Genomic DNA, 144179 nt, shown 5'->3' with positions numbered 1-144179 from the left:
GTGGCTAAAGGCATACATAATGGGGGGACAAAGGGCCAAAACTGGGATAGAGTTTTAATATTGCACTCCCAAACTTAGATGGTTGGTAGAATAACCTCATAAGTAAGAATATCTCATCCAGGGACAATGAGGTCCCTTACAAGACCCATTATTAAGTACAATGGCCCTTTCGGCATGTGCCTCGCAAAGCACATGCAGAAGCTGGAGAGACCACAGAGATTCCTCACCAGGAGAATCCCAGGACCTCACACATCTACCATACACAGATAGGCTAAAAGTGCTATCCCTCTACTCAGTTTCATACAGACTCCTCAGAGGTGACCTCTGTCTGGCATACAAGGCAATCTCGGACTCAGCCTTGATGGGACTGCTGCATATATGCAAGTCAAGCTCCACTCAAGTAACCTGCACGTGGGACCTCAACCTGGTCTGTGACATCAATAGGACTTGTTGGCGGGACAGATTTGTGTCCCAAAGACTCCCACATCTGTGGAATAGACTCCCTCTACTCATCAAGCAGAGTACTTTGTTACTCCTTTTTAAGTGAAACCTGGATAACTGGATGGGAAACAGAAAATACACCCCTAGGATTCCACCTTTGTCCCTGCTGGACAGGGGCATTGGATGCTGACTTATCTAAATATGGGCTAAACCCTTGGCTAGGCTTATAAGGGCCTCAGGGCCAGTAGCCTAGTAATTTTCTATGATCCTATGATCCTATGAATGAATAGGTTGTACATTAGCATGAACTTTCTGAAGAGCATGACGTTTGAAATTCAAATGTCAGTCATCAGTTTCTGACTTCACTCTGCAATGATATGACAATGATTTGCCAGAAAACAAAATTGCTATGAGGAAAAGATCACAAATATGCGGTAGACACTGGACTTCTTCTTCTTCTTTTGGCTGCTCCCATTAGGGGTCTCCACAGTGGATCAACTGTTTCCATTTCTTCCTGTCCTCTGCATCTTGCTGTGTCACACCAACCACCTGCATGTCCTCTCTCACCACATCCATAAACCTTATCTTAGGACTTCCTCATTTCCTGTTAACTCGCAGCTTCATCCTTAGTATCTTTTTCCCAATATACTCTGCATCCCTCCTCAGCACATGTCCAAACCAGTGGACTCTTGCCTCTCTGGCTTTGTCTCCGAACCTTCCAACCTGGGCAGACCCTCTAATATACTTATTCCTAATCCTGTCCATCCTCATCACATCCAGTGCAAATCTTAACATCTTCAACTCTGCCACGTCAAGCTCTGACTCCTGCCTTTTTGTCAACACCATTGTCTCCAACCCATATAACATAGTTGGTCTCACTACCCTCTTGTAGACCTTCCCTTTTACTCTTACTGGTACTCGTCTGTCACAAATCACTCCTGACACTCTTCTCCACCCACACCATCATGCCTGTACTCTCTTCTTCACCTCTCTTCCACACTCACCATTACTCTGAACTGTTGATCCCAAGTACTTAAACTCATCCACCTTTGCCACCTCTACTCCCTGCATCCTCACCATTCTTCTATCTTCCTCTCTCATTAACACACATATATTCTGTCTTAGTCCTGCTGACCTTCATTCCTCTTCTCTCTAGAGCATATCTCCACCTCTCCAGGGTCTCCTCCACCTGTTCCCTACTCTCACTACAGATCACAATGTCATCTGCAAACATCATAGTCCATGGGGACTCCTGTCTGATCTTGTCTGTCAACCTGTCCATCACCATTGCAAATAAGAAAGGGCTCAGAGCTGATCCTTGATGTAATCCCACCTCCATCTTAAACGCATTCATCACTCCCACTGCAGACCTCACCACTGTCACACTACCCTCATACATATCCTGTACCACTCTTACATACTTCTCTGACACTCCCGACTTCCTCATACAATACCACAACTCCTTTCTAGGCATCCTGTCATATGCTTTGTCTAAGTCCACAAAGACACATTGCAACTCCTTCTGACCTTCTCTGTACTTCTCCACCAACACTCTCAGAGCAAACATCACATCTGTAGTGGTCTTTCCTGGCATAAAACCATACTGCTGATCACTAATCATCACCTCCCTTCTTAACCTAGCTTCCACTACTCTTTCCCATAACTTCATGCTGTGACTGGTCAATTTAATCCCTCTGTAGTTACTACAGCCTGCACATCACCCTTATTCTTAAAAATCGGTACCAAAATACTTTTTCTCCATTCCTCAGGCATCCTCTCACTTTCCAAGATTTCATTAAACAATCTAGTTAAAAACTCCACTGCCATTTCACCTAAACACCTCCATGCTTCCAAAGGTATATCATCTGGGCCAACAGCCTTTCCATTCTTCATTCTCTTCATAGCTATCCTTACTTCCTCCTTGCTAATCCACTCCACCTCATGATTCACTATCTGCACATCATCCAACCTTCTCTCCCTCTCATTCTCTTCATTCATCAACCCCTCAAAGTACTCTTTCCATCTGCTCAACATACTCTCCTTGCTTGTGAGTACATTTCCCTCATTATCTTTTTTAACCCTTATCTACTGCACATCTTTACTAGTTCGGTCCCTCTGTCTAGTCACTTGGTACAGGTCCTTTTAAACCTACTTAGTGCCCAACCTTTCATACAAATCTTCATACGCTTTATCCTTAACTTTCGCCACCTCTCTCTTTGCCATGCACCTCATCTCCTTATACTCTTGTCTACTTTCTTCATCTCTCTGACAATCCCACTTCTTCTTCGCCAACGTCTTTCTCTGTATGCTCTCCCGTACTTCTTCATTCCACCACCAGGTCTCCTTGTCCTCCTTCCTCTTTCCAGATGTCACACCAAGCAACTTTCTAGCCATCTCTCTTACTTGCTCTGCTGTAGTTACCCAGCTGTTCGGTAACTCTTCACTGCAACCCAGTGCCTGTCTTAACTCTTCCCTGAACTCCACCTCACAATTACCCTTTTTCAATTTCCACCATTTGATCCTTGGTGCTGCCCTCAAACTCATCCTCCTCTTCTTGATCACCAATATCATCCTACAAACCACCATCCTATGCTGCCTAACTACACTTTCCCCTGACACCACTTTACAGTCTCCAATCTCTTCAGAATGGCCCTTCTATATAAGATATAATCCACCTGTGTGCATCTTCCTCCACTCTTTTATGTCACCCTATGCTCCTCCCTCTTGTTAAAATATGTATTCACCACAGCCATGTCCATCCTTTTCGCAAAATCCACTACCATCTGACCTTCTGCATTTCTTTGCTTAACACCATACCTACCCATCACTTCCTCATCCCCTGTGTTCCCTTCACCAACATGCCCATTGAAATCTGCTCCAATCACCAGTCTCTCACCCTTGGGTACAGTCATCACCACTTCAACTAACTCACTCCAGAAATTTTCTTTCTCGTCCATTGCACACCCAGCTTGTAGAGCATAGATACTAGACATTCTGCATAAATTAGGACAATTGCGAGGTATGCACTCAAATGTGTAACCTGACTTCATCTCTCTCCTACTACTCCATCCTTTAGTACCAAAAAAAAAAATACTCCACTGAAAATGGGTACCTGTTGGCCAAGTGGACCTTCCCGGTGAACAAATGCAAATAAATAAATAAATAATTCTGAGTCACATCACTCCAGAGATCATCCCAGTGATATGGCAGGAAGCTACATATTTATGTCTGGAGAGTTGAGAGGTATGAATCTGTAGTATGTGGTCCAAGCACAGTACAGGACAGTGTACCTACAGTGCAGAGAACTGTGATATCCAGGTAATGAGGAAATATCTCTGTGTGGAAGATCTAAGATTTCCTAGAGTTCCATAGAGTTTAGGCAGCTAATAAAAAAACATACTGTGAATATCCCACCTAATAACAGGTGGTAGAAATATTTCCAAAGCATAAATCCACATAGGGAAGCACAAGCTAGTTCAGACAATAATCTGCTCAGCTAAATCTCAATCCCAACTACAGACTCTAACTCAGACAATGTTCAATAAAACAGAAAATTGGTTTCTACAATGCTGCCTCCTCTTGAACCCCAAAAAAACCAAACTCCTCCACTTCACTCCTATCCGTAAATCACTCCCAATGAACTTTTCAGTCTTATCCAATAATGGTACACTCATATCTCCTGATCCAACAACTAAACTTCTAGGGGTAACCATTGATAACCTAAACTTTGAAACCCATATCAACAATGCCATAAAAACTGTCAACAGGAAACTAGGCTCACTCTATAGGATAAAACCCTTTCTCTCCCCACTAGCCAGAACCACTATTGCCTATTCCCACCTTATCTCCACACTTCTCTATGCTTTTTTCATATATACTAACTTGTCAAAAAATATCCTTAACAAGCTAGCCAATGCTTACAATAGCATTGCCAGATTTGCTACTGCTTCCTCCTTTAGGACCCATCACTGCCATAATCTGAAACAATTAGGCTGGTTAGAGCTTCTGAATCAGATTCACTTTAAACATCTCTCCATTGTGCACAAATCCCTTTTCCAACCTACCAATACCCCAATACTTGCTAGTCTCACCCAATATAAGAACCTTTCAACTTTACGTTCATCTAATAAACTACTTGTGTCAACATGTAAATCTAATAACATAGCAGAAAATGCTCTGTTCTCAAATGCAGTTAGAAAGTATTGGAACCAACTCCTCCATGAACTTACATCACTGTCTTCATTTGCACTTTTTAAACACAATCTGAAACTCTATCTTAAAACCCATTGGTTATGTCCCTGTACAAATCCAAACTAAAAACCAGTTTAAAACTTGTTTAAAAGCACGGGGTGGTTTACTAGGGTAGCTCTGCTGTAAAAGACACTTAGCATGTTTACTAGCTAAATACCCCTTCCCCCATACCCCACTGTGATATTTGACACAGTGCTGCCCTGCTTCAAGCTGTGTTAATCTGCAACAGGACATGGACTGCCATATAAAAATGATCACTCAGGGTAAGTGTGTATATTGAATATGGACACACAAATGAATCATAGGAATGAACACAGGGAAAGAGGACAGATGAAACTCCCGCATGTACATCAGAGGACGGCATGTCAATGGAAGATGGTTGCAGCAGCAACAACAAGCAGATATCTATATGGTACAATATGTACTGTACAGTTAAAATGTGTTGCTTGTGACTGTCACACAAGGTGACATAACAATGTGGAAGATGTCTGTGTGAGATAAGCATTCTTATATGAAAAATGAAGAGAACATCTATCAGGAATCTGACATACAATAAGTTTAGGGTGTGCATTGTGAAGCTGTGCAAACTGATAGGCCACAATATGAGTGCACTCACAGCAGAGGTCTCCAGCAAGCTGACCACAGGTAAAGGATCATGGCAAATATTACAAGAACCAACGACAATCGTGAACAATATCAACTAATAACACCAACAATCCCATGCCTCTGACATAAGATATGTGATGTGGAGTGATAAAAGATGAGCCTACAGACACACACACACACACACACACACACACACACACACACACACACACACACACACACACACACACACACACTTGAATGGCTATTATGGTACATGTACAATCTATGAGGGTGACCACGCAAACTGTCCTGGTACTGTAATATCTGCAGGAGGTGTTAGGAGGGATAGTGCTTTACCTGTATGATACAGTATGGCCAATACAGGCTAGTTGCCTTGTGTGTATGGCATCTCTCTCTCTCTCCCTCTCTCTCTCTCTCTCTATATATATATATATATATATAAAATATAATATATATATATATATATATAGAGAGAGAGAGAGAGAGAGCACAATCCACACTGTCAGGGATGATATGCATGCCATTAATGTTGTCAAATACCTATGCATGTAGTGTGTTCATAAGCAGATAAGCAGAACATGCAGCATACATGCATCTGGTGTAACAGCTTGATTGCTGTTCCAGACCATCAGATAGTCATGTATATTCCACAGAAATTATACCTAGATATTCCCAGTAAGATGTGTGACAGTGCTCTGTGACAATGTTGGTACACTTCAGTTACACATCTGGAAGATGTGTAGTGATGAACATGAAGAAGGGTGCATTGTACACAGTTATTGGTGTGATGAAGACTGGGAACCATGAATGTATTATGACCTCTGATGTGCATGTCCTTCATATACCTAGTACTTGTGTTACATTCAAGGGAGCAGTCAGCACTGTGACCACATGTTGGTGAATGTGACACTTACCATCTATCTCAGGAATGGGTCACATACCTTTTGGTCTGATTAAAGGGTGTGATGTCCACATTATACTTGGGTGGTGTGTTTGTTTCCTGATTTAACAAATCTCTCCATGTTACTTGTCAATGCAGGTGTTGTCATGGCTCTGGCAGCAGTTTTTGGTATGTCTTGATACTGTCTGTATTATACTAATATCACATTTGGAGTCAATGATTGCCCACAACCTGTAGTCCTTCATGTAGCTGTTTGGACACAGCATGTGTATGTCACCTGTGATGTCTATCACTTAACTAATGGGGAAGAAAGGGCCTAGCATACACACCTGATGTACTAACCTGATCTCTGGACTTGAGATATATATAGGTCACATCACACATCTCAAAATAGTGAGATGCCATGTATGTCATACACTGGTCTACCCATTTGGTGATACTGCTGTTTAGGGTCACATATGACATTGTTGATTGAATACCATAGTGTACAGTTGTGTCGAATGCCTTGACCTGGTTAGGTTCCACAAGATGATATTGCTGTCATCATGCATGCCCTCAATGTCCATTATGAGGACATCTGTCATATGTAACAGACTTGATGTACCATTAAAAACATACAGAGGTCTGTTGCACACACCTGCAATATTACTAGTGTACATGTAGAAGAGGTTCATGATGACATGTTGGTGAACCTCAGAGTTGAAGAGAGTCTGGACTTCTCTATACATACATGCATCAGGTGCTGTACCCCAAACTCAGGTGGATGCTTGTTGATGTACACCTTTGTATGGCAACATAGGCCATGTGGATGGTGTGTTGAACTGTGCATTCAACCATATCAGGAAAGTATATGTTCTGAGCCATGCCATAGGCTATCTGTGATGTTGTTACAGCCCATTGATTCTGTATAATAGGTCTGGATGAAAGTAAGACAATGCATCCTGCCTATATGATATGGCCTTAGGATTTTGACACAATCCCCCATGCAGGTATTAGTCAGAAAACCTCCAAGCTGGGGATTAAGCCTTACAACAGTTGATGAGTAACCAACTGGCTCACTGACAGAACACATTATGTGAAAGTTGGTGAATCAACTTGTACCACTACATTGCAGGCTAAAGTATATTGGCTTTGGCTTACCAAGTTTGCTGATTCTTGCATACTGTGTGCAATCATTGAGTCCACCAATGGTGATAACATAGTACAGGAGGAGCTAACACACATGACTGAATGGTGACAAAGGCACATGATCTACAACTAAATGCAGAAATGTGAGTTTGTAATGTTGTCTGTCTGAAAATTGAATTCAATGTTAATCGTGGCATTGAAAACAGTACTGCTATGCAGAAATCTAGTCATGCAAGCACTGGGAACACATGTAGATAGCAATCTGAACTTTGACCACAAAGTGTCCACACTGGTATTGAAATCCTGTGTTGTGCACATCATAGCTCATGCCATAATATTCAGATCTTAGGATTGTATGACAGCACTGTAGTCAAATCTCATAACAACCCTAACAGAGTATAATGGTCCCTGTTTAATGTACTTCACCAGACACATGCAGCAGCTGGATAGACCACAGGACTTTCTCAGCAAGATAACACAGGGCCTACAAACCATGCCATGATGTATGTGGATTGATTAAAAGCCATGTCACTGTAATCTTTATTGTATAGTATGAGGTGACATCTACCTGGCCCCAAGCCAGTATCTAACCCTGTCCTGGTGGGAGTACTGCATATCCAAAAATCTGATATAGCTTATGACATCAGCAGTGTCTGTTGATGAGAATATAACAGTTTCCCACAAGCTGGTGTAAAATGCTCTCTGTAATGTCAAGCAACAGCCCATGCACACACACAGATAGATTTGACTGGAGTGAGAATAGAACTCCTACCTAAGTACACAGACTATAGACCCCAGTACTTTAAGCAAGAGCCACAACTCAAGTCTGACTTGGAGTGTCTCAGTCAACACTTTCTTTTTTTTTTTTTTTTTTTTTCAGTCAACACTTTCTAGCTGATGACATTTGCCGTGTTTGTAAGGAGAATATAACAGTTTCTCTGAAGCTGGTGTAAAATGCTCTCTCTAATGTCAAGCACCAGCTCACACAGAGTTGTCTGCAGTGAGAATAGAAAACCTACTTATCTAAGGTACTCAGACTACAGAACACAGTACTTTATGCAAGCACCACAGCACATGTCTGACTTTTATATGGCTACAGGTCAACTTATAGTGGATGACATCAGCAGTGCATTCATGGGATTGGGCTGGCAACTCCATGATATACACTTGCTCTTCTAGCTAGACACATGGACACACGCGCGCACACACACACACACACACACACACACACACACACACACACACACACACACACACACACACACACACACACACACACTTGACTATAGTGAGAAGAGAACTCCTACCTATCTAAGTACACAGATTACAGAACTCAGTACTTCATGCAAGTGCCACAGCACAAGTCTGATTCATACAAGAATGCAGGTGAACTTATAGTAGATGACATCAGCAGGCCATGTGGGGGACAACAAGTTGGAAGGCCTGCATAGGCACATAGCTTCATAGGTTCACATGAGGCCAGTAGCCTAATAGCACTAGGGTGTTTAGAAGTCTAACTGTGTAAAAACACAAGTACCCTTATTTAGCATTGTTGGATGGACATGTTTAGCAGAGTGAGTTTCTGAGCAGCACCAACTGGCCCTGTCCATGAGGGACATAGGTACCAGCCCAGAGGTGACTTTACAATCACCCAGCCAGTACTAAATGTTGCACTTGAACAGAATCATTGAGGAGCACTGCTTCACACACAGTGGGACCCTATTACAGAGGAGTGTGAATTGTTGTGAGATATATCTGTCTCTACAGCATGCTCTGTTAATGTCACTGGATAGTTTGAGAATCCTGGGAAAAATTATTCTTGTCCCATTTGAATTGCAGATGTCCATCATTTCAAGAAGGGCAGGGTCTGAGCCTGCTCTGCAAGGCAGGCATAAGTCACCTCTCAGCAGTCTGTATGAATCTGAGTACAGTGACAAGTGTGACAATCTTTCGATGCATATCATGTTTGACGGCCTGGGAGTCTCCCAGGCACATACCTGTGTTTACTCCAATTGCTGCATGTGCCTGGTGAGGTACAGACAGATGTGTGCAATGCAGACTGTGTGTGTCACCACTATGGGTACATAGTGATGAAAGTATATATTGCTATCAACATATGTTTTCAAGTCTCACAACACTGTGTTTGAGCTTAGAGGGTGCTATGTATATCATAATTAGCAATGGTACATCATTGACAAAGGGGACAATGAGTCACTGTATGCTTTAAGTTTCATGTAGCTCAGAGTGTACAATATACCTTTAAGAAGCATTCCAGTCAGTGGGCATGTGCATATAAGTACTGAGCTCGTGCAAGCAAGAGTGCCATTTTGAGTGATCAGCCAGAGTGATAACATGCATGTATGTGGTAATCAGTGAGTTTGTTTAACTTTAACGTTCCTGCCATTCATCTTAATGTGTTTGTATGTAATAAACTACTTAAACAAACACCCAAACCTCTTTGTTTTATTAAGATGTACAAGACAAGCAACATGGTGTCAGAATGGGATTCAGAGTCAGAGCCATGAGGTGTGCAGTTAGAAATGAATGAATATACAGGAGTGGGTCATCTCTACTGCTCAAACAACTCACAAACAAGTCAGAAACAAATTCCAGGTACTAAAACTCTCTTAAATGATTTTTTCACAATGAATATGAAATGAAGCATTCAAAATGCTCAAAACAATTTCTAATTAAACAAAATGTCTGAAACTGCAACATATTGATAAAAATATTCAAAATAATTATGAAAATGTTTGAAACAATATCCAAATCACATAAAATGTCCAAAAAAGGAAAACAACCATATTTTTTCACTATTTGCTACTTTTTGCATTAACCAAAGCTATTCAAAGTATCCAAAGTGTGCAAAGTGTTGTCAAGTGTGTGTACTATTACAGTACAGTTGTTTTGCAAAGTATAGCCATTTCAAAGAATATTTCACAAAGTACAGTCTTTCAAAGAGTTTATTGGGCATTTGAATATTATTACAAGTATCTGGTGTGTGCACATGGTCATACATAATTACAAGTGACAAGATTACATTGTGTTTTACTATAATCTGTTGGCATGGCAGAAGGATTTCACAGACCCACACCACTTGTGTTTGATAACAGTATTGCATAAAACTGGAGAGTGTATGAGCAGGAATACAATATTTCCATACAGGCTGCTTTTTCTAACAAAGGTACACATACAAAGGCATTTAGTCTGTTTAATTTAGCTGGTTCAAAAGCCATTGAAAGAGAGCATTCATTTGTGTAGGCACCTGCTGTATTTGCAGGGGAGGGGGAGAACCACCATATTATGGTACAGGCTGAAACACGGGAAAACCCTGAATGTTTTAAATGTAAATTTAGAGAAATGTGTATCCCCAAACCAATGATACAATGGAAAGATACTTGTTTTAAACAATAGATGAAAAGCCTAATGAAACTTTTGCAGCATATATAAATGACTTGAGAAATAAGGCTACTACTTGCAGATTTAGTGATTTGAGAGATGAGCTGATAAAAGACAGGCTTGTGCGTGGTATTAATAATGAGACAGTGAGAAAGATTTTGCTTTGAAGCAGTGATTTAATGTTAAACAAGACCATTGAGATTTGTCAGATATACGAGTTTACAGAAAGGCACACAAGTATGCTTACAAATGACAGGGGACATTTTCCAGCACCTTCCAAAGCTCATGTAGATAGTATGCAGCATGAGGTTTAAAGATGCAGGCCTATGGATGTGGCAGCCACATCCAGTGGCACAGCCTGAGCTTCAGCAAAGCCCAGAGCTACTTCATTAAGGCCTAGAGTGCACACAGCAAAGCACAGGGTTGACTCAGCAAAACCTGTAGCTAGCCTCATAGTCAACTGTCATAGTTGTGGAAGTAATCATGAGCCCAAACGAGAGACATGCTTAGCATAAGGTCAGCAGTGCCTTTCTTGCATTAAGCAGAATCATTTCAAAAAGATTTATAAATCAAACAAGGAACATTCTTTTAATAAAACAGAACACACAAAGAGGCAAGTTGATCTATTAGAAAGCTGCAACCCTACTTTTTATGTTGATGGTGTCCATGCTTGGTGAAACAGTCAATGCAGTTGATTTATGGGCAAATAATGAAATCTTTTGTACTGTTCGGATTAACAGGAGTCCAGTAGAGCTCAAAGTAGATACTGATTTAAAGTGCAATGTTATGTCAGCAGAAACATTTGCTAGAGTAAGAGCTGCAGAACAACTTGATTTGACAAAGGGTGTGAAGTTTGTTTCTTATGGTGTTAAAGAGATTCAAACCGAAGGCTCAGTAGTGCTTTTATATTACTCTGCTGGGAACAGCTATGACTTGCAGTTTTACGTAGTCAAGAGACATGTACAGTTATTATTAGGTCTCAGAGACAGTTTGAAAATGGGACTGCTTTCATTTAACAGAGAGGTTCACCATGTAAGCTTGAATGAGAATAGCTTAATTTTGTCCAAACTATTTTTTTCTGAGTATGCTGATATTTTGAAAGACAAACCAGACAAACTAGCAGTTGTGTACTCCATGAAGATAGACCCAAAGGTCAGCTCAATTATCAAACCAGCACAGAAAGTTCCACTAGCTATGCAGAATGGTTCCCTATCATGCTGTCACAGATGCAGGTTATTGAATGCATCTTTGTCGAACAGTAAAGCACGAAAAGGCAAAATAGCGAAAGTTGCGTTTCAGCAAATTCTTTCCCTGGGAAAAAATTCATTTGGCCGCTTTCGCTACTTTGCCTTTTGGGCATGTAGTGCGCTCTCGGAGTTAGTATAGTTAAGTAGGAGGGGTGTGGAGGGTGAAGCTCCCCACATTAAGTAATGTTTTACTGTTTTTTTTATTTATTTTTGTTTCAGAACAGCTATTGTTTTCCATTGGAAAATAATCGCTGTTCTGAAGTTTTGACATAAGCTTTCACTTACACAGGGTCGATTATCTGTCATTTGCTCTTCTAAGCATGTGATATGATAATGTAGACCCATGCAGAACAAAGTCAAAGCCGAATTATACAAAATGGTGCAGCTAGAAGTAATTTGTCCAGTAGAAGAACCAACTGAATGGGTATCTTCCATGGTCATAGCTCATAAGAAAAGTTCAGATGATATCAGAATATGCATTGATCCAAGGGACTTGAACAAAGCATTAAAAAGACCTCATCATCTTATGTGCACAGTCAAGGAGGTTGCTGCCCTTATGCCATATGCCACTGTTTTGTTCTGTCTTAGATGGAAAAAGTTCATTTTTGGCAAATTTTCCTAGATCAAAAATCTTTATTGCTAACCACATTCAGTACACCATTCAGGAGGTACAGATTTCTGAGAATGCCATTTGGAATAAATTCTGCCAGTGAAGTCTTTCAATGTGCAATGGAACACATTTTTTCTGCTACCCATATGTTATAATAGTAGATGATATTCTTGTAAGAGGGAATGGTGAAGATGAACATGATAGAAACCTCAAGAAAGTTCTAGAAAGAGTTGTCAAGTGACTCTTAAGCTGAATCCTCTGAAGTGTAAATTCAGGCTATGAGAAGTTACTTATGTTGGTCATTTGTTTACCAGTTCAGGCTAATGACCAGATCCTTCCAAGCAAACAGCTAACCTTGAGATGCCAGCTCCAGGCAATGTTCAAGCCTCACAATGTCTCTTTGGCATAGTCAACTATTTAGTCAAGTTCATTCCAAATTTAGGCCAACTTTCAGCATTGTTATGAGAGCTGACAGGCAAAGACGTAATTTGGTCCTGGACAGAACAGCACTAAAGAATATTTGATGTCCTGAAACATGGAATTGCCAGTCCACCAACTCTAAGATATATAATGTTTACAAACCAGTTACTCTTTCCAGTGATGCTTCTAAGTTTGGTCTAGGTGCAGTCATTCTTCAAGAGGGTAGACCAGTAGCCTATGCATTGAGAACTCTTACCCAAATCGAGATGCAGTATGTCTATACTGAGAAAGAACTATTGTGTTTGCATGTTTGAAGTTTCATAATTATATTTATGGTCAACCTATCCAGATAGAAACTGACTACCTACCTCTAGTTACTATTTTGAGAAAGCCAATACACACAGCTCCTGTGAGACTGCAATGCATGGTGCTCAAATTGAAAAAGTAAAATTTTAATCTTGTTTACACAAAAGGCAAACTTCTTTACCCTGCTGATACCTTAACTTGATGACCCAGGAAAACCACTGAACACCATAACAATGAGATATCTGATTTTGAAGTCATGGATGTGAGAAATGTTTCTTCCACATGTCCTAATGAGCTTAGAACTCACACAGCTTCAGATCCAGCTCTCCAGAAACTTAGCCTCTTTATCAGTTAAGGATGGTATTCAAAACAATCTTGTTTACCAGTAGAAGTACAACAGTATTTCCCATGCAGAGATGAGATTTTGTTAGACAATGGTATCATCATGAAAGGTCAAAAAGTGATTGTTCCAACATCCTTACAACAATAATACATTCAGATCTTGCATTGCGGTCTCACAGGAACTGATTCTACAAAATGAAGGGCACAAGGGCTAGTATTTTGGCCTTCTATATCCAAAGATATTGAGAAAATACTTTTATCTTGTTCTATTATAGTACAAAGCTGCATCAACAAAAAGAACCACTTCAGTTAAAGCTAGATTCCAGAACTATCTTGGTCAACAGTAACCACAGATATCTTCAAGTGGAATGGTCAGCATTACTTGGTATTAGTAGACTCTTATTCAAATTAGTTCAAAATTGACCTTCTTCCTAACCTAATCATCTTTGCTCACCTGCCAAGAGACTTATGTGGAGACAAACCAGAACCACATTACCAATCAGTAGCATTTTATTGGTTCTATGTGCTAAAAACAACAAAGTAGCAAAAGCCCAACTGTTGAAAAAGCTTTTGTCCCAGAAGTCCTATAATAAGACCAGCACACTGCTTGGTTAATTAAAAGGGGGGGAGATAGTGTGAATGCAGATGTCAAAATATTTTGATCACATCAGATTTGTGAAAAGCTTGTCAAGAGCCCAGCTCATACATTGTGGAATCACAAGGATTGGAATTTAGATGCAATCAGAAGCATTTATTACCGGGGTCCGAACCAGTATTACAGCATCTTGCCTGTAATCGAGACTCTAATTCCCAGAGTAACTTGTCCAATGTTCCTGTTCCAGAGGACATTCTGTCAGCAATCCTTGTTCCAGAGAATATCCCTGAGAATCCTGAAGCAGAACATTCCACAGTGACTTTCCCTGTTGCTAAACCCAGTCCTAACTATTACATTACGAGATCAGGTCGCATTTCCAGACCTAGTTCCAGATACACAGCAACCTGGACATGACTGTTCTTTTTTATGATTGTCTGTATAATTGCATGCTTATTCAAATGCCATTGCCTATATTAAACAGTTCATTAAAGAGGGAGGATGTAGATCAGAGTGTGTGATATACCTTTAAGAAGCATTCCAGTCAGTGGGCACGTGCATATAGTACTGACCATGTGCAAGCAAGAATGCCATTTTGAGTGAGCAGCCAGAGTGATAGCATGCTTGTATGTAGTAGTCAGTCAGTTAGTTTGTTTAAGTTTAATGTTCCTGCCATTCATCCTGATATGTTTGTATGTAATAAACAACTTAAATGAACACCCAAGCCTCTTTGTCTTATTGAGATGTACAAGACAAGTGACAATTCAGTCCGTGAGTTTGGCACTAAGCATTAGTCTGTGTCAGCCCCTTCTGTAATATGTTACCATCTTTGGAGGACTCTAGATGAGTGCGTCCAGGTAACAGTCATTTGCAAACTTGGCAAACCACAGGCCATCTACAGTTGCCTGTGCTTCAGGGAAGTATTTACCAAACAGTTGGGAGCCCAGCACAGATCCTTGTAGTATTCCACTGGTGAGTGGGATAGTGGTGGAGGTGCAGCCAGCAACTTTGACAGAGTGTGCTCTGTCATTGAGCCAGTTGGCTATCCATCACGTACTGTATGGTCTATTTCCCAGATGGGAGATATTCATTATGACATGAATGAGGAATAGTGTCAAAAGTTTGGATAACTTAACATAGGCTTTATGTCCTGTTATCCCTCATCCAGGTCTTTGGGGTCAATATCTTAAAAGTTCCCATAGGTCAATAAGCAAGATCTATCCTTGAAAAAAAAACAAAATGGGTAGTGTCAAGTGCAATGAATGTCATCTATATCCCTGTAGATAATATCCATGGTGACTCCTGAACTAGCTTTGCAGATAAGGCTTTTTAGGCATATGGGTCAATAGTTGTAGTTTTGCCAGATTGATTTACATTTTGTAGTGTGGTTGATATATATGTGGAAAAACTACTGAGACACCAGGGATGCAGTGCTTAGGGGGGGATGCAAACACATGGAAGTACTGTAAATATGTGACATACTTAGGACAGGGTCCTCAGTTTGTAATGTTTCCACATGTAACTTCATGTCTGTCAAAGGAAAAACAACTTCAAAAAGATCAACACACAGCAGGTTCAGGTTAAGGCACTTTAATCTTGCAGCAAGGAGACAAAAACTTGCTAATACAGAGTTTGTCTAACTAGAATCAGGAAGTGAAGCGATTCTTATACATTTCTTACAAGACATTGCCTACTAAGCTGACATAATAAATCACAAGTTCTTTCAATATTATTTCATAGCAGCTGTTTGTCCATGATTTTCTGCTGGCATATCAAGTTTACAAAAAAACTTCCTAAGAAAAACAGTGTGGCCTTGATGACCACCGGTCAGATACAACTTCTCACTATGCAATGTTACCATTCAAGGTACTATGGTTAATTCAAGCACAAAGCAAGTACAGATTATAGTTCATTTCTTCAAGCAGTCTTTGTTCAACTGTATTTGTCTTTTTTGCAGCTGTGCATGTTCTCATAACATGAACAGAGCTGATTGTTCAAGTTCAATAACATTATAGAAAACAGTATTGTTCTATTCATTATTTTCCTGACCTAGCAGATAATCACCTGCTTCTCAGTAAATTTCCAAAAGGCATAAACATGAATTTTGCTGTGCTAGCAAATACTAGGTCAGAGAGCATCTTGCAGTTTCAGAAAGCATATTGCAGTTTGAAAAGCATCGTGTAATTTCATACAAAACTAAGCTGTACATAAAATAGAATGAAATGTGTTAACCCTTTTAGCTTCTAATAAGCACTAAACATATACATTAATACATATTTTTTTAATATTTCCCCCCTGTTAATACTTTTTATTCTATTTTCAAAAGTGTAAGCAGTTTGCTTCTTCTCCTAACCTCTTTCTGTTCAGAATTTGCAGTTAAGAGAGTCATCCAGTTTAAACTTATGAAAGTGTTTCATTTTTCAGCAGTTCTTCAATTTCAGTACTTTGATACAAAGTTTCAGAAACTGACATGTCTATAAAATTTTTGATTAATCTTTTCATGCAGGGAATACCACAACAAACACACACTCCTAGTAGGAGTAATCCCACACAAATGGCAATCAGGATGTTCATTAGGATGCTACCCCACCCCCCAAACAAATTCTGGAAAAAATCCGTCAGTGGGTTTGGGCCTGATTTGGTCATGGCCGACACTTGCTGAATCACCTCAAGATGGTCGTTTATCTCATGCTGGTTGTCAGGAATATACGAACAGCACTCCTCTTTTATTAAAGCACACGCACCACCTTTCACCGCTAGGGTGAAGTCGAGAGCCATGCGGTTTTGAAGCACCACAGTTCTCGTAGCGTTCAGTTCATCAGTTACTAATTTGAGAGCAGAAAAAGTTGCATTACTCATTACTTCAGGAAGTTTGGACAGTTTTCTCAGCTCCCAAATCGATTTCACTGCGCCATATGCAGGGACTATACCTGCCCACGATATAATAGTGTCACTCAAGTACATGTGTGTCAGTTTGTCTTTGTTTTTCACGGAGCTATGGTTTCTCCAGCCTGCTTCAATTCATCCCATTGGATTCTCAGGTCTCTTGATTGGATTTCCAGGTTTCTTGGTGACCTCTCTGACATTTCAAATTCTTCCCTGAGGTAAAACTGCAGTCGTATGGCCGGAACCAGGTAACCCAAAAAACAACTGCCAGACCAATTCTCAGGTAACCATTTGAATGCCTTTTTCCCACACACAAAATAACAAGTTTCTACTTTAGTATTAATATATACCTGCCCTGCATGAAACATTTTCTTATCAATGATAGATAGTTGTTTAAAAAGAACAGGATTACGTTGTACTTCATCAACTGTTTTGTGTATTGATTCAAAATATGAGTCATAGTTTGTGTCACAAATATAACCTGCATTATTAGCTTTTGTATAACACTTGTAAGGAACAGTCACATTACAATTGCTCCAACCCACCTGAACAGTATCATTTTTGTAAAAACATACAATTCCCTTTTGTGTAACAGGCAGGTACAATGCTATTTTGTCTTGTGATTTCACAGTCGTAGTATCAAAAATCAAATTTTCACAGGTCTCATTGACTCCTAGGGGGACAGCAGTCATTAACAATCCCCCGTATGCTGTTGGTATAGCTGTGCAAATCCAGCAATTTGAAACATTAAAAGTTTCAGCATACACATATTTAATTGCTTGGTAAGTATTAAAGTTCGGATGCCAGTCTATGAGTAATGCATCTCGTTTATTCAGTTCAGCTCATGTGGCTGGAAAAAGGAAAGGCCACAGCAAAAAGATTAATGTTATCAGTATAGTTAACAGAATGATCATGCAATACTTTTGAGGTTGTTCTGTATTTCGATTTGCTCCGTATCTGGTCATTTTGTTCTTGTGTAACAGTACCAAGTTTATTGTCCAGTTCAAAGTTTATAACCAATTTACAGTGTGTCAGATGAATCCAGGTCGCTCACTCTGCAATCTTGACTGCAGTGGGTGTTGACAGTAGCACTTGGTATGGCCCTTCCCACTTCGGTGATGTCCAATTTTTTCTCTTGATGACTTTCACCCAGACCCACATGCCTGGGACTACTGCTGCTTCCGATGGTCTGCTTTGTTCTTTATCTGAAACAGAATTTAACTGCAAAAGTTGTTTATTACTTAAGTCGTCTCATGTATTCTGCGAGTGAACTGTCGGCCTCCTGGTCTGCAGGCATGAGAGGTTTCCATTGAGGTATATAGTATGCCCTCCCAGATAATTTTTCAAAAGGAGTTAACCCCTTTGCATTCGGAACAGTTCTCATGCTCAACAATGCCAGTGGCCGGCAGTGCACCCAGTTCTTTTGTGTCTCACTAATTATTTTCCTAAGTTTATTTTTCAAAACCCCATTATGCCTCTCTACTAGTCCTCCGGATTGTGGGTGGTATGCACAATGGTTCTTCAAGGAAATTTCGAAATATCGGCTCAACTGTTGTATAATTTGATTTACAAAGTGTGTGCCGTTGTCACTGTAGATCTTTTCCGGTATGCCAAATCTAGGAATAATTTCTTTAACAAGGACATTTGCAACAGTAGCTGCATCTGGATTTTTGGTCAGAAAAGCTTCCACCCATTTGGAAAACGTATCTATAATGATAAGACAATACTTCTTATTTTCACATTTTTTCAGTTCTATGAAATCCATACAGATAGTATGGAATGGGTACAGTGGTGCAGGGAAACTCCCTTGCTTAGGCTTCAAAGCCCCTTGTGCATGATGCTTGTTACAAACATGGCATGCCGCACAAAAATTTTTTGTGTAGTTTGTAAATCCATATGCTGTGAACACTTGATTCACTAACTGTACCATCCCCCCTGTTGAGACATGGCACTGCCCATGGCTCAACAAAGCTGCATATCTAAACAAATTAGATGGCAAAATCGGTTTTCCTTCTTTTGAGATGTACAGCCCTTTCTCAAGAATTGCTCCTCGTTTTATCCATTTCTGTTTTTCTACTTTTGTAGTAAGTGTCTGCATTGTTTTCAACATTTCTAAATCTAAATTCTCAGAAGGTTGTAATTCCTCACTTAAAAGAAATACTTCTGAAGCTGAAGCTGCCTGCTTTGCAGCTGTATCAGCTCTCACATTACCTTTTGAAATCCTATCCTGTTGCTTGGTATGAGCTACGCATTTACAAATAGCTACTTTCTGAGGTAACTGAATAGATTCTAACAAATCTAAAATAAACTGCGCATGATTAATCGGTTTGCCAGTAGATGTTATCATTCCTCTATTTTTCCACTGTTGCGCAAAAAACATGTACAGTAGAAAAAGCGTATTGGCTGTCAGTAAAAATGTTTACACATTTACCCTTTGCTAAGGTGCATACCCTTGTCAAGGCAATCAATTCTGCTGCTTGTGCAGATAAGTTGTGTGGTAAAGATTTTGCTTCTAAAATTTCAGTATCAGAAACTACTGCATACCCCACTAGGTTCTGCCCTGTAGGACCCCTTCTGCATGAGCCATCCACGTAATATGTCACCTCGGCATTATCCAAGGGAACATCCATTAGATCTTTTCCAGGCAGTGTCTTTTGCTCAATCTCCTGCAGGCAGCTGTGTGGTGTGCCATCCGCAGGGGTCGGGAGCAAGGTAGAGGGATTCAAAGTTGTACATCATTCAATTGTCATATGAGGTTGGCTCAAGAGTATAGTCATACAGGAAAGATGTCTAGCAGGAGAAAGATATGCTACTTTTTCTTGCAGTAAAATAATCGTGACTGCATGAGGCACTCTCAATGTGAGAGGGTGGAACAACACTACTGAGGCCGAAGCCTGTACTGCCATTGCAGCTGCGACTACTGCTTGTACACAGTGGGGCAGGGATCACGCCACTAGGTCCAGCTGTGATGAATAGTAAGCTATGGGGCGTTGCTTGTCCCCATGTTGCTGTGTCAACACTGATGTCATATAACCTTGCTTACAATCTACAGTTTGGAGAAAACGTTTATGATAGTTTGGTAATCCTAAAACTAATGAGGATGCTATCGATTGTTTTAGCTTGCAGAAAGCTGATTCTGCTTCTGGTGTCCATTGTAATAAATCTTGTGCTGCCATAGGGTTCTTGTATATCAAGTTGGTGAGTGGAGCAGACTCCAAGGCATAGTTTGGAATCCAACTCCGACAGAAATTAGTCGAACCCAGGAAGGACATCATTTCTTTCTTGGTAGTCGGTTTGGGTGCTTGTAAAATTGCTATTTTCCTATCTTCATCTAGTGTTCTGCCTTCTTTGGATATTACATATCCCAGGTATTTAACCTGCTTTCTCCAAAGCTGCAACTTGTTTTTGTTTACTTTATGTCCTTGAGTGGCTAAAAATTGTAGTAATGCTATGGTATCTGCTCTGCATTCTTGCTGGGTGGGGGCTGCCAGCAGGATGTCGTCTACATAAAGTAAAATCTGACTGCCTCTCAGTGGGCTAAATCCCACCAAGTTGCTTGCCATCTCTTGTGCAAATATTGTTGGGCTTTCACAATACCCCTGTGGTAGTCGCGTGTATGTATACCTTTTCCCCTGAAATGTGAATGCAAACCAATGTTGGCTGTCAGGGTGTATCGGTATCGAAAATAATGCATTGCTAATATCTACCACAGAAAAATACTTCTGTTGAGGCTTCAAATCATTCAATAGGGTGTGTGGATCTGGCACCGTAGGTGCTCTAGGTATTACTGCGTCATTTACAGCTTGTAAATCTTGGACCATAAGCCATTCTCCGTTTGCTTTCCTGACAGGAAATAAGGGTGTATTACATGGTGAATCGGGAGATTCTACCAGTACTCCTTCCTTAAGTAAAGCTGCTATTATAGGTTTGATTCCTACTTCTGCATCTTTCCTTAAGGGATACTTCTCTTCTGTGGTCTAAATGCTGATTTTGGCGTAATAGTAACTGGTCCTGCTGTACGAATTAGTCCTACATCTGATTTTCCTGTTGACCAGAGAGTTTCTGGTATTCTCCATAAGGCATTTTCTTCCTCCTCTAGTAAGAGTGCTAATCAGCTGTCCTCGCTAGACTGCAAGTGTACAGCTGGGTGTGTCTGTGTTATCCAATTTAACTTCTGCTTCTGTACTCCCTGTTCTGACAATTCTAACTCTGTCTGTTTTTCCCATTTTGTGACTTTTTCTCCTAGGTCTGCCCATTTCACATTCTTGTCTTTAGTTAAACTAACGTGGTAATCGATTAGATTTATAGAGTGCAAAGAATTCCTGGGGCAATGAACAGCTAACTACACTGTTCCCTTCTGTGTCCCAGTACAGATTACGTAATACTAATCTGTTTGCATGGTTTTTAAACAGTTCTTGCTCATATTCCTTATCAGGTCCTGGTGTGCTACAATAATACAGAGTACAGTGCAACAAATGCTGTTTATCAGTGTCAAGAGAGGGGGACTTACTGATGGCTACATTCATCAGTTCTTCGGTTACTGCCTCTGGACCAGTCATGACCAAGTCCTGCCTGTACCAATAAAATGTTTCACCCTCCGGTCGCACCACAAAAGTATCCATTTGTCGCTGTGCTTCCATACCCTGCATAGTTGGAACTACTGCTATGCCAAATATCTGCATAAGATCTCTGCCCAAAAGGTTTACTGGGCATTTTGCAGAAACAACAATTTTGCTTCTCTGGGTCATCCCTGAAACAGGGTCAGTTATTGCTATGTTATGGGAGAGTGGCTCCAGATACAGCTGTCCATTAGCTGCTTTCACTAATATGTAATCAAATGATTCTGAATTTTCTGGTAGTTTGGAAGGATGTATCAGGGTCCGTGATGCCCCTGAGTCACACAGGAATTTTACCTCCCTCTACCAGAAGTGTAACTTCTGGTTTCGTGTCTGCTAAATAGAGCTCTAGGCTCAATAATGCTAAGTCTAAAATTTCACTTTCTTCACCATCTGCGATTTCTTGCACTTGCTCTGTTTCTTCTATCACATTCTCTACTCTCTCTATCACAGTTGCGTTTGTCTTTTCTCAGTTACTCCCTTCTAGTGATTCTTGACTATCATATAGTCAGTCCTCACCCTCCTTATCTTCCATGGCTACCTTCTTGTTTTGCTTGCAATCCCTTGCTAAATGTCCCTTTTTTTCACATTTAAAACATTCACCCCTTTTCTTTCTCTCTTTAAACTCCTCTGATCGTTTATCAGATTGTTTGTTTCCCTGGGCATTTTTCTTGCCCTTTTTTCCGGACTGTACTACATAAACCTCTGCTCCATTTTCTACAGAAAATACTTGGGCTTTCTTTTTCTTTTTACTGTTAAAATGTCTTTCGACATGTCTAGCACATTCAAGTAGTGACTGTAATCTACTTGCATGATGGTCTACCATGTGCTTTGTGATAAAGCTGCTTATAAGCAAAATACTGCCTTTCAAAAATGCATTCTTTAGCTGCTGCTCATACGGGGAATCATGTGATTGGTCTTCAGGTACCTGCATTCCACAGTGGTTATTAAAACACTCTAACAATCTAGCATAATATCTGTCAACAGTTTCACCTTCTTGTTGGATGCATTGATTAATGCAAGTCCAGTCTGCCCTAGGCTTCCATTTCTCAGAGATTTTGTCTGTTAGACCTTTCACTCTGTTATCCAGTTCTGCGTTGCTATGTGGGAGTGGCTTGTGTTCTGCGTCACGGGGATTCCAGTTGCCACTGATCATGTGCCAATCTGGACCTACGATTTGTCTAACTACTTTTTCTACTTCTTCTCCATTTAAATGGTAACTTAACCTCATGCCCTGCAAGTTTTCTAAGAATTTTCTAAAATTAACTTTTGGATGGGGAATTCCCTCTGTGGCTTTCCGGATGTCTTCCGGTGTCCACGGTCAATATACTAGGAGAGTCGGGTCCTGCCCTTCCTGTCCTGCCTGAGGATTTGGTACTTCTATGAGTGGACATATTTCTTCTTCACTCATAGCTCATGAATTTTTGTTTATTTGATATAACTCAGTATCTCCTCTTAAGTTACGTGTTCGAGACCTAGTCTCGATGAGATCTCTGACATATGGTCTTGGCTTTGCGGTGACAGCCGGGTGTAGCGGAGGTGGACCAGCTTGTCCACTTGCTTCATATTCTGGTAAGGGAAGTGGAGGGGGAGGAGGGGCTGATGCTATTACCAAATTATTGTCTTCTTTATCTAGAAACATAGCTTTTGAATTATTACTTTTTTGTTCCCTACGGTTTGCCTCCTCAATCCACCTGTGTGCCTGAGGAATGCCTAATTGACGTTGCTTTTTCACCTGACCTTTTGCGTCAGTTTTAAGCTGTTTGATAAGTTTAATAAGTGAGGATATTTCTAATTTGCCATCAAATTCATATTTATTAACCCATTTTGTGTAGTACCTAACATTGTCGGCACTCTGTAATTGCATATATTTTGCATCTTCAGTTAACGGTGGGTCTTGGGAACTTTTTGTGCACTTATTACCCATATTGTTCTGACTGTTAAAATGTTACGTAACCCTTCTTATTTTCACGTGGTACCACAATTTCTCTTTTTCACAGTTTATCTAGAATAACTGCCTTACCTATTCTGTTTCCCTGATCTATGACAAGACTGCAATCTTCCTGTCCCTGACTTGTACAAAACAAATCTCCTGACAGATGATGCGAATCAAGTCCCTGATCTAAAACAGAAAAAAGATAAATCTCACCTTACCTAAGCCTCCGTGCGTGATCGCCTAGTTCGATGGAAAACCGTTAACTCGTCCTCCAGTCGCAGATCAGAAAAGTGGCTGGCCTGTTTTGAACGACAATTCAGTCTGAGGTCTTTCAGAGCAGAAGAACCGATGTGGTCTCTTCCCCGTACAGTTTCATGCCACCTGGCCCATCTGACCTGAGGCGAAGTGAGAGTTTCTAGTCCGAAGGACCAATCTGTCAAAGGAGAAACAACTTCAAAAAGATCAACACACGGCAGGTTCAGGTTAAGGCACTTTAATCTTGCAGCAAGGAGACAAAAACGTGGTAATACAGAGTTTGTCTAACTAGAATCAGGAAGTGAAGCCATTCTTATACATTTCTTACAAGACATTGCCTACTAAGCTGACGTAATAAATCACAAGTTCTTTCAATATTATTTCATAGCAGCTGTTTGTCCATGATTTTCTGCTGGCATATCAAGTTTACAAAAAAACTTCCTAAGAAAAACAATATGGCCTTGATGACCACAGGTCAGATACAACTTCTCACTATGCAATGTTACCATTCAAGGTACTATGGCTAATTCAAGCACAAAGCAGGTACAGATTATAGTTCATTTCTTCAAGCAGTCTTTGTTCAACTGTATCTATCTTTTTTGCAGCTGTGCATGTTCTCATAACACAAACAGAGCTGATTGTTCAAGTTCAATAACATTATAGAAAGTATTGTTCTATTCATTATTTTCCTGACCAAGCAGATAATCACCTGCTTCTCAGTAAATTTCCAAAAGGCATAAACATGAATTTTGCTGTGCTAGCAAATACAAGGTCAGAGAGCATCTTGCAGTTTCAGGAAGCATATTGCAGTTTGAAAAGCATCTTGTAATTTCATACAAAACTAAGCTGTACATAAAATAGAATGAAACATGTTAACCCTTTTAGCTTCTAATAAGCACTAAACATATACATTAATACATATTTTTCTAACAATGTCCTACACAGGAAATGGACAATAAACAGCAGTAATATGGTATAATATAAAGATTTCCATAGCAAGGTGAGCAACAGGTTTGCACGATGGTTAGAAAAGTGTATTCACATGCAGGATACACATGTTTGCACACAGGTAAGCAGTGTGCAAACACAAGCTGCATTGCTGAAGCCTGACAGTTAGTATTGGGTCTATGAAATACACCTGCTGCTTAAGTGCCTCTGTGGAAGCACGTTAATGCAGTGATACATTCCTTTTCTTGGCCAAGATGGTACTGGGTTTGAATACAGATGTATCTAATACTTTAAAACACTTTTCATTACAGAGTGATAATACAATGACATGAACTGTGAATATGAGATGTGTTGCTGTGTGTTGGCATAGAGCAGCAGTGGTTTGCCACCGCTCACCATCGCTGTGCGATGTGCAAACATGGATCCCAAAATGTGAAGGGATCTACTGCTTTTTCTGTTCCTTATGTGTGTTGTGTGTGATTCTATTTTTTTACCAGATTAAATGTGTTAATATGGGGTAGATAGGAAAGTGGTGAAATGGGGAACAAACAGGGGGAAGAACAAAGTCTGACAGTTAGTACTGAGTCCCTGGATTAGGCTTGCTGCTTAACTGATGCTGTGGCAGCACGTGTTAATGCAGTTAATGCAGTGATACATTCCTTTTTGGTTCCAGATGGTACTGGGTTCAAATACAGGTATATGTGATACTTTTAACAACTTTGGCATTACCGTTGCTGTGCATTGGTGCTTAATAATCCATTAAAGAAAAGAAATGGGGAAGCTAGAACAGTAGTGAAATGGAGAGCAAGCAGTGGAAAGAACAAAGGGAAGCAATACAGGAATGTGCAGGAGGGAGGTAGGAAAGAACCATAGCTATCCATTTCTTCAACAGTAAACACTGATCATATGTGTAGAGCATTAGTTGAGTTTGGACTGGCATCTCCAGAGAAAGGGTTGACTCCAGTGCAATCATATTGTATAGCCAATTGGACCAAACCACGTGTGGCAAGAAGACATTTGTGCCAAATGAAGAGTTATGTATGGGACGTTTTTTTTATTTTTGTGGTACAGGTGCCCATTTTTTTTTGATAGAGGGAGAGGAATGTTGGGGAAGGGACACATGAATGTCTGGGTGAGGTAAGTTGGGTACACAAAGAAGCAATTGCAGACAGACAAGGCAAATAAGACAAGAGACAGGGATGGTGATGGACACAAAAGGTTGAGGACACCATGATTGGGGTGAGGGTGGGGACATCATTAACTCATGATTGTCAAGCTGGGTGACAGTGACTGTCATCACTGTCACCTCACTTCACCACTGGCTGGAGTGCTTGATGTCTATGCCTCCTCCTCCTGGTATTCTGTAAAATGAGGGAGAACAGCCTCACCATCCGATGTAGGCATGCACCAACAGTGTGGTGCACAACCCTGCACACCATCCTTGTCAATTAAGCCCAGGTTATAAAACCATCATCTCCGCCACTGCTCTCAGAGGGTACCACTGGACCAACCTACAGGGCAGGACTACCTGAGGGGGCAGGTAGTGCAGGAGCAGCAGAGGTGATACTGCCAAGTTGGCTCCCAGATGTGCTGGTCAACAGTGTTGGAGTTATAGTGGGAGCAGGCAGATCCTGTAGGGAAGGCCTACCTTGCTGTGCTCTGAAGCATTTAGTGATGTGGTGCACATAGATGACATGAGCACAATTTAATGACACATAAAAAAAAAAAAAAAAAAAAAAAGAAAGAGAAGATAAGGGTTAGGGTAAACAATAAAAGAGATAAGATTAGTACCTTCATATGTGACATACAATGCATTGATACAATTAATTAACTCTATTATCTTAACTTTTACTTTTAGGACTACCAACTCCTAACAGATAACTTTTACTTTTAAGACTACCAGCTCCTACCAGATGCACACTATAACTACAGATTGCAGCAAGTGCTCCTTGACATGTGCATATATTTTACATATGTGTGTTCCAATTATACAGATTACACTTACAGCAGGGTATGTGTGCCACTCATATAGAGAGTTTACTTTTAAATCTTTAAATTAGACATCATTGAAGAATGAATTAAACATATTGTATAGCTGTGAAGTTTGTTCTTTGAATCCACAACAAATAAAGTCTAATATTGTACTATTGGTGTATGCTGCAGTCTAATGTATGCATACTTCATTTTGCAGTTAAGATATGCATGCTCAATTTGATATTGTTATATTGGACTCTTGGTTTGAGCAACAGACTAATGCATGCATACTTGCTTTTACAATTCAGATATGCATGCTCAATTTCATAACATTTTATAAAATACCAAAACAGCTATTTTTAAGTTTCAGTGCTAGAATAACACTACTATTCTGTTGCATACATACCATATGCTTCCCTCATCCTTGCCAATTTACCACCGTGGGTTCATACATTTGCCTCATGGTCCCTGGCAGCTGTGGAAAAATACACAACAGAACAGAGTACCAATATGAATACCAATCTTCCCTACTATATTCAGCTTTTAAGTCTTGCAAGTACTCTCTGTAGTTGATACTTACACAGGTGTGGGATGGCCACAGTCCTAAATTTCCCAATCCAACAGTCAAGGGTATCTCTCTTCCTCCTCTGGGTTTGTTGTATTGATTCCTACATTGTTCACCAGTGTGGGGGATACTGGTGGTACTGGTCACAGCCTGGGGTTAACGATCCCAAGCTTCTGACTTATACTGGTAGCCAGAATAGTCCCCCTGCGACAGCTGGTCACTGTGATTCTTCATGAGGAATCAAATAAAAATCTTGGACTCCTGGACACCCCACCTCTGAGCCCTAAATCTGACACTTTCCCCATAAATGCCTGTCATGTCTGCCACAGATCTAGAGCAATGGAGAATGATGCTTTCCCACCAATTCCAGTCATCTCATTTACTGGGAGCATGCGCTCACTGTTTGAAAATTTTGGGCTCTGCTTACCATCACACAATCATGGTACTCTGCACTGTGCACTGCCCAGCACTGTATTTATACGATGGTAAGCAGAGCGCAACAGTGCCAAGTAAAGCAAGTACAAAGTTATTGGTTGTACAGGCAATTGTGTATATGCGTTAGACAAATGTGAAGGCCAGGACAGTCCAGATAGCAGAAATATACTTACAAGAATATAGTACACATAATACCCACAGTTGTACATTGGAGAATGAATGTGATAGTACACAGATAAATAAATAAATAACTGACACAATACTAGTGCCTCGGCCTCATGCATATAATTAATATCAGCTACACCTTATTAACCTTTGTAAGTGAGAGTGACTATAATGGGAAGTGGAACAACAGTAAAAGTGTATGGCATATGTTGTATTCAAACCCAGGACCATATGTATGGTATAGGAGTCCTAAACTTACACCTATTGCCACAAGAAAGTTGAAAAAACAGTGGTCTATGTTGCAGTTTATTGTTACAAACTGCAATGTCACAACAGTAAAACAAAGGTTACACAGCCTCTACTAGAATCCAGAGCCATCTGCCCTCCAGCCCTACACTTACACCTGCTGCCATGGGAATAGATACATGACATTCAATATTTTACTAATCATTCTTAAGTTCTCCCTGTTAACTGTCATGCAACATTGCTTAGCAGGTTTGCATTATGCCTAATAGTCTTAATTGAATGCATCTGGTTTCTGTCTGGGTCCTGTCTGTCCAGTTGTCCAGTTTGGGCTAAGCAACACATTGCACAAACAGTGCCCCCCAGATAAAAAAATAAGACAAAAGAAAGAAATAATAAAGGAAGAGGTACTTGAAATGTGGAACAGTAATCTCTGTCATACACACTAGAAAATATTACTACACATGGGATATTTCTACATTGGTCTGGATTAGAACTCTCACTGCAATGCACCTTCAGAACACAGGATGTGTGCCCTATCCCTCTTTGCCACACAACAGCTTTGCAGCAAAGAACTTAAATCAATATGCACACAACCAACTGCAACAGCATCTACACCGATGCCAAGCCATACAAGTGTTGTTTGTACATGTATTAGTTTTGGATGTAATGCAATCAGTGATCACACAACCTTTCATGATTATTTCTTGCAAATATACAGATCTGCCTTACTTTTCTGTGTTTGTTGGCCATTCTTCATTTATCTGAGCAGTAATCTGAGATATGCAGTTTGTAAGCCATTCTATATCATTGGCCTAAAAATGTATGAGGATATTAAGTGTAAATAATATCCTGTGCAGTTGCCAATAAATGAAGGGCATGTTGGATTTTAAGGAACACAGCCTGTGACTTGTGTGTTGTGTACTTACATTTCCAACCTTACATCTAACACTTTGTAGATCCAAACTGACACACCCAGTGGAAGTAAGTTAGCCTGCATTGCTGTTGTGTTTCCCTTCTCCCAACCACTAATCATTCACATGTGCAATCCATTCAAAACAAACACTGAGGAAGCCACATTTTTGGGATTCAGCAATTCTAATGCGTTCACACTTTATTTGCATATTTACCATGCTACCAGCCCTGAATCTACACCATATTAAAAGACAACAGCATTACAAACTGACAGTGAGGAGAGTTGTAAATGTTTGGAAAACTGCAAAAACCTTTTTTCTTCAAGATATATCTGTACAGAAGAGCACTGAAGGTATGCTTCCATTTTGTCACCTACATACTGCATATGCTGGAATGCATTTAAGAAAAATCTGAAGGAAAGACTTTAACAGTTTTATCTGTATGCATTAGTTAGAAGTGTATTGATAGCACGGGTATGTTTGCCAAGCTATTACAGAGGCATACATGATTGCTAATACACAAAAAATGGAATGCTGTGTGATAAATATATACAAATGTTTCAGGGATAGGTCCTTTGATAGCACTTTTAACATTTCAAAGATGGTTTGTTAGCAAAACGTGTCTTTTGCCTTTTGCTTTGGATGGTGTCAACAAAGCTGAGTTACTGTTATGGCACAAACAAAGATGGACTGCTCCTTGGGGGGGCAAAGTTGAGTTACTGTTATAGCTCAAACAAGGATGAACTGTTGTTTTGGGGGAAGCAATGTTGAGTTACTGTTATAGCACAAACAATGAATGACAGTTTTTTTGTGGGGGAGCAAAGATGAGTTACTGTTATAGCACAATCAATGATAGACTGTTGTTTTCTGGGGGGAGCAAAGCTGAGTTACTGTTATGGAACAAATAAGGATGAACTGTTCTTTTGGTGGAGGAAGCAAAGGTGAGTTACTGTTATAGCACAAGCAAGGATATGCTGCTCTTGAACTCTCCTTGTTTTGCATCCTGCCTGTTGTTAGTATTTCAAATCTCCAGACTGTTTTATGTTTCTCCAGTGGATAATACTGACTGGCTACTTTTTCTGTTTTACCTGGACATAGTTATTTTGTAGTTATGTGATATTTATGTGCATTATCCTTCTGTTGTCTTTTAGGACACCTATGAGTATACCACCCAAGTGTGTTAATCCATGTAGAACCCCCTTCTTTGATGCCGAGGACCAAGTCATTGTAAATGGCTTCAGGCAACATGGCACTTTTCTGCTGGAAAGAGGACAGGGAGATATAGCATGAAGGATGTGAATATGGTGACAGATGGTAAATGATGTCAATGCTGTGGGACACAGCAGGACATATGAGCAGGTGTGCTACAAGCCACTGACATGATCACATCTGCACAGAGGACCGCAGCCGCAGTAGACCGTGACCTGATGGTTACAGGGGGAGAGCTAGCTAAGGAGCCACCACTAACCCCCAATGAAGAGTTCCTGTTCAATATCAGAGATCCAGATAGCTCTCAGGAGAGTGCAGTAAAACATGTCCTGGATATGGGAGCAGCAGTTTCCAAGACAGCGAGCACATCCCAAGAGGAACTTCCAGGCAGGTTTTGCTATCTGAACAGATGCAACTATTGTATAGTAAAACAATTGAAATCAATAAGTTAATTCTGTGTTACATATCTTTTGGGGGGATTGAAGATTGTTACAGTTATAAGCTTAAGTTAGAGTTGTCAGCCTTGTTCTTGTTGAAATTATAGTTAATGGACATATAAAAGGTGAAATGCATTGCCCCCTGTGTTACTGTTAATTGTGATGCTGTTGCCCTTACCTCTTCCTTAACTTCTTGCAGGACCATCTGGACTACAGAGGAGTCTCTCTTCTGCTGATGGTAATGCAAACATTTTTTTAGCAGTGCTAATGAACAATTTAAAGAAATATTGTAGTGCGTGATGTTGATTTAAGGCCTATTGTGTGTACTGCTGTACTGTCTGTAATAGTGGCAGCACTGTTAGCTTGTTAGTACATATTCCACTAAAGTAGTGCAGATATTAATTTATTCCTGTATTTCTTGCTTTTTTATTACAGGTGATCATGACAGTGGGAGTGTGGGCTGTGTGCCACCTGATGTCATTGTATCAGCAGACTCTGATGATGATGGTAGCCAAACTGAGGCACAGTCGTGGGGTGCAGAGGTTGAATCTGACACTGAGGTTGGCATACAGCCATCCCGTACATTTCCATCTGACACAGCCAGTAGGCCTATGCCTACCCAGTCCAGTGAGCCCACAGATATTGGACAGTTCAAGGGCTAGAACACTAATCAGGGAAGTGTGGCTACTGCAGCTTCAGTGCCTGTTGAGTAGAGTTGCCAACTTTCCATGTCAAAAATTCTGGACATCTATGTGGAAGCAAAATGCGTTTAATTTTGATACACATACACACACACACACACACACACACACACACACACACACACACGCACGCACGCACGCACGCACGCACACACACACACACACACACACACACACACACACACACACACACACACACACACACACACACACACACCCCACGCAGCCATTCCAGTGTCCCATTACTTGGCTATTTCTCCATTTCATCCAAGTTGCTATAAACACCATTCAAAACTCTCACTGTGCATACTGTCTTCTGCTTTGCTTCTACAATGATTACAGATATTTGGATTTAATTTAAAACTTTTATTTCAAATGTTATAGCACAAACCATTGATACATATTTGCTAAACAAAGCAATACAGTCTCACAATGAAAACAGCATTAAAACTTCTCTGCCTTTGAAACTCACATTCATTGAAACAGAACTGAAACCTTCGTTCAAAGAAAATTCATCTGGCCAGTTGTGGATTAAGTTTACTTTTGGGCTGTTTTCATATCATAGGCCCCTTGCACACATTTTTAGGAACATGGAAAAGTTCTTTGATTCACCTTCCTGATTGTATTAAATTATAATATATAATAATTAAATTATATCCCTTGTATAATACAGCACCACTTGTTAGAGCATGTTTTAAATTTATAGGTTTGAACATTTTTCCAGTAAGCAATGAAACAAAACATATGAACTAATAATGACAAAAGTACCTGATTCAGAACATTTTACAATCCACCAATATCAGTCAATATGCACAATCTCTGCAGAAGTAAAAGTCATCTGAATTATTCTATATTAAAGAGATCTGTAACTAATGAAAAGTTTGCTGCTAGCAATCAACTTTATATTTCACTGTTTCATCTACAAATTCAGTGCCTGCCATCCTTGAATAATAAATTGCCTAGTTACATTAAAAAAATGGTAAGCTGGCAGGCTGCCCTTCATCTTGACCTAAACAAAACTGAGGAACAAAAAAAAAAGATGACAATAAACTTTTCAGAATATCAGTGCACATAATATGAAAAGTCCCAGTGTGATACTTCCTTGCATCCAATGTTTTTTGTTGTCTATCTCGCATACAAACACACACTTTAGGGCAGATAGCCTAGTATAAACCTATGAACCTATCCGAGTGTAGCCTCCCGGACATCTCAAATGCGCAGGTGAAAGCTGCTCTCTCTAAAGCTAAAAACACAGCATCAATGGGACCGGATGGTGTCCCCGGCTGTGTGCTACACGAGCTAAATGAGGAATTAAACCCGCACATAAGGCAGCTGTTTAATCTCAGCCTTACCACAGGATACGTGCCCAAGGAGTGGCGTACAGCAACTGTGGTCCCACTCCACAAAGGCGGCGCCTCTATGGACCCTGGTAATTACCGCCCCATAAGCTTAACAAGTCTAGTCTGCAAAGCTATGGAGAGGATCATAATGGAGCTCATTTATCCAGTAAATGACAGAAATTAAACCTAAACCAGGAAATAAGCTGTTACTTCGTGATATGCCAGACAAAAGAAGACCATTAGCGAACAAACCAAGGGACATCAGGTATGATAAGTATTCAAGAAAAGTCTGGAACATTTCAAAACACCTGACTGTTAATGGTGTTTAACACCTGCACCTGTCAACACATACTGTGTGATCTTTTAAACCTGCAGATATTTCAGAATATGTACCTGTGAAAACAATAGGGGTAATACATTAAACGCAAAAATGACAAACATTTTCAGAATCTTAGAATTACTACCAGTCTGCTGCAAGCCAACTGGAATGTTAATGCAAGCTTGAAATTTAATTGCTATCCACAAAACAAAAACAAGTGTTTAAGTGCTATCAAAAACAATACAAAAGTAAAAAAAAAAATCATATTATCTTTTATATATTTAAATAAAGTATTCATAAATATAAGGTTAAACCCAACAGCACTGATGTTCCGATATATCTGAAATTAGAATAGGGCATAAAACTATGATATATAACAGGCAAGCCCCCACCATTCAATTATCTTTGTATCATATCAGCAGTATGCATGTCATGAGCATGGCAGTTGAATTTATGTGCAATATTCCTAATTTATGGTTCAATATTCCTTACACAGACCAAAAAAGTGTGGCACTGCAAATGTTCAGGTTTGCACTGCAAGTCTGAGGAAATAAGTGCTTGTCTTGAAATTCTGAAACTGTAAGTGTGAACAGAAGGAATTTGTACCTCAGAGTTAGTATATGTAAGTAACGGAGGTATGGGGATGCACTTCCTGCACAAAATGTTTTTAATATGTAACAGTGAATTTTGTACTGCACTGTTATTTTCACGGAAGTGTACTTAAAATATTGACAGTCTCAAATCTAAGAAAAATTAAGTCCTGAACTTTCAAACAGGGCAACCAAATATTTACAGTTTGAGAAAAACTAGAAAGACAAAGGATGGCATCACAGAATTAATAAAGCAATAACCAATGACGTGGTGTGGTATATTGAATATTTACCCAAGGTTGGTGTGGTTTAATCACAAGGGCAAAGCCAACCATGGGTAAATTTCAATATACCACAACCACGGAGTCTGTTATTGCTATTATACAATGACATTATTTAAGAAAAAAAATACTTATTTTGCTTAAATAATGTCTTTGTATAACGGCGCATTACTGATCTTCCGCTGCTTGTGGTACACTGCTTCCCTGTTTTGATGTAGTGAGCATGCATATGTGATTTGTGTCCCACGCATACCCAGTACATCAATGCTTTGAAACAGAACCAACCGAGAAAAGAAAGTCTCCATTGCTCCGTTTTTTTCTTTCTTTTTTTTTTTTTTTTGTTATTTGTTTAAAAAAATATATGTTGAGGACTTTATACCAATGGAAAAAAGTCCTGGCGACCAGACCTTTTTTCCATTGGTATATTATGGGATTTTCAACGGGCGCGCTGGCCGATCAGCATGCACATTTAGGAATATTAATGGGGGGTCATTGTATAATACACATTCATACATGAACTCTCCTAATTTAAAACAGTTCTGCAGTTAAAGAAAACAATCAACATTTCAACAGTAGAATGTTACAATTCACATTTTCTTTCTGAATGGACGTAGTGTTATTTATTTGGTAATTCTGGACAGCTGAGCAAGTTATATTGCAACAGAAAACAGGTTTATAAAGTGTAGCCCCATACATTCTTTTCAGTGACAGGTCCAGAGAGAGATCTGCATTAGCTTTTGCATTTGCATCTCAGATTGTGATATGAAACCCATCCTTAATTAAAACTGTGACTCCATTATGAAATGACTCTGAAGGAAAAGATCAAGGAGGTAGCCTGAGTAAAATATAGCATAAAACACACACACACACACACACACACACACACACACACACACACACACACACACACACACACACACACACACACACACACACACACACACACACACACACACACACACACACACACACACACACACACACACACACACACACACACACACACACACACACACACACACACACACACACATTCTCTCACGCACCTACCTCTCATTTGTCCAACCATTCGTGGTGGTCTGCTGCAGTCCAAACATCTTCTGGAGAGTGGAGACTGGAATTCAAATTCCATCTGCCACGTGGAAGATGAAGACGTCAGGTAAAGAATGACAATCTCTGCTTCTGTGGGATGGTGACCAAACGTAAGGGGAATTCTTAAAGAAGAAGACCCTTAAAAAAAAGGTTTTATTTTTTCTGGACAAGAAAAGGCAATCTCCATTATCTGGACAGTGTACCTTATTTCCAGATAGTCCAGAAGAATTCTGGACAGTTGGCAACCCTACTGTTGAGTTTGGCCATAGCCAAAATGTGGGCAAGGTGCCATGCAGGAGGATTGATATGGGTGCTCAGAGGAGGCCTGATGTCTCTCTTCCAGCTTTTGCAGGTGTCTCTTCCTGTGTCACTCAACATATGTTTAGGGTCATCTTGGAGGCGCAGGCACATTCCCATAGGTGCTCCAGACAAATACTCAGGGTAGACCATGTGGCACAGGCTGATATGTATGACTGCCTCCACCATGTTGCTGATTCACTGGATCAGATGAATGACACATTGGAATGAGGAGTGTCTGTGATGGACCGAGGGGTGTTTGTCATGGAACATCTGTTGGGAGGGGAATGACATCCTCATGGGTGTAGGTCAGCCACATCATCTGCTATCATCCAGTGTTGACATGTCCAATCACGCTCCCATATTAGCAGTATTTCCATTGCTCCATCAGTGAGTGTGATGTCCACACTGTTGCTTGTCCTGTGTAGATTAACAGACAAAGAGGCTTGGGTGTTCATTTAAATAGTTTTATTGCATACAAACACATCAGGATGGAGGACTGGAAACATAAACATAAATGAACTAATGAACTGACTGACTACTTCATTCATACATGTTAACACTCTGACTGCTCTCTCAAAATGGCACTGCTGCCTGCACATGCTCTGTATTTATCTGCATATACCCCACTGAATGGAAAGCTTCTTAAAGATACAAACACACACTCTGATCTTTACACACCCAGACATGGCAGGCCATGGGGTTGTGGTCCTGGGCATCCCCATGAAGGGAGCTCACCCCGCAGACATCAGTCACATTCGGGTAGCAGCACTGCATCTGTCCTTGGCCATGGAGGTGCCAGTGCAACTCCTGGCAGAGACGGTTCTTCTGGTCAAAGACAATGATTATGAACTCCCACCTCTGCCATGCACGGCTCACACCTGTCCAGCATACCCAGATGTAGAGCCATCACAGTGCTTGGCTGTGTTCAGACAGACACTCATACACCAATTTCACCTCAAGGACCCCTACAAACACACAACAGTTACTCATTTTGTCTCACTGAGTATTTTTTGGTTTATCCACATGTCTGCCTTCTTTTCTTTCTTACTCACACGCACTGACCGAAATTTTGTGTCATCCTAGGCTTCCTGCCACCACCCCCACAGCACCCTGTGCAAGTGATGATTACTACCATATCCTTGTTTTCTATCTGTTGGATTCAGGGATACAAAAGCTTTGTGTCTGATGCTCAGGGTGCATAGCTAACTTAGTGCTTAGTATATCTGCATTTGTAGTGTTGGACTGGTAAAATTACCTTTGACTTATATTGGCCTTAGAAAGTTAGACAGTTGATAGCATGAACACTTCTCACATTTATAGTGAATGATCTTGTGAGGGTTATGATGTCACAAACTGCAATGTGTATCATTACTTTCTAAATTCCATCTAATGAGCTCAATCTTAATGCCAAGAAATGTATAGTTATCCCCTTTGGGAAAAACATGTACCCATGAATCACCACATAGGTGGCAGGACACTAAACACTGAAAGTGTGATGAGAGACTTGGGGACACAGGTGGACAGTGGTCTCACCTTCGATAACCACATCACCACAACAGTCAGGAAATCCTTCTATGTGGCACACCTCATCACTAAGGGCTTTTCATCCAGAAAAAAGGAGGTCATTGTCCCACTGTACTCATCCCTCATTAGACCCATTATAGAGTACAATGCCCCATTTGGTATGTACCTCACAAGACATCTGCAAAAGCTGGGAAGGCCACATAAATACCTCACTAAAAGAATCACAGGCCTAAAGCAGATGCCCTATGCTGACTATCTAAAAAAACTCCAGCTATACTCTATGGCATATCGTCTACTCAAAGGCAATCTCTGCTTAACATACAAGGCCATGTCAAACCCTGAGCTGTTGGACATGCCCCACTTAAAGAAATCCCAATCTCTCAGAGCTACACGCCCCAGGGATCTAAACCTTGTCATCACAATGAATAAAACATGCTGGAGGAATATGTTCCTGACCCAGAGACTCCCCATCCTCTGGAATAGACTGACCATACATGTCACGCAGAGCGCCTCCTTGGCCCTCTTCAAAAGGAACCTTGATGATTGGATGGGAGATAGGAAATTCACCCCGGGGATCATGTTAGTCACCATGCTAGACAGGGGTCCAGGAAAGTAAATATTGTGGAAAGAAATATCCAGGGAATTGTTATGGCTAGGCTTGTATAGGCCCTAGGGCTGATAACTTAGTACCAACCTATGAACCTATGAACCTATGATTTTCCAGTACAAAAGTATGGTGCTAAACTGAGGGCATATGGTGACTATCAGTACTTTTGAGAAGTATGACTGTGTGAATCTTTGATGCCCGAGGCCTACTGTTTAGTAATGGACACATAAATCAAATACGTCTCTGCTGTCAGATGCTAAGGTAAGTTCTGTTCGGATCTTCCAGCTTTGACTAGCTTAACAGAGCAAGTAAAGAAATATAAGGATATGCCACACAATCATATTAGTAAGCAATACACTCCAGGTTCAGGACTTACCTTGTAAATGTAGCAGTTGCCACAGTTTTAGTTTAGGTCTGACTCTGTCTGATGCAAGCAGTACGCAGCCAATACATTGGGAGGTAAAGGTTGTGTGAATTGCCTGGCATCAATGTTACTATATGTATGTGTGTAGGAGGAAGGCTTTAGGCCCGTAGGTTGTGAGTGAGTATGCTATGCATTGTCTCTTAGCCAATGTAACAACATACTGAGCATGAGTACATCTACCTACACCCACAGCAGTCGACGGTTCCCCCCTCTGACTCCTCATCTGCCTGTGGCTGTGGTGAACTTGACCTTGGTGGTGTGATGTATGGCCCTTCCCCTTGCTTATCCTACTGATGCTGTTTTCTCAGGATTATGATATGTAGCATTGCACATACTGTGAATATTTCTGTACATGTCCATGGATTGTACTGCAGGGCTACCCCAGATGTATCTAGGCACTGGAACTGTGACTTCAGCAGCCCAAACTCATGCTCTATGATATTTCTTGTTTGAGCATGTGTCTCATTATGGCATTCTTCTGTGGGTGTGTGTGCATTTCTGATGGCTGTCGTTGCCCATGGTTCCAGTGAATAGCCTGCATCCCACAGTAAATGCCCCTGTAGGATATCCCTCCTAGCAAACATCTGGTACATTTGGGAGGTGTTAGTTAAACAGATAGAATATTGCAGTTAACTGAATTCGATATACAATAACAACAAGAAAGAAAATGAATTTCAAAAACGTCCACTGTTTTAATAAAATACATATAAAACACATGCAAAGCTTTCGGGTTGACATATAAAACACATACAAAGCTGAGAGAGGAGGAGATGTTAACAATTAATTAGAAAACTTGGAACTATCTTGGATTTTAGAATTAAGTGTGGATATGTATCCAGGTTTGAATGAGACAGTGAGTTTGAAACCTGTCCTGCAGACAAAACAAATGATGTTGCACTTATTGGATAATTGTATGATTACTTTTTAATAGTGATTGGTTGGCGGTGCCATATGTTTTTATATAAAAGTTGTATTAAAAAGTAGATGTTTTAAGCACTGAGGACGGGGAAACCTGAAAGCTTTGCATGTGTTTTATATGTTTTTTTATTAAAACAGTGAACGTTTCTGAAATTCGTTTTCTTTCTTGTTGACATTTGGGAGGTGTGCCAGATATGTGAGTCATGGTAACTGCCAGGTTTGCCAGCATGCATGTTCGAGATTATTCCCTTGGCATTACACATGGCTTGGCAATTGATGAAGTGGTAGCCCTTTCTGTTAACACAGAGCCTTCCCTTTTCCCTGGGTGGTGCCTTAATTTCTACATGTGTGCAATCTATGGTACCCAGTACTCCAGGGTAGTGTGCAACATGGTAGAACTCCTGCATATTTCTGGCCCTCTCCTCATAACCACAGGGAAAATATATGTGGACACTGGCATGTTGGAGCATAGCATTCAGGAAATGGTGGAGGATCCTGGATTCTGACATTTGTAGCAACCCTAGCATATCCCTTGTTGGTCTCTGAAAGGTACCTGTAGCTAAGATTCTAAGGGCTATGCATATCTTTGTCTCCACTGGGATGGGTTCCCATTGCTTGGCTCTGGGTCTGAGCTGAGGATGGCAGAGGTCACAGAGTTCCTGTAGAGTGCACCTGTCCAACCTGTAGCGCTCCACAATTTCCACATCATGTAGGCTCTTAAAAGTAAAATGGAGCCTGAAAACTCTTCTCCTTCTTGGCCTAGGCCTAATACCAGCAGCAGCGGGATTGGCTTCAGCCTACAGCATGTACAAATGAATTAAAACAGCAGCAGTTTCTAACATTCTGTCTGTGTAGATTCCTTTCAGTGTCTGTATTCCAAAACTTTTGCAATCCATAGGAAAAACACAGTACAGAGTCTACACAGATGTTTTATAGTTTGCTGAATAGGTAAATCGAGTTGGATTTGTTAATTAGCATGTAATTCAGCTGCTTATGTTGTAGTTAGCATTCCATGGTGTTTACCTTGTTTGTGCTGTGGTGTGTGCCACTACACAGTGCTTACTGAATCTAAAACCATCCGCAGCCATTTGAACATTGTGCCACAATAAGAACATGGTGAAAAACAACATCTGATGCTTTATTAATCCCCATGTCAGTCTTGTTTTTGGAGTCAATTCTGAAGAGTTTTTTTATTGTCAGAGCAGAGCTTGGGTGTAAACAGGGTTAGTTTTGTATTTTTTGGGGATTCAAAAAAATTTGAGATTTGGTGAGACAGATTTCTGTTGTGAAGAACTAATCCTGAGTTATTCTTTGGAACTTAGTCAAATTTGGTGCTGAGTGGATTAGGGTGAAGTTATCAATATATTAAATTATTGAAGATTGATTGGTAGCTGAAGGAAGATCTCTGATAAATATATTGAATAAGGGATGACCAAGGATAGAGCCTTGAGGGACACCCACAGACCCTGAAAGGAAGGGGGAGTATGCACCATTCTATTTTCAACATTGAGATCTATTGTTAAGGTAGCATAGAAACCATGCACTAATGATCCTACCCTCTTCAAGCGAAATCTGGACACGTGGATGGAAAATTGCAAATTCACCCCTGGGATCTCTTCTGTGTCCCTGCTAGACAGAGGCACAGTAAACTACTCTTAAAAGGGTACCTTCTGTGACCTACTTTACAGAGGCACCGTAGGCTAATCTAATAGGGAGGCAGAAGCCAAATACACTCTGGCTAGGCTTATAAATCCCCTAGGGCAGATAGCCAAGTATCTACCTATGAACCTATGATAGACAGTCCAAAATGGCTGAGTTTTTGTAAATGTTTCTGATGTGAGATGATATCAAATGCTTTACATAAGTCAAGGAAAAGTTATGAGACCAGGTTGCACTTGTCCACTGTGCTAGTAGATGGTGTTAACAAATTAATGTAGTGTTGTATTTGTGCTGCAATGAAGACAGAATCCATGCTGTGTTGGGGATAAGAAGCTGCTATCAAGGATATATTGCAGAACTTGGTTGTACAAACATTTTTTTTTGAGAATTTTAGATAGAGGAGGTAATATAGCAATGGGTCTGCAATTTGTAAATTCTGCAAAATGTCCATCATTATGAATAGACATGACATATGACTGTTCACAGAATTTTAGTACATAGGCTGGATTTATATTATCTTGCCGAAAGCTGTTTACAGCGAATACGGCAACATCGAACAATAAACCGTGCAATCCCACTAACGCGAACATGCAGGTCACCAATTTTTTTGCTTGGGAAAAAAATCAGTCTACCGACCAAACACAACAGACAACCTAAATTATTACAAAGTGAGGGGCTTCACCCCACACCCACAGTCCCCCACACTCCCCTAACTAAATATACCAACTTCTAGATCGCATTACAGTGGGGTAAAGGGCACTTTCACTGCAATGGCCAAGCGATTTTTTTCCCTAGGAAAAAATTGGTCACCTGGACATTCACATTAGAGGGATTTCATGGTTTATTGTTCGATGTTGCCATATTCACTGTAAACAGCTTTTGACAGGATAATATAGACCCCATAGGCTTTCTACAGGGATCTGTATTTTTAAGATAGAGATGGGATATGCTTAAGCATCAACAGAACACAGTACTCAGTTGGGAGACTCCCCAGAGCTACAGTAGTCTGATTTACACTGAGGAGATTTTTTTTTTTGATTATACAAGTTGGTCTACAGCAGGGCTAACCACCGGACATTGTACACCTTGGCTCTAGATGATTGCCACTGCCACACATGTGAGAAAATGGGTTCATAATAGGCTAATGACCACCAGAGTCTTTGCACCCCTATCTGTGCAACCCAACCCAGTTTTCTTTTAGAGTTTCTTGAACATTTATATGGTGGGGTATGTTAGTAAAGAGGAAGCTAATGGTTATGTAAGTGGAGCGGTATACTAGTAGGGGATTACTTTACTTATTGTCAACCGCTGTCCATCAGAGACATGAGGGGGCATTGCATGAGTGAATTTGTGATTTCCCATCCAGTGATCAAGACTTCATTTGAATAGGGTCAAAAGTGAACTCTGCCTGCCACAAATGAGGAGATTATTAAATAAGGCGAGGATCATTTGAGACACATATCGGTCTTTCCAGCATGTTCTATTTAATGTCACAGACAAAGTTCAGGTCCTTGGATCAAAGATGCAACAGCTTGAATAAAATCACCTTTAAAATGTGTGGCAATTTGATCATTCACTGCTGCTGAGCATGGGCTGGGTTGATTGCTTTTGGCTGGTTTAAAAACTTGTGAATACTTTTCCAGAAATGTTTAGGATTATGTCTCTTACCATAAATGATGAGAGCCTTATTGAGATTGTGTAGATGCTATACTGCTAATAGAAATATGGGCCTCTGGTACAGGTCCATGTCTTTCCAAGCTTGTTTCTATCCATCATTTGTCACATGGTTTTTAAAGTAAGCCAGTGAGCAATAAGAGCAGAAAAATAAATGCTTCATGAAAATGTGTGATGATGGCTAAGAGAATATCGAGGGAATCCATAAAGCCTACATGATCATTTCTGACTGTTTGTACATTGCGGTGGGAGGCTCACACTGGTGCAAAGAGTTTTAGATTCAGTAAACTCCTCATAGCAGCACACACTCATGCACAAACACAGAAACCTCAGTAGCATGCAAATTACAGAATAAGTAGCTGAATTGTATGCTAACAAAGCAAATCACCACAGTGGAGCAATTCAACAATCTGTAAAGCAACCATGTAGACTCCGTGCTTGTGTTGGCCATGTATTCAAAAGTTTTCCAAATACAGCTATGGAAAGAAGTCTAAATGGAGACAAGAGCAAGTAAATGTCCATATGTTTGTAGAGAACAGACCCTAACATATAGCCCCACACACATTATGACATTATCAGACATGTTGAATGCTAGAAAATTATATTAACAATCGCAACAATTCCATTTTAAGTGCCATGACATAAATGCAGCTTTGCATCCCCACACCCAAATGAACAAGGTACTCATAACTGATACAGACAGCTAAAAGTGTAAACCCCAATGAAACATAGAATTCAAAACCTGAATTCCTCTGTGCAGATACAGTGGATTTATCAAAGTTTACACACCCCTGTTAAAATGCCAGGTTTTTGTGATATAAAAAGGAGACTACAATAAATAATTTCAAAACTTTTGCCACCTTTAATGTGACCTATAACCTGTACAATTCAATTAAAAAACAAACAAATCTGTCAGGGAAAAAATATAAAAAATAAAAAACGTACAGTAAGCTACACCCTTAAACTAATATTTTGTTGTGTGTGCACACCCTTAAACTAATACTTTGTTGAAGCACCTTTTGAATTAATTACAGCATTCAGTCTTCTTGGGTACACACCTGCCATCAATTAAAGATACTCTGATTAACCTCAAATAAAGTTCATCTGTCCTAGTAGGATTTTCCTGACATTTACTCAGTTGCCTACTACAGCAAAAGCCATGGTTCGCAGAGAGCTTATAAAGCATCAAAGGGATCCCATTGTCAAAAGGTATCAGTCAGGGGAAGGGTACAAAAACATTTCCACAGCATTGGATACACCATGGCACACAGGGAAGACAGTCATCAAAAAGTGGAGAAAATATTGGACAACAGTGACACTGCAAAGAGCTGGACTTCCCTCCAAAATTGATGAAAAGACAAGATGAAAACTGATCAGGGAGACTACCAGGAACTTCTGGAAAGTACTGGTTGTGTACCACATGTGAAAACAATCTTCCATATTCTCCATATGTCTGGGCTATGGGGTAGGGTTGCAAGATGGAAGCCTTTTCTTACACAGAAAAACATCCAGGCCCAGCTAAAATTTGCAAAACAATACATCGTCTTCCAGAAGCATGTGCGAAAATGTGTTATGGTCTGGTGAGACCAAGGTTGAACTTTCTGGCCACAATTCTGAAAGATATGCTTGGCACAAAAACAACACTTTGCATCACCAAAAGAACGCCATCCCCGCAGTGCAGCATGGTGGTGGCAGTATCATGCTTTGGGGGTGCATTTCTTCAGCTGTAACTGGGGTTTTAGTCAAGGTGGAGGGAATAATGAACAGTTCCAAATACCAGTCACTTTTGGCCCAAAACCTTCAGGCATCTGCTAGAAAGCTGAAGATGAAGAGGAATTTCACCTTTCAACACGACAATGACCTCAAGCATACATCTAAATCAACAAAATAATGGCTTCTCCAGAAGAAAATTTAAGTTTTGGAATGGCTCAGCCAGAGCCCAGACCTAAATCCAATAGAAAATCTGTGGGGTGACCAGAAGAGGGCTGTGCACAAGAGATGCCCTCGCAATCTGCCAGATTTGGAGCACTTTTGCAAGGAAGAATGGGCAAATATTGCCAAGTCAAGATGTGCCATGCTGATAGACTCCTACCCAAGAAGATTGAATGCTGTAATTAAATCAAAAGGTGCTTCAACAAAGTATTAGTTTAAGGATGTGCACTCTTATGCAACCAGCTTATTGTACATTTTTTATTTTTTTTATATTTTTCCCCTAACAGATTTGTTTATTTTTCAATTGAATTGTACAGGTTATAGGTTACATTAAAGGTGGGAAAAGTTTTCAAATGATTTATTGTGGTCTCATTTTTTATATCATAAAAACCTGGCATTTTAACAGGGGGTGTGTACACTGTATATACTTCAGTAATACCCTGCCTTCACTGTACAACATTGGGCTTCCCTTCAATTTCCCTGTCTGCATGGTTACCAACCATGTAGATTCAGGACTATCAGCATGGTGAAGATGAAAATGAGGTCAAAACTCATTAGAATTGCTGAATCGCAAAAGTTGGTAACCATGTAGAGATATTCACTTCATGCAGGCACTTCCACAGTGTTCATATTGAATGCATGGCAACAGTGAATAATGACATCAGAAGGGTTTGTCAGCTTACACTTACAGGGCTGTACATGTAGGTCTGTGAAGACTGAAAGTACATGTAAGCAATGCACAGTTCACAAGTTTGGTTTCATCCTCTTTATTGTTTGTTAAAATGTATCGTGTCTGTCCGCTGTAAGTTCAAATTTAATTTTTAATTTTCTTCCTTGTTTCCACAATGTGGCACTTAGCACAACCATGGGAAACAGAGGAATGAATGGCAGGTTTCTAGCTGCTTGTCACATAACTGTTCCTGTGGCAGCATTTGTATATGTAGGGCTAGAGTGTAGAAGGTCCTGGGTTCTAGTACATGGTTTGCAACCTTTCCCTCACTTTTTAAGCTGCATGTTTGCATGATATCACAGGAATGGAGAAAAGTGACAAGATGCCTGTGTTTGCCTTAGTTCAGTGTCGGTGTGCGTAGCAGTGCATAAGTATGCATTGCACACTAATGGGCTACAACGAAGCTGATATATTAAATAAAGTAGCAGATGATTTTCATAGGTGCTAATTACAGCATAAGCAGGTGCTTTTTAGTATGGTGGAGCTATTCAACAAGCTATAAAGCATCCATGTAGTCTACATTCTGTTTTTTCCTGAATACTTCAATACCATGGATAGAGACTATGAAATTCTAGGCCTGAAATGAAAGTGTCTCAACTGCTCCATTTGCAAGGTAAATCCTTAACCTAGAATGTATTCTTTAATAATATTATGGCATATCCTTGTATATCTTAACTTGATGCAGTAATGAAGTAAATCATGGTGGATTTGTACAGAAAGTACCTTAACATGTGACAGCAGACACTTATTTTACTTATATGAGTCCATTACCAAGGTTTTTTTCCTTATTCCTCTCGTTTTTCTGTTTTTATGCTCTGCATAGCACAATTAGCATTAGCAGATAATGGCAGTGTTTATCTGGTTTGCACAAAGTGAGGTGGACCACCTATGAAGCTTATGCCAAACAAAGTAAAGGGATACATTCAGTTAATGCCCTTGGCCATCATGAAAACACAGCCTGGAGTACAGATGCTACTGGGTTTTAGTACAGGGTGTGCAACCTTTCTTTTGCTGCTTCGACATTGCAGTTTACAGCAATTAAGTGCAAAATAGACAACTCTTTCCTCACCATTCTTGTGGCAACAGGCAGTACAAACACATGGCCCTGTGTTCGAATACACTATATTCCATATAGTATTACTTTTACGGATAGAGTAATCTATGCATTATTACATTTATGATAAAATGTATGACTGCAGGTATACTGTGTAGTATAGTCCTGTAAATGTATGACTGCAAGTATACTGTATAGTATACTCCTGTAAATGCATGACTGCAAGTATACTGTATAGTATAGTCCTGCAAGTGTGACTCAGGTATACTGTATAGTATAGTCTTGTAAATGTATGACTGTAAGTATACTGTGAAGTATAGTCCTGTAAATGTATGACTGTGGGTATACTTTGTAGTATAGTCCTGTAAATGTATGACTGTGGGTATACTGTGTAGTATAGTCCTGTAAATGTATGACTGCAGGTATACTGTGTAGCATAGTCCTGTAAATGTATGACTGCAGGTATAGTGTGTAGTATAGTCCTATAAATATATGGCTGTGTGTATCCTGAGTAGTATAGTCCTGTAAATGTATGACTGCAAGTATACTGTGTAGCATAGTCCTGTAAATGTATGATGCTAGGTATACTGTGTAGCATAGTCCTGTAAATGTATGACTGCATGTATCCTGTGTAGTATATTCCTGTAAATGTATGACTGTTGGTATGCTGTGTAGTATAGTCCTGTAAATGTATGACGGCTGGTATGCAGGTATACTGTGTAACATAGTCCTGTAAATGTATGACTGCATGTATCTTGTGTAGCATAGTCCTGTAAATTTGTGACTGCATGTATACTATGTAGTATAGTCCTCTAAATAATGACTGCATGTATACTTTGTAGCATAGTCCTGTAAATATATTACTGCAAGTATACTGTGTAGTATAGTCCTGTAAATGTATACCTGTGTGTATGCTATGTAGTATATTCCTGTAAATGTACGACTACAGGTTTACTGTGTAATATAGTCGTGTAAATGTATGACTGCAGGTATACTGTGTAGTGTAGTCCTGTAAGTGTATTCCTGCTGTCTTGACCAGCATGGCTTTAACTTTTGTGGAAAACACATACACAACTGCAATGAAATTGCATGTCACTGTTGCATTCTGCTTGGCAGCCGTTAGCAATGCGGCTCATGTTTTTGCACCAGTTACCTATGTGCAAACAGGTGTAACTTGCATATGTGTACACTTTGATAACCATTCTGCAAATCCGCTGCCCATTGTGCTATGGAACTCTATATATATAATGCTGATGCTTTTTTATTGGTGTTTATTGGCAGTTTCCTTTGTGAAATGACTATATGTGGAAACATTGCAAATTCAGGGCACATTCTAAGTATAAATCATATATTCACAATATGTGCATGTGTTTCCCCTCCCAAGCAGCACAACCCTGGGGGCACAGTATTTGTTTACACAGATATATCAACCACACTACAAAGTGTAATATATAATGTTGTGTGCTCACTCATGGACAGGGCCAGTTGGTGGTGCTGACAACCTCGCTCTGCTAAACTCAAACATCCAACTATGCTCAATAAGGGTACTTGTGTTTTTATACAGCTAGACTTTTACACACCTGTGTGTCCTCTCCCCACTGCTATTCTCCCTCTACACTAATGACTGCACCTCTAAGGACCCCTCTGTCAAACTAATTAAATACGCAGACAATACAGCTATCATTGGGCTCATCAGGAATGGTGATAAGTCTGCATACAGATGGGAGGTTGAGCGCTGGCCCTTTGGTGTAGTCAGAATAATCTCGAATTGAGCACGCTTAAAACTGTGGGCATGACAGTGGACTTTAGGAGTGTTACTACAGTATTATCCCCCCTCTTTATATTTAATACTGCTGTGTCAGTTGTGGAATCCTTCAAGTTTTTGAGATCTATAATCTCCCTGGACTTGAAGTGGGAGACCAATGTAGGGTCCATCATAAAAAGACACAATAGAAAAAAGAATTTCTGTGACAGCTGAGGAAGTTCAACCTCCCACAGGAACTGTTGCTTCAGTTCTATACAGCAGTCACTGAGCCTGCTATCAGCTCATCCAGAACAGTGTGGTTTAGATCTCTGTCTAATCATGGCAAAAATAGGTTACATGGAGTAGTCAGGTCTGTTGAAAATATCATTGATTCTAGTTTGCCCTTATACATGACTTGTACTATTCCAGAGTCATGAAAAAGGCAGGGAAAATCATCACCGACCCTTCACATCCAGGCCACCATCTTTTTGAACTATTACCGTCAGCCAGGTGTTATAGATTAATACGCACCAAAACAAGCAGATATCAGAACAGTTTTTTCCACAGGCCATTAAGTTCATAAGCGGTTAACTCAGCTTATTAAGTTGGGGCATACTTTTTCCCTAGGCTCTGAGGAATCTGCAGTAATGTTTACATATTGATAATACTTGTTTCTTTCAGAGTTTATTTCAGTATTTCTTGCACTGAGTTGCACTTTGCATGTTGTATGTATATGTATATGTATATGTCTATTTACATTTTTGTCTTGTTCTTAATAGTTGCATGTATGTTGTTTGTCTTGTTCTTAGTTGTATGTATGTCATTTATGTAATTCATACTTGGAGAGTCACTGAAACTGGAGTCAAATTCCTTGTATGTGTGCCTACTTGGCCAATAAATGTGATTTTGATTCTGATATGAACCTATGAATCTATGTGCCTATGCAGACCTCCCAACCTGTTGTACCCCACATGGCCTGTTGATGTCATCTACCATATATTCACCTGCAGTCATGTAAAGATCAGAATTGTGCTGTGGTTCTTGCATAAAGTACTGAGTTCTGTAGTCTGTGTACTTAGATCGGTAGGAGTTCTGTTCTCACTGCAGTCGTGTGTGTGTGTGTGTGTGTGTGTGTGTGTGTGTGTGTGTGTGTGTGTGTGTGTGTGTGTGTGTGTGTGTGTGTATGTGCATGCCTGCATCTAACTAGAAGACTTAAGTGTGTATCCTGCAGTTACTGCCCCAATCCCATAAATTGACAGTATTTTGATACTTACTCTTGCCCACATATCCATTTCAGGCATGCCTCCCACCCTTTTCTCTCCAAAATGCACTGCTGATGTCATCCTCTATAAATTGACCTGCAGCAATATAAAAGTCAGACTTTTGCCATGGTGCTTGCATCAAGTACTGTGTTCTAGAGTCTGTGCATTTAGATAGGTAGGGGTTCTGTTCTCACTACAGTCAACTGTGTGTGTGTGTGTGTGTGTGTGTGTGTGTGTGTGTGTGTGTGTGTGTGTGTGTGTGTGTGTGTGTGTGTGTGTGTGTGTCTACTCAGGACAGTAGATGTGCTCTCATACAGTTACTTCTCCAATGGCATGGCTTGAAAGTATTTTGTTATCTGTACCTGCCTACACATCCATTTCAGGCAGTCTTCCCACCTTCTTCTCTCCAACATGCAGTGCTGATATCATCCACTATAAGTTGACCTGCAGACATATAAAAGTCAGACTTGTGTCATGGAGCTTGCAAAGAATATTGTGTTCTAGAGTCTGTGTCCTTACATAGGTAGGGGTTATGTTCTTACTGCAGTCACCTAGTTGTGTATGTATTTCTACTCAGCAGAGTAGACTTGCTATTCCACAGTTACCTTTCCAATGGCATGGCATACCACTATGTTGATACCTGCAACTGCCTACACATCCATTTCATGTAGGCCTCCTAGCTTCTTCTCTCCAACATGCACTATTGATGTCATTCACTATAAGTTGACCTGCAGCAAAGTAAAAGTCAGACTTGTGTTGTGGCACTTGCATAAAGTACTGTGTCTGAGAGAGAGCGTGGCCTAATGGTTAAGGTGTTTGCCTTACAAACACAAGGTACAGGGTTTGAATCTCACAGGTGATAATTGGCTAGGTTTAAAATGGCTCGCAAGGGCAGTTAGCCTAATACTAATCTATGAACCTATGTGTACTTAAGTAGGGGTTCTGTTCTCACTACTGTCAACTGCGTGTGTGTGTGTGTGTGTGTGTGTGTGTGTGTGTGTGTGTGTGTGTGTGTGTGTGTGTGTGTCTACCCAGCAGAATAGATGTGCTATCTTACAGTTACTTCCTCAATGGCATGGCTTGCTAATCTTTTAATACTTGCACAAGCCTACACATCCATGTTATGCAGCCCTCCAAACCTCTTGTCTTCCACATGGCCTGTTGATGTCATCCACTATAAGTTGACCTACAGACATGTAAAAGTCAGACTTGTGCCAGGGTGCTTATGTAAAGTACTGTATTCTATAGTCTATCTACTTAGATAAGTAGAGGTTCTGTACTTAGGTAGGGTTCTGTCTCACTGCAGTCAACTCTCTGTGTGTGTGTGTGTGTGTGTGTGTGTGTGTGTGTGTGTGTGTGTGTGTGTGTGTGTGTGTGTGTGTGTGTGTGTGTGTGTGTGTGTGTGTGTGTGTGTGTGTGTGTGTATGAGCTGTTACTTGACATTACAGAGAACCTTTTTTACCAGCATGTGGGATACTGTTATCACCATAATGCTCAACAGACAATGCTGATGTAATCAGCTATATCAGATTATTGCATATGCATCCATCCTACCAGTGCAGGATCAGACACTGTCCTGGAGCCCAGGCAGATGTCAATTTAAATGTATAAGATGTTACTAGGCTATTGGCCCTAGGACCTTTATAAGCCTAGCCATGTTGTGCCATTGTTCCCTTATTGACCAAATTATATAGTCTATATTTGCATCGCAGGTCTATGATCAGCACGGACTACCCTTATCAAAGAGGAACACAGGTGACATACCTGGGGTAAATTTACAGCCAGTTGTCTCAGTTACTCTTAAATAGGGTCATTGAGGAGTTTTGTTATGTGAATTGAAAGTTTGTTCCAGAAGAGTGGCAGTCTCTGGGAGATATATTTGTCTCAAGCAGTCACAAAGTGAACTAATGATGAAGTGGAACCAACAACAAAAGCACAAAACTTCTTTTGTTTTAGAGACATATCTGTCTCTCCATCATGTCCTGTTAATGTGGCAGGCTGGGTTAAGATCCCTAGAGTGAGTGAATCTTGTCTCATGTGACTTGTGGCTTTGCAACATTTCCATTAGGGCAGGTTCCAAGACTACTCTATAAGCCAGGCACAAGTTGCCTCTCAGGAGCCTACTAGATACAGACTACAGTGACAAGACCTTCAGTCTGTCCATGGAGGTCATGTGTTGCAGCCTTGAATTTTCTTAGCGAGAAACTTCTGAGGTCCCTCCAGCTGCTGCAGGTGTCTGGTGAGGTACTTACAGAAGGGAGCATTGTACTCTACTACTGGTCTGATGAGGGATGAGTATAGGGGAGATATAACATCCTTAGCTCTGGATGTGATTCCCTTACTTATGAGATATGCAACATAGAAGGTCTTCATTACCACTGTGGACACATGGTGATTGAAGTTAAGGTTACTATCAACCTGGGCTCCCAAATCTTTTGCCACATGGTTTGTGCTAAGGAGGTGTACTGAAAATATTGACATTTGTAGGGACTTCCTCTTTGTCAAATGGGATAATAATGCATTATTTTGCTTTTATTTTGAGTCCATGGCTTTGGCACCAAATAAGCCTTTTTGCACATAGTTTGCAGTTATTGACGAACATGGTAAGCCACAGGTCATCTATTTTCCCCTGGACTTCTGAGAAATACGTTACAAACAGTAGGGGGCCCAGTGTAGATCCTTGTGGTACACCAGTGGTAGTTGTTCTGCTGATAAAGGTGGAATCCCCAACTTTGACTGTATGTGTTCTGTTGGTAATCTAGTTGGATACCCATCTAGTGACATATGGGTTAATTCCCAGTTTTTAATTTCTCCAAATCATTTGGGTTTCTAATACCATGTTGGGAATGGACACTAATTCCTAATTCGAAGTATGATTAAAGTTCATGAAATTAGTTTTGTTTCGATCTTTGATGTCAGACAGAAGTGATCTTTGCAGCACCCACAGTGTGCCCAGTAATGGCTCCTTCTGCAATTGACCTGTTGCTACTAATACTATTGAAACTGTCTTGGTATCTTTCTTCCACATTGCTCTTGATTCTACCTGCAAATTCTGATATTTTATGACTTTGTGTCTCTCTGTATGCAAGACACGGTAGCCACTGGGTGTAGCGATTCAGTGATCAATGCTGCTTTTGTCTTCTTTTCATGGACCACTATATCTGTTTTTCTCACATCTGTCTTTTGAACTGTTAGTAATGGGTGACCCCATGTGATGTATAGTTCATCATTTTCTATGATGCTTTGTTGCTCATGTTTCCAGTGTTTTTCAACTACTTCAATATTATAATGTTTTCATAATCCCCAGTGCAGCAGTCTTGCCACATTATTATACTTTTCAGTATACAGTCCTTGTGCCTTCAGTATGTCACAACCAGCAACAAGGTGTGCAACTGTTGCCAATTCTGATTTCCAGAACCTACATTTGTCTATTTCTCCCACATGTTCAATGGACTTTGTAAACCAATGTGTACATAGTCCACTATCTTGGGCCACCAATATTAACTTTCTTCTTTTGGTTTGAATTTGCCTCTCCTTAACCATTCCTACATTTGATCCTAATCAACATGAGGTTGTTCTAGGAGTTTTCTATACTTGCCACTATATTTATGCTTTTTTCACATTTCTTGCCTTCTTATCTGATCCTTCACCTTATATTCTTTTGTTTGTTTTTTGGCACATTCTGTTGCTGCCTAATTTTTACTACTTTAGTTTAATTTGCATTCCTACTGGACCCTGATATGTTTCTGCTAGACTAAGCAGGGAAATCATCTTAGATTTATTCTTCTCATGTTTCAAAACTTTCACTATGTTTGAGTCTTGTGAAGTCAGCAGATATCTATGCAGTCCCACAATTGCAGAGCTATCTATGTAATCAATCAAGGAGGCTCATACCTCCGTCGGGGTATATATAATCTTGGTATGTAATGATTTTTATAAATAATTTGACGAACATGAAGCATATTTCTTGTTTTCCTATTTAATCTATCCTCCGCCTTTTGAGGCCAGTCTATCACTCAAAAACTGTACGTTAGGACAGGAAGAGCAAATTGGTTTATAGGTTGAACTTTGTTCCTAGATGTCAATGCTGTTTTCAGGATTAATTTAAGTCTTCTAAAATATTCCTTATTGAGTTTTATTTACATTTGTTCATGTTTTATTTGATCTTTCATCATTTCATAAATATTTATACACTCCCTCTTGCTCAAGTTCTTTTATAACATATTCTTGCCCAAATTGATGTTTTCTTGGTGCTGCAGCTTTCCTGTTTTAAAGGTTGCTGTTGCACATTTATCAAGACCAGATGACATTCTTATATCATCTGAAGAAAGTTTTGACTACTTGCAGTTGTGCTTTCAGTTCCTCATCTGATTAACTATACAGTTTTAAATCATCAACAAAGAGAAGATGATAAGTCTTTACACATTGTTACTTTCTGGGAGCCAAATTATAGCCATGACCTAATCTGTTAAGCATACAGCTTAATGGGTTAAGGGCAAGACAAAAAAGCAGTGGTGACAGCGAGTCAACCTGGAATATCCCCGTTTGGATTTTTATCCCTAATAATGTGTGCTTTATCATGGCTTAACTGCAAAGTGGTTTGCCACCCTTTCTTGGTCACTGTGGTGTAGTTTATCTGTGTAGAGTATATCTTATGCATTTGTAAACACTCTTTTATCCATGAATGTGTACTACTGTGAAATGCTTTTTTGTAGTTTATCTATGCCATACTTAAATTCTTCCCCTTTTTACAGTTCTCCACTATGATTTTATTTAACAAGAAATGATCCTTTGTTCCATATGACTTTCTTTGCATTTATGTCACATTATTGAAAGATGAAAATAGCGAACGCTATTTCATCGAACTTAAAATATCTAAACCACATAATATTGAACATTCAGAACAGCAAATGTTTTCCTTGCTAGCACTAGCACAGGTTTACTATCTATGCCCCCTTTTACCTAGACTATAAGGTAGTTTGGACTGCCACCAATCACTTCTTACCAGCTCATTTTAAGGCCCTTAACAAAGGGTTCCAATCTTACTGTGTAATGCTACTGTTAATACAAATGATAGTTTGACCAGGACCAAGGCTATTAGGAATGGCCTGCACGGTGTCACCAAATAGATATGCGAGTACTCTAAGAGCTTCCAATATGCCTAGACAAACCAACCACAACTGAAAGGTTTAAATATATTTAATAATAAATAATAAAAGAACAAGAAAATACTCAGTAAACAATCACAGTTACCTCAGAGTTCAAAATCACAGAAATGTTTAAAACAACATTGCACAACAGTCTCAAATAAATAAAGAAAACATCTAAGCTATACCTCATTATATTCCTAACTGTATCTAAGAGAAATGACTGTCACCTAGACTTACATACTCATAGCAAGGCAAGACAGATGTGGTGAGTGGGTTTATCAGCTGTCAGGTCAAAGACAAAATACAAAATGCACAGCCTCTCCCTTTCAGAGAGTTCTTAAATTAATATTTCAAATATTACTGCTGGGATACTTGCAGCATAGCATCACTTTTTGTCATCTGACTATCACAGGTGAAACTCCCCACTACAGCTGGTAGCATTTAGCATCTACCTGCAAAAACACATAGACTTTAGATCTTTTGGCAAATGGTGGAAATCGTAAAATAATTTACATTCCTCCACATTTAAAGACAATACAAAAAAACTTCTAGTTCTAGACATTATGTCTCCTGTTGTACTGAAACTAAAGGATAACATCTCTTTTATTATGCAGTTATAAAACAATTTAATGTCAACTATTTTTCTGAAGTTTTGCAAGTTAACTTTCTATGTGCCAGTTCCCATTGTTAAAACATATACATTTGCACAGTTACAATAGTTTATATCCATTTCTGTTCTTTTCCAGTAGGGTACACTGTGGATACATCTTTAAGCTGAGTATTCTACAATATGTCTCTTCAGCACACGTCTGTACAAAACATCTAATATGACATACAGTTCTAATACATTTGTAACACAAGCATATGAATCATGTTGATATTCACAAATGACACATAACCATTTACCAAATTCCAGACAGCTATGCTGGCAGTATCTCCCTCTGTCACACTTCTATATAAATCATATTAATATTCGCAAATGACATATAATTATTTACAAAATTCCAGATAGCTAGGCTGACAATATTTCCTTTTGTGACAACTTCCATGGTGACATTCGATTTCTCCCCTCCTTTCTCTTACTACCCTGTGTTCTTGTAGTATGAATTCATCTGTTATTAATTTGGCTGCCCAGTAATGTATTCTATTTACTTCTGTTATGTAGCATGAATCTCTATGGACAGTCCTATTTACTATGTTCATTTGTTTTATCATATTTCTAACTTTTTGGATTTTATTGACCTTCTGCAGTCTATTTCTTTCATTGATTTTAATATATATATCCATCTCTATTAAATCTTGTTCTCCATTTCCTGCAGGAATTCTATAGAAAATTCCAGAGCTTCTTCTTGTGCCACATTCTCTTCAGTTTCATCCTGTGTCATCCATTGCTCTTTCATATGGGAACTCACTGGCCTATCACTCCCTGACATTGACTATGTCAGAGTTGCCACAGTTTCCTGTTCTTTCCATTGCTGTATAGCTCTAACTGAACCTTTGTACTGGTTTCCAGTGGGAGGCTCCAAATTATCTTCATATGTCAACTGATTAGATGCTTCTTGCTCCACTGGTTTCTCCTTAATTTGTGTGTCCATTACTCTATACTGTTGTGTTGTTGTTATCTGAGTTAGGTTTTCTTCACCAAATCCTTCACTTGGCAGTAATCCATAACTTCAGTTTTTATTTGATTAATTTCTCCATTACTAGTCCTCTTTTCTACTTTTCCTCTTTGTTTTCTTATTTTTTATACTGTGAAATTTTCCATATCTGGATGTCTTTGCCTGCATTTTTCTTCAAATATCTTTTCTGCTGCTCTTTTTGCATTGATTCATTTTTGTTTTCTACTTTGCATAAATATTGCCCCATATTAAATCTATTTTTCCTACCCATGTCCATATTTCTTCTTCAGATGTCTCCTGCTCCTCATGTTTCTCCTTACTTTAGGGATGAGTTATTCCATCCTGCTGTAATATCACCAGTGTTAGACTTTCTACACTGAATCCTTCACTTTGCAAATATTCCATAACTTCAGCTTTAGTTTTTTTAACTTCTACCTGACAATGACAAAACTCTCAGTAAACTTGGAGTTTAAAGCCTTGTGGCAGACCTCCTGCAGGCAATGGAAACAATGTCAAATGTCTCAGTAAAATTGTAGGTTAGGGCCATGTAGCAGAGGTCAAGCAATATCGAGGTCAGATGTAGTGACCGCAGCCTACGTAAAATAAAAGAAAAGTCTCAGTAAACTTGTAGACTAGGTCTTTGTGGAAGAGCTCTTGCAATGTTGAAGTTACATGAAGTTACCACAGGCTAGGACACAGTGACAAAAGCCCGAATAAACTTGTAGGTTTAGGTGTTATGGAAGAGGTCCTGAAATATTGAGGTCAAACATAGTGACAGCAGATATGAAATTATGACTAAAGTATCAGTAAACTTGTAGGTTAGGGCTTTCTGTTAGTCCTCGTGCAATATTGAGGTCAGAAGTAGTGACCGCAGGCTATGAAATAATGAGAAATGTCTCAGTAAACTTTGAGTTTAGGGCCTTGTGGCTGAACTCCTGCAATATCGAGGTCAGACATAGAGACCACAGGCTATGAAATGATGACATAAGTCTCAATAAATGTGGTGGTTTAGGGCTTGTGGCACAGCTCCTGCAACACTGAGGTGAGATGTAGTGACCGTACTCTATGAAACAAAGACAAAAGTTGAAGTAAGGTTGTTGGTTAGGGCCTAGTGCCAGAGCTCCTCTAATACTGAGGTCAGTAGAGACCTTAGGGAAGGAAGCAATGACAAAACTCTCAGTAAACTTCATTGTTAGGACCTTGTGGCAGAGCTCCTGCAAAACTGAGGTCAGAGGTAGTGACAGCAGAATACGAAACACTGAAAAAACACTCAGTAAACTTGGAGGTTAATGTCTTGTGGCAGATCTACTGCAATATCGATGTCAGAAGAAGTGACCACAGGCTATGAAACAGTGAAAAATGTCTCAGTAAACACTGAGCTTAGGGCCTTGTGGCACAGCCCCTGCAATACTGAGGTCAGATTTAGTGACCTCAGGCTATGAAACAATGAAAAAAATCTCAATAAACTTTGAGGTTAGGCATTGTGGCTGAACTGCAATATCGAGGTCAGATATAGGGACTGCAGGCTATGAAGCAATGACAAAAGTCTCAGTAAATCTGGAGGTTTAGGGCTTGTGGCAGAGCTCCTGCAATACTTAGGTCAGATATAGTGACAGCAAGCTATTAAAGACAAGAGGTGAAGTAAGGTTGTTGTTTAGGACTTTATGGCAGAGCTCCTCTAATATCGAGGTCAGACATAGTGACTGTTGGGCATGAAACAATGACAAAGCTCTCAGTAAATTTTGAGGTTAGGGCCTTGTGGCAGAACTCCTCTAATATCAAGGTCAAAAGTAGTGACCACAGGGCAAACAACAATGACAAGACTCTCAGTAAACTTGGAGGTGAGGGCTTTGTGGTAGAGCTCCTGCAATATAGAGATTAGACATCATGACCTCAGGCAATAAAACAATGTCAAATGTCTCAGTAAATTCTAGGTTAGGGCCTTGTGGTAGAGCTCCTGCAATCTGGAAGTGACATAAAGTGACCACAGGCTACAAAACAATGACAAAACTCTTAGTAATGTTGTAGGTTAGGGCCATCTGGCAGAGATTCTGCAATAATAAAGTCGGATGAAGTTATTGCAGGATAAAAACTACAAAAGTCAAAGTAATGTTGTAGGTTACAGCCCTGTGGCAGAGCTCCTGCAATATCAATGTCAGTCATAGTTACCGCAGGCTACGAAACAGGGACAAAATTCTCAGCAAACATGTAGGTTAGAGAATTTTGGCAGGGCTCCTGCAATATCGAGGTCAGACATAGCAACCCTAAGTATGAAACAATGGTTATAGCCTCAGTAAATTTCTAGGTTAGGGCATTGTGGAAGGACTCCTGCAATTTCAAGGTCAGACGCTGTGACTGTAGGCTATGAAACAATGATAAGAGTCTCAGTGAACTTGGAGATTAGGGCTTTGTGTCAGGGCTCCTGCCATACTGAGGTCAGATGTAGTGACTGCAGGCTATGAAACAATCATAAAACTCTCAGTTATCTTGGAGATTAGGGACTTGTGGTGGACCTCCTGCAATATCGAGGTCAGAAGCAGTGACCACAGGCTATGAAACAATGACAAATCTCTCAGTAAGATTTGAGGTTAGGGGCTTGTGGAAGACCTGCTGCAATATCAAGGTTATAAACCTCTCAGTAAACTTAGAGGTTAGGGGCTTGTGGTCGAGTTCTTGCAATATTGATGTCAAACATAGTGATCACAGGCTGTGAAACAATGACAACACTTTCAGTAAACTTGCGGGATAGGACTGTGTGGCAGAGCTCCTGCAATACTGAGGTCAGACATAGGGACTACAGCCTATAAAACAATGACAAAAGTCTCAGTAAACTTGTGGGTTAGGTCCTTGTGGCAGGGTCCTGCAATATTGAGGTCAGACATAGTGACTGCAGGCTATGAAACAATGGCAAGAGTCTAAGTAAACATAGAGGCTAGGGCTCTGTGGCAGAGCTCCTGCAATATCGAGGCCATATGAAGTGACAGCAGGATTTGAAATAATGTTAAAAGTCTCAATAAAGTTGTAGGTTAGGGCATTCTGGCAGAGGTCCTGCAATATTGACTGTAGAACAGAGCGTGTGTATGTACCTGTAAGAAGCATTTCCAGATGTAGGCACGTGCATATAAATAGTGAGCATGTGCAAGCAGCAGTGGCATTTTGAGAGAACAGCCAGTGTTAACATGTATGACTGTGGTAGTCAGTCTAAGTTTATTTAAGTTTAAGTTACAAAGCCTCATTTCTGATGTTTGTGTGTAAAAAAGCTGCTTGAACAGAACCCATGAACATTCATCTGTTTTATCCTGACCAGATGAGCAACATGGCATCAGAACCAGGATTAAGAGATCACTTCTTCAAGCCATGAGGTGCAGAGTTGAAAGTGAAGGCTGATTGAGCTGGGTGAGTAAAATGGAGCACTGTCAAATGAAAAAGGGCCAGAACAAGATAAAGGTAAAGAAAACTGCACAATGATTTATCTGGCAAAGAAAATGAAAGGCGCATTTATAAGGCACAAAAGGCATTATTCATCAAATGAGTAGCACAGAATGTATTATTAAGCAAACAAAAGGCACAAAACACATTTACTAATTAAGCAAAATGCCAGAAACCACAATATTTGATAAAACTAGCAAAGCTATTCATATGGGGTTCAGAATTACCTACAATTTACATAACGGGCATGTTCAAAGTGAAACGAGCACAAGAAAAGTATATTTAGTAAGACGAGAATAAAAGGGCATAACAAGCACAATAAAAAAGCAAAATTAAGCTTAAAAAACAAGGCAACCTCATGTATTTTAGTAAAAGACCATGTTTGGGTGCAAACTACTATTTTGCATTGAGTGATTTCATAAGGTACAGTGATTTTAGAGTGGTCTTGTGCTATGGAGATTTATTTGGCAAACTACAGTTATTTCAAAGAGTATGTTGTGGTTTGGGCATAATTACAAGTACTGGCATACAATTCTGGCATATATTTATGTGTGTGTGTTAGTGCATATTTTCAAGCATCTTCACTACTGTGTGTTGATATGGCAGAGGCATTTCTCAGACCAAGTCCACTTGTGTTTGATCATAATATGGCAGAGAGTTGGAGAGTATTCGAGCTCATACATGCAGCCTTTCTAACAAAGATGCATGGACAACGGCATTTATTTTGCTTAACCTAGCTGGGTCAGAGGCCATTGAAAGAGAGTATTAATTTGTGTATGCACCAGAAGTATATACAGGAGAGGGGGAAACTGCCATATTGTGGTACTGGCTGAATCAAAGGAGGACCCTGAGTGCATAAAATGTAAATTTAGAGAAATGTGCAACCCTCAGACAAATGTTACATTAGAGAGGCACTTATTTTATACAAAAGTCAGGTGAAACTTTTGCAGCTTACATCACTGACTTGAGAAATAAGGCTAAAACATGCAGATCTGGTGACTTGAAAGTTGAGTTAATAAAGGATAGGCTTGTGTGTGGTATTAATAGTGCTGCAGTGAGAAAGATTTTGCTTTGTGACAGTGATTTAATGTTGAGTAAAACCACAGGGATTTGTCAAATCCATGAGCTCACAGAAAGGTATACAAGTATGTTTGCAAGTGATAAGAGCATTGTTTCATCAGCCTCTAGAGCAAATGTAGACAACCTGCAACACATGGCAATCAAAAACAGGCTTAAGCACATGGCAGCAGCAACCTGTGCGGGGGGAAACCATAACTTAATAGCAAGTTCCAAGACTAGCTCAGTAAAATGGACATGCCCAGTGCAGTATAAGGGTGAGTCAGCAAAACCCACGTCAAGTGTTACTGTTAACTTTTGCAGTTGTGGTGCCAGTCATGAGTCTAAAAGAGACAGGTGCTTAGCATTTGGTCAGCAATGACACAAGTGTAAAAAAAGTTTTGTAAATCAGGTAAGGCTCATTCAGTTATTAAGAAAGACTACTTTCTATGTATATTGTGTATCAGTGGTTGGTGAAAAGGTTAATGCAGTAGATGTGTTGGCAAGGAACAAAGTATTTTGCACTGTCCTGATCAACGGTAAACCCACTGGAGCTCAAAGCAGACACTGGTTCAAAGTGTAATGTAATGTCAGCAGTAAAATTTGCTAAACTGAGAGCTGGTGAGCGGCTTAATTTGGTCAATTGTGTGAAGCTTGTTTCTTATGGAGGTGAAGAGATTCAAACCAAAGGCTTAATAGTGCTTTCATGCTGTTCTGCTGGGAAATGTCAGTTTGCAATTTTATGCCACTCGAAGACCTGTACAGTCATTATTAGGTCTCAGAGACAGTTTGAGAATGAAACTGCTTTCTTTTATCAAAGAAGTACATCATGTAAGCATATGCCCCAGTTCCAGAATCAGTGACGCTATTTTCTCAGAGTATGCTGATGTTTTCGACGACAAGTTAGGCAAACTTCCAGTCGTATACTCCATGAAGGTGGACCCAGAGGTCAGTCCAGTGGTCATACCAGTGAGGAGACTTCCATTAGCTATGCAGGATGAAGTCAAAGTCCAGTTAGACAAAATGGTGCAGCAAGGTGTGATTTGTCCATTCACAGAACCAACTGAGTGAGTGTTTTCCATGGTAGCTGCTCATAAGAAAAATTCAGATGAAATCAAAATATGCACTGACCCAAGAGACTTGAATAAGGCATTAAAGAGACCTCCAGTGGCAGCTGGTGACTTCAAACTAAAGGAGGGCTGCAGGAGACAGCTGAATGGGTGGGGCCAATGGGAAGGGGTGTGGCCAGCTAGAAAGGGGTGGGGCTATGCTCAAAACCATAACAACTGGAACTTTAATTAAATACGCTGCCCTGGGTGCCAAACAGTCATTACGAGAGTACAAGCAAGGCAAAATGAAGTTAAGAAGACAAAAATATTTCAATGCATTGGCTACATGACAACTTAATATCCAGATGGAAACAGGTTGTGAGGTATGAAAAAATAAATTACTTTTTAAATACATTACTGGAATGCCAGTTAAACTTAAGTATAAAAAAAACAAGCAGCACTCAACTCAAACCACTACTCCTTGCACTGCAGTTCTAATTATAATTTATATTCAGCTTTATAAAATTACCAAGTAACATGCTGAAAGTAGCAATCTCTGTGATACCCCCACTTGTAAAAAATGTTTCTTATCCAAAAAATACCTGCTGCCTGACACAACTATCTACTTGTTTCATGGGGAAGACATGATCAAAGTAAAAAATGAACAGCAAACAAGAAACAAGCTCAAGATAAATTGCTTAAAGGATTCCTGCACAAGTTATGGACCACACATGATAGAGTGGCATTCTGTTTAGTTTACGAGTAAAGCCTGCAAAGATGACTGCAAGTCTCCAACAAAAGATGACTGCAAGTCTCCAACAAATGTAATGAGCTTCTGAAAATGATGTAATCCTGTCCTTTTATTACAAATATTGTCATATGCATTTCAATACCCAAGGCTTATACATTATCTAGTTATGTAAATATTCTCTGCATGGCAACAACGAAAAGGCTTTCAAAGCTGGTAATTCTTTAACAGTATGCTTATTAAAGCTTACTTGCATCTTACAATCTCCAACAAGCTTACCTGATGGTCATTAAATCATTACTACTTAAACAGAGCAACACGGCACTGTGACAGCATGCATTTACTGAATAATAAGAAGCATAATCGCCAAGGACACTAAAGATAACCACAAGACATTCTTCAGTTATGTTAGAAACCTGGGCGGAAACACTCAGATATGCTCAGAGTTAGTACACAATGACAAAAAATTTACCGAACCCACAGATATTGCCAACATCCTGGCAGACAGGTTCAGTGCAAATTTCTCCCCTCCATCACCTCCAAAAGAAGAAATACTAATCCCAGCTGAATGTAACCTCCCTGTCATCTCTGATGTCCAGGTGAGAACCGCCCTCAACAAAGCAAAAAACACAGCATCTATGGGACCTGATGGAAACCCGGCTGTGTGATACGTGAACTCCAAGAGGAGCTAAACCCACATATAAAAATGTTATTTAACCTTAGCCTTACTACGGGATATGTACCTGAACACTGGCATACAGCAACAGTGGTACCACTCCACAAGGGAGGCTCCACTACAGACCCTGGGAACTACCGCCCCATAAGCTTGACCAGCCTGGTTTGCAAAGCTATGGAAAGAATTATTATGGAACTCATAAACAACGACATTGGGGACCTACAGACACTTGATCCTACCCAGTTCGGCTTTGTAAAAGGCAGATCCTGCCTTTTGAACCTGGTTGACTTTTTTGAAACAGTCACTAGAGCCATTGATGAGGGCAAGGCAGTCCATACAGCCTACCTGGACTTGGCTAAAGCCTTCGACACAATACCCCACTCGGGGATCATAGAAAAGCTAAACAGCTTAAAAGTAAATCCATATGTCACAAGATGGGCTGCAAACTGGCTAAACAACAGAACCCACAAAGTCAAGATTATGGGAGCCATGTCAGACTCAAAGCCAGTCACAAGTGGTGTCCCACATGACTCTGTCCTGGGACCCCTCTAGTTCGGCATTTACTTCTCCGATGTGAAAGCAAACATGGGAGGGTTGTGGCTGACAAAGTTCGCAGATGACTGCAAACTAGGCGCCATAGTCGATACACCAGCTGACACATACATCCTACAGAAAGGCCTCACCGAAACGGACAACTGGTGCCAGAATCACGGCCTTAAACTGAATGCCAAGAAATGTATAGTCATCCCCTTTGGGAAAAACAAAATGCCCACAAATTATCACATAGACAGTAACCCACTAAGTACCGAAAAAGTAATCAGAGACCTGGGGACCCAAGTTGATAGTGACCTCTCATTTGACACCCACGTTGCCAAAGTGGTTAGAAAAACTTTCTACCTTGCCCACCTTATCATGAAGGGGTTCACATCCAGATCAAAGGAGGTCATCTTGCCCCTGTACTCCTCCCTTATCAGGCCCATGATTGAGTACAATGCCCCATTTGGTATGTACCTCACCCGGCACTTACAACAGCTGGAGAGACCCCAGAAGTACCTCACCAAGAGGATCAAGGGTTTCCAACATATGTCATATGCTGCCAGGCTAAAGAAACTCCAGCTCTATTCAGTAGCATACCGCCTGCTCAGAGGTGATCTGTGCCTGACATACAAGGCCATGTCCAACCAGGAATTGATGGACATGCTCCACCTCAAAAAATCAAAATCCATAAGAACCACGAGAGACAAAGATTTAAACCTCAGTACAAACATGAATAGAACATGCTGGAGAGACAGATTCATAACTCAGAGGCTTCCCATACTCTGGAACAAAATCCCAGTCCATGTTAGGCAGAGCCCCTCACTGTCTCTCTTCAAGAGAAGTCTTGACGAGTGGATGGGAGACCGTAGGTTCACCCCGGGGGTCACCCCTGTATCGCTACTTAACAGAGGCACAGTAAACTAATTTTAATAAGTAAGGGGGTCTTCAATGTGTCACTACTAGACAAAGGCACAGTACTCTAAATTTATTCTATACACCTTAGTACCACTACATGGGGTGGCGAAAGCCACATCTCTAGGGCTAGGCTTGCAAATGCCTCAGGGCAGATAGTCTATTACTAAACTATGAAACTATGAATCTATAAATCAACAGTATAAAATGACAGAAAACCAGAACATTCTTCAAAATCAAGGACAGATGAAAAGCCACGGTCGTACTTGTGGTCTACCTTGGATGGGGGAATACTCTGCACACTTACACTGCATAACTGCTCCTTGCCTTCCTTGGACACATTCAGAGCCACTACAATGGGGAGTGGGGTGCAACAAGTATATCACAATTTGAAATGTCTCTGGCTGACGGTGATGGCTCTGACACTCATACCTCTCAGCTTCAGAGCAAGAAATCTGGACAAAGCCATACATAGAACTAGAAGTGGGACACAGGCCCAAAATTAAGGACAATTTTTAAATATTGCTCTTATTAACTTAGATAATAGAACAGTAGTAGGTCTTGCATTAGTACAAATTTTCTGAAGGGTATGAAATCTGAAACTCAAATGTCTGCCATTATTTTCTAACTTCAATCTTTAATGATTTGCCACTAATTTGCCAGAAAACTACAATTTTATGAAAAACAGACCAAAAATGTGATGCAAAAATATAAAGTTGCCACTCAATACAGCTGGGAACCTGTCAAAAAAGGGACACCTTTTTAATATTAACACTGTTAACCTGAGCAGCTAACAAAATAAGAGCATCTACATGCATTTCTGAAATAAAAGTAATCTATAACTCTGATAATTACAGTTATATATAATTGTAAACCCTCCACGTTTTCTTCCAAAATTGCCATTTTGAGGAGGGATTATTAGGGGAGAGCAACATTTTGAGCCAAAATTGGGGACAATTGAGAGGTTTGGATATTCCTAATTCTACAAAGTGATTTGCACATACCTCTCAACCTCTTAATGCAGGAAATCTGGACAAGGCCAAATATATTGGGGGAACATACAAACACTACTAAAAATTGCTCTTGTATAAACTTAAGACAGTTGATAGAATAACAGGTCTTGCTTTAGCATGCATTTTTCTGAAGGTTATGATGTCTGAAACTCAATGTCTGTCATTTAGTGACTTCATTCCTAAATGATTTACAAGAAAAATACAAATTTTATGAGGAACAAACCAAAAATAAGAAGCAAATATATATTCATTCGGCAAAAATAGGGACAACTGAGAGGTATAGTTCAACCGGGGCTGTCTGAGTTTGCTACCCTTCCCCCCTCACAAAATCATGGTCGAATGAAGCCTCCCCCCTGCAGCCATTCCAATGTCCCATTCCTTGGTTATTTGGCCCCATTTACCATAAACACAGTAATGTGCATACTGCTTTGCTTCTGCAATGATTTAGATTTCATTTGAAAGTTTTATTTTGCATTTTACAGCACAAACCCTAATAGATATATGTTAAACAAAGCAATGCAGTCTCACAATGAAAATAGACTTAGCATTAAAACTTCTCTGCCCTTGAAACTCAAATGCGTTGAAACAGCATTGAAACCCACATTCAAAGAAAACACATTTTGCCAGTGGCAGATAAAGATCACCTTTGGGCTGTTTTCAAAATCATAGGCCCCTTGAACATAAAACATACACATGCTCTTTGATACACCTTCCTGACTGTATTACATTATATTCCTTGTACAATACAGTACAGTTGTTAGAGGGATTTTAAATTTATTGTTTTGAACATTTTTCCAGTAAACAATGAAAAAAATGCATGCACCAATGACAAAACTGCCCAATTCAGAACATTTCCATCATAAAAAGTCTACTCAACCTTCTATAGTCCACCAGTATCAATAAATATGCACAATCTCTGAAGTAGTAAAATCCACATTAAAGAAATCTGTAACTAATAAAGAGGTTGCTGCTAGCAAACAACTTTACATGTCATTTTTTCATCTACAAATAAAGTGCCTGTTGCCCTTGAAGAATAAATTGCCTATGTTGCATGCATTAAAAAAATGATAAGCCAGTAATACCGCAATACGGAATGGATGGCAAACTGATAACAGGTTCATAGTTACTAGGTATCTTTGCCAAAAACGACTGCAGCATCCACCCCCTTTACAACACAGTACAGTATCAGCAGTGCATCTTACCTACTGTGGGAGTAGAACCCACAGCCTTCTGCATTAAAAGCAATTACACTACCTGTTGTGCTATTAACAATGCAAGCAGACTTAGCATAAGCATTACTAAACTTTTGTTCGCCTGCAACTCTCAGCTCCTTGTAAAATCTATTCGACACTCAGCAGTATCTTTGAAATTTGCAGCACAAGAAATCTGGAAAAAGCCAAAATTTATTGGGGGGGAGACAAAAGCCCTAAAACCAGGGACACATTTTAAACATTGCTTGCATAATGTTGGAAAGTTGCTAGAATAAAATGTTGTGTTACCACCATACATTTCACTGCCACGTCTTGAACCCAGGGGACCCTGTGAAAAATAGTCAGAGAAACATACCATTATGCCAAATCAGCTGAAACAGAGGAAGACAAACTTAAATGGCTACCATTTAGTGAATTCAGTTCACACCATAGCTGCCAACCTCTTAGCAAAAAACACCTGAATAAAGCCAATAATGTGGGAATACAGCTGCCAAACATATTCAGTGAATTCAGTTCTCACCATAGCTCTCAACCTCTTAGCAAAAAACATGTGGACAAAGCCAGTAATGGGGGGAATACAGCCCCCAAACATTCAGTGAATTCAGTTCTCACCATAGCTCTCAACCTTAGCACAAAATATATGGACAAGGCCAATAATGGGGGAATACAGTCCCAAAAATATGGGCAAATTTCAAATATCCCTGTTATAAACTTAGACAATTGCTAGAATAAAAAGTTTTGTGTTACCATGTACTTTCTGAAGAATATGAAGTCTGAAATTCTAATGCCTGTTATTTTTAAACATTTGTTAACCAGGAAACTAGTCTGAATTGGAACAAAACTAAGCCCATTTTCAGCAGAGCAGGGAGAAACACTCCAGACACATCTTTGCAAGGGATGGGGAGACATGCAGACTCCACACAGAAGGCACCCCAGCCAAGAATCAAACCAGAGAACCTGTAGCTGTCAGACAACAATGCTACCAGTACACCACTGCACTACAGACCTTTGCAAGGAAGAATGAAGATACAGAAACCACAGATTTTATGAGGAACAGAGCAAATATGAGGCAAAAATCTGCAATTTTTTTACAAATAGTGGTGGGTAGGGAATACAGGTCCTTGCCACTTGTATCCAAGGTACAGGGTTCAAGCCTGAGTATCTCTTCCCACCACTATCTGTTAACTGGGGCATTTTACTCACACACACACTACCTGTAAATGTGTCTGGAACCCATGAAGCAGCAAACCTCCACACACACACACTACCTGTAAATGTGTCCAGAATCCACAAAGAAGCAAACCTCCACACACACACACTCTACCTGTAAATGTGTCCGGAATCCAGGAAGCAGCAAACCTCCAAACTCGAATCCATAAAGCTCTAAACCTGCGCTTGACTTCAACGCTTCCCTGCATGAGCTTAAAACTCAACTTACCTCTCTCCTGATTGGTCCTGTGCTCGAATCCCTGCAAGAGCTTAACCTCACCTCTCTCCTGATTGGTCCTGTCTGCGGATCAAGCAGTCCGGAGATCCTCTGTTCTGTGCGGTCATCTACCAGACAGATTCCTGGGCATCTGTGGGGCAGAAAATACCTTCCCTGTATCTGGACTGCTGACTCAAGCAGTCAGAGTTTGCACAGATTCCTGGGCATCTGCGGGGCAGTCTGAGTGTGTCCGCACATGCTGTGAAGTTCTGGTACTCGTAAAAAATTTATTTTTTTGTTTTTTTAATTTTATGTTTCACATTTTTATTTATTTTGTTTCTAGGTGGGAGGGCTGCAGTCCTGCAGTCCTATAGCACGAGCCGTCCCTGGAGACCTCATCATCCTATGCATACAGTCAAGGAGATTGCCACCCTCATGCCAAATGCCACTGTTTTTTTCTGTCTTAGATGCAAAGAGTTTATTTTGGCAAGTAATGCTTGACCACAAATCTTCACTACTGACTACATTCAGCACCCCATTTGGTAAATGCAGATTCCTCAGGATGCCTTTTAGGAATAGATTCTGCCAGTGAAGTCTTTCAGAGTGCAATGGAGCAAATTTTTTCAGCCTATCCGTGTGCTATAATAGTTGATGATTTACTGGTTGGAGGCAATGGTGAAGCAGAGCATGATAGAAACATCAGGAAAGTTCTGGACAGAGTGCATGAAGTGAACTTGAAACTTAATCCTCTGAAGTGTAAATTCAGATTACCAAAAGTTACTTTTGTAGGTTATTTGTTTATCAGTACAGGCTTATGACCAGAACCTTCTAAACAAGCAGACAAAGTCCAAGCCCTACAGCGTTTTCTTGGTATGGTTAACTATTTGGGCAAATTTACCCCTGACTTTAGTGAGTTATCAGTGCCTTTAAGAGAGCTGACACAAAAATGTTGCCTGGTCATGGTTAGAACAACACTTGAGAGCATTTGATAACCTCAAACAACAAACTGCTAATCCCCCTACATTGCGATAATATGATGTCCACAAACCAGTAGTTATTTTTTGTGATGCTTCAAAGTGTGGCCTTGTTGCAGTAATTCTTCAGCAGACCCATTGCCTATGCATCTAGAACTGTTACCCAAACTTAGATGCAGTATGCTCAAATTGAGAAGGAACTTTTGCAATTGGGTTCACATGTTTAAAGTTCCATGATTATATTTATAGCCAATCTATCCAAATCGAAACTGATCATCAGCCTCTAGTCACTATTTTAAAGAAGCCTATGCATTCAGCTCCAGCAAGACTACAAAGAATGATGCTCAGATTGCAAAAGTACAATTTCAAAATAGTCTATACAAAAGGTAAATTTCTTTATCTGGCTGATACCTTACCCAGATTGCCCAGAAATAACACGGAACAGTTTGATGCAGAAAATTTTAACTTTGATGTCATGGAAGTGTGTAATTTTTTTTACCATGAGACTTAATAAGCTGAGAGATCATACAAAGATTAATCCAACTTTACAAAAGCTCAAGCACTTCGTCAATGTAGGAGAGCCATCAAAACAATCTTGTGTACCGCCAGAAGTACAACCTTATTTTCCTTGTTGATAGACTCTTATTCAAACTGGTTTGAGATCAATTTGCTATCAAACCTAACATCCAGTGCTTTTATTACTAAGATGAAACATCATTTCTCAGTCCATGGTAGTCCACACAAAGTTATTTCTGACAACGGTACCCAGTTTACCAGTCAATTGTTTCAGAGATTTGCAAAAGAGTGGGACTTTATCCATGTTACTAGTAGTCCTGAATACCCAGAGTGAAACGGCCTTTCTGACTGTGCAGTACTGAGTGCAAAGCAATTACTAGAGAGGTCAAAGTGGGACAATGCTGATATCTTCTTGCATTTATTTAATCTCAGAAATATACCCCATGGCAATCTACTTGGCTTGCCTGCTCAGAGAGTTCTATCTAGGCAATCCAGAACAACCTTGCCTATCAGTTCTAGTTTGTTGGTGCCTAATGCTAAAAACAACAGAGTGATCAAAGTCCAACTTTTTAAGAAGTGTTCTTCTCAGAAGTCCAGCTATGATAAAATGAGCAGATTTCTTTATCCGTTAAAAGAAAGAGAGACAGTGAGGATGCAAATGGCGAAAGACTTTGATCGAATTGGTCAAGTGAGAGGTATATGTACCGAGCCTAGGTCCTATTTAGTGGAAACTGAGGGTACAGAATACAGGACAAAATGCAGGCATCTTCTTCCTGTATCAGAAATGATATTGCAGCACTGTACCTCTGATACAGACTCTAGATCTCAGAGCAACCCTGATAATGTTCATACCAAAGAACATGTCCCAGTATCCATCCCCATTGCTGATGATGTCCCAGATGTCCCCAAAGTTGAACATTCCTTGAAGACAGCTCCTGTTGCTAGATTCAATTATGACTTTTACGTTACACAATCAGGTGGTATTCATAGACCTAGTGTGAAATACACAGCAACCTAGGCATGATTGTTTTATGTGTCTCCAGTTTTATATGACTGCATGTCTCCTGTTCGAATCTCGGCTGGAGCACATTCTGTGTGGAGTCTGCATGTCCTCTCTGCGGTCGAGTGGCGTTCGAAAGACATACGTGAATAAGCGTGCCTTCGTTGAAGGTTGGACATCAGGCTGGCACCTCGGCACCATAAAAATCGACTGCCAATCATTAGCAGACCGGAGTTCTGCTGTGGCAACCCCTAACGGGGAAAAGCCAAAAGAAAAACATCAACAACAATAGCATGTTAAAGAATTAGTCCTGTGTAATTGCATATCAAAAGATCATTTCTGTAAATTGCATGTCATTGAATACTGTCATTCAGTAGTTGATGCATTTCTCAGAGGGAGGATGTAGAACAGAGCGTGTGTATGTACCTTTAAGAAGCATTTCCAGATGTAAGCACGTGCATATAAATAGTGAGCACATGCAGGCTGCAGTGTCATTTTGAGAGAACAGCCGGAGTGTTAACATGTATGAGTATGGCAGTCAGTTTATAATTTTATTTAAGTTTAAGTTACTAAGCCGCATTTCTGATGTGTTTGCGTGTAATAAAGCTGCTTGAACAGAACCCATGAATGTTTGTCTCTTTTATCCTGACCAGATGAGTGACATCGATGTCAGACATAGTGAGCGCAGCCTATGAAACAATAGCAAAAGTCTCATTAAACATATAGACCAGGGCCTTGTAGCAGAGTTCCTGCAATGTTGAACTCAGATGTAGTGACAGCAGGCAACGAAACAATGACAAAAGTCAAAGTAAACTTGTAGGTTAGGGCCTTCTTACAGAGCTTCTGCAATATTAATGTCAGAAGTAGTAACGTAGGCTAGGAAGCAATGACAAAAGTCAAAGTAAACTTTTAGGTTAGTGCCTTTTGACAGAACTCCTGCAATATCATTATCAAATGTAGTGACCATAGTCTACAAAACAGTGACAAAATTCTCAGCAAACTTGTAGGTTAGGGAACTGTGGCAGGCCTTCTGCAATACCGAGGTCAGACATAATGAATGCAGGGTATGAAACAATGAGAAAAGTGTCAGTAAACCTATAGGTAAGGGTCCTGTGGCACACCTCCTGCAATATTGAGGTTGGATATTGTGACCATGGCCTATGAAAGAATGACAAAAGTCTCAGTAAACTTGGAGATTAGGGTCTTTTGGCAGAGCTCCTGCAATATTGTGGTCAGAAATAGTGACTGCAGGCTATGGAGAAATTACAAAATTTCGAGGATAAGGCATTGCAGCATATCTGCTGCAATATCGAGGTCAGACATAGTGAACGCAGGCTATGAAACAATGACAAAACTCTCAGTAAACATGGAGGTTACGGCCTTGTGGAAGAGCTCCTGCAATATTGAAATAAGACATTTTGTCGGAAAGCTATGAAACAATGACAAAAGTCACAGTAAAATTGTAGGTTATGGCTTGTATCAGATTCCTCTATTAATGAGGTCAGAAGTAGTGACCACAGGGCATGAAACAATGACAACACTCTGAATAAACATAGAGGGTAGGGCTTTTGGCAGACCTCCTGCAATATCAAGGTCAGACATTGTGACCACAGACAATGAGACAACATTCATAGGTTCATAGGTAGGTACTAGGCTTTTGGCCCTAGGGCCTATATAAGCCTAGGCAAATGGTACCCTGGCTTTCATCACCCAAGAAAATTATTTTCCTGTGCCCTGTCAAGCAGAGCCACAGAAGTGATCCCCAGGGTAAATTTCCTATCTCCCATCCAATCATCAAGATTTTTCTTGAAGTGTGCTAATGAGGAACTTTGTTTGATATAAATAGGTAGTTTGTTCCAGAGTATGGGAAGTCTATGGGACAGGAATCTATCCCTCCAGCATGTTCTGTTTATTGTGGTGACAAGGTTTAGGTCCCTAGAGCATGGAGCTCAGAGGGATTGGGATTTCTTTAAGTGGAGCATGTCCAACAGCTCTGGGTTTGACATAGCTTTGTATGTTAGGCAGAGATCGCCTCTGAGTAGACGATATGCGATGGAGTAAAGCTGAAGTTTTTTGATTCAGTCTGTATAGGGTATCTGTTTGAGGCCAGTAATTCTCTTTGTGAGGTATTTCTGCGGCCTTTCCAGTTGTTGTAGATGTCTTGTGAGGTACATACCAAAAGGGACGTTGTACTCTATAATGGGTCTAATGATTGATGACTGATGAGTAGAGGGGAACAATGACCTATTTTTTCCTGGATGAGAAACTTTTGTGATGAGGTGTGCCACATAGAAGGATTTCCTGACTACTGTGGCGATGTGGTTATCAAAGGAGAGACTACTGTCCACCTGTGTCCCAAGTTCTCTTATCACACTTTTGGTGTTAAGTAGACTACCGCTTATGTGGCAGTTCATGGGTACAGAATTTTTACCAAAAGGGATAACAATGCACTTTTTGGCATTGAGCTTGAGGCCATGGCTTTGACACCTGGCATCTGTAGGATTTCCACATCGTTAGGAGTTTTGATTATGGCTCTTAGTTTGCAGTCATCTGCGAACTTTGTTAGCCAAAGACCTTCTGTGTTAGCCTGTACTTCAGAGAAGTAGATACCAAACAGGAAAGGACACAGGACTGAATCCTGTGGTACTCCATCTGTCACTGATCTGAAGCTGGATTTAGAGTCTGCTACTTTCACAGTGTGGGTTCTGTCAGTGAGCCAGTTGGCAACCCATCTTGTGACATAGGGATTTATACCTAGTTTAGTGAGTTTATCTATAATTCCAGAGTGGTGGATGGTGTTGAAAGCCTTGATGAGATCTAGATAGGCTGTGTGAACCACTTACCCTCATCTATGGCTTTGGTGACAGCTTCAAAGAAGTCTATCACGTTTAGGAGACATGATTTGCCTTTTACAAACCCGAACTGGGTAGGGTCCAGAGTTTGGAGATTATCAATGTCATTGTTTATAAGTTTCATGATGATATGTTCCATAGCCTTGCAGACCAGGCCCGTCAGGCTAATGGGGCGGTAGTTCCCGGGGTCCGTGGTGGCTCCACCTTTGTGGAGTGAGATAACCGTTGCTATGCACCATTCAGTGGGCACAAAGCCTGAGGTGAGGCTATAACTGAACATGGTACTTAGGTCTCAGTTAACTTGTAGGTTTGGTCCTTGTGGTAGGGCTTTTGCAATATCAAGGTCAGTCATAGTGACTGCAGGGAATGAAACAATGGCAAAAGCCTCAGTAAACTTCTAGGTTAGGGTCTTGTGGGATAGTTCCTGCAATATCAAGGTCAGACATAGTGACCACAGGCTATGAAACAATGACAAAAGTCTCAGTAAACCTGGAGGTTAGCGTCTTATTGCAAAGTTCCTTCAATATCAGTGTCAGATGTAATTACCACATGCTGTAAAACAATGACAAAACTCTCAGTAAACTTTGAGGTTAGGCATTGTGGCTCATCTCCTGCAATATCAAGGTCAGATGTAGGGACTGTAGGCTATGAAAGAATGACAAAAGTCTCAGTAAATTTGGAGGTTTAAAGCTAGTAGCAGAGCTCCTGCAATACTTAGGTCAGACGTAGGGACCAGAGGCTATGAAACAAAGACAAAAAGTGAAGTAATTTCATTGGTTAGGGCCTTGCACAGAGCTCCTTTAATATGGAGGACAGACATACTGACCGTAGGGCATGAAACAATGGCAAAGCTTTCAGTAAACTTCGAGGTTAGTGCTTTCTAGCAGAGCTGCTGCAATATTGAAATAAGATGTGACGGAAGGCTATGAAACACTGACAAAAGTCTCAGTAAACTTGTAGGTTATGGCCTTGTGGCAGATTATCCTTCTAATGAGGTCAGAAGTAGTGATCGCAGGGCATGAAACAATGACAAAACTCTCAGTAAACCTGGAGGTTTGCTTCTTATGGCAGAGTTCCTTCAATATCAGTGTCAGACGTAATTACCTCAGGCTATAAAACAATAACAAAACTCTCAGTAAACTTTGAGGTTAGGCATTGTGGCAGAGCTCCTGCAATATCAAGGTCAGATGTAGGGACTGTAGGCTATGAAACAATGACAAAAGTCTCAGTAAATTTGGAGGTTTAAAGCTAGTGGTAGAACTCCTGCAATACTTAGGTCAGACTTAGAGACCAGAGGCTATGAAACAAAGATAAAAGGTGAAGTAATTTTGTTGGTTAGGGCCTTCCACAGAGGTCCTGTAATATGGAGGTCAGACAAACTGACCGTAGGGCATGAATCAATGACAAAGCTATCAGTAAATTTTGAGGTTAGAGCCATGTGTCAGAACACCTCTAGTATCAACCTCTTCACTCTCCTTATATGATTCCTAAACTCCTATGTCTTTTGCTACTAGTGACTGATTATACTTTCTCCATATTTATAATTTTTCATCACTTGTTGATACTGGTACAATAATACTGATTAATATATCTCTGTTAATACCACTCTGATTGAATTAATTGTATTCTGCTTTAATGTATATTTTCTGTATATATTACTGTAATCAAACAAACTAGATTCCTGCTTTTATGCATATATTCTGTATATGTTACTATATTTACTATCTGTAACACTGTTTCTGCTTCTGTACTAATTAATGTTTATATTTTTTCTGTATCTCATTGGAGCTTTTCTCCCCGGGCCTCCACTGAAAATGGGCTCTTTTAGGCCCAGTGGACTTTCCCGGTAAACAAATGCAATAAAATAAATAAAAATAAATAGATGTAATGACCACAGGGCAAAAAACAATGACAAGACTCTCAGGAAACATGGAGGTTAGGACCTTGTGGCAGAGTTCCTGCGATATCGAGGTCAGACATTGTTACTACAGGCAATGAGACAATGTTAAAATCTCAGTAAACTTGTAGGTTAGGGCCTTGTAGCGGAGCTCCTGCAATATGGAGGTCAGACATAGTGACCGTAGTGGATGAAACAATAACAAAATTCTCAGTAAACTTGTAGATTAGGGCCTTATGGCAAAACACCGGTAACGTTGAGGTCAGACGTAGTGACGGCAGGGCAAGAAACAATGAGAAAACTCTCAGTAAGTTTGTAGGCTACGGCCTTCTTGCATAGCTTCTGCAATATCGAGTATTGAGGTCACATGTAGTGACCACAGACTATGAAGTAATGATAAAAGTCAAAGTAAAGTTCTAAGTTAGGGCCTTCTGACAGAGATCCTGCAATACTGACATCAGAAGTAGTGACTGCTGGCTATGAAAAAAATGACAAAATTCTCAGCAAACTTATATGATAGGGAATTGTAGCAGGGCTCCTGTAATATCGAGGTCAGTCATAATGACCGCAGGGTACAAAACATTGGCAAACATCTCTATAAACTTCTAGGTTGGGAATTGTGGCAGAGCTCCTGCAATAACCCAGTCAGACATAGTGACCACAGGCTATGAAACACTAACAAAAGTCCAGTAAATTTGGAGGTTAGGGCCTTGTGGCAGAACTTCTGCAGTACTGAGGTCAGAAGTGATGACCGCAGGCTATTAAAGAATGACAAAACTCTCAGTAAACTTTGATGTTAGGGCCTACTGGCAGAGCTGCTGCAATATCTAGGTCAGACATAGTGACAGCAGGCTGTGAAACAATGACAAAACTCTCACTAATTTTGGAGTTTAGGGCCTTATGGCAAAACTCCTGCAATATCAAGGTCAGATCTAGGGACCGCAGCCTGTAAAACAATTACAAAATTATCAGTAAACTTGTAGGTTAGGGCCTTGTGGCAGGGCTCCTCCAATATCGAGGTCAGTCATAGTGACTGCAGAGTATGAAACAATGGCAGGTCTCAGTAAAGTTCTTGGTTAGGGTCATGTGGCAGAGCTCCTACAAAATCAAGGTCAGATATAGTGACCACAGGATATCAAACAATCACAAGAGTCTCAGTAAACTCAGAGCTTAAGGCCTTATGACAGAGCTCCTGCAATATCGAGGTGAGACGTCCTAACAGAAGGGTATGAAACAATGACAGAACTCTGAGTACACTTAGAAGTTAAAGCCTTGTGGCAGAGCCACTACAATATTGAGGTCAGACATAGTGATCAAAGGCTGTGAAACAATAACCAAACTCTCACTATACTTGCAGGTTAGGACCTTGTGGCAGAGTTCCTGTAATATTAACATTAGACATAGGGAATGCAGGCTATGAAACAATTAAAGAACTCTCAGTAAACTTATAGGTTAGGAGCTTTTGGCAGAGCTCCTGTAATACTGAGGTCAGAAATAGTGACAGCAGGCTGTAAAACAATGAGAAAACTCTTGCTAAACTTTGAAGTTATGTCCTAGGGGCAGAGCTGCTGCAATATCCAGGTCAGACATAGCAACTGCAGGCCATGGCATACTGACAAAAGTCTTGGTAAATTTGGAGGCTAGGACCTTGTGGCAGAGCTCCTACAACATCGAGGTAAGATGTAGAGACCACAGCCTATAAACTAATGATAAAAGTCCCAGTAAATTTGTAGGTTAGGGCCTTGTGGCAAGACTCCTGCAATATCAAGGTCAGTTGTAGTGACTGCAAGGAATGAAGCAATGGCAAAAGTCTCAGTAAACTTCTAGGTGAGGGTCTTGTGGCAGAGTTCCTGCAATATGGACGTCAGAAGTAGTGACCACAGGCTATGAAGGAATGACAAACCTTGCAATAAATTTGGAGGTTAGGGTCTTTTGCCAGAACTCCTGTAATATCAAAGTCAGACGTAGTGACCGCAGGCTATGACAGAATTACAAATGTTTCAGTAAATTTGAAGGTTAGGGCCTTGCGGCAGAACTCCTTTTATATCGAGGTCAGACGTAGTGACTGCACATATGAAATAATGACTAAAGTCTCAGTAAACTTGTAGGTTAGCACCTTGTGGCAGAGCTCCTGAAATATCCATATTAGAAATTGTGGCTGCATGCTATGAAACAATGACAAATGTCTCAGTAAACTTGAAGGCTAGGGTCTTGTGGCAGAGCTCCTGAAATATCCAGGTCAGACATAGTGACGGCAGGCTATTAAACGCTGACAAAAGTCTTGGTAAATTTGGAGGTTAGGGTCTTGTGTGCAGAGCTCCTACAATACTGAGGTCAGATGTGGTGACTGCAGGATATGAAAGAATGACAACACTCGCAGTAAACTTTGACTTTAAGGCCTACTGGCAGAGCTGCTGCAATATCTGAGTCAGACATAGTGACAGCAGACTGTGAAACAATGACAAAACTCTCAGTAAATGTGTATGTTATGGCGTTGTGACAGAACTCCTGCAAAATCGAGGCCAGATGTAGTGACTGCAGCCTATAAAACAATGACAAAAGTCTCAGTAGACTTGTAGATTAGGGTCTTGTGGCAGAGTTCTTGCAAAATCAAGGTCAGACATAGTGACCGCAGGCTATCAAACAATAACAAAAGTCTCATTAAACTTGCAGGTTAGGACCTTGTGGCAAAGCTCCTGCAATATTGAGGTCAGACATAGGGACCGCAGGCTATGAAACAATGTTAAAATTCTCTGTAAACTTGTAGGATAAGGCCTTGTTGCAGAGCTCCTGTAACAGCAAGGTCGGATGTAGTGACAGCATGGCATGAAACAATGATAAAACTCTCTGTAAACATGGAGGTTAGGGCCTTGTGGAAGAGCTCCTCTAATATCAAGGTCAGATGAAGTGAATGCAGGGCATGAAACAATGACAAAACTTTCAGTGAACCTGGAGGTTAGAGGCTTGTGGCAGAGCTCCTGCAGGGCATGAAACAATGACAAAACTCTCAGTGAACCTGGAGGTTAGAGGCTTGTGGCAGAGCTCCTGCAGGGCATGAAACAATGACCAAACTCTCAGTGAACCTGGAGGTTAGAGGCTTGTGGCAGAGCTCCTGCAGGGCATGAAACAATGACCAAACTCTCAGTGAATCTGGAGGTTAGAGGCTTGTGGCAGAGCTCCTGCAGGTCATGAAACAATGACCAAACTCTCAGTGAACCTGGAGGTTAGAGGCTTGTGGCAGAGCTCCTGCAGGGCATGAAACAATGACCAAACTCTCAGTGAACCTGGAGGTTAGAGGCTTGTGGCAGAGCTCCTGCAGGGCATGAAACAATGACCAAACTCTCAGTGAACCTGGAGGTTAGAGGCTTGTGGCAGAGCTCCTGCAGGGCATGAAACAATGACAAAACTCTCAGTGAACCTGGAGGTTAGAGGCTTGTGGCAGAGCTTCTGCAGGGCATGAAACAATGACAAAACTCTCAGTGAACCTGGATGTTAGAGGCTTGTAGCAGAGCTCCTGCAGGTCATGAAACAATGACAAAACTCTCAGTGAACCTGGAGGTTAGAGGCTTGTGGCAGAGCTCCTGCAGGGCATGAAACAATGACAAAACTCTCAGTGAACCTGGAGGTTAGAGGCTTGTGGCAGAGCTCCTGTAGGGCATGAAGCAATGACAAAACTCTCAGTGAACCTGGAGGTTAGAGGCTTGTGGCAGAGCTCCTGCAGGGCATGAAACAATGACAAAACTCTCAGTGAACCTGGAGGTTAGAGGCTTGTGGCAGAGCTGCTGCAGGGCATGAAACAATGACAAAACTCTCAGTGAACCTGGAGGGTAGAGGCTTGTGGCAGAGCTCCTGCAGGGCATGAAACATTGACAAAACTCTCAGTGAACCTGGAGGTTAGAGGCTTGTGGCAGAGCTCCTGCAGGGCATGAAACAAGGACAAATCTCTCAGTGAACCTGGAGGTTAGAGGCTTGTGGCAGAGCTCCTACAATATTGAGGTCAGACATAGTGATCGCAAGCAATGAAACAATGTCAAATGCCTCAATAAAGTTGAAGGTTAGTGCCTTGTAGCAGAGGTCAAGCAATATTGAGTTCAGACGTAGTGACCGCTGCGGTCTTGTGGCAGAGCTCCTGAAATATCCAGGTCAGACATAGTGATGGTGTCAGACAACGTAGAATAAAAAAAATGTCTCAGTAAAGTTATAGATTAGGTCTTTGTGTCAAAACGCTTGCAATGTCAAGGTCACATTAAGTGACCACAGGCTACGAAACAATGGCAAAATTCTCAGCAAACTTGTAGGTTAGGGAATTGTGGCAGGCCTCCTGCAATACTTAGGTCAGACATAGTGAATGCAGGGTATGAAGCAATGACAAAAGACTCAGTAAACTTCTAGGTTAGGGTTTTGTGGCATAGTTCCTGCAATATCGAGGTCAGACGTAGTGACCACAGGCTATGAAACAATGACAAAAGTCTAAGTAAATTTAGAGTTTAGGGCCTTGTAGCAGAACTTCTAAAATACTGAGGTCAGACGTAGTGACTGAAGGGTATGGAACAATGATAAAACTTTAAGTAAACTTTAAAAATAGGGCCTTGCGGCAGATCTGCTGCAATATCGCGGTCAGACATAGTGACCGCGGGCTATGTGACAATGACAAAACTCTCAGTAAACTTGGAGGTTAGGTCCTTGTGGCAGAGCGCCTACAATATCAAAATAAGACATTCTGACCAAAGGAGGCTATGAAACAATGACTAAAGTCTCAGTAAACTTGTAGATTATGGCCTTGTGGCAGATTCCTCTAATAATGAGGTCAGAAGTAATGACTGCAGGGCATGAAACAATGACAAAACTCTCAGTAAACTTGGAGGTTAGGGCCTTTTGGCAAAGCTCCCGCAATACTGAGGTCAGACATAGTGACTGCAGGCTATGAAACAATGACAAGACTCTTATTAAACTTGGAGGTTAGGGTCTTGTGGCAATATCAAGGTCAAATGTAGTGATAGCAGGCTACGAAACACTGACAAAACCCTACATAAACTAGGAGGTTAGGGTCTTGTGGCAGACATCTTGCAATATCGAGGTCAGAAGTAGTGACTGCAGGCTGTGAAATAAAGACAAAAGTTGAACTAAGGTTGTTGGTAAGGCAATATGACAGAACTCCTCTAACACTGAGGTCAGACGTAATGACCACAAGGCAAGAAACAATGACGACTGTCGGTAAACTTGGAGATTAGGGCCTTTTGAAAGAGCTCCTGTACTATTGAGATCAGACATCATGATCTCAGGCAAGGAAACAATGTCAACTGTCTCAATAAACTTGTAGGTTAGAGCCTTGTGGCAGAGTTCCTGCAATATTACGTTCTGATATTGTGACCGAATGCTGTGAAACAATGTGAAAAGTCTCAGTAACCTTGTAAGTTAGGGCGTTGTAGCAGAGCTCCTGCAATATCGAGGTCAGATGTAGGGACCGCAGGCAATTAATCAATGACAAAAGTCTCAGAATATTTGGAGGTTTAGGGGTTGTAGCAGAGCTCTCTAATATCGGGGCTAGGCGTGGTGACCATAGCAGATGAAACAATATCAAAAGCCACAGTAAACTTGTGTATTAGGGCGTTGTGGCAGAGCTCTGGCAATGTTGAGGTCAGATGTATAGACCGCAGGCTATGAAACAATAACAAAAGTGTCAGTAAACTTGTTGACTAGGTTCTTCCAGCAGAGCTTCTGCAATATTGAGGTCAGACATACAGAACGCAGGCTACAAAGCAATTACAAAAGTCAAAGTAAACGTAATTTATGGTCTTGTGGCAGAACTCCTGCAATATCCAAGTCAGAAGTAGTGACCACAAGCTATGAAAAAATAACAAAATTCTCAGCAACCTTATAGGTTAAGGAATTATTGCAGAGTTCCTTCAATATCAGTGTCAGACGTAATTACCTTAGGCTATAAAACAATGACAAAACTCTCAGTATGCTTTGAGGTTAGGCATTGTGGCTGAACTCCTGCAATATCGAGGTCAGATGTTATGACCTCAGGCAAAGAAACAATGTCAAATGTCTCAGTAAACTTGTAGGTTAGGGCCTTGTGGCAGAGTTCCTGCAATGTCAGGGTGACATGAATTGACCACAGGCTAGAAAACAATGACAAAACTCTCAGTAATGTTGCAGGCAAGGGCCTTCTGGCAGAGATTCTGCAATATTAAGGTCAGATGTAGTGAACACAAGCTAGAAAACAACCACAAAAATGAAAGTAATCCTGTAGGTTAGGACAGTGTGTCAGAGCTCCTGCAATATTGACATCAGTCGTAGTTACCGCATGCTACAAAACAAGGACAAAATTCTCAGCAAACATAGGCTAGGGAATTGTGGCAAGGATCCAGTAATATCGAGGTCAGACATAGTGACCGCAGGATACAAAACAATGGCAAAAGTCTCAGTAAACTACTTGGTTAGGGAGTCAAGGAAGAACTCCTGCAATATCGAGCTCAGACTTCATGACAGTAGGCTATGAAACAATGACAAAAGTCTCAGTGGACCTGGAGATTAGGGTTTTGTGTTAGGGCTCCTGCAATACTGAGGTCAGACATAGTGACAACAGGCTATGAAACAATCACAAAAGTCTCAGTTACCTTGGAGGTTAGTATCTTGTGATAGACCTCCTACAATATCGAGGTCAGAAGTAGTGACCACAGGCTATGAAATAATGACAGATCTCTCAGTAAACTTTGAGGTTAGGGTCTCATGGAAGAGCTGATGTAATATCAAACTCAGAAGTAGTGACCTCAGCCTGTATAACAATGACAAAACTATCAGTAAACTCGGGGGAATGTGTTCTTGCGGCAGAGCTCCTGCAATATCGAGGTCTGATGTAGTGAAAGCAGGCTATAAAACAATGACAAAACACTCATCAAACTTGGAGGTTAGGCCTTGTGGCAGATGTCTTCCAATATCGTGATCAGACATTGTGACCACAGGCTATGAACCAATGACAAAAGTCCCAGTAAACCTGGAAGTTAGGGGCTTGTGGAAGAGATCCTGCAATATCGAGGACAGACTAATGGCCGCAAGCTATGGAACAATGACAAAAGTTTAAGTTAACATGTTGGTTTGGGTCTTGTAACAGAGCTCCTGCAATGGCAAGGTCAGACATAGTGACCACAGGCTATGAAACAGTGACAAAAACCTGAGTAAACTTGTAGGTTAGGGCCTTGTGACAGAACTCCTCTAATAATAAGGTCGGACATAGGGGACGCTAGGCATAAAACAATGGCAAAATTCTCAGTAAACCTTAACGTTAGGACTTGTGGAAAATCTCCTGCAATATCGAGGTCAGACATAGTAACCCAGGCTATGAAACAGTGCCAAAACTCTCATTAAACATGGAAGTCAGGGTCTTATGGCAGACATTCTGCGATATTGGGGTCAAAAACTAGTGACCGCAGTCTATGAAATAATGGCAAAACTCTCAGCAATCTTCGAGGATAGGGCATAGTGGCAGAGCTCATGCAATATCAAGGTCAGAAATAGTGACTGTAGGCTATGAAACAATGATTGAAGTCTCAGCAAATATGGAGGCTAGGGTCTTGTGGCAGAGTTCTTACAGTATCGGGGTTAGACATAAGGACCGCAGGCTATGAAACAATGACAAAAGTCAAAGTAAATTTGAAGGTTTAAGGCTTGTGGCAGAGCTCCTCTAATATCAAGGTCAGGCGTAGTGACCTTAGCTGATGAAACAATATAAAAATTCTCAGTAAACTTGTAGATTACAGTATTCTGGCAGAGCTCTGGCAATGTTTAGGTCCAATGTATAGACTGCAGGCTATGAAACAATAACAAAAGTGTCAGTAAACATGTTGGCTAGGTTCTTCCAGTAGATCTTTTGCAATATTGAGGTCAAGCAATTACAAAAGTCAAAGTAAACTTGTAAGATAGGGCCTTGTGGCAGAACTCCTGCAATATCCACGTCAGAAGTAGTGACCACAGGCTACAAAAAATGACAAAATTCTCAGCAATCTTATAGGTTAAGGAATTTTGTTAGAGCTCCTGTAATATCGAGGTCAGTTGTAGTGGCAGCAGGGTATGAAACAATGGCAGAAATCTCTGGAAACTTTTAGGTTAGGGCCTTGTGGCAGAGCTCCTGCAATATCGCGGTCAGATGTAGTAACCACAGGCTATGAGACAATAACAAAAGTCGCAGTAAACTTGGAGGGTAAGGCTATGCGACAGAACTCCTGCAGTATCGAGGTCAGATGTAGTGATTGCAGGCTATGCAACAATCACAAAAGTGTCAGTAAATTTTAAGGTTAGGGCCTTGCAGCAGAGCTATTGCAATATCGAGGTCAGACATAATGACCACAGGCTGTGAAGCAATGAAAAAAGTCAGTAAATGTGGAGCTTAGTGCCTTGTGGCAGAGCTCCTGTAATAATGAGGTTAGATATAGGGACCACAAGCTATAAAACATTGAAAAAACTCTCCGTAAGCTTTGAAGATAGGGGCTTGGGACATAGCTCCTGCAATACTGAGGTCAGACGTAGTGATCATAGGCTATGAAACTATGACAAACGTCTCAGTAAACTTTGAAGTTAGGGCCTTCTTTCAGAGCTCCTGCAATATCAAGGTCACACTTAGTTACTGCAGGCTATGAAACAATGACAAAACCCACAGGAAACTTGGAAGTTAGGATCTTGCTGCAGACTTCCTGCAATATCGAGGTCAGATGTGACCACAGGCTATAAAACAATGACAAAACCCTTAGTAAACTTTCAGGTTAGGGCCATGTGGCAGAGCTCCTATAATTTCGAGGTGAGACATAGTGACCGCAGGCTATGAAACAATGACAAAAGTCTCAGTAAACATGAAGGTTAAGGGCTTGTGACAGAGCTCCTACATTATCAAGGTCAGACATTGTGACTGTAGGCTATGAAACTATGACAAACCTCTCAGTAAACTATGAAGTTAGGGCCATCTTTCAGAGCTCCTGCAATATCGAGGTCAGACATAGTGACTGTACGCTATGAAAGAATGACCAGTAAACCTGAAGGTTATGGCCTTGTTGTGGCAGAACTCCTATAATTTTGAGGTCAGACTTAGTGACTGCAGGGCAAGAAAGAATGACAACATTTTCAGTAAACTTGGAGGTTATGTCTTTGTAGCACAACTTCTGCAAAATATAGGTCAGAAGTTGTGACTGTAGGCAAAGAAACAATGTTGAAAGTCTCAGTATACTTGTAGGTTAAGGTCTAGTGGAAGAGTTCCAGTAATATCGAGGTCAGAGGTCATAACTGGATGCTATGAAACCATGTCAAAAGTGTCAGTAAACTTACATGTCGGGGCCTTGTGGCAGAGCTCCTGCAATATTGAGGTTAGACATAGTGACCGCAAGCTATAAAACAATGACAAAAGTCTCAGTAAACTTGTAGGTTAGTGCCTAGTGGCAGAGCTCCAGCAATATCGAGGTCAGAGGTCATGACCGGATGCTATGAAGCCATTTCAAAAGCCTCAGTAAACTTTTAGGTTAGGCCTTTGTGGCAGAGCTTCTCAATACTGAGGTGAGATGCAGTGACAGCAGGCTATGAAACAATGATAAAAGTCACAATAAACTTGTAGGTTAGGGCTTTCTGCCAGAGCTTCTGGAATATCAATGTCAGACGTAGTAAGCACAGCCTATGAAACAATAAGAAAAGTCTCAGTAGACATATACACTGTGGCCTTGTGGCAGAGCTCCTGCAATGTTGAGATCAGATGTAGTGACTGCAGGCAATGAAGCAATGACAAAAGTCTCACTAAGCTTATAAGTTAGGGCCTTCTTGCAGAGTTTCTGCAATACTGAAGTCAGATGTAGTGACCGCCGGCTTTGAAGCTATGACAAACGTCAAAGTAAACTTTTTGATTGGCGTCTTTTGGCAGAACTACTGGGGTATCTACATCAACCATAAGGACAGCAGGCAACAAAACAATGACAAACTTCTCAGCAAACTTGTAGGACAGGGAATTGTGGCAGGCCTCCTGCAATATCGAGGTCAGACGTAGTGAATGCAGGATATGAAACAATAAGAAAGTCTGAGTAAACTTGGAGATTAGGGCCTTGTAGCAGAGATCCTGCAATATCGAGATCAGACGTAGTGACTGCAGGCTATGGTACAATGACAGAACTAAAAGTAAAGAAGTAAACTTCGAGGATAGCACCTTGTGGAAGAGCTACTGCTATATCAATGTCAGACATGGTGACCAGAAGCTAAGAAACAACGACAAAAGTCTCAGTAAACTTGGAGGTTAGGGCCTTGTGGCTGATTCCTGTAATAATGATGTCAGAGGTAGTGACCGCAGGGCACAAAACTATGACAAAACTCTCAGTAAACTTTGAGGTTAGACATTGTGGCTGAGCTCCTGCAATATCGAGGTCAAACATAGGGACTGCAGGTTATGAAACAGTGATGAAAGTCTTAGTAACTTTGGAGGTTTAGGACTTGTGGCACAGCTTCTGCAATACTGAGGTGAGATGTAGTGAACACAGGCTATGAAACAAAGACAAAAGGTGAAGTAAGGTTGTTGGTTAGGGCCTTGTGGCAGAGCTCCTGTAATACTGAGGTCAGATGTTCTGACCGCAGGGAGGAAACAATGACAAAACTCTCAGTAAACTTTGAGTTTAGGGCCTTGAGGCAGAGCTCCTGGAATTTCAAGGTCAGACGTCATGACCTCAGGCAATGAAACAATGTTAAATGTCTCAGTAAACTTGTAGGGTAGGGCTTTGTGGCACAGCTCCTGCAATATCAAGGTCAGATGTTGTGACCACATGCTATAAAACAATGTCAAAAGTCTCAGTAAATTTGTAGTTTAGGACCATGTAGCAGACGTCAAGCAATATCCAGGTCAGACATAGTGACAACAGCCTACGTACAATAAAAAATGTTTCAGTAAACTTGTAGATTAGGTCTTTGTGGCAAGGCTGTTGCAATGCAGAAGTCGCATGAAATGACTGCAGGGTATGATGCAATGACAAAAGTCTGAGTAAACTTGTACGTTTGGTGTTGTGGCAGAGTTCTTGCAATGTCGAGGTCAGATGTAGTGACCGCACATACGAAATAATAACTAAAGTCTCATTAAACGTGTAGGCTAGCGTCTTGTGGCAGAACTCCTGCAATATCAAAGTCAGACATACTGACCACAGGCTATGAAGCAATGACAAAACTCTCAGTAGATCTGGAGGTTAGGGTCTTGTGGCAGCGTTCCTGCAATATCGAGGTCAGACTTAATGACCGCAGGCTATGGAACAATGAAAAAAGTTTAAGTAAACTTGTTGGTTAGGGCCTTGTGGCAGAGCTCCTGTAATATTGAGGTCTGATGTAGTGACCATATGCTGTCAAACAATGACAAATGTTTGAGTAAACTTCTGGGTTAGGACCTTGTGACAGAGCTCCTCCAATAATGAGGTCAGATATAGTGACCGCAGTTCATGAAACAATGACAAAACTTTCAGTAAACTTGGAAGTTAGGGCCTTGTGTCACAGCTCATTTAATATTGAGGTCAGCCATACAGGACACAGGGCATGAAACAAAGACAAAAATTCTCAGTATACTTGGGGGTTAGGGTTTGTGGTAGAGTTTCTGCAGTATCGACATCCGAGATAGTGTCCGCAGGTTATGAAACAATGCCAAAACTCTCATTAAACTTTAAGGTTAGGGTCTTATGGCAGACCTCCTGTAATACTGAGGTCAAAAGTGGTGACTGCAAGCTATGAAATAATGGCAAAACTCTCAGTAATCTTCAAAGTTAGGGCCTAGTAGCAGAGCTCCTGCAATATCGAGGTCAGAAGTAGTTGCCACAGGCTTTGAATCAATGAAAAAATTAAACTTGGAGGCTAAGGTCTTGTGGCAGAGTTCCTACAATATTGGGGTCAGACAAAGTGACTGCAGGCTATGAAACAATGACAAAACTCTCACGAAATTTAGAGGTTAGGGTCTTGTGGCAGTCCTCCTGCAATATCAAGGTCAGACGTTGTGATCACAGGTTATGAAATAATGACAAAACCCTTAGTAAACTTTGACGGGTGGGCCTTGTGGCAGAGCTCCTGCTATATAGAGATCAGAGGTAATGGCTACAGGCTATGAAACAATGAGAAAACTCTCAATAAACTTCAAGGTTAATCCCTTGGGGCAGCTCCTGCGATATCAAGGTCAGACTTAGTTACTATAGGCTATGAAACAATGACAAAACCCACAGAAAACTTGGAAGTTATGGCTTTGTGCTGAGCTCCTGCGATATCGAAGTCAGACGTCATGACTCTAGGCAATAAAACAATGTCAAAGGTCTCAGTAAACTCATAGGTTGGGGACTAATGGCAAAGCTCCAGTAATATCAAGGTCAGAGGTTGTGACCACATGCTATGAAACCATGTCAAAAGTCTCAGTAAACGTGTAGGTTAGGGCCTTGTGGTAGAGCTCCTGGAATGTAGAAGTCAGACATCATGACCTCAGGCAATGAAACAATGTCAAATGTCTCAGTAAACTTGTAGGTTAGGACATTGTGGCAGTGCTCCTGCAACATCAATGTCAGACATTGTGACTGCATGCTATGAAACAATGTTAAAAAAGTCTCAGTAAACTTCTAGGTTAGGGCCTTATAGCAGAGGACAAGCAATATCGAGGTCAGACATAGTGAGCACAGCCTACGTACAATAAAAAAGGTTTCAGTAAACTTGTAGATTAGGTCTTTGTGGCAGACCTCTTGCAATGCTGAGGTCACATGAAGTGACCGCAGGCTATGACACAATGACAAAAGTCTGAGTAAACTTGTAGGTTTGGGTGTTGTGGCAGAGCTCCTGCAATATTGAGGTCAGAGGTTGTGGCTGAATGCTTTGAAAGAATATCAAATGTCTCATTAAACTTGAGGGCTAGGGTCTTAGGTTCATAGGTAGGTACTAGGCTATTGGCCCTAGGGCCTATATAAGCCTAGCCAAAAAGGTACCTTGGCTTTCGCCACCCAAGAAAATTATTTTTCTGTGGCCCTGTCGAGCAGAGCCACAGAACTGATCCCTGGGGTAAATTTCCTATTTCCCCATCTAATCATCAAGATTTTTCTTGAATAGTGCAGATCTCCTGCAAGATCGAGGTCAGACATAATGACTGTGGTTCATGAAACAATGATAAAACTCTCAGTAAACTTTGAAGTTAGGGCCTTGTGTCAGAGCTCATTTAATATTGATGTCAGATGTAGGAGACACAGTTCATGAAACAATGACAGAACTCTCAATAAGCTTTGAGGTTAGGGCCTTGTGTCAAAGCTCATACAATATCGAGGTCAGATGCAATGACCACAGATATGAAATAATGACTAAAGTCTCAGTAAACTTGTAGGTTAGAGCTTTCTGGCAGGCCTCCTGGAATAACGAGGTCAAACATAGTAAATGCAGGGTATGAAACAATGACAAAAGTCTCAGTAAACTTCTAGGTTAGGGTCTTGTGGTATAGCTTCTGCAATATTGAGTTCAGGAGTAGTGACCACAGGCTATGAAACAATGACAAACGTCTCAGTAAACTTTGAGGATGGGGTCTTGTAGCAGAGATCCTGCAATATCGAGGTCAGACGTAGTGACCGCAGGCTATGGAGCAATGACAAACCTCTAAGTTAACTTTGAGGATTGGGCCTTGTGGCAGATCTGCTGCAATATCAGTGTCAGACATTGTGGCCACAATCTATGAAACAATGATAAAAGTCTCAGTAAACTTGGAGGTTAGGGCTTATGGAAGAGCTCTTGCAATATCACGGTCAGGCATAGTGACAGCAGGCTATGAAACAATAACAAAACCCTCAAGATATTTAGAGGTTAGGGTCTTGTGGCAGAACTCCTGCAATAGCGAGGTCAGACATTCTGACCACAGGCTATAAAACAATGACAAATTCCTTAGTAAACTTTGAGGTCAGAGCCTTGTGGCAGAGCTCCTGCTGTATATAGATCAGAGGTAATGTCTGCAGACTATGAAAGAAAGAGAAATCTCTCAAACTTCGAGGTTAAGGCCTGGGGGCAGAGCTCCTGCAATATCGAGGTCAGACTTAGTTACCACAGGCTATGAAACAACCCACAGGAAACTTGGAGGTTAGGGTCTTGTGGCAGATGTCCTGCAATATCAAGGTCAGATGTTGTGACCACAGGCTTTAAAACAATGACAAGTCTCAGTAAACGTGAAGGTTAGAGCCTTGTGGCAGATCTCTTGTAATTCCCAGGTCAGACATAGCGACCACAAGTTATGAAACAATGAACAAAAGTCTCAGTAAACATGAAGGTTGAGGGCTTGTGGCAGAGCTCTTATATTATCGATGTCAAACATAGGGACCGCAGGGCAAGAAAGAATGACAAAACTATCAGTAAACTTGGAGATTAGGGCTTTTTGACAGAGCTCCTAAAATATGGAAGTCAAATATCATGACTGTAGGCATTGAAACAATGTCTATGGTCTCAGCAAACTTGTAGATTAGGGCCTAGTGGCAGAGCTCCAGTAATATCAATGTTAGAGGCTGTGACCACATGCTATGAAACCATGTTAAAAGTCTTAGTAAACTTTTAGGTTAGGGCTTTATGGCAGAGCTCCTCAATATCGAGGTCAGATGTAGTGACCGCAGGCTATGAAAAATGACAAAAGTCTCACTAAACTTGTAGGTGAAGGCCTGCTTGCGGAGCTTCTGCAATACTAAGGTCAGATGTAGTCACCGAAGGTTACGAAGCAATGACAAAAGTCAAAGTAAACTTTTAGGTTAGGACCTTTTGGCAGAACTGCTGCAATATCGACATCAAACATAGTGACCACAGGCTACAAAACAATGACAAAATTCTCAACAAACTTGTAGGTTAGGGAATTGTGGCAGGCCTCCTGCTATATCGAGGTCAGACACAGTGAATGCAAGGTATGAAACAATGAAAAAGTTTGAGTAAACTTGGAGGTTAGGGCCTTGTAGCAAAGATCCTGCAATATCGAAGTCAGACATAGTGACTGCAGACTATGGAACAATGACAAAGCTCTACGTAAACTTTGAGGTTAGGAACTTATGGCAGATTCCTCTAATATTGAGATCCAAAGTAGTAACTGCATGGCAAAAAACAATGACAAAACTCTCAGTAAAGTTGGAGGTTAGGGCCTTTTGGCACAGCTCCTGCAATATCAAGCTCAGACATAGTGACAGCAGGCTAAGAAACAGTGACAAAACCCTCAGTAAACTTGGAGGTTAGGGATGTCTGGCATAACTCCTGCAATATTGTTGTCAGAAATAGTGACTGCGGGCTATGAAACAGTGACAAATGTCAGTAAACATCAAGTTTAGGTCCTTGTGGCTGAGCTCCTGCAATACTGAGGTCAGACTTGGTGAACTCAGGCTATGAAACAATGACAAAACTCTCAGTAAACTTTGAGGTTAAGCATTGCATCTGAGCTCCTGCAATATCGAGGTCAGATGAAGGGATGGCAGGCTATGAAACAATGACAAAAGTATCAGTAAATTTGGAGGTTTAGGGCTTGTGGCAAAGCTCCTGAAATACTGAGCTGTAGTGAATGCACGCTATAAAACAAAGACAAAAGGTGAAGTAAGGTTGTTGGTTAGGGCCTTGTGGCAGAACTCCTTTAATACTGAGGTCAGACATAATAACCACGGGCATGAAACAATGACAAAAGTCTCAGTAAACTTTGAGGTTAAGGCCATATAGTGCAACACCTCTAATATCAAGGTCGGACATAATGACTACATGTTATGAAACAATGTCAAAACATGTAGGATAGGGTCTTGTAGCAGAGGTCAAGCAATATTGAGGTCAAACATAGTGACCGCAGCCTACATACAATTAAAAAAAGGTCTCAGTAAATTTATAGATTAGGTCTTTGTGACAGAACTCTTGCAATGTCGAGGTCAGATGTAGTGACCATAGACTACAACACAATGACAAAAATCTGAATAAACTTGTAGGTTAGGGCCTTGTGGCAGAGGTCCTGAAATATCGAGGTCTGACGTTGTGGCTACATGCTGTGAAACAATGACAGATGTCTCAGTAAACTTGAAGGCTATGGTCTTGTGGCAGAGCTCCTGCAATATCGAGGTCAGACATACTGACCACAGGCTATGAAACAATGACAAAACTCTCAGTAAATCTGGAGGTTAGTGTCTTGTGGCAGATCTCCTGCAATAGAGAGGTCAGACATAGTGACCAAGGTCTATGAAGCAATGGCGAAAGTATAAGTAAAGTTGGAGAATAGGGGCTTCTGGTAGAGCTCCTGCAATATTGAGGTCAGACGTAATGACCGCAGGCTATGAAGCAATGAGAAAACTCTTAGTAAACATCGAGGTTAGGGCGATGGGTAGAGCTCCTACTATATGGAGGTGGGATATAGTGACCACAGGCTATGAAACAACAACAGAAATCCCAGTAAACATGGAGGTTAAGGTCTTGTGACAGAGTTCCTGTGTGCAACATTGGGGTCAGGTACAGTGACCACAGACTTTGAAACAGTGACAAAAACCTCAGACAACTTGGAGGATAGGGTCTTGCAGCAGATCTCTTTCAATATCATGTCAGATGTTGTGACTGCAGACTATAAAGCAATGACAAAACCCACAGTAAACGTCAATGGTTAGGCCTTGTGGCAAAGCTCCTGCAATATCCAGGTCAGACATAATGACTTCAGGCTATATAACAATGAGAAAACTCTCAATAAACATCAAGGTTAGGGCCTTGGGGAAGAGCTCCTACTACACTGAGGTCAGATGCAGTGACCGCAGGCTATGAAACAATGACAAAAGTATTAGTAATCATGGAGATTAGGGCCTTTTGGCAGAGCTCGTGCAATATTCAGGTCAGACATTGAGCATAGGCTATGAAACAATTACAAAACTCTCAGTAAACTTGGAGGATAGGGACTTGTGGCAGAGCTTTTGCAATACTGAGGATAGACCTAGTGACACAGGCTATGAAACAATGACAAAAGTCTCAGTAAACTTGTAGGTTAGGGTCTTGTGGCAGAACTCCTCTAATAACAGGTCAGACATAGTGACCACAAGGCATAAACAATGACAAAACTCTTTGTAAACTTGTAGGTTAGGGTCTTGTGGCAGAACTCCTCTAATAACAGGTCAGATGTAGTGACCACATGCATAAACAATGACAAAACTCTTAGTAAACTTGGAAGCTAGGGACTCATGGCAGAGCTTTTGCAATATTGAGGTTAGACCTAGTGACCACAGGTTATGAAACAATGACAAAAGTTTCAGTAACCTTGTAGGCTAGGGCCTTGTGGCAGACCTCCTCTAATAACCAGATCAGATGTAGTAACTGCAGGGCATAAACAATGACAAAACTCTCATTAGACTTGGAGGTTAGGGCCTTGTGGCAGAGCTAGTCTAATATCGAGGTCAGACGTAGTGACTGCAGTGCATGAAACAATGACAAAACTCTCTGTAAATTTGGAGGTTAGGGCTTTGTGGCAGAGCTACTGCAATATCGAAGTCAGACACAGGGACCACAAACTATGAAACAATACAAAAGTCTCAGTAAACTTGGAGGTTAGGGTCTTGCAGCAGAGCGTGTGCAATATCAAGGCCAAACTTTGTCAGAGCAGGCTATGAAACAATGACAAATCACTCAGTAAACTTCAAGATTATGGCCTTAAGGCAGAACTCCTACAGTATCAGGGTCTGACATAATGACCACAGGCTAGGAAAAAATTAGAAACCTCTCAGTAAACGTCAAGGTTAAGGACTTGGGCATAGCTCCTTCAATATCGAGGTCAGATGTAGTGAACACAGGCTATGAAACAATGAGAAAACACTCAGTAAACTTTGAGATTATGGCCTTCTGGCAGAGGTCCTGCAATTGTGAGTTCAGACATAGTGCCCACATGCTATAAAACAATAACAAAGCTCTTACTAAACTTGAAGGATAGGGCCTTGTGGCAGAGCTCCTGCAATATCAAAATAAGACGTTGTTACCAAAGGCTATGAAACAATGACAAAAGTCGCAGTAAACTTGTAGATTATGGCATTGTGGCAGATTCCTCTAATACAGAGGTCATACATAATGACTGCAGGGCATGCAATAATGACAAAACTCTCAGTATACTTTGAGGATAAGGCCCTGTGGCAAGGCTCCTCTAATATCAAGGTCAAACGTAGTGACAGCAAATTATGAAACAATGACAAAACTCAGTCAATTTGGAGGTTAGGGAATTGTGGCACAGCAGGCTATGAAATGAGACAATTCTCAACAATCTTCGAGGTTAGGGCCTTGGGGAATAGCTCCTGCAATATCGAGGTCAGACTTAGTGACCATAGGCTATGAAACTATGACAAACCTCTCATTAAACTTTGAAGTTAGGGACTTCTTTTAGAGCTCCTGCAATATCAAGGTCAGGCTTAGATACTGCAGGCTATGAAACAATGAAAAGACCCACAGGAAACTTGGAGGTTAGGGTCTTGTGGCAGACCACCAGCAATATTGAGGTCAGACGTTCTGACCGCAGGCTATGAAACAGTGAAAAAGCCCTTACTAAACTTGGAGGTTAGGGCCTTGGGGCAGAGCTCCTGAAATATCAAAATAAGACATGATGACCAAAAGCTTTGAAACAATGACAAAAGTCTCAGTAAAATTGCAGGTTAAGGCGTGGTGGCAGATTCCTGTAATAACGTGCTCAGATGTAGTGACCACAGGGCATGAAACAATGACAAAACTCTCAGTAAACTTTGTGGTTAGGACTTTGTGGCAGTTTCTCTAATATCGAGGTCAGATGTGGTGACAGCAAAGCATGAAACAATGACAAAACTCAGTAAACTTTGAGATTAGGGCCTTGAGGCAGAGCTCCTACAATAGTGAAGTCAGCTTTCGTGACCGCAGGATCTTAAACAATGACAAAACCCTCAGTAAACTTTGTGGTTAGGCCTTGTGGCAGAGGGCCTGCAATATTGCAGTCAGACATAGTGACCATAGCATATGAAACAGTGAATGAAGTCTCATTAAACATGGGCATTAGGGTCTTGTGGTAGACCTTCTGCAATGTTGATCTCGGCCATAGTGACTGCAAGTACAAAATAATGACAAAAGTCTCTGTAAAGTTGTAGGTTAGGATCTTGAGGCAGAGCTCGTGCAATATTGAGGTCAGATGTAGTGACTGCAGGCTATGAAACAATGTCAAAAGTTGAAGGAGACGTTGGTTAGGGCCTTGTGTCAGAGCTCCTCAAATATCAAGGTCAGACATAGTGGCAACAGGGCATGAAACAATGGTAAACTTGGAGAATAGGGTCTTGTCACACCTCCTGCAATATCGAGGCCAGATGTTGTGACTGCAGGCTTTAAACAATGGCAAAATCCACATTAAACATAAAGGTTAGGGCATTGTGGCAGAGCTCCTGCAATAGAGAGGTCAGACATAATGGCTGCAGGCTGCGAAACAACGAAAAAACTATTAGTAAATGTCAAGGTTTTAAGCTTGGGGCAGAGGCCTTGCAATATCAAGGTCAGACCTAGTGACTGCAGGCTACCAAACCATGAAAAAACTCAGTAATCTTGCAGGTTAGGCCTTTTTGGCAGAGCTCCAGCAATATTGAGGTCAGTGTTAGTGACCACAGGCTATGAGACAATGACAAAACTCCCAGTAAACTTGGAGGTTAAGGACTCGTGGCACAGCTTCTTCAATACTGAGGTCAGACCTACGGACCATAGGCTATAAAAACAATGCACTTACAGAATAGGCTTTGAGGCAGAGCTCCTGCGATATCATGATCAAACATAGTGACCGTAGTATATGAAACAATTACAAAAGTATCAGTAAACTTTGAGGTCTGGGCCTTGTGGCAGAGCTCCTGCAATATTGACCTCAGATGTAGAGACTGCAGGATATGAAACAATGAACAAAGTCTCAGTAAAGTTGGAGGTTAGAGTCTTGTGGTAGAGCTTCTGCAGTATCAAGGTCAGACATAGTGACCACAGGGTACAAAACAGTGACAAAAGTCAAAGCATACTTGTAAGCTCAGGCCTTGTGGCAGAGCTTCTGGAATATCAAGGTCAGACATAGTGAACCCACACTACAAAACAATGACAAAAGTCTCAGGAAACTTGAAGGTTTTGGCCTTGTTAGACAGCTCCTAAAATATTGAGGTTAGATGAAGTGAGAGCAGGCTATGAAACAATGACAAAAGCCACAGAAACCTTGAAGGTTAAGGGCTTGGGGTAGATTTCCTGCAATATTGATGTTTGATGTAGTCCCCACAGGCTATGAAACTTAGAAAAGTTGAAGTAAACTTTTTGGCCAAGTCCTTGTGGCAGAGCTCCTCTAACACTGAGGTCAGACGTAGTGACTGCAGGACACGAAGCAATGACAAAACCAGTACACTTGGAGGTTAGGCCTTGTGGTAGAGTTCATGCAATATCAAGGTCAGACTTCAAGACTGCAGGCAATGAAAATATGTCAAACTCTCAGTTAACTTGTTGGTTAGTGCCTTGTGGCAGAGCTCCTTCAATATTGAGATCAGAGGTCATAAGCACATGCTATAAAACAATAACGTCTCACTAAACTTAAAGGTTAGAACCTTGTGGCAGAGCTCCTGCAACATTAAGATCAGATGAAGTGACCGCAGCCTATGAAACAATATCAAAAGTCACAGTAAACTTGGAGGGTAGGGAATTGTGGCAGAGTGCCTGCAATACTGAGGTCAGAAGTAGTGAACACAAGCTATGAAACAATGACAAAAGGTAAAGTAGACTTGTTCATAGGTTAGTACTAAGCTAGCTGCTCTTGCGAGCCATTTTAAGCCTAGCCATTTATCCCTTGTGAGACTCAAACCCTAGACCTTTTGTTTGCAAGGCAAACACCTTAACCATTAGGCCACCCTCCCAACCCTTGGTTAGGGCCTTGCGGCAGAGCTCCTCAAATATTGATGTCAGACATAGTGACCTCAGGGCATGTAACAATGACAAAACTCTCAGTAAACTTTGAGGTAAGGACCTTGTTGCAGATTTCTTCTAATATCAAGGTCAGACGTAGTGACTGCAGGGCAAGAAACAACGAGAACACTCTCAGTAAACTTGTAGGTTAGTGCTTTGTGGCAGACCACCTGCAATATCAAGGTCAGATGTAGTGACCGCATGCTATAAATTTATCAGGAAACTTGGAAGCTAGCGTCTTGTGGCAGAGCTCCTGCAATATTGAGGTCAGACATACTTACTGCGGGCTATGAAACAATGTCAAAATTCTCTGTAAATTTGGAGGTTATGGATTTGTGGCAGAGCTCCTGCAAATCCAGGTCAGAAGTAGTGACTGCTGTCTATGAAACAATGACAGAACTCTCAGTTCCCTTGGAGGGTAAGGCCTTGTGGCAGAGCTCCTGCAATACTGAGGTCAAAAGTAGTTACTGCAGGCTATGAAATAATGACAAAGCTCTCAGTAAACTTGGAGGTTAGGGTCTTCCGGAAAACCATCTGCAATACTGAGGTTGGACTTTGCGACCACAGGCTATGAAACAGTGACAAAAGTTGAAGTAAACTTGTTGGCTAAGGCCTTGTGGCAGAGCATCTCAGATATCAACGTCAGACATAGTGACCTCAGGACATATAACAATGACAAAACTTTCAGTAAACTTTGACATAAGGATCTTGTTGCTGAGTTTGTCTAACATCGAGGTCAGACATAGTGACTGTAGGCTATGCAACAATGACAAAAGTCTTAGTAAACTTGGAGGTTAAGGCCTTGTGGCACAGCTCCTGCAATACTAAAGTCAGAAGTAGTGAACTGAAGCTATGAAACAATGACAAAAGTTGAAGTAAACTTGTTGGTTAGGGCTTTGTTGCAGAGCTCCTCAAATATCGTCAGACATAGTGACCTCAGAACATGTAACAATGACAAAACTCTCAGTAAATTTTGAGGTAAGGACCTTGTTCCAAAGTTCCTCTAACATCGAGGTCAAACGTAGTGACTGCAGGGCAAGAAGCAATGAGAACACTCAAACTTGTAGGTTAGTGCCTTGTGGCAGACCTCCTGCAATATCAAGGTCAGATGTAGTGACTGCATGCTATAAATGTCTCAGTAAACTTGGAGGATTGCGCCTTTTGTCAAACCTCCTGCAATATTGAGGTCAGGCTTACTTACTGTGGGCTATGAAACAATGTCAAAACTCTCATTAAATTTGAAGGCTATGGACTTGTGGCAGAGCTCCTGCAAACCCACTTCAGATGTAGTGGCGCGGGTCTATATTGTCTTATCGGATGATGAAAAGAGCGAACGCTCTTTCATCGATCTGATAATGTCGAAAGGAGAAAATAGCGAACTCACGGAAAAAAAATCAGTGGGCCGTCTTCGGGACTTTGCCATTTCTTCCACTATGGTGCAATCTCAGAGTTGGTATATTTAAGTAGGAGGGTGGTGGGGCACAGCCCCTCCATTTGGGGGTGTGGGGGGGAAGCCCCCCACTTAATTTTGTGTTTAAATTTTTTCCCCTGGGAAAATATTCACTGTTCCATGTGTTCCCGTTTTTGTGGTTTCGATATTATCGGTTTGCTGAAAGAGCATTTGCTCTTGTTCTTGTCCGATAATTTGATACAGACGCGTGGGCCACAAGCTATGAAACAATGACATAACTCACAGTAAACTTGGAGGTTAGGGACTTGTGGCAGAGCTCCTGCAATATCGAGGTCAAAAGTAGTTACTGTAGGCAATGAGATAATGACAAAACTCTCAATAAACCTGGAGGTTAGGGTCTTGTGGCAGACCTCCTGCAATATACTGAGGTCAGACTTTGTGATCACAGCCGATAAAACAATGACAAAAGTTGTAGTAAACTTGTTGGCTAAGGCCTTGTGGCAGAGCTCCTTCAATATCTAGGTCAGAGGTCATAATGACATGCTATAAAACAATGTCAAAAGTCTCAGTAAACTTGAAGGTTAGGACCTTGTGGCAGAACTCCCGCAATATTAAAGTCAGATGAAGTAACTGCAGCCTATGAAACAATATCAAAAGTCTCAGTAAACTTGGAGGGTAGGGAATTGTGGCAGACCACCTGCAATACTGAGGTCAGACCATCTGACTGCAGGCTATGAAACAGTGACAAACCCTTACTAAACTTGGAGGTTAAGGCCTTGGGGCAGAGCTCCTGCTATATAAAAGTCAGACGTAATGGCCGCAGGATATGAAACAATGAGAAATCTTTCAATGAACTTGGAGGTTAGGGCCTTGGGGCAGACCTTCAGCAATATCAAAATAAGACATTGTTACCAAAAGTTTTAAAACAATGACAAAAGTCTCAATAAACTTGCAGGTGATGGCGTGGTGGCAGATTCCTACAATAATGTGGTCAGATGTAGTGACCGCAGGGCATGAAACAATGACAAAACACTCTAAACTTGGTGGTTAGGACTTTGTGGCAAAGTTTCTCTAATATCGAGGTCAGATGTGGTGACAGCAAAGCATGAAACAATGACAGAACTCAGTAAACTTTGAGATAAGGGCCTTGAGGCAGAGCTACTGCAATACTGAGGTCAGACTTAGTGACTGCAGGATATTAAACAGTGAATGAAATCTCATTAAACATGGACATTAGGGTCTTGTGGTAGAGCTTCTGCAATGTCGATCTCAGCCATAGTGACTGCAAGTACGAAATAATGACAAAAGTCTCTGTAAAGTTGTAGGTGAGGACCTTGTGGCAGAGCTCATGCAATATCAAGGTCAGATGTAGTGACTGCAGGCTATGAAACAATGACAAACGTTGAAGTAAACTTGTTGGTTAGGGCCTTGTGTCAGAGTTCCTCAAATATCAAGATCAGACGTAGTGGCCACAGGGCATGAAACAATGGCAAAACCCTCAGTAAACTTGGAGGTTAAGGTCTTGTGGTACACCTCCTGCAATATCAAGGTCAGACCTGGTGACTGCAGGCTACCAAACCCATGACTAAACTCAGTAATCTTGCAGGTTAGGTCCTTTTGACAGAGCTCCTGCAATACTGAGGTCAGTGTTAGTCACCACAGGCTATGAGGCAATGACAAAACTCCCAGTAAACTTGGAGGTTAAGGACTTGTGGCACACCTTCTGCAATACTGAGGGCAGACCTAGGGACCATAGGCTATAAAAACAATACACTCACAGAATAGGCTTTGTGGCAGAGCTCCTGCGATATCATGATCAAACAAAGTGACAGTAGTATATGAAACAATGACAAAAGTATCAGTAAACTTTGAGGTCTGGGTCTTGTGGCAGAGCTCCTACAATATTGTGCTCAGACGTAGTGACCACAGTATATGAAACAATAAACAAAGTCTCATTAAACTTGGAGGTTAGAGTCTTGTGGTAGAGCTTCTGCAGTATCAAGGTCAGACATAGTGACCACAGGGTACAAAACAGTGACAAAAGCCAAAGAATACTTGTAAGCTCAGGCCTTGTGGCACAGCTTCTGGAATATCAAGGTCAGACATAGTGACCCCACACTACAAAACAATGACAAAAGTCTCAGGAAACTTGAAGGTTAGTTAGACAGCTCCTAAAATATTGAGGTCAGATGAAGTGAGAGCAGGCTATGAAACAGTGACAAAAGCCTCAGAAACCTTGAAGGTTAAGGGCTTGGAGTAGATTTCCTGCAATATTGATGTTTGATGTAGTCCCCACAGGCTATGAAACTTAGAAAAGTTGAAGTAAATTTTTGGCTAAGTCCTTGTGGCAGAGCTCCTCTAACACTGAGATCAGACGTATTGACCGCAGGACAAGAAGCAATGACAAAACCCAGTACACTTGGAGGTTAGGCCTTGTGATAGAGTTCATGCAATATCAAGGTCAGACTTCAAGACTGCAGGCAATGAAAATATGTGAAAAATCTCAGTAAACTTGTTGGTTAGTGCCTTGTGGTAAAGCTCCTGCAATATTGAGGTCAGAGGTCATAAGCACATGCTATAAAACTATAAAGTCTCACTAAACTTGAAGGTTAGCACCTTGTGGCAGAGCTCCTGCAACATTAAGGTCAGATGAGGTGACCGCAGCCTATGAAACAATATCAAAAGTCACAGTAAACTTGGAGGGTAGGGAATTGTGGCAGAGTGCCTGCAATATTGTGGTCAGAAGTAGTGAACACAAGCTATGAAACAATGACTAAACTTGTTGGTTAGGGCCTTGCGGCAGAGCTCCTCAAATATTGTCAGACATAGTGACCTCAGGGTATATAACAATGACAAAACTCTCAGTAAACTTTGAGGTAAGGACCTTGTTGCAGAGTTCTTCTAATATCAAGGTCAGACGTAGTGACTGCAGGGCAAGAAACAATGAGAACACTCAGTAAACATTCTCTGTAAATTTGGAGGTTATGGATTTGTGGCACAGCTCCTGCAAATCCAGGTCAGACATAGTGACTACCGTCTATGAAACAATGACAGAACTCTCAGTTCACTTGGAGGTTAGGGCCTTGTGGCAGAGCTCCTGCAATACTGAAGTCAGAAGTAGTGAGCTCAAGCTATGAAACAATGACAAAAGCTGAAGTGAATTTGTTGTTTAGGACTTTGCAGCAGAGCTCCTCAAATATCGACGTCAGATGTAGTGACCTCAGGGCATGTAACAATGACAAAATTGACAAATTTCTAAACTTTGAGGTAAGAACCTTGTTGCAGAGTTCCTCTAATATCAAAGTCAGATGTAATGACTGCGGGGCAAGAAACAATGAGAAAACTCTCAGTAAACTTATAGGCTATTGCCTTCTGGCAGACCTACTGCAATCATAAGGTCAGATCTAGTGACTACATGCTATAAATGTCTCGGCAAACTTGGAGGCTAGCACCTTGTGGCAGAACTCGTGCAATATTAAGGTCAGACATGCTTACTGTAGGCTATAAAATAATGTCTAAACTCTCAGTAAATTTGGAAGTTATGGGTTTGTGGCAGAGCTCCTGCAAATCCAGGTCAGACACAGTTGCGGCAGGCTATGAAATAATGACAGAACTCTCAGTAAACATAGAGGTTAGGGATTTGTGGCAGAACTCCTGCAATATCAAGGTCAAAAGTAGTTACTGCAGTCTATGAAATAATGACAAAACTCTCAGTAAACTTGGAGGTTAAGGTCTTTTGGCAGAGTTCCTGCTTGCAATATCAGGGTCAGATGCAGTGACCACAGGCTATGAAACAATGACAAAACCTTCAGTAGACTTGTAGGTTAGGGTCTTGCAGCAGACCTCCTGCAATACTGAGGTCAGACTTTGTGACCACAAGTTATGAAACAATAACAAAAGCCACAGTAAACGTCAACATTAGAGTCTTGGGACGGAGATCCTACAATATGTAGGTCAGACATATTGATCACAGGCTATGAAACCATGACACAACTATGAGTAACCTTGAAGATTAGAGCCTTCTGGCAGAGCTACTGCCATACTGAGGCCAGACTTAGTGACCACAGGCTACGAAACATGACAAAACTCTCAGTAAACTTAGAAATTACACATTACGGCTGAGCTCTAGCACTACTGAGGTCAGACATAGTGACCACAGGTATGAATCAATGACAAAACTCTAAATAAACTAGCAGAATAGGCTTTATGGCAGAACTCTTGCAATTTCCAGGTCAGCCATAGAGGCCGTAGACTATGAAACAGTGACAAAAGTCTGAGTAAATTTGGAGGTCTGGTCCTTGTGGCAGAGATACTGCAATACTCCGCTCAGACTCAGTGACCACAGGATATGAAACACTGACCTAATTTGCATTAAACATGGAGGTTAGGGCCTTGTGGTACAGCTTCTGCAATATTGAGGTCAGACGCTGTGACTACAGGCTAAGAAGCCATGACAAAAGTTAAAAATAAAATTGTAGGTTTGGGCCTTGGGGAACAGCTCCTACAATATCTAAGTCAGAAGTAGTGACCGCAGGCTATGAAAGAATGACATAAGTCTCAGGAAATTTGTAGGTTTGGGTATTGTGGCAGAGCTCTTGCAATATCGGGGTCAGACATACTGACAACAGGTACAAAATAATGACAAAAGCCTCAGAAAAACTTATAGGTTAGAGCCTTGTGGCAAACCTCCTACAATCAGACGTAGTGACCGGAGGGCAAGAAAGAATGAGAAAAATCTCAGTAAACTTAGAGGTTAGGGCCTTGTGGCAGTCCTCCTGCAATATCACAGTAAGATATTGTTATAGGAGGCAAAGAGACAATGTTAAAAGTCGCAGTAAACTTGTAGGTTAGGGTCTTGTGGCAGAGCGCCTGCAATATTGAGGTCAGAGGTTGTGACCTCATAATGTGAATCAATTCTAGGTTGGGGACCTGTGGTAGAGCTCCTGCAATATGGAGGTCAGACATAGTGATTGCAGTCAATGCAACAATGAAAGAAGTCAAAGTAAACATATAGGCTAGGGCCTTGTGGAAGAGCTCCTGCAATATCAAGGTCAGAAGTAGTAACCGCAGGCTATGAAAAAATGACAGAAGTCTCAGTAAACTTGTAGGGTGTGTACTGTGGCAGAGCTCTTGCAGTATCAAGGTCAGACATATTGACAATAGGTAAGCAATAATGACAAAAGCCTCAGAAAAACTTGGGTAGAGCCTTGTGGCAGAGCTCCTGCAATATGGATGTCAGAAGAAGTGACAAAAGGCTATGATACAATGACAAAAGTGTAAGTAAACTTGTTGGTTAGGGCCTTGTCTCTCAGTAAACTTTGAAGTTCGAGCCTTGTGGCTCCTCTCCCTCCTAGGTCAAAGGTCAGTGACCGGAGGCAACAAAAGAAAAAAAATAAAAACTTTTGGGAGGTTAGGGCCTTGTGGCAGTCTTCCTGTAATATCGAGGTCAGACATTGTGACTGCAGGCAATGAGACAATGTTAAAAGTCACACTAAACTTGTAGGGTAGTGCCTTTTGGCAGAGCTCTGGTAATGTCAAGGTCAGATGTAGTGACTGCAGGTCACAAAACAATGACAAATGTCTCAGGCTGTGGCCTTCTGGTAGAACTTCTGCAATATCGCGGTCACATGTAGTGACTGCATGCAATGAAGCAATGACAAAAGTCAAAGGAAACTTGTAAGTTAGGGCCTTGTGGCAGAGCTCCTGCAATATCGACATCAGAAGTAGTTACTGCAGGCTATGAAAGAATGACAAAATTCTCAACAAACTTATATGTTAGGAAATTGCAGCAGGGCTCTTGGAATATCGAGGTCAGTCATAGTGACCGCAGGGTACAAAACAATGGCAAAAGTCTCAGTAAACTTCTAGGTTAGGGAAGTGTGGCAGAGCTCCTGCAATATACAGGTCAGACAGTGACTGCAGGCTATGAAATACTGACAAAAGTCTTGGTAAATTTAGAGGTTAGGGCATTGTGGCAGAGCCCCTGCAATACTGAGGTCAGAAATGGTGACTGCAGGCTATGAAAGAATGACAAAATTCTCAGTAAAGTTTGAAGTTAGGGCCTTGTAGTCAAGCTGAGGCAATATCAAGGGCAGACATCATGATCACAGGCTGTAAAACAATGACAAAACTGTCACTAAATTTGGAGGTTAGGGCCTTGTGGCAGAGTTCCTGCAATATCAAGGTCAGACATTAGGACTGTAGAGTATGAAATAATGGCAAAAATCTGAGTAAACTTCTAGGTTAGGGTTCTATGTCAGAGCTCCTGCAATATCAAGGTCAGACATAGTGACCGCAGACTATGAAACACTGACAAAAGTCTCAGTAAATTATGAGGTTAGGGCCTTGTGGGTTCTATATTATATGCTCAAAGAGACTTTTCTTCGAGCATATAATCATTGACACCTAAAGAGCGAATGCTCTAAAGAGCGAATTGTCACATCTGCAAATTTTTTCCTCAGGGAAAAAATTCACAGGGCCATACACAAAAAACACAAACTTCAAAACACTAATCAAGTGGGGGGCTTCACCCCCCCCCCACACCCCCTGATGTGGGAGCTGTCAAATGTCTTAGTAAACTTATAGGCTAGGGCCTTGTGACAGAGCTCCTGCAATATCAAGTTCAGACGTTGAGACAGTATGCTATGAAACAATGTCAAAAGGTCAAGCCATATTGAGGTCAGACATAGTGACTACAGACTATGTAACAATAAAAAAGAAAAAAGTCTCAGTGAACTTATAGATTAGGCCCTCATGGCAAAACTTCTGCAATGTTAAGGTCACTTGAAGTGACCACAATTTACGAAACAATGACAAAACTCTCACTAAACTTGTAGGTTAGAGCCTTCTGGCAGAGTTTCTGCAATATCAAGGTCAGATTTAGTGACCACAGACTACAAAGCAATTACTAAGGACAAAGTAATCTTGTAGGTTAGGTCCCTGTGGCAGAGCTCCTGCAATATCAAAGTCAGTTGTAGTTACCATAGGGTAAGAAACATGGAGAACACTCTCAGTAGCATGTAAGATAGGGAATTGTGGCAGGGCTCCTGCAATATTGAGGTCAGAAATAGTGACTGCAGGGTATGAAACAATGGCAAAAGTCTCAGTAAACTTCTAGGTTAGGGCCTTGTGGAAGAGCCCCTGCAGTATCGAGGTCAGATTTCATGACCACAGTCTATGAAACAATGACAAAAGTCTCAGCAAACTTGGAGTTTAGGGCTTTGTGTCAGGGCTCCTGCAATATCAAGATCAGATGTAGTGACCACAGCCTATGAAACAAACACAAAAGCCTCACTTACCTTGGAGGGTAGGGCCTTGTGGTAGACCTCCATTAATACTGAGGTCAGAAGTAGTGACCACAGGCTATGAAACAATAAGAAAACTCTCAGTAAACTTCAAGGATAGCATCTTGTGGAAGATCCACTGCAATATCGAGGTCAGACATAGTGACCGCAATCTGTGAAACAATGACAAAACTCTTAGAAACTTGGAGGTTACGGGCTTGTGGCACAGCACGTGCAATATCAAGATCAGACGTTGTGACCATAGGCTATGAAACAATGACAAAAGCCCCAGTAAGTTTATAATTTAGGGGCTTGTGGCAGATCTCCTGTAATATCATGGTCAGACATAATAACCATAGGCTATGGAACAATGACAAAAGTTTAAGTAAACTTGGTGCTTAGGGCCTTGGGGCAGAGCTCCTGCAATGTTGAGGTCAAACATAGTGACCACAGGCTATGAAGCAATAACAAAACTCTTGAGTAAACTTTTAAGTTAGGGCCTTGTGTAAGAGCTCCTTTAATATCGAGGACAGACATATGGGACACAGGGCATAAAACAAAGACAAAACGCTCAGTAAACTTGGAGGTTAGGCCTTGTGGCAGAGCTCCTGCAATATTGAGGTCAGACATAATGACAGCAGGCTATGAAACAATTGCAAAACCCTCAGTAAACCTGGAGGCTAGGGTCTTGTGGCAGAACTTCTGCAATATTGAGGTCAAATGTAGTGACTGCAGGCTGCAAAATAATGACACAATTCTCAGTAAACATCAAGAAGGCCAGTAGACTTGTGTTTATTGATAAATTTCAGTAAATGGCTAGTAAGTACACTTCCTGGATGCCAGGAATAAAGAAATACATAAGACCTGGAAAAAAATCAGCTGCAATAAGTGAGGAAGAAACACTGACTAGGGAGAGTTCTGCAGCAGTTCAGCAAAAAGTAATGCAACCTTCAGACATAACCTCCAATAACCTACAGGAAGATATAAAACAACTGCATATAGGCCTGGTTAAAATAAACAAAACACTCATAGAGAATATCAAAACAAACAACAAAATGTTGGAACAAATAGAAGAAACTTTAAACAGATATTCAGATGAGATGATAAAGCTGCAAAAATCAGAGGTCGAAATGAAGAAAAGGCTGGCTGAATATGAGACTGCTGAGGAAGAGATGTTTCAAAAAGTAATATAACTAGAGGACAAAGCACATAGGGAAAACCTGAGATTTTCAGCTACACCAGAGAAAGTGGAAGGAACAGACTGCATTAATTTTAATTAACCACAAATAAGCAACTGGACTGATATTCCACAGCAGGAACTGTTAGTTGAAAGGGCACATCATGTGTATGACCGAAAAACACAAAATGAAATTGAAAAATACACACCAAACAGCCAGTACTTCACCAGTACATTCCTTTATTGTTCCAACGATCTGGTACCTCGGCAATTCGCCTTCAAGGATCACAATTCACTTCATCATGGCAATAAAATTATATACCATTTGAATAGAAACAATTAATCAATTAATCAATTAAAGTTTCAGTTCAATAAAGGAAAGAAACTAATTTAAAGTGACCTCTAGAAAAACTTCAAAAATCCATTAATATAATTTATGTGCATATATATATATATATATATATATATACATATATATGTACATATGCACATATATCTTTAATGCATGTTTTGTATTTGTTTTTTATTTTTTGTTTTTTTATTTATTTTTATTTTTTTATGCACACATATTAACCAAATGAATAAATATAAACAAACTGAACTATGTTTTATATAAATATGTCAATATCAAATTGCTAACAAATAAATAAATACTTTATATACACACAAATGTGTTTATAATATATAAATTCATACAATGACACAATGGTCAAAATAACAAATATGGTTAAATACCCAATTCCTGATTTAAACCATTTGGTTTTAGTGTGTTAAATTTTAATATCATCCTAGTTTCTAATTCTAACAATTTACTGACTAAATTATCTCCCCTTTGAATAAAAGGTTTCCCTAATATGCTAAATCTTAAACTGTCATATCGACCACCATGTATATCAATGAAATGTTTGGCAACTGGACTAAATTGATTCAAGTTCCTTATATCCTTCAAGTGCTCCAATATTCTGACTCTTATCATCCTCTTAGTTTGTCCTATATACCAAATGTTAGTGCAAGAACAACCCAATATATACACAACACTAGTTGATCTACAATTAAAAAAATGCCTAGGAATATGATTTACCTTATTAATTAACTTCACATTAATCACCCTATCACACACATTGCAAGATCCACATGCAAAAGTGCCCACTTTAGTAGAAATAGGTTTTTCCTGATTTAATAGATTGTTGTTTAGTAATTCTTTTAGATTTTTTCCTCTCTTATAGGAAAAAGTTATATTATTTGGAAATAGTTGACCTATTGATTCATCATCACTTATTAGATACCATAATTTTTTGACCAGTGATACAAATTTACTAGAGAAAGCTGTATATTTAGTTACAAAAAATATTTTCTCTACATCTTTTTTCATTCTCACTGGATGTTGGACATTTGCCCCCAACCTTGTTTGTGTGGAACTTCTTCCAACTACATTATCCCAACATCTTAATAAGTGATTATTATTATACCCTCTATCTAATAATCTAAGAAAAACTTTTTTTAATTCATTTTCTACTTCATCATCTATGCTGGTATGATCATGAATTCTTTTAAACTCCCCATGTGGTAATGCATTTATCAAATGTGGGGGATGCATGCTGGTTGCATACAAAAACATGTTCACAGATGTTTGTTTTCTAAAAGGTCTAAATTCTATTTTATTCTCTCTTTCAAATAAAATCACATCAAGAACATTTATTTAATTTCTATTGACCTCATAAGAAAACGAAAGATTTTGTTCATTATTATTTAGCATCTCAAAAAAATCAAAAAATTCAAACATGTCCCCTCTACAGATGAAAATGAAATCATCAATAAAATGTTTATACAAAACCACATTATGTTTGAAAAAATCAGTTGAATAAATAAACGTTTTTTCAAATGAATCCATGTAAATCACAGCATATGATGGTGCATAAGCTGCACCCATTGCAGTGCCTTTCACTTGTAAAAAATATTCTTTGTTAAACAAAAAATAACTATGGGTCAAACAAAATTCCAATAAGCTAATTAGAAAACTGGTTCTAGGCCCATCACTTAACATGTTGAATATCGACTCAAGTCCCCATTTAGTATCAATGTTAGTATATAGAGATTTTACGTCAATCGTAACCCAATAATAATCATTATTCCAACTAATTTTTGATATCTCATTAATAAGTTCTTGTGTATTGGAAATATGAGCTGCTACTCTATTCAAATATGCTTTCAATTGAAAATCCAAAAAGATGTCCACATTTTCCAAAAAGGAGCCTACCCCTGACACAATAGGCCTCCCAGGAGGTTCCATTATATCCTTATGGATTTTAGGCAACGCATATAGAATGGGTGTAGTGGGTTTTTTAATATACATTTGTATTTTTCAATTTCATTTTGTGTTTTTCGGTTGTTTTCACATCATGTGTATGCTCCAAACCTAGCCATAAGAAAGCAACCTAGTCCTTTAATAGTAAGGATGCAATCCTACCAGCAGAAGGAGTTGATTCTGACAAAACTGTGGCAGAAGGACAAAATACTCAAAGTGGCAGACAACATAGGTTTTGTGGATCATAGGATCATAGGAGGTTACTAAGCTATTGGCCCTGAGTCCCTTATAAAACCAGCCAAGAATGTAGCCCATATTTAGACAAATCAGCACCTGATGACCCTGTCCAGCAGGGACATGGGTGGAATACCAGGGGTATATTTTCTGTTTCCCATCCAGTTATCCAGGTTGCACTTAAAAAGGGGTAAAGATGTACTCTGCTTGATGTGGAGAGGAATCTATTCCATAGGTGGGGAGTCTCTGGGACACAAATCTGTCCCGATAACAAGTCTTGTTCATGTCCCAGACCAGGTTGAGGCCATGCGTACAGGTTACTCGAGTGGAACTTGACTTGTGGATATGCAGCAGTCCCATCAAGGTGGGGTCCGTGAACACCTTGTATGCTCAACAGAGGTCACCTCTGAGAAGTCTCTATCAAACCAAGTAGAGAGATAGGGCTTTTAGCCTATCTGTGTATGGTAGATGTTTGAGGCCCTTGATTCTCTTGGTGAGCAGTATGGAGAATGATTACTCATTCTCCATTAGGCAAAAGAGAAGTGAATTCATTCCACTATTCAGAGAATGTTGAGACACAGGTGTTAGATTCAAACAGCTGTCTTCAATGTATTCTTCCCTGGAGGGACAAAATCATTTTTTGATGAAATGCATGCTAAGGAGGAATTACAATGGTTTGTCCAACAAAAAGTGAGCCATGAAACAGAAGGAGATTTTTGCTTCTTGTTCCTCTAGTAATAAAGACCACAAAGAGACTGTACCTGTGATACTTTTTCAGTATTTCAATGAAAAATGTTGGAGAGAAGGAAGGAAGCATGAGAGCTGACTAGAAGAATTGAGAGTGTGTTGAAAATGAAGCAGAGACCGGATTTGGGTAATGGAGAAGAACAGTCATAAAATCAGTGACGTATTGTGGGATTACAATGCATTAATTATATTTGTGAAATATGACAGAGCAAGAAAATCTGGAAATATTAGACCTTTTCAAAATTTGATGTGTGGGGGACTCTAAAGTATACACCCTATTTCATGTCATTAATGCTCGGAAAAATGCTTTGGGGAGGGGAAGAGAGGGGAGAAACCTAACTGTAAGTATACAAAACACTTTCTTTTTTAACAGTACTGTATCTGTGATGCATGTTTTTCCTTGCATGCTATTTTTAAGTGTAATGGGAAATCATAAACAGGTGTTTTTGCTTTTTCTCCCTCTCTTCTCTTTTTCTTCTTGTATAGTTTTTATAAATATAGGCAATGCAATGATCAAAAAAAAAAAAAAAAGAAGGGGGAGCCTGGTTAAAAAAGCATGACACAGCTCAAAGTAATGTGATTTTTTTATCATTCTTGCATGGAGAAATGGATGAAACTGCAAACTAGGAGCCATAGTCGAGTCCCCAAATGATGTGGACATCCTACAGAAGGGCCTCACTGAGACAGATGCCTGGTGTCACATCCATGACCTCAAGCTTAATGCCAAAAAGTGCATTGTCATCCCCTTTGGTAAAAACTCTGTACCCATGAACTACCACATAGGCAGCAGTCTACTTAATGCCGAATGTGTGATAAGAGACCTTGGGACCCAGATGGACAGTAGTCTCTCCTTTGATAATCACATTGCCACATTAGTCAGGAAATCCTCCTACGAGGCACACCTCATCACAAAATGGTTCTCATCCAGGAAAAAAGAGGTCATTGTTCCCCTCTACTCAACACTCATTAGACCCTTTATAGAGTACAATGCCCCTTTTGGAATGTACCTCACAAGACATCTGCAGTAACTGGAAAGGCCACAGAAGTACCTCACAAAGAGGATTACTGACCTCAAACAGATGCCCTACACTGACCATCTCAAAAAACTCCAGCTTTACTCCATAGCATATCATCTACTCTGAGGTGATCTCTGCCTAACATATAAAGCTATGTCAAACCCAGAGCTGTTGGACATGCTACACCTAAAAAAATCCCAGTCTCATTGAGCTACATGCTCTAGGGACCTAAACCTTGTCACCACAATAAACAGGACATGCTGGAGGGATACATTCCTTTCCCAGAGACTTCCCATACTCTGGAACACGCTACCCATCTATGTCAAGCAAAGTTCCTCATTAGCACTCTTCAAGAAAAATCTTGATGAGTGGATGGGAAATAGGAAATACACCCCAGGGATCACTTCTGTGGCTCTTCTCAACAGGGGCACAGGAAAATAACTTTCTTGGGTGGCGTAAGCCAGGGAACCTTGTTGGCTAGCCTTACTTTGGCCCCTGGGCTGATAGCCTATTACCTACCTATGAGCCTATGAACCTATGAATAAGAACCTTTGTTTTAAAAGAGAGAGAGTGAGTGAATGAAAAAAAAATATGAATAATAAGAGGCTTTTTTTCTTTTTCTAGGAATTGCATGTATGTATAATAAGTAGCATTTCTGCAACTGGTCTTCATGTCTCTATGGAGACAATCTAATTCAGAGAAACTTGAGACAGTCTGGTGGAAGGGGATTGGCTGCTTGGAAAAAAAAAAAAAGAACACAGAAATTGTTTACTGCATAATGTTCTCTGAAAACAATAAGGGGGTTTCCCAGTTGGGGACAGCTTTAAAGATAATACAAAACTAATTGGACATGAAGTAACGTTTTCTCAGTTTTTTTAATGTATTGGGGATACTAATATAAACAGGTGTTTTTTCTCTCTTTCACCCTTTGCTCTTTTTCTTTGTTCAGGTTTAAGAAAAGTAGACACTGCAATAAAAAAAAAAACAGGAGGAGGAGTTGGAGATGGGGGAGAGTAGAATGGTCTGGTTAAGATAGTATGACTAAAGAAAAATCAATGTGCTTTTCCTCATGCTTGTATAGGGAAATGACTTGGTTAAATCCCTAGTTGTTATCCAGTAACAAGTTTATCACAAAGCATGTATATAAAGAGGAATATTCAATATTGTAAGGCTTTTTTTCTAATAAACAAGGTACCCTTAGTAGTTTTGTCTCTGGTTTGCATCTCACTAAAAGACAATTTGATAAAGAGAAATAGCTTGGAGAAAATGTTTACTAAAAGCATTCAAGTGTTTTCTCATCTGGGAGAACTATAAAGATACACAAAATTAAATAGCACTTACTAGTAGCAAAGGCTGTACCATGTATCTTAGCATGAATAATTTTCTTTTTGGCTAACATTAGCTTGTCTGTGCAGCTATCAACTTAGAACGTATGTTCTTATTAGTAATCAAAAACTTCAATACTTGAAGATGTACATAGTTTTGTGTGTTATTATTAGGTTAACATGTTTTAGGAGGGTTGTTAGAGTGGTTGTTTATTCTGTTTGAGGGTTTTCAAAAAAAAAAAAAAGTTATGTAAGATGTGGCAAAGGTGCAAGTAAATATAACAAGAAACAACTGTAAAAAATACCAACCTGACGAACAGTATATACATGTAACATAAAAGTTGGAACCAGACATTTAACAAAAAAGCAGTTATACATAAAGTTTTTATTTTTTTTTTTATTTATTTAACATTTGTTGACCGGGAATGTCCGACTAGGTTCCACAGAGCCTGTTTTCAGCGGAGGCCCGGGGAGAAACACTCCAGATGTCTGGTGAAAGAAAATTATGCTTTCTGTAATGTCTTTCATTCTGAATTCAGCATAATATCTGGGGCAAAGGAAAAGAGGAGTGCTTATATTAATTGCAAGAGAAGCTCCAATAATGATAGAACAGGAAAAAAGGATAATAATAGAAGATATATAGCACTAAGGGGCTACTGGCAAGGGGAGGAGGATTACACTGGCATACGTTTACATTCCACCTAAAACTGCTATAATGGAGCTTAAGAAAATTCTGGGAGAACTAATCAGCTTTCAGCAAGGAATATTACTTATAGGTGGAGAGTGAAATTTGGTTAGTAGCAGTAAAGATGTGTCTGGGAGGCTAAAAAGGGAAAATATAACAAAGGAGGGTAGATTTTTGAAGAATTTTATAAAACTGCTTGTCATGGAAGATGTGAATTCAGTGCTAGGAGTTCAGAGTCAATTTACATATTATTCTCCAAGACATAAAAACTGCCCTAGGTTAAATAGAATTTATATCTCACAGGAACATGTGCATTTAATTGAAGGTCTTGAAATGCACCCAATAACTATGTCGGATCATTCACCAATAATAACTAAAATAAAAATGCAAGTCAATGAAATAAAAATGAGACATTGGTGATTTCCCACGTATCGGCTGAAAAGAGAGTAATTTAAGGAATGGGTTTTAGAATTAATTCAGGAGCTACTACAGAAGATTGATTTTTTTTCGGAAAAATACAGCTAGGGAGTGGGATAAAATGAAAGTAGAGTTTAAAAGTAGAATGGAAATAAAGGAAAGGGAGAAATGGCTAAGAAGTAACAAGAATTATTTAGAGGGACTGACAAATGTTAAAGTATTGCAAAATAAGTGGAATCTCTCAGAACAAGAAAAGGAACAACTGCAGAATACTAAACAGAAAATAAGGAAATAAGGGATTAGCTCGATACTATGCATGAGTTTAGAAAGACTGCTGTTAAGCAACTGTTTTTCGATAATAATTCTAGAGCACAAAAATCTTTAACTGCTGCTCATGTTATGCTGAAACCCTAGCAGTCTAACTTATTTTAATAACTACGGAAAACACAAAACTATACAAGGTTAATATTCTCTTTAACAGTTATCTTTTTTTAAGTTCAGGCAAATAGTACTGTAGTATACTGCTCAGGGGTCCGAGCACTGGCAATATCCCACTAGGCTCTTCCAGTAATCCTGCATTTAAAATAACTGAAAAGAAACCTGCAATTTCCTCATACCCATTCACTCAGTATTACAGTTCCACCCTGACCAGTACTTACAGATTGTCTCTGGAGTCTTGTGGTCTGGTTTGGGCCCCACTGGGCCCCACTCTGTTCACCCGCACTTTGCTCTGGCTCAGTCCGCTCCCCTATTCTGCCCCTATTTTCCACCCACTCCCACTATAGATACCTTTATTTTAGCCCCTTTGTCACCTAACTACACCATACACCAATCAGCTACCTCACATCAATTACTCCATCCATGCCCCCTTTTCTGATTCTCTGCTTTGAACACACACACACATTAGAACCTGGCCACATCTTCACTCCTGCCTTTGTACTTGAACCGCAATAGAGCTAACAGCCAAGCATCACTCCCATACTATATGCAATTCACTCTAGCATTTCTCTTCCTTACTCTCACATCCCTAGCCTACATCACATCTATACATACTAACACACCACTAGACAACACTATATTCCATACAGCACATATTTCCACACAAACAAAATCACACAAAAACTTCCCTATCATTTCTACATTATTTAATAACAGCTCGATACTACACATACAAATGATTTACCTACCAAGATCTCACACTGGAAAAATATCATTTAGATCCAACTTAGAAATAGCATACACAATGAAACATATACTGTTTATTACAAAAAGGCTACTTATCTTAGCGGACATACACCCAAACCCAGGACCATGCAATACCTTACTCTCAACTAAACAGATATCTGACCTACTAATTCATAACATCAGTACCAGGAGTATTTCCAATAGACTACCTGATCTACATGCATGTATAACCCCCTACTCTCCATACATACTGACCATTACTGAGACCTGGCTAAAACCTAGCACCCAAAATGAAGAAATCTTCCCTCCAGGATATAATATCATAAGACTGGATAGAGTAGGCAGGAAAGGAGGTGGGCTTGCAATTTTCCTTAAAAACACACTTAACATCCAACCTCTACAAACCCCTCTGCCTAAATTTCAAAATGCCAAAACGTTATGCAAGTCCTATATATAAAAAACACTAATAAAATCAACATTCTTTACTGCTACATTCCCCCAGGGAACAACTCACCCATAATTGAAGAAATCTTACAGTGGACTAGAGATAATATTCCACAAAAAAAAAATATCCTACTAGGTGACCTAAATACTGACTGGTTAGCCTGTAATTCTAACAACCCTATTAACCATATCAACCTCTTTGGTTTTTCTCAACTTATTCAAGAACCCACTAGAGTAGATTAAAAAACAAAAAAAAAACACTCTATACTAGATTGGATACTAGTCAATTGCCCCAAACAAACCTACCAAACAGGGCGTCTACCAGATGGTCTTATTGACCACATCCCCACATTCCTCCTATGCAAACGCAGTAACATACCCAAGCCCATAGTTTATAGACAAATCAGAGATGACCACAAATGAAAATAAAATGATGGCATTAAAGTAGGTGAAACTGTCTCTTTTTTGGATGCAGACTTGAATATTTCTGATAGGTTAGGCCTACATACAAAAGTACATAGAAAAGTTGATGGAGATTTACAGTATTTACATGCTTCGAGATGCCATCCTATACATACCATTGAAGCATTGCCTTATGGGGAATTGATTCGGGTTAGCAGACTATGTAATGAGCCCAATGAATTACAAGAGGACATTTTGAGAACTTGTTTGATGTTTGAAGGAAGGAGCTATTGCAGTTCTATTATTAATAGGGCAGTTAATAAAATGCAAGAAAGGTTTGCTAACAACTGCACCTTCAGAACCCATCACTGGCAATCTCTAAGGGAACTACGATGGTTAGAACTTCCCCAGCTACTCACTTACCACCAGCTTGGCATAGCCTACAATATTCTGAGATATCCTGATAAAACCCCAGCACTAAGTCAACTGCTCACTCACTGCATAGCGAATTGTCCTCTCTGCTCACTGAAAACTCACTCCTATGCATTTCTAGGGTTAATAACACTGCAGGGAAAGCTTTATTCTCTCACACCATAGCTAAAGCCTGGAATAACCTACCCCTTCACTGACTTCTACCTTCACTACTACACAGTTTATAAACTCACTTAAATCACATCTAATGAATACCTGGCTATGTCCATGTATTACATAACATTCTCTGTTTTACAACTCTGCACACCTTCCTTCCTATTATACATACTGTAAATATGCTTCATTGTTTAGAACTCTAAAAGTTGCTCTCCAGTTCAGTCTACTTTATGTTAACCATGTTGTATTAGTATATACTAATATCACTTATATTTGCTTGTCTGTCTCTTATTCTGTTTATTGTTCTCTACTGTGAAGCTTTTCTGCCCAGGCCTCCGCTGTAAATGGACCTGTGTCCAGTCAGACTATCCCGGTAAACAAATATAAAATAAAATAAATAAAAATAAATAAACAGAAAGTGGAAATGGCTGTTACCAAGCTTAGAGAGCCTATAACAAGGAAGATAACATGAGATCCTGTAGAAGTATTAGAAATATTTCAAAAATTTTATGAAAGTTTGTATAAAGCAGAGATATATGGAAATCAGGAAAAGATACAAATGGAAATGTTTATGGAAAAATATGCCAAAGGTTAGAGGTAGATGAGGCACAACTACAAATGGTTAGGATAGGAGGAGATGAGATAAAATGGCTATGTATAACCAATCTACAGGAAAGTACCCAGGAATAGATGGTATTCCTGTGGAAGTTTGGAAGCTACGAGGGAAAAAAACTAATAAAGATCTGGAAGGATTTGTTTAACAGCATTTTAAGAGGAGAAGTACCAGCATCCTGAAAGAAGGCAGTAGTAATTCATAAAAGGTAAATATCCATTGGCTCCAGCTTCATACAGGCCTATTTCAATACTAAACCATGTTTATAAAGTGTTTATGTCTATAATGGCTAAAGGAATTATAAAAGTGATAATAAAATTGATAGATATTGATCAGTGTTGTTTTTTGAAGGGAAGGCAAACATTTGACAACATTAACAGAACACTGATGATCCAGAGTGAAGCAGAGTGTAAGAAAATACCACTGTTATTGGTGGGTCCTGATGGAGAGAAAGCATTTTAGAAAGTAGACTGGAACTTCATGAGCAGGGCAATGGAAACATTTGTTTTCCCAGATACAGTTATAAGGCTGATCAGGAGTACATATGAGAGATTGGAGGCAAAAATGAAAGTAGGTGAGGTCCTGTCTGATAACTTCTGCTTTAGTAGAGGAACCAAGCAGGGTTGTCCACATTCCCCTTTTTTGTTCGCATTATATTTAGAACCCACTGACAAAGTGAATAAGGGACTCAGAAATTCAAGGATATAGTCGATGTGGTAGTCAAGAAATGCTGACTCTATTTGCAGTTAATATTATTTTATGCATGACAAAACTGGAAAGGGACATTACAGTGTTGTGGAACATTTTAAGATAGTTTCAGATTTTTTCCGGATACAAAATGAATGAAGATAAATCAAAGGAAATAACAGTAAATTATGTACCCACACATGAATTGATCCAACGATATCCTCATTTATGGGGACATGTTAAAATGGATTAGAAATGACTCTGCTGTGGCAGCTAAGGATATCTGAGAACAGACTAAACAGAAGATAATACAAAAAACTGAGAAACTGGAAGCTTTGTTATATGGATATGGTTACTAAGATACAAACAATTAAAATGTTTTTAGTCTCTTTAGTCTTATACACTGGCCAGGCAAATTTTTATCAACCAAAAGGAGAAGCTGTAGATCGCAATTAAAAAAGACTTGAGGATTTTATCTGGGAAGGGAAGACAGCAAGGGTCAAGTGGGTTAAGCTGATCTTTCCTATAGAATAAGGCAGATTAGATTTACCCGATTTATGGGGGGGGCACGGTTTAGGGTCATATATAGCACAAGCAGAAATCTATAATTCAAAGTGGAAAGGAATGATGATGATACGGGGGGAATTCAAGAAATAAGGAGAGATTGGGATTTTGGATGCAGACTCTTAAGAAGAACAACAAAAATCATACAGAGTATTATATTCATAAAATAGCAGGGAGTATTCTAAGAAGTAAACCAGCACAAGAATGGAGAAAAGAGATTCTGCTGACAGGGATGACTGCAGTTGGGGATACAGATAATAGGCAAGAGGGGGATGGAATTTATTGGAGAGAACTAGCAAAGTAGCCAATGTATTGGGAGGAAATAACTAGAAAGAGAAAGGTAATAGAATGGGAAGAGGCCAATAATTTATTTGGACCGCAGGTTAGAGACTGCCTTCCTTTCCAAGGATTGATATAATTGTATAGGCAAAGAAAAATAAATAGGGGGTCCTAAATGAAAGTCCAGCACTGACAGAGATTTTAATAGAATCTAGAAGAGAAGCTGCTGTTAAAAAAGGAATAATTAGTAGAGCATATACAATATTGCATGATAATTATAAGAATCAATCGGAGGAGTTTAAAATGGATTGGAAAGAAAGCTTGGATAAGCAATTCACAAAAAGACAATGGAAGAATATATGTATATCTCCCAAATATGCAACAAAGTCTAGAAGATTTAAGATCTTTGCCTGGAAGTGTTTACATAGGTAATTTTATAGCCAAAATAGACTCCAAAGAATTTTTCCTCAGGTGACTAGCAAATGTTGGAGGTGCAACAATGCAGGAAAGAGGTGGCTGGAAACATATATTTTGGGAGTGTAATGAGCTGGCCGACTTTAGGGATGCCCTGCGAACTACTCTGTTGGAGATGCTGGGTGGTGGGATTGGATTGACTGGGAGATTTTTTTTTTGAGCTACGATATAGAATTGGAATTGCCTAGACATAGTAAACACTTGCTGAGTCTAATTATTGTGGCTGCCAAAAAAGCAATTACTAGAAAATGGAAATCAAAGTCTAAACCAGCTATACTAGAAGTAGTGAATATAGCAACAGAAATAAAAGAACTCAAACTGCGACCTTTAGAAAATAAGTGGAGTAAACAACATAGAAAAAAATGGGAATTGTGGGAACAATATATGCAAAGAAGGAAAGAGGTTTAAGAGGCAGGATTTGAATGAGCCATATAATACTTTGCTGACAATGATGGATAAATTATAAGTGATGTATAATGTTTGTAACTACAGTGGTTTCAATGGTGCCTGTGATGTATAATGTTTGCAACTAAAGAGGTGTCAATGTTAGTTTTTCATTTATAGAAATGTAAAATTGTCTATGCCATATGTGATCATTTAATAAAGATGTTTATTGAAAAAAAAGTCTCAGTAAACTTGTAGTTTAGGCCCTTGTGGCAGAGCTTCTGCAAAATCGAGGTCAGACATAGTGACTGCAGGCTGTAAAACAATGACAAACTTCCCAGTAAACTTGGACACTAGGGCCTTGTGGCAGAGCTCCTCCAATATGGAAGTCAGTCATAGTGACTGCATGCTATGAAACAATGGCAAAAGTTGAAGTAAACTTGTTGGCTAGGGTCTTGTAGCAGAGCTCCTGCAATATGGAGGTCAGTCATAGTGACCGCATGCTGTAAAACAATAACAAAAGTCTCAGTAAACTTGTTGGCTAGGGCCTTGTGACAGAGCTCCTCTAATATTGAGGTCAGGTGCAGGGCATTAAATAATGATAAAACTCTCAGTAAACTTCGAGGTTAAGGCCTTGTGGCAGAGCTCCTCTAATACTGAGGTCATATGTAGTGACCACAGGCCAAAAATCAAAGATAAAAGCTCTCAGTAAACTTGGAGGTTAGGCACTTGTGGCAGAGTTCATGCAATATCGAGGTCAGACGTCATGACCAAAGGCAATGAAAAAATGCCAAAAGTCTCAATAAACTTGCAGGTTACGGCCTTCTGGCAGAGCTCCATCAATATCGAGGTCAGAGGTCATGACCGCATGCTATAAAACAATGTCCAAAGTCTCAGTATACTTGATAAGACCTTGTGGCAGAGCTCCTCCAATACTGAGGTCAGATGAAATGACAGCAGCCTATGAAATAATATCAAATGTCTCAGTAAACTTGGGGGGTTGGGAATTGTGGCAGTGCTCTTACAATATCGAGGTCAGACATAGTGACTGCAGAATATGAAAAAAGGCAAAAGTCAAAGTAAACTTCTAGGTTAGGGCATTGTGGAAGAGCTCCTGCAATATCAAGGCCAACATTTGTGACTGCAGACTATGAAGCAATGACAAAAGTCTGAGTGAACTTGGAGATTAGGGCTTTGTGTCAGGGCTCCTGCAATATCAACATCAGATGTAGAGGCCGCAGGCTATGAAACAATCACAAAAGTCTCAGTTATCTTGGAGGTTAGGGACTGGTGATAGACCTCCTGCAATATCGAGGTCAGAAGTAGTGACCACAGGCTATGAAACAATGACAAATCTCTCAGTAAACTTTGAGGTTAGGGTCTTGTGGCAGAGATCCTCCAATATCAAAGGTAGAAATAGGCAACTCGGGCTAGGAAAAAATTACAAAACTGTCAGTAAACATAGAGGTTAGGGGCTTGTGGCAGAGCTCTTGCAATATTGAGTTCAGACGTAGTGACTGCAGGCTGTGAAAGAATGACAAAACTCTCAGAAACTTTGAAGTTATGGCCTAGTGGTAGAGTTGCTGCAATATCAAGGTCAGAGATATTGACCACAGGCTGGGAAACAATGTGAAAACGCTCACTAAATTTGTAGGTTAGGGCATCATGGCAGACATCCTGCAATATCAAGGTCAGATGTAGGGACCACAGCCTAAAAAACAGTGGCAAAAGTCTCAGTAAACTTGGAGGTTATGGCCTTGTAGCAGAGCTCCTGCAATATCAAGGTCAGATGTAGTGACAGCAGGATATGAAGTCTCAATAAACTTGTATGTTAGGGCATACTGGCAGAGTTCCTGCAATATCGATGTCAGACGTAGTGAACGCAGCCTATGAAACGATAGCAACAGCCTCAGTAAACATATAGACTAGGCACTTGTGGCAGAGCTCCTCCAATGTTGAAGTAAGATGTAGTAACTGCAGGCAATGAAACAATGACAAAAGCTTAGTAAACTTGTAGGTTAGGGCCTTGTGGCAGAGCTCCTGCAATATTAAGGTAAGATGTAGTGACTGCAGGCTGCGAAGCAATGACAAAAGTCAAAGTAAACTTTTAGGTTAGGGCCTTTTGGCCGAACACCTGCAGTATCAACATCAAATGTAGTGACCGCAGGTTACAAAACAATGACAAAATTCTCAGCAATCTTGTAGGTTAGGAAATTGTGGCAGGCCTCCTACAATAGCGAGGTCAGACATACTGAATCCAGGGTATGAAACAATGACAAAAGTCTCAGCAAACTTCTAGGTTAAGTTCTTGTGGCATAGCTCCTGCAATATTAAGGTCAGACGGACTGCATACAGGCTATAAAACAATGACAACAGTCTCAATAAACTTGTGGGTTAGGGCCATCTAGCAGAGCTCCTGCAATATCGATGTCAGATGTAGTGACCACAGTCTATGAAACAATGACAAAAGTTTCAGTAAACTTGAAGGTCAGGTCTTGTAGCAGAGCTCCTACAATATCAAGGTCAGACATAATGAGCAATGGCTATGGAACAATGACAAAACTTTAAGTAAACTTCGAGGATTGGACCTTGTGGAAGATCTGTTGCAATATCAAGTCAGACATAGTGACCGTAGGCTGTGAAACAATGACAAAACTATCAGTAAAATTGGAGGTTAGGGCCTTGAGGCAGATTCCTCTAATAATGAGGTCAGAAGTAGTGAACACAGAGCATGAAACAATGACAAAACTCTCAGTAAACTTGGAGGTTAGGGCCTGTGGTAGAGCTCATGCAATATTAAGCTCAGACGTCATGACCTCCGGCAATGAAACAATGTCAATTGTCTCAATAAACTTTTAGATTGCGGCCTTGTGGCAGAGCTCCTGCAATATCGAGGTCAGACATAATGACCACAGCCTACGTACAATAAAAAAAGTCTCAGTAATCTTGTAGATTAGGTCTTTGTGACAGAGCTCCTACAATGTCATGGTCAGATGTAGTGACCACAGATATGAAATAATGACTAAACACTCAGTAAACTTGTAGGTTAGCACCTTGTGGCAGAGCTCCTGAAATATCGAGGTCAGTCATTGTGGCTGCATGCTATAAAACAATAACAAATGTCTCAGTAAACTTGAAGGCTATGGTCTTGTGGCAGAGCTCCTGCAATATAGAGATCAGACATACTGACCACAGGCTATGAAACAATGGCAAAACTCCCAGTAAATTTGGAGGATACGGTCTTCTGGCAGAGCTCCTGCGATATTGAGGTCAAAAAGTACTGACCACAGGCTATGAAATGACAAACCTCTCAGTAACTTTGTGGTTTTGGCCTTGTGGCAGAGCTCCTGTAACACTGAAGTCATATTTAGTGTCCACATGCCATGAAACAATGACAGAACTATAAAGAAACTTGGAGGTTGGGGTCTTGTGGCAGAGTTCCTGCATGCAATATTGCCATTAGACATAATATCTGCAGACTATGAAAAACAATGACAAAAAACTCAGTAAACTTGGAAGATAGGGTCTTGCTGCATATCTCCTGCAATATCAGCACCAGATGTTGTGACTGCAGTTTATGAAACAATGAGAAAACCTGCAGTAAACTTCAAGGGTAGGCCTTGTGGCATTGCTCCTGCAATATACAAGTCAGACATAATGACTGCAGGCTATGGAACAATGAGAAAAGTCTTAGCAAACATCAAGGTTAGGGCCTTGGGCCAGAGCTCCTACTATGTTGGTGTCAGATATATTGACCGCAGGCTATGAAACAATGATAAAAGTATTCATAAATCTGGATACTAGGGCCTTCTGACAGAGCTCCTGGAATAGTGAGGTCAGGAGCAGTTACTGTAGCTGATGAAACAATATCTAAAGTCTCAGTAAACTTGTAGATTAGGGTGTTGTGGCAGAGCTTCGGAAATGTAGAGGTCAGATGCCTAGACCTCAGGCTATGAAACAATAACAAAAGTCTCAGTAAACATGTTGGCTAGGGCCTTCCGGCAGAGCTTCTGCAATACTGAGGTCAGATGTAGTGGATGCAGGCTACGAAGGAATTACAAAAGTAAAAGTAAACTTGTAAGTTAGGGCCTTGAGGCAGAACTCCTACAATATCAAAATCAGAACTAGTGACCACAGGATATGAAAAAAATAACATTCTCAGCAAACTTCTAGGTTAGGGAATAGTGGCAGAGCTCCTGCAATATCGATGTCAAATGTAGTGACTGCAGGCTATGAAACAATAACAAAAGTCAAAGTAAACTTGAAGGTTAGAGCTATGTGATACAGCTCCTGTTATATCAAGGTCAGACATAGTGAATGCAGGCTATAAAACAATCACAAAAGTGTCAGTAAACTTTGAGGTTATAGTCTTGCAGCAGAGCTGCTGCAATATCGAGATCAGGCATAGTGAGCGCAGGCTGTGAAACAATGAGAAAACTCAGTAAATCTGGAACTTAGTGCCTTGTAACAGAGCTCCTGTAATATCTAGGTTAAACATAGGGACTGTAGGCTATAAAACAATGACAACACTCTCAGTAGACATTGAGGGGCTTGTGACAGAGCTCTCGCTATATTAAGCTCAGACGTACTGACCAGAGGCTATGAAACAGTGACATAAGTCTCAGAAAACTTGTAGGTTAGGGCCTTGTTCCAGGTATCTTGCAATATCGAGGTCAGTCATTGTGACTGCAGGGAATGAAACAATGGCAAAAGTCTCACTAAACTTCATGGTCAGATTCTTGTGGAAGAGCTCCTGCAATTTAGTGACTGCAGGGTATCAAACAATCACAAAGGATTCAGTAAACTTGGAGATTAGAGCCTTGTGGCAGAGCTCCTACTGTATTGAGGTCAGACATAGTGACCGCAGGCTGTCAAACAATCACAAAAGTTTCATTAATCTTGGAGGTTAGGGCCCCTTGGCAAAGTTCCTGCAATATCAAGGTCAGACATAGTGACCACAGGCTATGAAACAATGATAAACTTGTAAGTTATGGCCTTGTGACAGAATTCCTCTAATAACGAGGTCAGACATAGTGACCGCAGGGCATGAAACTATGACAAAAGTCTCAGTAAATTTGCAGGTTACGGCCTTTTTTCAGAGCTCCTGCAATATTGAGGTCAGACTTGGTGACTGCAGCCTATGAAACAATAGCAAATCTCTCAGTAAACTTGGAAGATAGGGTCTTGTGGCAGAGCTCCTGCAATATCAAGGTTAAATGTAGCAACAGCAGGCTAAGAAACAGTGACAAAACTCTCAGTAAGCTTCAAGGCTTGGGCCTTGTAGCAAAGGTCCTGCAATATCAAGATCAGACTTTTTCACCACAGGCTATGAAACAATGACACAATACTCAATAAACTTCAAGGTTAAGGCTTTAGGGCAGAGCCCCTACAATATCGAGGTCATACGTAGTGGCTGCAGGCTATGGCAAAATGATAAAACACTAAGTAAACTTCAAGGATAAAGCCTTGTGGGCAGATCTGCTGCAATATCAAGGTCAGACATAGTGCCTGCAAGCTATGAAAGAATGACAAAATTCTCAGTAAACATGGAGGATAGGACCTTGTGGCAGTGCTCCTGCAAGATCGAAATAAGACATTGTGACCAAAGGCTATGAAGCAATGACAGAAGTCTCAGTAAACTTGTAGGTCATGGCCTTGTGACAGATTCCTCTAATAATCAAGTCAGACGTAGTAACCGCAGGGTATGAAACAATGACAAAAGTCTCAGTAAATTTTGAGGTTAGGGCCTTGTGCAAAGCTCCTCTAATATTGAGGTCAGACATAGTCACAGCAAAGCATGAAACAATGACAAAACTCAGTAAACTTGGAGGGTAGGGCATTGTGACATAGCTCCTGCAATATGTAGGTCAGGCATAGTGGCAGCAGTCTATGAAAAAATGACAAAACTCTCAGTAAACTCGGAGGTTAAGGTCTAGTGGCAGAGCTCCTGCACTATCAAGGTCATAAGTTGTGACAGCAGGCTACGTAACAATGGCAAATGTCTCAGTAAACACTGAGACTGGGGCCTTGTGGCAGAGCTCCTGCAATGCTGACGTGAGATGTAGTGACCACACGCTATGAAACAAAGGCACAAGGTAAAGTAAGGTTGTTGATTAGGGGCTTGTGACAGACCTCCTCTAACATCGAGGTCAGATGCAGTGACCACAGGGCAAGAAACAATGACAAGACATTCAGTAAACTTGGAGGTTAGGGCCATGTGGCAGAGCTCCTTCAATATAGAGATCAGACGTCATGATCTCAGGCAATGAAACAATGTCAAATGTAGGTTAGGGTGTTGTAGAAGAGGTGAAGCAATATCGAGGTCAGATGTAGTGATTGCAGCCTATCTACAACAAAAAAAATTCTCAGTAAACTTGTAGATTAGGTCTTTGTGGCAGAGCTCCTGCAATGTCAAGGTCACATGATGTGACCGCAGGCTACGACACAACTCTGAACACCTTCAGGAATGCATGGATCAAGCAATCCCAAATAAAACCAAAACCCAATCCTCCAAAGGCAGACGTCCTGTCTGGTGGACCCCAGCCATAAACAAACTATACAATAGAAGGAGGAAGCTACTACATGATAGAGCAAAATCCCAAAAAGGGAAGGCATCTCTGATCAGTATTAGCAAAAAACTACGGGCACTCATAAAATCGTCTAAGGCCAGCTTCAAGAGAAAAATCGCACAGGACACTAAGGATAATCACAAGGCTTTCTTTAGTTATGTTAGGAACCTGGGTGGGAATTCCCAGATATGCTCAGAATTAGTCCAAAATGACAAAAAATACACCAAACCCACAGACATTGCCAACATCCTAGCTGACAGGTTCAGCGCAAACTTCTCCTCCCCACCAAAAGGGCAAATATCTATCCCAGCAGAGTGCTTCCCCTGACATCTCAGATGCTCAGGTAAGAACCGCCCTCTCCAAAGCAAAACCACAGCATCAATGGGACCAGATGGTCTCCCGGCCTGCGCCCCACATGAACTCCAAGAAGAGCTAAACCCAAACATAAAACTACTGTTCAATCTCAGCCTTACTACAGGATATGTACCCAAAAAGTGGCGTACAGCAACAGTGGTCCCTCTCCACAAAGGTGGTGCCTCAATGGATCCTGGAAACTATCGCCCCATAAGCCTGACTAGCTTGGTCTGCAAAGCTATGGAAAGGATCATCATGGACCTCATAAATAAAGATATTGGGGACCTACAAACACTGGATCCTACCCAGTTCGGCTTTGTTAAGGGAGGTCCTGTCTCTTAAACCTGCTTGATTTCTTTGAAACAGTCACCAAGGCCATTGACGAGGGAAAGGTGGTCCACACAGCCTACCTGGACATCGCAAAAGCCTTCGATACAATACCCCACTCGGGCATTATAGATAAGCTTACCAGCTTAAATATAAACCCCTATGTAACTAGATGGGTTGCAAACTGGCTCAAGGACAGAACCCAGATGGTTAGAATTGCTGGAGCCATGTCAGACTTCAAACCAGTTAAAAGTGGTGTCCCACAAGGCTCAGTCCTGGGACCTCTCTTGTTCGGTATATATTTCTCGGAGATACAGGCCAACACGGAAGGACTGTGGCTGACCAAGTTCGCAGATGACTGCAAACTGGGTGCCATAATCGACTCTCTAGCCAACACAAGCATCCTCCAAAAGGGCCTCATAGAAACAGACAACTGGTGCCAGAGCCATGGCCTCAAGCTAAACGCCAAAAAGTGTATAGTCCTCCCCTTTGGCAAAAACAAAGTGCCCACAAATTACCACATAGGTGGTAATCCATTAAGTACAGAAGAAGTAATTAGGGACCTGGGAACACAAGTTGATAGCAATCTCTCATTTGACAACCACGTGGCCAAAGTGGTTAGAAAAATATTTTATATAGCCCACCTAATCATGAAGGGATTCACATCTAGATCAGGGGAGGTCATCGTGCCTCTTTACTCATCCCTCATCAGGCCCATAATTGAGTACAATGCCCCTTTTGGGATGTACCTTACCAGACACCTGCAGCAACTGGAATGACCCCAAAAGTACCTCACCAAGAAGATCAAAGGGCTCAAACAGATGCCATATGCTGCCCGGTTAAAGAAACTCCAGCTCTACTCAGTGGCATACCACCTGCTCAGAGGCGATCTGTGCCTGACGTATAAAGCCATGTCCAAGCCGGAATTAATGCACATGCTGCACCTCAGAAAATCCAAATCCCATCGAGCTACGCGCTCGAGAGACTTGAACCTCAGCAGTGAAATAAATACGACATGCTGGAGGGACAGATTCATAACCCAGAGGCTCCCTTCACTCTGGAATAAAATCCCAGTCCAGGTTAGGCAGAGTCCCTCAATGACTCTCTTCAAGAGGAATCTTGATGAGTGGATGGGAGATCGTAGGTTTACCCCAGGTATCACTTCTGTGTCACTGTTAGACAGAGGCACAGTATACTAACCTCGAAAAAGGGCATAGCAAAATTAATTTAAAATGGGTGGCGAAAGCCAAACACACTCTGGCTAGGCTTATAAATGCCCTAGGGCAGATAGCCTAGTATGACCCTATGAACCTATGAACTGCAAAACTCTGAGTAATCTTGTAGGTTTGGGTATTGTGGCAGAACTCCTGCAATATCGATGTCAGATGTAGTGACTGCAGATATGAAATAATGACCAAAGCCACAGTAAACTTGTAGGTTAGTGCCTTGTGTCAGAGCTCCTGAAATACTGAGGTCAGACATTATGGCTGCATGCTATGAAACAATGACAAATGTCTCAGTAAACTTGAAGGCTAGGGTCTTGTGGCAGAGCTCCTGCAATATCATGGTCAGACAAACTGACCATGTGCTATGAAACAATGACAAAAGTTTCAGTAGATTTGAAGGTTATGGTCTTGTGGCAGAACTCCTGCACTATTGAGGAAAAAAAATAGTGACCACAGGCTATGAAACAATGACATATGTCTCAGTAAACTTTGAGGTTTTGGCCTTGTGGCAGAGCTTCTGCAATATTGAAGTCAGACTTAGTGTCCACATGCCATGAAACAATGACAGAATGCTCAGTAAACCTAGAGGTTGGGGTCTTGTGGCAGAGTTCGCACATTCAGTATCGATGACAGATGTACTGACTGCAGACTATGAAACAATGACCAAGAACTCAGTAAACTTGGAGGATAGGGTCTTGTAGCAGATCTCTTGCAATATCGAGTCCAGACATTGTGACTACATGTTATGAAGCAATGAGAAAACCTGCAGTAAACTTCGAGGGTAGGCCTTGTGGCAAAGCTCCTGCAATATCCAGGTCAGATGTAATCACTGCAGGCTATGAAACAATGAAAAAGTCTTAGTAAACATCAAGATTAGTGCCTTGGGGCAGAGCTCCTACTATGTTGAGGTCAGAAGTAGTGACCGCAGGCTATGAAATAATGATAAAAGTATTCATAAACTTGGATATTAGGGCCTTCTGGCAGAGTTTATGCAATACCGAGGTCAGGCACAGTTACTATAGCTGATTAAACAATATCTAAAGTCTCAGTAAACTTGTAGATTAGGGCATTGTGGCAAAATTTCGGAAATGTAGAGGTCAGATGCCTAGACCTCAGGCTATGAAACAATAATAAAAGTGTCAGTAAACTTCTTGGCTAGGGCTTTCCAGCAGAGCTTCTGTAATATTGAGGTCAGATGTAATGGCCGCAGGCTATGAAGCAATTACCAAAGTCGAAGTAAACTTGTAAGTTAGGGCCTTGTGGCAGAACTCCTGCAGTATCAAAGTCAAAAGTAGTGACCACAGTGTATGAAAAAAAATGACAAAACTCTTAACAAACTTTTAGGTTAGGGAAGAGTTGCAGAGCTCCTGCAATATCGATGTCAGATGTAGTGACTGCAGGCTATGAAACAATAACAAAAGTCAAAGTAAACTTGGAGGCTAGAGCAATGTGGCACAGCTCCTGCAATACTGAGGTCAGACATAGTGATTGCAGGCTATAAAACAATCACAAAAATGTCAGTAAACTTTGAGATTAGGGTCTTGCAGCAGAGCTGTTGCAATATTGAGGTCAGACATAGTGGCTGCAGGCTTTGAAACAATGAAAAAACTCTCAGTAAATTTGTAGCTTAGTGCCATTTGACAGAGCTCCTGTAATACTGAGATCAGACTTAGTGATCACAGCCTATGAAACAATGACAAAACTGTCATAAATTTGGACGATAGTGTCTTGTGGAAGAGCTTCTGCAATATTGAGGTCAGACGTAGTCACCTCAGGCTATGGAACAATGAGAAAACCTTAAGTAAACTTTGAGGATAGGGCCTTGTGTCAGATCTGCTGCAATATAGAGGTCAGACATAATGGCCGCAGGTTTTGAAGCAATGACAAGACTCTCAGTAAATTTGGAGGTTAGTCCATTGTGGCAGATCTCCTGCAATATTGAAATAAGACGTTGTGATGGAAGCTATGAAACACTGACAAAACTCTCAGTAAACTTGGAGGCAGAATTCCTCTAATATCAAGGTCAGACGTACTGACAAGAAACAATGACAAGATTCTCAGTAAACTTAGAGGCTGGGCCTTGTGGCAGAGCTCCTGCAATATCAAGGTCAGATGTTGTGACCCCATGCTATGAAACAATGTCAGAAATCTCAGTATACTTGTTGGTTAGGGCCTAGTGGCAGACATACTGGCATGAAACAATAACAAAATTCACAGTAAACTTGGAGGTTTGGACCTTGTGGCAGAGCTTCTGTAATATCAAGGTCAGATGAAGTGACCGCAAGGCATGAAACAGTAATAAAACTCTCAGTAAACTTGGATGTTAGAGCCTATTGGCAGAGCTCCTGCAGTATCAAAGTCAAAGATAGTGAAAGCAGTCTATGAAACAATGACAAAACTCTCAGTAAACCTGGGGGAAAGGGTCTTGTGGCAGAGCTCCTGCAATATTGAGGTCAGATGCAGTGACAGCAGGCTATAAAACAATGACAAAGCACTCAGTAAACTTGGAGATTAGGGCCTTGTGGCAGATGTCCTACAATATTAAAGTCAGATGTTCTGACCACAGACTATGAAACAATGACAAAAGTCCCAGTAGATTTGGAGGTTAGGGGCTTGCAGAAGAGCTTCTGCAATATCGAGGTTAGACATAATGACTGCAAGCTATGTAAAAATGACAAAAGTTTAAGTAAACTTGTTGGTTAGGGCCTTGTAGCAGAGCTCTTACAATGGCGAGGTCAGACGTAGTAACCACAGGCTATGAAACAATGACAAAAGTCTGAGTAAACTTGTAGGTTAGGGCCTGTGGCAGACCTCCTCTAAAAATTAGGTCAGACGTAGTGACCGCAGTTCATGAAACAAAATGCAACAATCTCATTAAACTTGGAAGTTAGGGACTTGTGTTGCAGCTCATTTAATATCGAAGTCAGATGTAGGGGACACAGGGCATGAAGCAATGATAAAATTCTCAGTAAACTTGGGGGTTAGGGTCTTATGCCAGACATCCTGCAATACTGAGATCAAAAGCAGTGACCAGAGGCTATGAAATAATGAAAAAACTCTTAGTAATCTTCAAGGTTAGGGCCTAATGCCAGAGATCCTGCAATACCGAGGTCAGAAGTAGCAATGGTAGGCTATGAAACAATGACAAATGTCTCAGAAAACTTGGAAGCTAGGGTCTTGTGGCAGAGTTCCTACACTATTGGGGTCAGACATAGTGACCACGTGCTATGAAACAGTGACAAAACCCTCAGGAAACTTGGAGGTTTGGGTCTTGTGGGAGACCTGCAATATCGAGGTCAGACACTGTGACTGCAGGTTATGAAATAATGACAAAACCCTTAGTAAACTTTGATGTCAGGGCCTTGTTGCAGAGCTTTTGCTATATAGAGGTCAAAGGTAATGGCCGCAGGCCATGAAATAATGAGAAAACTCTCAATAAACTTCGAGATTAGGGCCTTGGGGCAGAGCTCCTGCAATATTGAGGTTAGATGCAGTGACCGCAGGCTATGAAACTGTGACAAACCTCTCAGTAAACTTTGACATTAGAGCCTTCTTTCAGAGCTCCTGCAATATCAAGCTCAGATGTAGTGACTGCAGGCTATGAAAGAATGACAAAATTCTCAGTAAATATGGAAGCTATGGTCTTGTGGTAGAGTTCCTACAATATTGAGGTCAGACATAGTAACCACATGCTATGAAACAGTGACAAAATCCTTAGTAAACTCTGAGGTCAAGCCTTTTGGCAGAGCTTCTGCTATATACGGGTCGGAGGTAAAGGCTGCAGGCTATGAAATAATGAGAAAGCTCTCCCTAAACTTTGAGGTTAGGGCCTTGGGGCAGAGCTCCTGCAATATCGAAGTCACATGTAATGACGACAGGCCATGAAACTATGACAAACCTCTCAGTAAACTTTGAAGTTAGTGTCTTTTTAAGAGCTCCTGCAATATCAAGGTCAACTTAGTTACTGCAGGCTATGAAACAATGAAAAAAAACAGGAAACTTGGAGGTTAGGGTCTTGTGGCAGACTTACTGCAATATCGACGTCATACGTTGTGCCGGGTCCCCTTCACATGGTCGGCTCTTCAGAAAGTCGACTTTCATATGGCAGAGACCATATGATCGACTTTCAAAAAGCTGACCATGGGGGAAACCGCACCCGTGCGTAATGAATGGGAATCCTTCCCCTCCCTCCCCTAGTGCAATCTCGGAGTTGGTATATTTAAGTTACGGGGCCCCCCCCATGGGGGAGTGCAGGGGGCTGTAGCCTCCCTGCTAACAGTTTAAGGTAAGTGTTTGTTGTGTTTTATGTGTTTATTTTACGTTGTCGGCTTTTCGAAAGCCGATCATATGGTCTTGGCCATATGAAAGTCGACTTTCTGAAAAGTCAACCATGTAAAGTAGACCCGTTGTGCCAACAGGCTATGACACAATGACAAACCTCTCAGTAAACTTTGAAGTTAGGGCCTTCTTTCAGAGCTCCTGCCATATTGAGGTCAGATGTAGTGACCACAGGCTATGAAAGAATGACAAACATCTCAGTAAACATGAAGGTTAAGGGCTTGTGGCAGAGCTCCAGCATTATCAAAGTCAGACATAGTGACAGCAGGGCAAGCAAGAATGAAAACGCTCTCAATAAACGTGGAGTTTAGGGCTTTGTGGCAGAGCTCCTGCAATATTGAGGTCAAATGTAGGGACCACAGGCTAAGAAACAATGACAAAAGTCTCAATAAACTTGTAGGTTAGGGCTTTCTGGCAGAGCTCCTGCAATATTAATGTCAGATGTAGTGATTGCAACCTAAGAAACAATAAAAAAAGCCTCAGTATGCATGTAGACAATGCTGAGATCAGATGTAGTGACCGCAGGCAAGGAAACAATGACAAAAGTTTCACTAAACTTGTAGGTTAGGGCCTTCTTGCAGAGGGTCTGCAATATTAATGTCAGACATAGTGACCGTTGGCTATGAAGCAATGACAAAAGTCAAAGTAAACCTTTAGGTTAGGACCTTTTGACAGAACTGCTGCAATATCGACATCAAACATAGTGACCACAGACTACGAAACAATGACAAAATTCTGAACAAACATGTAGGTTAGGGAACTTTGGCCGGCCTGCTGCAGAATCGAGGTCAAACGTAGTGAATGCAGGGTATGAAATAATGATAAATGTCAGAGTAAACTTGAGGTTAGGGCCTTGTAGCAGAGATCCTGCAATGTTGAGATCAGATATAGTGACAACAGGCTATGGAGAATGACAAAAATGTAAGCAAACTTCAGGGATAGGGCGTTGTGGTAAATCTGCTGCAATATCAAGGTCAGACATAGTGACCACAGGCTATGAAACAATGCCAAAAGTCTCAGTAAATTTGGAGGTTAGGGTCTTGTGGCAAAGCTCCTCTAATATCGAGGACAGACAGTGTAGCCACAGGACATGAAACAATGACAAAACTCTCAGTAAACTTCAAGGTTAGGGCCATGTGGCACAACTCTTCTAATATCAAGGTCAGACATAGTGATCACAGGGCAAGAAACAATGCCAAAATTTGGAGGTTAGGGCCTTGTGGCAGAACTCCTGCAATGTGGAGGTCAGAAGTAGAGACAGCAGGCTATGAAACAATGGCAAATGTCTTGGTAAACTTCAAAGTTATGCAGAGCTCCGGTTATACTGAGGACAGTCTTAGTGACCTCAGGCTATGAAACAACATCAAAACTCTCAATAAACAAGGCGGTTAGCATCTTATGGCAGAGGTCCTGCAATATCAGTCAGATTTAGTGACTACAGGCTATGAAAGAATGACAAAAGTCTTAGTAAACTTTGAGGTTAAGGCCATGTGGGAGAACTCCTCTAATATACAGGTCAGACATGGTGACCACAGGGCAAGAAACAATGACAAGACTCTCAGTAAACTTGAAGGTTAGGGCCTTGTGGCAGAGCTCCTGCAATGTCGAGGTCACATGAAGTGAGCAAAGGCTACAAAACAATGACAAAACTCTTAGCAAACTTGTAACTTAAGGCCTTCTGGCAGAGCTTCTGCAATATCAAGGTCAGATGTAGTGATGGGAAGCTATAAAACAAATACAAAAGACAAAGTAATCCTGTAGGTTATGGCCCTGTGGCAGGGTTCATGTAATATCGACATCAGTAGTAGTTACCACAGACTACAAAACAAGGACAAAATTCTCAGCAACATGTAAGTTAGGTAATTGTGGCAGGGGTCCTGCAATACTGTGGTCAGAAATAGTGACTGCAGGGTACAAAACAATGGTAAATGTATGAGTAAACTTCTAGGTTAGGGCCTTGTGGAAGAACTCATGCAGTATCGCGTTCAGACATCATGAATGCAGGCTATGAAACAGTGACAAAAGTCTCAGTAAACTTCGAGGCTAGGGTCTTGTGGCGGGTCTCCTTCATATAATCGCATTACCAGAATGTAGAACCTCATAACATTGAAATGAAATTCTCGTAACCTCAGAAAAACAAAACTGCACAATAGAGTAACTTAGAAGGTCGAACCACCTTCTGCATGTGTTAGAAAGCATTGTTATGAATGCAGATCATGCTGCATTCATACTCAGAGATAACAAAAGAAACAGAAATGTAGCATTAACGAAGAAGAAAACAAATGGAATGGAAATCGTGGTACATTGAGGATTGGGACATTTACCCCTTTCACCACTGTAGTACGATCTCACAGTTGGTATATTTAATCAGCAGGGGGTGTGGAGGATACAGGGGGCTTGCCCCCTGCAAAATCATTGCTAACTCTATATTTTTTTGTCTAAGTGTAGAATATCTGTATATGAATGCAACGCAATCTGCATTCATAGCAGTGCTTTCTGACATGCGCAAAAGGTGGCTCAGTTTGGGTCTATATCACATAATCGAACTTCCAAAATATCGAACACCATATGCACAAACTTGGAAGTTTGAAATGTGATATCGAAAGCTCAGAACAGCAAATTTTTTTCCCTGGGGAAAACATTTTCTGTTCCGAGAAACACACACACAACACAAGCACACCAAAAAACCTATGTCTAATGAGGGGTCCCCACACCCCCCGATGTGGGGAGCTGTGCCCCCCACACCCCCCTACTTAAATATATCAACTCCGAGATCGCACCACAGTGGAGGAAATAGCAAAGCCATGGAACAGCCCTCCGAATTCTTGCCATGGGTAAGAATTCGATGTTCTGCGGCTTCGCTACTGTAGGCGTTCATGGTTTTGTGTTCGATGTAATGCTGTTCAGCATTATAAGCTTTCGCAGTTGTGATATAAACCCAGTAGTTTCGCTATTGTGCAGTTTTGTTTTTGTGAGTTTATGAGTATTTCATCTCGATGTTATACAGTTCAACATTCTGGTAACAAGATTAAATGAAGTAGATCCCTTGTGGCAGAGCTTCTGTAATATTGAGGACAGACATAGTGATTGCAGGGAAAGAAACAATGACAAAAGTTGCAGTAAACTTAGAGGATAGGGCCTTCTTTCAGAGCTCTTGCAATATCAAGGTCAGAATTAGTTACCGCAGGCTGCAAAACAATGACAAAACTCTCAGTAAACATGGAGGTTAGGGACTTGTGGCAGAGCTTATGCACTACTGAGGTCACAGGTAGTGACCACGGGCTATCAAACAATGGTAATACTCTCAGTAACCTTAGTGGTTAAGCATTATAGCTGAGCTCCTGCAAAACTGAGGTCAGATGTTGTGACCTTAGGCTATGAATCAATGAAAAACTTTACAATAATTTGCAGAATAGGCTTTTTTGCAGAGCTCCTGCAATATCCAGGTGAGAAATACTGACCTCAGACTATGAAACAATTACAAAAGTCTCAGTAAACTTGGAGGTGTGGGGCTTGTGTCAAAGCTCCTGCAATATCGATGTCAGATGTTGACCGCAGGATATGAAACAATGAACAAACTCTCATTAAACTTGGAGGTTAGGGTGTTGTGGTAGAGCTTCTGCATTATTGAGGCCAGACGTGGTGACCACAGGCTATGAATCAATGATAAAAGTCAAAGAAAACTTGTAGGTTGGGCCTTGTGGCAGCGCTTCTACAATATTTAGGTCAGACATAGTGACCTCTGGCTATGAAGAAATGACAAAAGTCTCAGTTAACTTGGAACCTAAGGTCTTGTGGCAGAGCTTCTGTAATATCAAGGTTAGACATATTGATCGCAGGCTATGAAACAATGACAAAAGTCTCAGTAAACTGGAGGTTAGGGTCTTGTGGCAGAGCTCCTGCAATATTGAGCTCAGAATTAGTGACCTCAGGCTATGAGACAATGACAAAAGTCTCAGTAAACTGGAGGTTAAGGTCTTGTGGCAGAGTTCCTGCAATACTGAGCTCAGATTTAGTGATCTCAGGCTATGAAACAATGACAAAGGTCTCAGTAAACTGGAGGCTAGGGCCATGTCGCAGTGCTCCTGCAATACCAAAGTCAAAGTGACCGCAGGCTATGAAACAATGACAAAAATCACAGTCAGCTTGGAGGTTATGGCTTTGGGACAGAGGTCTTCTAATACAGAGGTTAGATTTAGTGACTGCCAAGCATGAAACAATGAAAAAACTGTCAGTAAACCTGTTGGTTGGGACGTTGTGGCAGACCTCCTCTAATAGTGAGGTCAGACCTATTGACCGCAGGGCAAGAAACAATGACAAAACTCACAGTAAACATGGAGATTAAGTCCTGGTGACAGAGATCCTGCTAATATCGAGGTCAGACGTAGTGACTGCAGGATATGAAACAATGACAAAACGCTCATTAAACTTAGAGGTTAGGGCCTAGTGGCAGAGCTCCTGCAATATCGAGGTCAGATGCTGTGACCACAGGCAAGGAAACAATCTCAAAAGTCTCTGTAAACATCTAGGTCAGGCCTTGTGACAGAGTTCTTGCAATATCAATGTCAGACATCATGACCGCATGCTATGAAACAATGTGAAAAGTCTCAGTAAACTTGTAGGTTAGGGACTTGTTGCAGAGGTCCTGCAATATCGAGGTCAGACATAGTGACCACAAGCTACAAAAAAATGACAAAAGTGAAAGCAAATTTGTAGGTTATGGGCTTGTGGCAGAACGGCAATATCAAGGTCAGACATACTGACCGCAGGCTATGAAACAATGACAAAATTCTCAGCAAACTTGTAGGTTAAAGAATTGTGGCAGTGCTCCTGCAATATCGAGATCAGAGATAGTAATCTCAAGCTAAGAAAGAAATACAAAACTCTCAGTAAATGTGGAGGTTAGGGCCTTGTGTCAGAGCTAAGGTCAGACGTAGTGATCATATGCTATGAAACAATGTGAAAAGTCTCAGTAAACTTGCAGGTTAAAGAATTGTGGCAGTGCTCCTGCAATATCGAGATAGTGATTTCCAACTATGAAGCAAATACAAAACTCTCAGTAAATGTGGAGGTTAGGGCCTTGTGGCTGACCTTCTAAAATGATAAAGTCATATGTAGTGACCACAGGATCTGCTCTATGAAGGAAGACTGTGACTGAGTATAGGAAAAGACAAGATTGAATGTTTTCAATGTGAGATTGTTTTGTTTAGGAAATGGTCATCAATGTTTGTGCTATGAAATTTGAAAAAAAAAGTTTTAAATTTAATGCAAATATTTTGTAATCACTGTAAACGTAAAGAAGAAAATAGTCATCACACTGTCAGGTTTGAACAGTGTTTATGGTAACTGGGGGGAGACACTTAAATAACAGGATGCTGGAATGGATGTATGTGTTTGTTTGTGTGTGTGTGTGTGTGTGAGGGGGCCTGGCCCATTACCTTGCCTAGGGCTCCATTTGATCTTGCTCCGGCACTGAATGTAATCATGTACATTTTTCATACTTCAACCTGTCCACCCTTTCTCTTCTGCTTAATTCAGGCATAAAATACAATCCTTATCCCCATCCTAAACCACATAAGCTGTTTCCTTTTGTGTTTGTGCTTTCTGACTTAAAGCAAATGTCTGTTCCTTCTACAAGAGTCTCATGAAAGTGACTCTTTATAACTGCCACAACAATGTTTAGCCTAACTGTCATTAGCACAGTTTCTTATACTGATAACCATAGGTTCATAGATTCATAGATAAGTACTAAGCTATCTGCCCATGGGCATTTATAAGCCTAGCCACAGAGTGATGGCTTTCGCCTCTCCATTAGATTAGTAATCTGGGCCTCTGTCAACAGGGCTCCTGAAGTGATCCCAGGTTAGAACTTATGATTACCCATCCACTCATGAAGAGCTCTGTCGAATATGGATTGGGATTCTATTCCAGAGTGAGGGGAGTTGCTGGGACAGGAATCTATCCCTCCAGCATCTCCTGTTTATTGTTGTACATAGGTTCAAGTCACTAGAATGAGTGGTTTTGAGGGATTTCATTTTTTTGAGGTGAAGCATGTCCATTAGTTCAGGGTTTGACATGGCCCTATAGGTCAGGCACAGGTCACCTCTGAGCAGACGGTAAGTGACTGAGAAGAGCTGGAGGGTTTTTTAGTCGTGCTTCATAGGGTAATTGTTTAAGGCCCTTAATCCTCTTAGTGAGGTATTTCTGTGGTCTTTCTAGTTGTTGCAGGTGTCTAGTGAGGTACATCCCAAATGGGGCATTGTACTCTATTATGGGCCTAATGAGTGAGGAGTAAAGGGGCACAATCACCTCCTTGGATATGGATGAAAAACCCTTTGTGATCAGGTGTGCCACATAGAAGGATTTCCTGACTGTTTTGGCTATGTGGTTATCAAAGGAGAGCATGCTATCTACTTGGGTACCCAGGTCCCTAATTACTTCTTCTGTACTTAGTGGATTCCCATCTATGTGGTAGTTTGTAGGTACTTTGTTTTTCCCAAATGGGATTACCACTCAAACAAACCATCTAAGTTAAGAGACCATTCATACGTAGGTCTTAATTATGCCTGATTTTGCAGACTGTCCTCATTTTGCCTCTTATTTTTGCCTTTTTCTCTAGTAAAATGTTTGATTTCCTGGTTAATCACTGGGGATTGGAGTTAGGTGATTGTTCAGTACTGTTTACTCTTTAGAAATTGTATAGATCCAAAACCTTTTCTTTTATTAAAGTACTATATTGGAATAATATATAAAAAACAAATGCCAGAGATTCGAGGTTTTATCCTGGTCATGTTTTTCTTTGCCCCTAATTCTTGACCAAAGATGTTGAACGTTATGGGTCAGTCAATTAACAGGGCTATCATTACTGCCCCAAGTAAATAAATACATACATACATACATATATACATACATACATATATACATAAACACATACATAAATGAATAAATAAATAAATATATAACCCAATTATTGCATCAGCAGTGTGTGTCATTTCAGTGTCCAAAGTATGCCTGCCTGCACTGTGACCTAGGCTGACATCACAATGGGTTGCAGGTTCCGTCAGAGAATTCTACAAGTAAAAACTTAGTTTCACAGCTGGAATTTGGTTATTATCACAAGTGCTTAATGCACACAAAGCACGGATTCAGAGACAGGAGACTCTTAAATTACAGCATTTATTCACCTGTGTATTGGTTGGTATCAGGTCTTGAAGGGCAAGAGATGTTCTGCATTTAAAACACATTGTATCAGTGATTTGGTAAATATTTCAGCAGCATACAGGTAAGTTCATTTAATCTAGTGTTGCAGGAGATGCCTGAAGTGGATGGACTCAGATAGAGTTATGAAAACTTAATTTATGGAGTGATCCTGTCCAAGGACAGAGGGAGAGAGTTGTGAGAAATGCTCAATTAGAACATTATGTCTGAAAGTTTATTAAATCCGGATATTTAAATCAGACTCATGAAACTTGTAATTTTCTTGTAAGTCACTGAGGATCGAAGCCACTAAATAATGACATAAATGTGAGATTCAGAATTCATATCCTTTAGAAAATGCCACCAAAAATCATGATATTCTAACAATATTTAAAATCTGTCCCTATTTTTGGATCTTTGTGCCCCCCCCCCCCCATTATTTTAGGCTTTGTCCATATTTCTTGAGCTAAGAGGTTGAGCGGTATGATTGCTGTTATTTGGCAAGTTGCTGAAAAGCTTAACATTTTATTTTTTATTTATCCTTTGTTGACTCTTTAAACCCAATTGGCTAGTGACCTCTTTCCAGGGAAGACCAGTGATGGTTATACTACTAGAGGAAATTGAGCTCTGACATTAGGGAACTTGCTTACCTTTCAATAGGTGTTGTGGGGTATTTTGGCACCTGAGCTATCACTAACTCAAGCAGATGGGACCTCGAGTTAACATCTCATCAGACGGATGACAGAATCACGAGAGCAGCACTTCCCTAATGTAGCACCTCCTTAATGTAGCACATCCTTAATGTAGCATCACCCTTATGCTACACCTCCTTAATGCTGTACCTCCCTAATGCTGCACCTCCCTTATGATGCACCTTCTTAATACTTCACCTTCTTAATGCTGCACTTCCCTAATGTAACCCCTCCCTAATGCTGAACCTCCCTAATATAGCACCTCCATAATGCTGCACCTCCCTTATGATGCACCTTCCTAATACTTCACCTTCCTAATGCTGCACCTCCCTAATGCAGTCCCTCTCTAATGCTGCACCTCCCTAATGCTGCACCTCCCTAATGCTGCACCTCCCTTATGATGCACCTTCTTAATACTTCACCTTCTTAATGCTGCACTTCCCTAATGTAACCCCTCCCTAATGCTGAACCTCCCTAATATAGCACCTCCATAATGCTGCACCTCCCTTATGATGCACCTTCCTAATGCTGCACCTCCCTAATGCAGTCCCTCTCTAATGCTGCACCTCCCTAATGCTGCACCTCCCTAATGCTGCACCTTCCTAATGCTTCGCCTCCCTAATGCTGCACCTCCCTAATGCTGCACCTCCCTAATGCTGCACCTCCCTAATGCTGCACTTCCCTAATGTAACCCCTACCTAATGCTGCACCTCCGTAATATAGCATCTCCCTAATGCTGCACCTCCCTTATGATGCACCTTCCTAATACTTTAACTCCCTAATGCTGCACCTCCATAATGCAGCACCTCCCTAGTTTAGTACCTCCCAAATGCAGCACTTCCCTATGTCTAAGTCCATGTGCTCTTTCTCACAACAGGTGTTTGTATTATTGTTTTTTTTTTTTTTTTTTTTTTTTTTATTAACAGTGCAGTCAATTGCAAGGTTGTGCTGAAGTCCTGATTTTGTTGTCCTTTGGATGAAAGTGGCTTCAGTTTCCTGACATGGCTGTAGCTCAGGTGGATATAAAAGATCTAAGTACACTTATGGACAAATTTTCCCTAATCAGCATACTTTGTTTGGCAAGGATGTTCTGCACTTGTTCCTGCCAAACTTTACAATACCAGCTAAAATATTCTCCTCCCCACAGTGTCATTGTTTGGGCAATGACAAACTGACCAAACCTTCCAACTTAGCAAAATCAGCCCAAAGGGATGTAAAGGTATTACTGCTCAATACCAGGAGCCTAAATAAGAAACTCCATTTCCTGCAAGATATTCTCTTCTTAGACAATGCAAAGATCTATGCAGATACTTAGATGTGGTTTAAAGCTGCAGAAAGCACTCCAACAGTGCAGGGGTACAATGCCTTCTACACATGTAGACTCCATCTGTTCTGCCTGGGCATTTTGCTGGTTTTGCCTTTTTTTGAAGAAGGCAGAGTGAGATACAAACTAAGTGAACTGAAACCCTGTAGTTGTCCTGTACAACTTGCTGATCAGAAACATCAAGAGTACCAAGCAGACACGGCCTAGGCAGATTCTGAATGACTGCCCAGTCCATTCAGCAGGTATTTTATGGATTTTTTAATCGCTTCTGATTCATAGTGGTTTTCTTCTGTTACAAAACGTTTGCAACGACCACTGAATGAATAAAACTAACATGATTAGTTGTACGTGCAGTGTACCATATCTGCTAGAGGTAAAGGACATGTTTAGGTAGAAATAGTGCGAGAAGTACATATCTCTCAGAGCAACATTCAGGCAGAAGTGCTGAATGGATTTTTCTAGGTCCAAGATAAGATACAAAATGCACAGACTTTCCATGAGAGAGTTCTTTAATTAATATCACATATTACTGCTAGGTTAGCCTGGATGACATCACTCTTTGTCACCTGCCTTCAGTTCTCAGGCTAACAGATACCAACATAGTTTTATCATCCCTGTGTAAGAAGTACATATCTCTTAGATGTGTAGCTGCTAGGAAGCAATAAAGCACTTTACATTTTAAACCTAGTAATTATAATTACTTTCAAGACAATAGAAAAACTTCTAGCTCCAGACATTGTGTCTGCTTGCTGCGCTGAAACACAATCGTAAAACACTTTGATTCCAACTTACTTTCATGAAGTTTTGCAAGTTAACTCTGTATGTTCCAGCTTCTACTATTAAAGCATACATTTGCATACTACACCTGCCACGTTTGTTGGTTCCTTAGTTTGGCATGGAACTCCCCTTTTCCAACACCTCTTTGATATTCCTGTGAACTTTGTTATAAAAGTTGTTTTGTCACCCAGGTGTTTGAATCAATCCATGTCTGTCTTAAGGATAGCCCAGTTTTGATGTATAATATTTTTTACCTTGTGACTCACCCCATCATATTTAATTGCCATTGATTTTTGAAAGTGACCAATTCTCCTTTCCATACTTTGCCCTATTTCTTTTAACAGATCTGGTTTCCCTGAAATACAACAAAATTTAGAGTCCTTATTCTCAAGTGGTAAGTGTAGTTTTTGTGGGTATATTATTGAAAGGGAGAAAGTGACACTAAAAAACATGTTAGGGACAACTGTTGTATTTCAAAAAGAGATTGCAATTCAGCAGGGTTAGTCTACTTGGCCCTATGTGATCAGTGCTTTTCATTTTATGTGTGGAAAACAGAGGGAAGATTCTCTAAATGAATTTACGAGCACTTATATGACATAAATAAGGCTAATCACAAGAATGCATTATCTAGACATGCATGCGTATGTGAGGGTTTCACAAAATGTGCCTTTGGGATTTTAGAAATAGTCCCCCGAGATACTAGGGGGGAGCATGGGAGAACAAGCTGGAATATAGGGAACTCTTGTCGCAATTGAGACTAAATGTCACATTCAGGCCTGGTCTCAAGTATTTTGTTTCAATTAATTCAGTATTAAAAATGCGAGCAGCTAAATTATAAATTATAATTGTACTACAAACACAGAAAAATATATAATTTTAAGTTGTAGGGGTTACTCTGACTTTGTATTAGCTTGTGCAATTTTACAAATGCTTCAAGACATTCTTAATATACTTTATGAGTGTATGTTTTATAGTGGTCTCTTTAAAATGTGATTAGAATTGCTTATTTGGTTGGTTAAGTAGCATTTTTAATGGTTTAAAAGGAGTGGCTTGGTTTACACATGTTGAGTTTTGATGAAGGCCAAGCATGGATGAAACAGCTTAACTAGCTTTTATTTTTAATATTTTTTTTCATTCTGGAGTGTCCTGTGGTCAAAATTGTGTATTTTTCATTATTTCTAAGTCTTGGTTTTACACGTTTGCACCTGCTTTTCTTGGATCATGTCTATGGCAGAGCTCCTGCAATACTGAGGTCAGATGTAGTGACAGCATGATATGAAGTAATGATAAAAGTCTCAGGAAACTTGTAGGGTAGAGCCTTGTGGCAGAGTTCCTTCAATATCAAGGTCAGACTTACTAACAGCAGGCTATGAAACAATAACAAAAGTCTAAGTAAACTTGGAGGTTAGGGCCTTGTTGTCAGAAGTAGTCTAATATTGAGGTTAGACTTAGTGACCACAGGGCATGAAACAATGACAAAACTGTTAGTAAATTTGGAGGTTATGGCCTTGTGGAAGAGCTCCTGCAATATCTATCTCTAACAATTTGAACACAGGCTATAAAACAATAATAAAAGTCTTAGTAAACATGGAGGTTACGGCCCTGTGGAAAACCTCTTGCAACATTGAGGTCAGACATAGTGACCGCATGTATAAAACAATGACAAACCTCACAGTAAATTTGGAGGTTAGGGCCTTTTGCCAGAACTCCTGCAATATCGAGGTCAGACATTGTGTCCGCAGGCTACGAAAGAATGACACAAGTCTCAGTAAACTTGAAGGTTAGGACCTTGTGCCAGAACTCCTGTGATATCGAGGTCAGACGTAGTGACTGCAGGCTATGAAACAGTGACAAAAGTCTCAGTAAACATGAAGGTTAAGAGCTTGTGAAAGAGCTCCTATATTATAGAGATCAGACATAGTGACTGCAGGGAAATAAAGAACGACATAACTTAGCAAATTGGAGGTTAGGTCTTTGTGGAAGAGCTCCTGCAATATCAAGGTCAGATGTCTTGACTGCAGGCAATGAAACAATTTGTTAAGGTTTAGTGGCAGAGCTCAAGTAATACTGAGGTCAGAGGTCATGACTGCATGCTATGAAATCATGTCAAACGTTTCAGTAAACTAGTAGGTTAGGACTTTGTGGCAGAGCTCCTGCTATAACGAGGTCAGACTTAGTGACACCAGGCTATGAAACAATGGCAAAGTCTCAATTAACTAGTAGATTAGGTCCTTCTGGCAGAGCTCCTGCAATATCGATGTCAGATGTAGTGAGTGCAGCCTATGAAACAATAACAAAAGTCACAGGAAACATGTAGACTAGGGCCTTGTGGCAGACCTCCTGCAAAGGTGAGGTCAGATGTAGTGACTGCAGACAACAAAACAATGACAAAAGTCTCAGTAAACTTGTAGGATAGGGCCTTCTTGCAGAGTTTCTGCAATATCAAGGGAAGAAGTAGAAACTGCAGCCTATGAACCAATGATAAAAAGTCAAAGTCAACTTTTAGTTAAGGGCCTTTTGGAAGAACTCCTGCAATATCGACATCAAACATAGTGACAACAGCCTATGAAACGATGACAAAGTTCTCAGCAAACTTGTAGGTTAAGGAATTGTGGCAGACCTCCTGCAGTATTGAGGTCAGACATAATGAATGCAGGGTATGAAGCAATGACAAGAGACTCAGTAAACTTCTAGGTTACGGTCTTGTTGCATAGTTCCTGCAAAATCGAGGTCAGACATAGTGACCACAGGCCATGAAACAATGACAAAACTTTAAGTAAACCTGGAGGTTAGGGACTTGTGGCAGATCTGCTGCAATATGGAGGTCAGACATAGTGACCACAGGCTATGAAACAATGACACAAGTCTCAGAAAACTTGGAGGGCAGGACCTAGTGGTAGAGCTCCTGCAATATCGAAATGAGACATTCTGACCAAAGACTATGAAACAATGATAAAAGTTTCAATAAATTTGTAGGTTATGGCCTTGTGGCAGATTCCTCTAATAATGAGGTCAGAAGTAGTGACCGCAGGGCATGAAACAATGACAAAACTCTCAGTAAACTTGGAAGTTAGGGCCTTGTGACAAAGTTCCTCCAATATCATGGTCAGACATAGTGAAAGCAAAGCAGGAAACAATGACAAAACTCAGTAAACTTTTAGGTTAGGGTCTTGTGGCAGGGCGCCTACAATATCAAGGTCAGA

This window comes from Protopterus annectens, chromosome 6.part0 (genome assembly GCF_019279795.1).
Source record: "Protopterus annectens isolate FY-2018-M chromosome 6.part0, PAN1.0, whole genome shotgun sequence".
Classification (NCBI taxonomy): Eukaryota; Metazoa; Chordata; order Ceratodontiformes; family Protopteridae; genus Protopterus; species Protopterus annectens.
The sequence above is the reverse complement of the archived record's forward strand: the minus strand, read 5'-3'. Positions refer to the sequence as shown.